This window comes from Amphiprion ocellaris, chromosome 6, assembly GCF_022539595.1.
Source record: "Amphiprion ocellaris isolate individual 3 ecotype Okinawa chromosome 6, ASM2253959v1, whole genome shotgun sequence".
NCBI classification, from domain to species: Eukaryota; Metazoa; Chordata; class Actinopteri; family Pomacentridae; genus Amphiprion; species Amphiprion ocellaris.
This window is the reverse complement of record NC_072771.1, coordinates 30000122-30144300: the sequence shown is the minus strand read 5'-3', so window position 1 is coordinate 30144300 and position 144179 is coordinate 30000122. Positions and strand designations below refer to the sequence as shown.

At 41.1% G+C, this 144179-nt stretch overlaps 1 protein-coding gene and 1 long non-coding RNA gene across 4 annotated transcripts in view; one reads left to right on the top strand and one right to left on the bottom strand.

The window, feature by feature from the left end:
• Window positions 1-6915, bottom strand: part of LOC118471059 (uncharacterized) — a 10999-nt gene extending 4084 nt beyond the window's left edge. Inside the window, exons 1-4 of one of the 2 annotated variants that reach the window (XR_004848275.2) lie at window positions 6476-6905; window positions 5744-5881; window positions 4831-4989; window positions 3610-3901 (exon numbers count right to left, since the gene is read on the bottom strand). This is a non-coding gene — a long non-coding RNA (uncharacterized LOC118471059). Of the gene's footprint in view, window positions 1-3609; window positions 3902-4830; window positions 5882-6475 lie in introns of both variants that reach the window. The other variant, XR_008601938.1, reaches the window with a different exon arrangement.
• A 39656-nt stretch (window positions 6916-46571) lies between these two features.
• On the top strand, window positions 46572-140426 carry efna5b (ephrin-A5b). 2 transcript variants are annotated; one of them, XM_023277681.3, is made up of 5 exons: window positions 46573-47806; window positions 119299-119591; window positions 133845-133910; window positions 134288-134368; window positions 135947-140426. In XM_023277681.3, exons 1-5 carry the CDS (start codon window positions 47682-47684, stop codon window positions 136069-136071), a joined length of 690 nt encoding a protein of 229 aa, XP_023133449.1. In that variant the 5' UTR covers window positions 46573-47681; the 3' UTR covers window positions 136072-140426. The 2 variants fall into 2 exon arrangements, with proteins under 2 accessions (XP_035807483.1, XP_023133449.1); XM_035951590.2 differs by lacking the exon at window positions 134288-134368 and having other exon boundaries at window positions 46572-47806.
• Window positions 140427-144179: the final 3753 nt, after the last annotated feature.

Sequence of the window (144179 nt, the reverse complement as noted above, 5' to 3'; positions counted from 1 at the left end):
AAACTTCAAATAGGAATTCAACAGAAAATACAATGAAGCATTTAAAAAGAAAATTAAACATTAAAAGGTGGTAAAACATTTAAAAGAAAAACCTTAAACATTTAATCGAAACATTAAATATTGGGAAAGGGAAAAAAACTCAAACAAGCCGATAAAACATTTGAAAAAACAATTAAACATTAAAAAGACAAAACATTTGGAAATCAAATCAGACATTAGAAAAGAATAAAAGGTGAGAAAAGAGCAAAACTAAACGTTTAAGAAGAATCAAACTAAAGACAAAACATTTGAAAAGACACCAGTTAGACTTTAGAAGATCAAATTAAACAGAAGAGACAATAAAACGATCAAAAAGAGCAAAAAACAGATAAAAGTCTTAAAGCGTTTTCTAATCTGAAACGAAAACATCAAGTTGTTTCTTCAAACATTTCCTCTTTCTATGTTCTTGGTTTGATTATGGACAGATTTACTAAGAACTCATTTCAGAAAACTGCTTTCCAGATAAAGTCTACTAGTAGTTGAAGGCATTTATCAAACTAATGTTACCTTCTGATCTCCACAAATTTTACTGTTCAGTGAAGAGAATCAAAGTTTGTTGAGGATTTCTAAAAAACCCACAGGTGAAGGTCTGAGAAGAACTCAGATGGATGATCTAAATGTGAAATCAAGACTCATGGTCACAAGTTTTAAGGCTTCTGTTAACCAGAAAGTTCAAACTAACAGAGAAGTACTGAGAAACTTTTAAAATTTCAGTCCTCAGACTGTCTGAAGGTTCAAACTAACAGAGAACTACTCAAGAACTTTTCAGATTTCAGTCCTCAGACTGTGGAAAGGTTCAAACTAACAGAGAACTACTCAGGAACTTAGAAGATATCAGTCCTTGGACTGTCTGAAAGTTCAATCTAACAGAGAACTACTGTGGGACTTAGAAAATTTCAGCCCTCAGACTGTGTGAAAGCTCAGGTCCTGAGGACTCGGGAGGTCTGGAGGCTTGGAAAGTCTTGGAACTGAGGGTTCAACCCTCCGGCACAAAGGCTGAAGTCCAACCTCCTGAGAAAAACGGTCGAGTCGAGACTCAAATAAAAAAAAAACTCGAAAATGGCAAAAAAATAGATGATAAATGCGCAAAAAAAAGTAGAATTTGTATCTGAGCGAATAGCTCAGAGGGATAAGAAGAGGACTACCAAGTGGAAGGTCGCAGGTTCAAGACCCGCCACCGGCCCTTTTCTTTGTTCTTCTTTGTCAGGATTTTGAGAAAATTTAAGCAGTGTCTGGTCTTGAACCAGCGACCTGCAGCTCCATAGGCAAATCCTTAACTCACTGAGCTACAGATCAGATAAAAAGAAATAAATTCGTCGTCCCTTTGGCATCGTAGTTTCTGAAGTGACCACATGGGTGGAGCCAAGGCGGAGTCTGGGTGGAGTCAGGGCGGAGAGTAGGCGGGGAGGTGGGTGGCGGCCTCCCCCCTCTACTCCCCCACCTCCCTCCACCGCCCACCACACCTTCCCCCGCCCGACGAGTTCTTCGAGTCTCCACGAGTTCTTCGAGTCTCGACGGGTTTTCCCGAGTTTCTGGAGTTTCCACGAGGTCGGAGGCAGAACAAGTTGTCATGAAGAGATGTTGAAGTCGGCCAGGATGGAGTGACTTTTTACAGCGACTAGAAGGACGACGACTAGAAGAGCAGGTCTTTAAGCACCATCCATGAAATCCATGGAGTCGCTCCAGAGAAATGAAGGGAGGTCAACTTTTATCAACCTCCATCCAGATGTTCAACTTGATATCTTTACTTTGACATTTTTAGCACCACAAACCTTTAGTATCACACTTTATTATCATTTATTAGGACTTTAATGGAATCCACCAACAAATTTAGTTTTTGTTGAGAAACTTTATTCTTGTCATCGTGGGACTGCAGTATTTAAAACTGTTCCTTCTATTTGACCTCATGTTTATTAGTTTTAGTGGAGAAAGTTATTGTAATTATTGATTAGTCTCTTAAAAACCAAGTAATAAATTGGATTAGTAAAGAGGTTTAAATTTCTTACTGTCATATTTTAAATATGACAAATATATAAAAATAAAGCATCTTGAGACAATTTGACCTGTATTTGGCGTTATACAAATAAAATTGAATTCAAATTGTATGTATCTTGTAATGTTGGAGTAATTCAGCCATATATGTTGGAAAACACATTTTCTTTGTCCATTAATCTGTTGATTGTTTTCTCCAGTAATTCATTTCTTGTTTTGGTTTATAAAATGTCAAACCCAAATATATTCAGTTTACTGTCATAAAAACCAAAAAGATTTACAACCATGATGCAGGAATCAGGCAGTTTTTCACTTTTTATCTTAGTTTAGTCAGAAAGATAGTTGATAATGTGTGAATTGTTGCAGCTTGTGAGCCATAGAAGGTTTTAATCTTTGGGGCTGAGTGTCAAAAAACATTTCGAAACCAACATCAACAAAACACAACAAAGATTTGAACATCATTAAAGGGAAATCCAACTTTTGCATGACAATGTCTAATTAAAGGACATTTATTTCCAACGTAAATGTGTGATATTCATCCTCTGGAGCTTTCTCTTCACATCGTCTTCCACCTGGACTGGTTTGGTTGGGAGCATGTGCAACAAACATTTGAAAAACTGCCCTTTAACATCAATGAATGACACTGAAGTTTAATCTCTACATAAATGAGACTGAGTCTGGATGTGCTGCTCTGTCATTAACTCCTAAGTTGAGGGAAAGTTCAAACAAAAGAGGACAGTTTAGATAATTTTGAACAAACATCTCAGACTTCCTGAGCTTCAGCACCTCTAGCAAGATATTTTAACAACAAGCAACTCAAGAGATCCAGAAGTTGGAGAGACTTAGCTTTAGCTGAGCCAAAGAACATGTGGGACGCTAACCGAGCAAACATTTCAGACTTTTCTCTGTGAATTCTGAGAAATAATTTCCTATTTAATGACAGAGCTACACATCTTAACTCAGTCTCATTAAAACAGACTCTAATTCAGTGTCATCCATCCATATTAAAGTGCAGTTACCCAAAATGTTGGCTGCATGAGCTCCAACAAAACCTGTCCAGGTAGAAGGCCACTTTGACAAACAGGAAGTGGAAGATTCCAAGCAGATTTATAGAAGGGGGAACTGGACCGTACTAAGTGTGGTCGAGTATAAAGGGGTGTTTTGTGGGTTTTTAAGGCTGATAATGATTATTAGTGACACATTTGGAGTAGATAATCATTTGCCGTAAATGAAAGTATTTAAAATCTTGGAGTTAAACTTTGAAGAACACAAACTCTAACAGGAAACTTTGTTGACACGTTTTTGTTTTGTTTACAGATGTTAAGTTAAAGGAGTTTTATTCGTGACGTATAACCAATCAAATCACTCCAGAAGACAGAGCCACCACAGGTAGATAAATGTTCAGAGCCAAAGTAGCGCCATTTTTAAATTTATTTATTACCGTAAATCAGTAAAAAATAAAATACTGAATCAGTAAATCAGTCAGCCCACAGTTACTACAATTCTACAATGTATGTCTCTTTCCTTTGACTTGTTATTTGTACAATATATGATGTATATGATGGTGTTTTTTCATACCAAAGGCTATACTGGGCCGCTGCACTCCTCCTCTGTTGTTTTCTGGATTGTACTCAGCTGCATGTCTTCGTCCACCAGGCCTCCGTTGACTCGTCCCGCCTGCCGTCTCTGGAGCTGAAGCTGGATTGGAACAGACCAAAGTACAGTCCAATCACGATGCCAGCTGCCTCTCAAAAGGCTCCTTCATCTGGCAGGTGGCGGCACTTCTTCTGAGGGGAAGCTGAGCTGGCCCAGCAGAACTTTGGAGATGTGTTCCAGTGGTTGGTGGATGTGTGGGGAGATAGAGAGGGACCTTTGAATTGTTCACAAAGGAAAACAGGGAACCCATTGGTAGTTTTAGTTTAGGTTGCTACTGCGGTGTGTTTTTGGGTTTTAAGAGGTGAACAGGAAGAGTTTTTTTTCATATTGATTATCTTTTACTTTGTTCCTGGTTGGAATGCCCATCAATGTCAACATGAAGTTCACTTTTAGTTCTGTTTATTTTTATTTTACTACCACCCGTTTGTTTTTAACCCCCTCACATGTTGTGTTGTTGTAAACTTCCTCTTTCAAATAAATTCTCGTCTAACCCTCTGGAAACCAGCGTTTGGACTGTTTTTGTGTTGCTCCTCACCTACTGACAGCTATGGACTAAAGGCTATACTGGGACGTTTTTAGAGCAACATGCTATACTATGATGTTTGTTGGGCGACACACTATACTATAGGCTTTTTTAATTGACATATTACTGTGATGGTTTTTTTTAGTTTTTTTTTTTTTTTAGCAACATATAAGAATTCGAACAGTTTTAAAAGTTACTATACTTTTACTTGTGCAATGAAATTATTATTCTATGGCATTTTTTAGATGACATATTATACTCTGATGTTTTCTTGAATTACATACTATTTTGACAATATACTGCATTATGACATTTTTGGAACCACATAGCATACATGACAATTTTAGGCAACATCCTATCATTTTGTGCTTTTTGAACCACACAATAATCTATGTTTTTTTTTTCTTCTTGCCAACATGCTGTACTATGAACTACGGGCCATACTATGTTATTCTTGAGTAAAGCGTACTATACTTTGACATTTTCTGAACTACATCTTATACTATGGCGTTATACACAGAGTGCTTTGGTTACATGTTGATTTATAATCTAGATTTTTTTCTGTTTTGTTTTTTGACGGGATTACCACAGACCTGACTGTGAACACCATCGACACCCACCTCAGGGAGATGCTGCCTAAGATCTCAAGGCTGCTTGGTTGTGGTCTTTCTGGCACGTACTCTTCCAAGATGAGCTGGGAAGTTTAACACTGATGGAATGACACCAGGTCTAAGCCGACAAACTTCCAATTCCTCCTCAGCTCATAGTCTCTGGGAAACCTACATGGAGTAAGAAAAGTAGACAGAGAAGTAATTAAGTCTGTACACAACATATTAAAAAGAAATCATGCCAATAAATTAAGTACAAAAAACTGAATTCGCCAATATACTGGAGACCAGAACTATTTAATTTGATAAGTATAACCTTGTTTAGTAACATTTCAATTATTTGAGAGCAGTCCTAAAGAATTGCCTGTAATCCCAATCATAAAATGGGTTTGGAGGAAGAACATAGATGTTAATCTGGATATACATGAGTTAGCCTTTATAACTACTATTGGTAGTATTGGTGGTAGTAATAGCAATGTGACTACTAATAGTAGTAGTGGTAGTACATTAACTGCTGATACTGGCACTGCTACTACAACTTGGAATACTATTACAAATGCTGATGCTACTTCTACGACTCTATAACAGCTGTTTATACTACTACTGCTGCTTGTACTTTTAGTATTACTACTACTGCTTGTACTACTACAGCTACTATTAATCGTCTGGTATTTGGTTGTCAAGCTGCTAGCTCGCCTTAGCATTTTGCTAGTGGCTAACTAGTTAGCTCTCATAGACTGGAAGTTCTCAACAAGATTTCATAATAAAAAAAGAGCCAAAAACTATTCTTACTAGGGCTGCAACTAACGATTATTTTAATAATCGATTAATCGGCCGATTATTTTTTTTCGATTAATCGGATTTTTTTAAAAAACACTTTTTTAATTTCCGCTGCTTTATTCAGAAAGAGAAGATTTGGACTGACAGAACAAATAAGATCATTGTAGCAAAGCCTTTGTCTTCAACCATCAACAGAGGCCTCATGTCAGTGATGATCAGTCAAGACAGCTGCTTGCTGTGGTGGACATGATGTCTTTCTCATCATGAAGCCTGTCATTTTTTGCTGTTGATGAAATGAGAAAGATAGTATAGTTTGAGTATGTATTATAGCATAATTTACAACAACTCAGTAATTATCTTGTTTTATTTGCAGTATTAGGTTAAGGCATATAAGTAGTTCAAAGAGCAAAACACAAAGTACGCACGCACACACACACACACACACACACACACACATAGATAGATAGATAGATAGGTGATAGGACAAGCACCATAAAAAATACTTCATTATATAAATTGAGTAGATGTAATAAGTTACTTTAACCCCTATTTGGTCAAAATGCAGTTCATCCTGCTTCACTCCAACACAGACCAGTGTCTTCACTCAGACTTTGTCAGAAAATTTAAACTTGAGGCTCAATCTTGAAATTATTATCGCCATTGTGGCCAAGTTACGTTTATTTATAAAGCATATTCAAACCCTGCTTAAGCTGATTAAAGTGAAATAAAATGTTCCACACGCGCGCGCACACACACGCGCTCTATCACTGTCATTAATCAGCTAACAAACACTAGCATCAGGAGAGCTACCAGAGAGACTAACGTTACGTTTCCTCACTTTAAAATGGAACAAACGTAGGATATTGTAGTGACTTACCTGCTGTTGAGCTCCTTCATCCTCGTCGGCGACATGTTGCGTTTCAGGTGCTCTATCATCATCGTGGTGCTCCTGTTCCATCTCATATTACTTTTGTAAAGCTTGCATGTTACGCATGTTTTTTTTTTTTTTTTTTTTGAAGCGTGAAATGCTGCCACACTTTTGAGGATTTCGGTCGAACTGTTTTCTCCGTGTCGGTCATGTTTCGTTGAATTTACTCTGAATTTACTTTCGCTTTGCCGCCACCTCGCTCTGTTCAACTCGCTCTACAGGTGGTACAGGTGGAGTTTTTTTTTTTTTTTTTTTTTTAATTTATTTATTTTTTTAAACAAACTTTATTTCTGTCAGCCAGCATTGACAAAGCTCTGCAGGTGGAGTAGACGGCTCCACGACACGGCGAGTGACGCACGAATCACGCGACACAACAAATCGATAATGAAATTTGCGTAAATACCATTATATACAGTCTATGGTAAATACGTATGTGAATCGCATCATTGGCTGCAGCAGCCAGTCACCGGTCACTCACTGACTCACACTGAAAAATAGCACAGAATGAATTGTTACGTGTTTATTTTATTTACAATTTAGGTTGGATTTTTTTTTTGTGGGCAGTGCAGATTTTCTGTGCGCGGAGACCGTGTCAGCAGTGCGCAATTGCGCATGCGCGCAGCTTAGAGGGAACGGTGCTGGCAACCCAAACATTTGTCTGAATCTATAAAGCTTTAACAGTTATATAAGACATTAACTACAAGTTGCACACATTCTACAAGTTTTTTACTGCGTATATACTCTGTGTTTTGCTAGATTAAAGATCAGAGAAGCATTCATCCACTTGCTGTTTTTGTTGGAAAACATAAAGAGGGAATCCCTCTTTATGCCACGTACAATTCTGTGACTGCTGTTGACTTTATAATTATTGCACACTAACATTAAAGTAATCACATAATGAGACATTCCTGCTCTGCGCTTCCTCAACTCAGCTTTACAGAATCCCACAGCACAAGGGGAAAAAAGAAACGTCTGCATGTAGCCTCAAAATATTGCCTATGCATCAAGGCCACTGTCATGGTGCAAGATATCGACCATTGTTTGATTAATGACGGTGGCTGGCTCCACTGCAATCATCTCTCATCCTCTGATAATCATGGTCTCACTTGCCCATCTGTCTGCTCTACTTTCAAATCACACCATCTACCTGCCAACCTGTCTGCAACCGGAGCTCCGGTAATGATCCGATCTGCCCTTGTTTCTTGGTGTAAAAATAGTCAGATACATAATTAACATCATCGCTCATAACAGCTCCAATAACTGACTGTCTTGGGGGGGATGAAGGATGAAGGTTTGGCTCATCCGAAGGCAGAATGTTGTTAGTCCAAAAACTACTCAATCATCCCGTCTTTACACTTCCTGCATGGCAATTGGACGCTTGCCAAACAGTGCTGCAGTTCTTTATTTGCACTCAATTTAGAAGGTTTGGTGCCCAGGCTGTGGTGTATGTGTATATTGTGTCTCTCGCCTCTTCTGTCTCCCTTATCACTGTCTTATTCACTCCTTTTCTGTCTTACGCTCCCCATTTCCTCAGCTCTTTCCCTGCCGTTTGTCCATTTTTCTGTTTGTCTTCCATCTGTGGCTTCACTGCTCCTTATCTCTCTCTTTTTTCTTTAGTCTTCTAAAACTCCCTACCTTCTCCCTCCCTCCTGTCTCTTATTTCATCTCCTTCTTCTGCCTCTTGAATCATGGTTTTACTTGACAGTCTTAGCTGGCCGTTAGTCAGTCTAGGTTGGGAGGTTAGGGAGTTCACTGGGCTTTAACCGAGACAGCTAAGGTCCTTGTTGCAGAGGCTGCCTTGTCTGGTTTCCACCACCAGACGTCCTGAACAGGCTCATTATTTGTCACACAGCCAGTGATGGCCTTCACACACTCTCTCACTCTCTCTCTCTCTCTCTCTCTCTCTCACACACACACACACACACACACACACACACACACACACAAGACGAAGTTATTAAGCTCAACAATGACATGACTGACTCATTAAAATCTGAAAACTCGGACTGGGAATCCATCACTGAAGCCGCAGGTGGCCTAAAAAACATCCCCAGTACTGCTTATTCTGCAGTGTTGTGTCTTTTAACATTAAAGAGGAATTTTAGCTGTGCGGTCAGCAGGCTTGTTATAGTCTGCTGTCTGTCTTTACCGGCTTCTCTCTTCTCTAAAATTTACATTTGAAGACTCTGACTCCTTAATGATGCAGAGAAAGTTAAGTTGCACCTGGCTCTAGCCTTCACTTTGCAAAGTTTGTATCTCAAATGTCATTCCAGTTGATAAAAATATAATGCTGTAATGTAGTAGGTAATGGAATCCTTCAGAAACACTATTCACTGTGTGCAAAAAGAATAAAAGGAGACAAAAGGCCTCACGGGAGCAGCCAGAGCACATGCATATGGCCCCGCATTTGACTGCCACGTCACCCGAAATTAGAAAATTTGCATTTCTGTGATTCTGTTTGTTTACAGCATGTTTTCAGCAGAATTGACTTGTCGAGCCGGGCAGGGGATTCCAGTAAATCTGTGGTGTTTTCAGTCACTTGTTAGAAATGTGTCAGCTGAGCCTGGGCCTGGCAAGACCTGCTTGGCCCTTCTGCTGAATAGCTGCCCATCACCCTCCCTCCCCGTGTCTCTCTCCCCCTTTACGCTCCTCTGCCACACGGCCGAGGCCGACTTTACCATCTGATAGTAGTCCAGCGAGTTCAGCAGAGCCCCGGCTTGCAGAGAAACTTCTCAGAACAAAGGATGGAGCAGTGACCTGGCATTCCAGTGCTGAGGAGCAACTGCCAAGCTCACTGATTGAAACCTCCCCTCAGCCAGCTTCCCTCCCTCCCTCCCTCCCCCTACCCCTCACCACTTACTCCTACTGACTGCTGCATGGACGCATAGAGAGGCGTGGGGAGTCACCTAGCGAGCGGGAGAAATGGAGAAGGCAAACTCTCGATCAAAATGCGAACGGCGCTTGACTCTCCCAAGCACACAAACAAACCTGCCTGCTGGAGAGTTGGGCACACACACTGACCTGACCTTATGGTCCAGGGTTCATGTGCTCTTTGACAAACTGCAGCTCCAAAGTTTCTCTTCACCTCCAAACTGTGTGGTACAGAATATCAATAAGGATTAAGAGTGGCGTGCCATCAGAATCCCACTGAGAGTTTTTCTATTAAGACCTGTAACAACAGAAGGGTCATAGTGATGGAGGGAAATTATTCATACGCTTCATAATTTCATTGTGATGTTGTCACCTCTGCAGTGAAGGTTTTGTTATTTTAAAACCACTCAAAGGCCATTTTGTAACCTAATTTGACCGTTATTCATTTGAAATGTATCGGTGTAATATATTCACAACAAACAGAGGACCTTGGTCTCTTTGAATCCTGCTTTGTGACTAATTTAATAGTTTATGTGCTGCTGATTTACTCTATTTTCATTCTGTGACTATTGTTTTTTCAGAGAACTCTGGTGTATTATTACCTCTGTTGTCTGATATATATTATGCATCTGTATATATCATTGTAATGGCTGGAAACGGTTGTTGGAGAACGTCAAATCCAATTCAGAATCTACAGCAATTGGAAAGATTGGAAAGAGCCCATGACATTCCAGTTTGTCCACTTCATCATTCCAGTTCCACAATCCTGTCAGCAGACAGACTGTTGACTCTGGATGTTTCTCCAACACCCCAGATTGTAGTCAATGACAACATGCTTGAACATTTATTCACTTATTCCAAAAAAGGATAATGTGATGGGACAAACTGTGGTCTTCACCAGTAGCCTGACCTCCACTCCCCTTTGCTTCAGTGCACGGTGCCATTTTAATGCAAACCGTTGCCTGCAGAAACGCCCAGTTTAAACGCAATTCCTACTCAGGATGCAACATGACAGGAAATCTGTGAGCTGAAAGTCGGCATTTTAAAAGAATGAGCTAAACCATTAGTGTCAATCCCATCCGTCTTGACCTCTACTCAACCAGGATGTGATCTCTCGAGACTGAAATTGCTATTTCTACACAACTGTACACGACAACGGAAACACAAACCCAACCCGACTTAATATTTTACCATTCAAATAGACGTGCTGGCTTTCATTAATGCCTGACATTCCCACCTCTCTCTGGCTTGCTGTCATCTCTTCACAGAGCAGCCAGACACACACAGGAAGATGCTTTGTTCTGAGGTAAATTGATGTTTTTGGCCCAGTATTACTCACAGCGTGTCACCATGCATAGTGACAGAGACGCAGGGACCGATCTCTCCTCTGAAAAATGCATTTTAATAGCCTGGCAGTGGCCCAAAATTGAAAAAGCATCCCAAACCCCGACCTCAAACCTGATACATTGTTGGGACTTGTTAAGCATGGGTAGAGTAGCAGAACTCTGAAACTGATGAAAAATAAGAGAATGGCAGAGTTTCTTGGAAATATTAGATACATTTCTGTCATGGAATCTGCCTCTGGATTTTATCACATCATTTCTCTGTCTCCATCTTGAACATTTCCTTAATGTGATTGCTGTCTTTCTCTCAAACGCCACTGTCACCAGTAAATAGTTCATACATACTATAAGTACCCTAAAAAATGTGTTTAAATTATGTTGTAAAGATTAAAGAAGGTACAGAAGCCACACTGCATTCTCACTTAAAGCAGCTCAACTTGGCTTTGTTGTGAGGGTTTGACATAAAAAAAGGATGAAATTAGGCAATTATTCACACATGCTCAGCTTAATTTCAGGTAAACGTCGTTAGCCTGCATCTCAAACTTCAGTTGTTACTGGCTGAAGTTGGTTAAGTGTTGTAGGACAGTGTTCATATGTTGTTTTGGTTTGGTTTTTAGTCCATTTAGCTAGAAAAAAAACAGCATCTACCAGAGAGGTTACACCGCTTGCGTTCATTGAAGAGGAAGTGCAGCATATGGACCCTAAGCTACAATACCTGGTGCAAATACATGTGGGTGTTCAGATGTGTTACAGTTTGTCTGTGGGAGTTTGTCAGTCTAACAAACATAACAGTTTAAGACCATCTGCCTTGTTAATGGGGGAGCGTGATGCCAGTAGATGCTTTGATAGCAACCTTTGAAACTATGGACATCTGTGTGTGGTGTGAAGTGTGCGCATGCTTGCGTATGAGTGTGTGTGTGTGTGTGTGTGTGTCTCGTTGGGTGGGATGTCTCCATCTGTTTGTATTGTTTCTCTCCTTGATTGCTCCACTTCCAGCAAACTTGTATTCTGGGATTGTTTTGTATCGGCGTGCACACACCCACGCATGCATACCTGCGAGGAAGCATTTGCGCGTACACACATACGGATACACACAATGAGAACTGAGTGACATTTCCTGCTGAGTACAGTAGAGCCACAGATGTGTTTTGGGGGAAATAGAATACAAATAGAAAAACTTCTGAAAAAACCAGCGATTGTTACTGTTACCAAAAAAAAGTCGTCTTTGTTTCCTCTACAAGCTGCATAAAATTTGCAGATGATGGAATATTTTCCTAACTTCATATTTACACAGGTTACCGAGAGTCCTAATGTTTAACAAGAATTATTTTTTGTTCATTATAACTAAACTGTTGCTTAACCTGCAAGCAAGATTCCCTATTTGTAATGTAATCCTTTATTCTGTCGCTTTCTCTCCTCCGTGGGATTTTTCTGTTGCCAGTGTTTTTGGGTGTGTGTTTTGTGTGTATTGGGTGTCATGTGCTGTGATGTCAGTGCGTGCATGTATAAAGTGGTCCAGTGTCGGGCTTCTGGGACCTGAGAGACGTAAGGCAGAGACAGGGGCCAAAGGTTAATAAACACACACATATGCAGAATCCCACATTCATACACGCAAAGATGTGAAAACACTCACCAGACACATGGCACATGCATTCATATATCATTGTTTTCCTTTTGTTTTTCACTTAATAAAAGCATTGAGTAAATAGAAATACTGTAAATCACTGAGTCTTGGATGATGCAACCACTGTTCCCTCTAAGCTGCGCGTGTGCGCAATTGCGCACTGCTGACACGGTCTCCGCGCACAGAAAATCTGCGCTGCACACAAAAAAAAATCCAACCTAAATTGTAAATAAAATAAACACGTAACAATTCATTCTGTGCTATTTTTCAATGTGAGTCAGTGAGTGACCGGTGACTGGCTGCTGCAGCCAATGATGCGATTCACATACGTATTTACCATAGACTGTATATAATGGTATTTACGCAAATTTCATTATCGATTTGTTGTGTCGCGTGATTCGTGCGTCACTCGCCGTGTCGTGGAGCCGTCTACTCCAAATTTTAAAAGTTTCTCAGTACTTCTCTGTTAGTTTGAACTTTCTGGTTAACAGAAGCCTTAAAACTTGTGACCATGAGTCTTGATTTCACATCTAGATCATCCATCTGAGTTCTTCTCAGACCTTCACCTGTGGGTTTTTTCAAAATCTTCAACAAACTTTGATACTCTTCACTGAACAGTAAAGTTTGTGGAGATCAGAAGGTAACATTAGTTTGATAAATGCCTTCAACTACTAGTAGACTTTATCTGGAAAGCAGTTTTCTGAAATGAGTTCTTAGTAAATCTATCCACAATCAAACCAAGAACATAGAAAGAGGAAATGTTTGAAGAAACAAGTTGATGTTTTCAATTCAGACTAGAAAAGGCTTTAAGACCTTTAAGGGTTTTTGCTCTTTTTGATTGTTTTATTGTCTCTTCTGTTTAATTTGATCTTCTAAAGTCTAACTGGTGTCTTTTCAAATGTTTTGTCTTCAGTTTGATTCTTCTTAAATGTTTAGTTTTGCTCTTTTCTCACCTTTTATTCCTTTCTAATATCTGATTTGATTTCGAAATATTTTTGTCTTTTTAATGTTTAACTGTTTTTTCAAATGTTTTATTGGCTTGTTTGAAAATTTTTTTCTTTCCCGATATTTAATTTTTCGATTAAATCTGTAAGGTTTTTCTTTTTAAATGTTTTACCACCTTTTAATGTTTAATTTTCTTTTTAAGTGCTTCATTGTATTTTCTGTTTAATTCCTATTTGAAGTTTTATTGTCTCTAAGATGTAATTTTCTAATTAAACATTTAATTTTTTCATAAAATGTTTTTTTTTTTATAAAGTTATTTTTTCGTTTTTTTTTTTCATAGGCACAGCGAGAGAGAAACAGGAAACAGGGGAGAAGAGTTGGAGGAGGACATGCAGCAAAAGGCCGTGAGCGGGAATCGAACCCAGGCCACTGCGTCAGGTACCAGCCCCTGTACATGTATCACCCGCTTAACGCGTCGAGCTATACGGGTGCTGTTTGGGCTTTTTAAAGGTTTAATAATCTAATTAAATGTTTTGTGTTTTTTTAAATGTTTAATATTCTTCTTGTTTAATTGTATTTTTTGAATGTGTAATTCTGGAAAATATTTTATCTGTAATTTTGAATATTTGTATTTGAAAAATTCTGTTTAATTTCATCGTTACATGTATTGTATCTTGTTGAATGATCTCATTCAATATTTTGTCTGTTTAATAGAGTTAAATATTAAATACAATTAAATTATATTAAACAGACAAAATATTGAATGAGATCATTCAACAAGATACAATACATGTAACGATGAAATTAAACAGAATTTTTCAAATACAAATATTCAAAATTACAGATAAAATATTTTCCAGAATTACACATTCAAAAAATACAATTAAACAAGAAGAATATTAAACATTTAAAAAAAACACAAAACATTTAATTAGATTATTAAACCTTTAAAAAGACAAAACATTTAATTACAAAATTAAATGTTTAATTAGAAAATTATATCTTAAAGTCAATAAAACTTCAAATAGGAATTAAACAGAACATACAGTGAAGCATTTAAAAAGAAAATTAAACAATAAAAGGTGGTAAAACATTTAAAAAGAAAAACTTTCAAGATTTAATCGAAACATTAAATACTGGGAAAGAAAAAAAATCAATTTCGTTTGATTTCATAATTACATGTATTACATGTGTTGTCTCTTGTTTCATTATCTTATTCAATATTTTGTCTGTTTAATAGAGTTAAACATTAAATACAATTACATTCTATTAAACAGACAAAATATTGAATGAGATAATTAAACAAGAGACAACACATGTAATACATGTAATTATGAAATTAAACAAAATTTTTCAAATACAAATATTAAAAATTACAGATAAAATATTTTCGATAAATAAACATTCAAATAATACTTTTTAATAATAAACCTTTTTAAAAGTTTTATTGTATTACATTTTTTCCCTTTGATTCAAGTGCTTTTTGTTATCTAGTTTATTTCTTTAATCTTCTTTTTCTGTCAAGATTTTAACCCCAACCTTAAAAATTAAATAAACCCTTAAATCACAATGAAAATACTTCTGTTGTCACAATCATGAGTTAGTCAATTATTCAGTTTATCAATTCAGCTTTATTTGTTTAGCACCTTTCACACAGATTACAAAACTAAACAAGCAAAGAGAAAAAACTATGCTAAAACCAGGATTAAAACTCAAAAAAAAAAAAAAAAAAAAATAGATTTAACATGGTAATAAAATATGTTGTGTCCAGGGGATGGAGGGAGTTTATTGAAGTCTTCTTGGGCTCACATGGGAAATCATTTAAAATATAAACTTGATATTCAGTCTAAGGAAACTGCAGAGCGACAGAAGAACCAACAATATCTCCTGTTTTTTCCTTTAATGAGTCGACTCTTCTTGTGCTTTCAGACCAAAGAACTACAGACTCTTCACAACCTGCTCAAACTCTTGGTACAGGACCTCACCACACGGGTCAAGAAGGTTTCTGTCTCATTTCTACTCTGAAGCTCACCTTCTCCTGCTCAAACTGCTGACAAATGTTTCTGCTGCTCTAAAGTCTGGTCTCCAGAACTTCCTAAAAACTCTCAAAGTCTCTTCTGCTGCAGGTTCCTTTGTAGAACTGTTGCAGAAAACCTCACTAAACCACATGGAGGGGCCTCAAGATAGTCGTCCAAATGAAACCATACAAAAACCAAACTAGCACAACCCAAACGCTAAAGTCTCCTGCAGCCTACCAGAGAACCTCTGAGAACAGAGAATCAGGACAGGAACTCTTACCTTCTGGACAACCAACGCTGGTTCACAAACAAGAATACAGAATGTGTCTGACCAAAAACCTCTGAAGACTCACTACAGCCAAGATAAAGACACAACTCAGCTGTACCAAATCCATTAATCACTGCACACATTAGCACCATGTGCTAACTGTGGCTAAAGAACCTCATTTACCAAGACAACTATCCAGTACAAAGCCCTAAAACACACCAAGAAACACATTAAAGACGATTTTACTGCTGGAAGCTGCAAGCCAACGCCTAAAGAACAAACTAAAGCAATGGAGCCAAACCCGGTTCAGTGGTGAAGAGAAACAGAGGAAATGTTTGTCTGCAGCTAAATAAAGCAGGAAGACACTGAGCTGCTCAGGTGTTCCTGATAACACCAAGCAGCTACCTGGACAGCCAATAGGAACACAGCTTACTGGGAGTCCAGAGGGCTGGGTTAGTGAAGGAAATTTAGTTTAAATTTGAAGCAGAAAGTTAACAAAGAAAGTTGAAAACCACCTTCTGATACCTGAAATCTCTGAGTTTTCACACAAAGAACACCTGAACATGTCAAACTGGTTCCATAGTAGAACCATCATTGTAAAAACGTCATAGTATGGTGTGTTGTTCAAAAAACATTAGGACCCGGCTGTCAGGGGACAAACATGTAAGAAACATGAGAACAGAGAGAATCCAACCAGTAGGTCACAGTTTATCATCCCCCAGTCATCTCCTGAAGTCCATATGGTGAGAGACATCAGTATCTGGTTGTTCATTTACCAGAGGATGCTTATAATCATGCTGATGTGGTCTGTACTCTACAGTATTTTAGTGACTCAATAAATGCCTAAGTTGTTTTTTTTTAAAATGCTTTTTAGTTTTTAATAAACATTTAATAGCCTATATGTAATCAATAAATGGCCTTTGCCTATCTTAAGAAAAATTCACTCAGAACTCTGATATGTTAACAATATTAAATAAATCAATAAATACATGCATACACACATAAATAAGTTAATACATTAACTGTGTTAAGATTTAGATTTTTTAAAAAGTTGTTTATGTTTTTGCAGAATCCAGTATTGCTCACTGGTTGGTCATTACATTTTGTTAGTTTGATTTCACTGTTTAAAATGATGCCACCTCTTTTCAGACAGAACCTGTGATAATAAAACAATACAAAATTTTTAGTTCTGTGTTAATAAAGCACTTAAAGCTTTAAGTATGTCTAAATGCTTTTTTCAAAATTAAATATATAACTCCTTAGGTGGTAGTGGCCCCAAGTTCAGTAAAGTTGGAAAGATATTCACAGATTCAGACTTCCAGCATCAATAACTCATTAGATATAGGTTGTCAAAACATAAACGGTGCCTCTTTCCCATTGTTGCAAGGCAGACAATGTGCTACAAGCCCAGTTTTATCAAAAGTAGCTGTCTTTCAAGCTACAGGAATAACATTGGTGTCTATGGAGTGAACAGGGTCCGTCTGCAATTTGCAAAACCACTGCAACAGTAAAAAGAGACAAATATTCAATAACTTCACTCTTATACATTGTAGTGTCACTAAAATCACTGCAGCCTTCAACTGGCTCCTGTTGACAAAGTGTTTTAACAGAAATGTAAATGCTGTAATTTGATTCTTTTAATGAACCATGTAATTTGAATGGATGTGATGCTGGTGTGACCACAGTGCACACGTCTGATGTTGCTCACAGTGGTCCAAGGAACGCTCAGGGAGTTTGTGTGTTTGCTCACACTCAGGAAAAATTACAGGGAACATTGGATGCAACTGAGCTCAGCTGCACAGACATTTATGTAGAGGCCTTCTAGTTTTCATTGTAATGCTGGGAACATATACCGAAACCTGTGGAGAGCTTCTAGACACGTACATGTACACGTGTATCATAGCACAGCACGTGCATTGACCCCGGCGGTATGATTCGAGAGTGGCTGGGGCCAGGAGGGACCTCACTCTGTCTCTGTTCATATTATTCAAAAGAATAAAGCTTTTTTTTCCAGTAAATTGAAATTCCAAACAAAATACCTATTAAGAGCTAAGAGACCTCCCTGGAGGAAAGAGCGCTGGCATTTAACATGCAGACCCAGTGTTTAGCTTCAGTCCTTTCAAAAAAGCAACACAGCCAAACCAATCTCCCTGAGAACGGCACAGCAAATTTCTCGTGGATGAGTTTCGACTGGCAGCCTCAGATATACAAAGTGAAATGAAGGCTTCATGGTTTATCAAAGCAGCCATAGTGTTTATTCTACAAGAAGCAAACACACAGGCTGCTTAATAACACTGGCAGAGGATATTTCCTCTAACACATACACAAGAGGACCTGAGAGCTACTGTATAGCCCTCTGTGAAATTTACACTGATCGGCCAGAATGTTAAAACCACCTGCATAAATTTGTGTAGCTCCACCAAGATCTCTTAAAGTGTCCTGCATTTTTAGGCACCAAGATGTTTTTACGTCACAAGGTGTGCTTCCATGGATAAGACTTGTTTTCCCAGCACATCCCACAGATGCTACATTGGATTGAAATCTGGGGAATTTCAAGGCCAAGTCAACCGCTCGAACTCTGTGCCATTGTAGCGAGATAATCAATGTTATTCACTCCTCCTTACATAGCATGGCTAATCTGCAATCCAAAATACAAGATTTTGTACAGCAATAATGAATAAAATGACATTAAACCTGTTCGCATGCACATATGTTCTAGTCTGATGGCATTTTTAGTGTTAAACCACTGGAATGAGACACTGTGTCAGGCTCAAGACATTCGGTAAACAGTGGGGTTGTGACCATGTCATGCGTCTAGCTATGTTAATCCTCTCAGGGGTCAGCATTAGCATTTTTAAAAGACTTATTTGTGCAGAACAATGAGATAGTCACTACCGTGGGATTGCCAGGAGTTAAGACAGCTGGAAGCACAGAAAACGAACTGTGAATTGCATAAATGTGTAAGAGTCAGTAGGACTTTATGATCTGTGTAGCAATTCGACCTACTATGTTTTTCTTAAGTACTCTCACAGTGGGCTTAGGCATATGAAATACACAGTTATGAGGAAAATGTGGTGATGGACCTGTTAATGAAGTCAGTCTCGTGGTTGGAATCAACACTGATTTCTCAGTTCTTACTAAAACCCCACTTCATAAAAAGCTTATATTAAAGAAAAATGAATGTAATACAATGTGACTGACCTTTTTGGTTTTTTTTGGATACATTTAGGATGATTTGTTTGTATTGGCAGCAGTTTGCAGATCTGTCATAATAACTTCCCCATTATGCTAATCAAAGAAAATTAAGCCAGGTAGTATTACATTACCTACAAATCCTTCAAATGCATATTTTTGGGAACACATCTTCCTGTATATCTGTCGCAACATTAGCATACCAGACTATGTGCAGCAGTAAATACCAACTCTGAGCACACTTGTACTCAGTAAACACTATTTGTCTATCTACCCCTCGTGCCACTGCTCTGAGTGGACTGAATTCATTCTTTGCCTATTTATTTGATGTTGATGAAAGAGTGGATCAAATCCAATCACATCAATCACATCAAAGGCCTTCTGTGTAACGTGAGGATCGGCACACATGATGCAGGCGTCCATACGCACATATAGGCCCACTGGTGCACAGTCTAGTAAACCTTTATAGTTTGATCAGCACCGTGATCTTGAGAGGAACTTATCTAGCCCTTTTCAGAGGAATGTGAAATATCTAATGGAGACAGCGTGCTTGTCAGCAGTATCTCTAGACTCTACCGGCATTCTCTGTGACTGCGCTAAATGCAGAGAGTGCATTCACCGAGACAGTAGGCAGGAGTATAGCTTTATGGTCTTTATGGTTAACTGATACTGGCTGTCTTTATCTGGGGGTCAAAGTCATGCTGTCTTTCTCCCGGCAGCGCCACACACACTTGGTATCCACCGTCTCGCTTCTCTTTCTGCTTTCACACATTCAGTAGATAGTAAACATACTGAGAAAGAAGCATTCAAGCTACTCTTCCGAACAGAGAGAGAATGGGGTCAGATGCAGGGCCAACTTAGCAGAGAACGCTCTTTATTTCCCACAGGTCAGCTGATGCTTTCTCTCCGCTATCATGGGTATTCTCCCACCGCTGCCGTCGCAACCACTGGACGGACAGACGTGTGAGTGTCTGTGTGTGTCTGATGCGACAGGCATGACGAACATGATACATCTTATCACATGCTTCTCCTTAGCGGATTAACAGGCAGGCTTCCAACAGCATTTAGGCCAGCGCTCCTGTGGGGACTGGCTTTGTGCAGGCAACGGGAAAATTCAATCACTGCCTAAAGGATAGGAACGGGTGGAATGAAACGCTACTTTGGTTCCATTTCCGTGTTAACCGCTGTTTTCCAAGGCTGCAAATGACGACGGAGAGGGAGAGCTGGAGTTCAACTTCTCAATCTGTCCCACTCATATTTCTGACTGTTTTTGTTGGGGAAGAAGATTGTATCAGAGTGGATTTAGGAGATGGATCATCAGGACGCATCTGGTGTCTAATGTCTCCAAAGATCTTGTGATAAACTAGTTTCTGAAGTTTGCATGGACTTAAATCCACATCACCACTCGCTTATAAATCTTGATGCTGATATAGAATCTCATCCAAACGGCTTTTCCAGATATAAAAACCCCCACAGGATTCTGAAAAAGCTATCATGTCAAAATAAATCCCAATAGTAAGTACAGTATGGACGGTAAATATGTAGCATTATTCAAATCCCTTTTAAAGGCAATTGAAACATGACCTTAAACTATATTGACTACTTTCACCAGTTTGTCTTTTTTGGTCACAGCATAGCAATAGTAAGTCATTTTCCCAGATGAATTTAAACCTGGTAAAATGAAATTCGAGAAAGCTGGATTTTTTAAGGGCCTTTCATTGCCACACTATTATCCCTTTTACAAGCTGGACTTTTATATCACCTGCCAGCTTTTAAGAATTCTCTCCATTTTCCATTTGCACCACTTTTCATCAGAAAGGAAAAAGAAATAGCTAATGATGTGTTCATATTTTCAGTCAACATGGTGAAAAAAATAAAAAATATGATACTATTAGTGAAAATCAGGGGTACTTTGAAAAATGAAATTAGGCCGGTTATACACAAGAACAGTACCTCGAAAGAAAAGGGGAGAGATGTGTGTGACAATGTGTGTGACATTATGCTGGAGCACAGAATGCCTACTTGGAGTGTCTACACTATACTAGACATCTGTTCATGCATTTATGCCTCAGAGGATATTACCACGTTGATAGGTATCTCCTAGAAACATCTGCGTGGAAAAACAGCCCAGTCCCAGGCTCAATAACACAATTGTCAGATACACCCGAGTATGGCTCGCCAAGCTTGCCAAGATCCGAAGGGAAGATCCCGATGTCTTAATTTGATCACAGTATTACTTTTGCCTGTGCAAGTAAAATGAAAGCAACGGTCAGGAAAATGCAGTCTCTGGAAGCCTTTTCAGCACAACATGTTCATTATATTTGTTTCCACTCACATTGCTTTGCTTTGTTTGATCGCTGTGGTATTTATCAAAACAGATCTATACATTTGCAGGAACTGACGATCCATTCTTGAGTGTATTTGACAGTTTTTGTTACACAGCCTGAGGGAACAGCATCTCTGCAGACAACCGTTAACACGTGTAGATGTCAGAAAAGAAAACAGTAACTGTCAATGTCTCAGTTATCTTCTTCATTAATTGTTTTCCAGTTTGCCCAGGTGACATTTATAATATTTTTTTTCTTTTTAAACCATTATGACTCATTTAGTACTTGTAACCCACACCTGATTACTACATGCTGTACTTGGGACTTGTATTGAAACTGAACTGGATACTAGTTGTCTGAAGTATTGTCAGTCAAGCACCAATCAGCAACAACTTTAAAACTACTGACAGGTGACGGTAACAACACTGATGGTGGAGTCCAAACCTCGACAGGTCAGAGCTGTTTTGGTGGCGCAGTGGAGATCGGCACAATATTAGGCAGGTGGTTTTAATGTTGTGATCGGTGTATATATCCCCAAGCGCAACTGAATGAGTAATGCATGTACGTGTACTTGAATGTGAATATTTGCATGAATGCTCTGGTGCTTGTATACCTCTGTGTGCCGTGAGTGTTTGTGTGTCTGACTGCTGTGGGACTCCGTGAGGAAAAGACAGTGAAAGAGAGTGATAGAGAAAGAGAGGGAAAGAAGGAAGAGAGCAGCAGGGGAGGAGAGGAGAGGTAAACTAAAGCTGCATGACGAGTACATCAGGGCACAGAGCCCCGACCGGGAGCGACAGTCCAAACACAGATACACCGTGTCCAAGCAGACAGTGAGGGGTAGAGGAGATTTCCCTGTGGAGGCAGGCCTGGGATGCTGGACACCTGAACACACCTGAATACACACTAAGACATTGTGCTCGCACTTACAATATTAGGCAAGCAACGGCTACAAAAACACGAACAAGTGATCACACACGCATATGCATATAATCTGTTCAAACGCGCCTGAACAGATGCGAACGTGGGATACACACGGACAGCCAGAGATATGGGAAGAAGTGATGGTATTTTTGCATCTCAGCAGGCTGAATTTTTCCTTACACCTTGAAATGTAAAGTTGACTTCCACCTCCCATCAGCATTAAGTCCTGACCAGAATACACAGTGCATATAAGGAGACTAGAGGTGAGTGTTGTCCTGCCCCCACCTCAATATGCTATCACTGTCAAATTCCCCTCACGCATGTACTCTGTCTTCACTGAGGCAACAGAAAAAAAAGAGGAACAAACATCAGTGGTGAGACAGGAATATTGGATATGTGCACGATGCCTAGAGCTTGCAGCAGTCCCTTAAGATAGGCAATGTGAGAAGAAGGCAGGATGTTGTGGTATAGAGGGTGTGTGTGCAAGGGCATTTTTATGTGTTTATGCTGTCTGACACATGTTCTGATTGACATATTTAATACAAGTCCTGTGATGATTCTGTGCACATGATGGAAAGACAGACAGATGAATAAACACCGTGGCTTTACAAAAACAGAAAAGGTTGGGAAAAAAAACATGATGAATGAAATACCGTAAATGATAATTACCAGGAGAAAATGAGGGGAGGACATCTATTTATACATTCTCTTCCTTTGAAGGACTACTTTCGGATATGCACTGCACTGAATAAAAGACTGCCGAATGGGAATAGACAATAGGTGTGACTGACAAGGAGATGAAACAGTTCATTCTGGGGCGTTAAAATGACAATATTTCAATGTGACACTCTGTTCGGAAGGAGACCATCATTGAAGACGAGAACTAACAGCTATCACTTGAAAAGACTGCTGTAAAGTAAAATCTTACACTTATAATGTACTGTCATCCACCTACAGGGATGAGAGGGAAAGGAGGGGAAGAGATAAAGAAACATTTTTGAAGCTCTATGACCAATCTATTGTTTCTGATTGGCAAGCGTTATTCCTCAGGGTTAGTTTCGGATTGTGTGGGTGGAACAACCAGCGAGGTACCTAAGTGGGTCTTCCATAGTTGATTTTGAGACAGTTCTATTACTGACATGTCATACTTTTTTTTTAACCTGTCTCAGTCCATGAGCAGATGGCGATGACAGAGATTTATTTTGGTCCAAAATAGTAGGCTAATTTTTTCCACGAGGCCTTCCACATGTGTTCCATTGTTTTGAGTCTCTCACTTCTTTAATCGCTATGTTTCCCACCAAAATAAAAGCTCAATTGTTGATTACTTATTTGCTAATTTGGATGAAATTATATAAATCTTTACTTTATGCAATTAATTGCAGAGTATACAGATAACGCCCCCCTCTGTTGTAGGAGAAAGTAATTTTAGCAACGATGAGGAAAATATTTGGATCCACCATGTTCTCTGCTGATAATTTAATGTGCTGCATGAGCTGTTGTGTTATTTTCTTTTTTTAAGATAACTTTGGCAACTTCAAGAGTTTGGAAATACACTAATAATTAAATAAATTGTAAAAGCCGTATCATAACTAGGTATAAGTGTCTGCAGGGTCCACACGGTTACAATATTCCAAATTTGTTTACTTAGTTTCATTTAACTGTACAGCATGTGGACTACATGATAGCACTGGAGACAAGAAGTGTGTACCAATCACACAAAGAGGCTATAAAGACTGAATTTTAATTTTGCCGTGAACCGTTCCTTTAGTAACCTCTAGGATTCCCAAGCCACACTTCGCAGACCCTTGAGGCCCACAGAGGTCAACAACTAAAAGGTTATGGCAGAAAGGGTATGTCAGTGTCATGAATGTTAATAAGTAAATACGCATTTTTTCTGATCTTAAGTCTGGGTCAAAGGTTATGCCTGGGGTTAAGTTTAAGAGGTCGGTAGGTTACAATCGTTATTTTTTTGGTTCAGCTCACAGACATTTATCCATTCATTGTATTATGCTCACAAGACAGTGGAAAAAAGGGAGGACATTCAAATTCTGATCCAAATCAAGAGTGAAGAAAGGCACTCGGGGAAAACAGCACAAGCAGATGCTCTGAGTCAAGCACTTATTTGTCTGGTTGTGTTATTAAGTCTAAAGGAAACTGCAGTATGAATCTTTTTTCTTTAACACAATGCATGTATTCAAGACTGGCAAGATATGGCAGGAAGTAATACTACTTATGCCAATCAATTATATTTTTATTGACCAGAGAAAATAGCCTTGTCAATGCACTCTCTCTGATTAGCTAACCTTATCATTGATAGTATGGGCTATTGACTGAGAGCATCAGAGTGCTCATCATAAGGGCCATAAATGAGGGAAGGTGTCTTTGGGACATTGATCCTTGTCTCTCGGGCACCGGGGTGCTGTTAACAGTGGGAGAATAAAATCTTTCACAATCGCATCTTGGACCGAAAGCTGGACTAGGTAGCTTTAAAATCTGTATACAGTATCATAAGAAAAATGCTTGTGGCCTGACTTTGCCTGCTGCATTGATGGATCATTGTCTTTGGTATGTAATCCTGTTTTTATATCGCCTGTCAGGTAATCATGCAGAGGTGTCTCAGCATTGCATCGGCTGGAGAGCTTCCCATCCAAATGCGCTAATGTCACTTTACCAAACTGCACTCTGCCAGATTTTGTTCTTTTTAAAACCTTTAACACTTTAGCTTTTTCGAGTGTCTGACAAATAATTGTAATATTTTGTCAAGAGGGATCCTTGCAGTTAAGGAATTAGTGGGAATCCAAAGCACTCAAGCCATTTCAGCAACAAGCTATGGAGTCAAACTGTTTTACTCTGAAAAGCCCTGTAAAAGTGATTCTCAAGCCAGAGTCACAAACACACACTCGAGCACGAACCCTGTTGTGCTTGCTTTGGAATAGAATAACTTCTTGACCATATATAAAGCCTTTGTGAACAAAAAAAAAAGCTCAACATGATTGAATGCAAAAAACACTCCAGTCTAGTTCATCTTGAAAATCAACTGATAGAAATTTGTATCTTACTCCACAACTAGAATCAATTGCGATTTCTTATGTCTTTAAAAATATGTGAAAATAAGACGATTCATTTGTGAAGAAATGGTGTTTTGTTTAAGTTTGTTAGAAAAGAGACTGCGTCTTCTTTCATTCTTTCATTGATTTAGCCAGAGAAATGCACAACTTCAAATAATGACTGTCAGAAAAAGAGAAATACAGTGTGTGTTCTTCACAGCTACAGAGCAAATACTGATAGTACAGTATAATGGAGATGTCAACAACTAAAAAAGAAACAATGTTTATTTATGATCATTTCCAACCCCATGAGGATGGAAATAAAGTCCGTGATCTCAAAACTGAACTGACTTTGCTGCAATAAATGCTTTAAAGGGAAACTCAGATTAGACTGGAATAATTTAGCTCTTTTCTTGATATTTTTAAATCCCCATTGAGCTCATAGTGTGTGTTTGTCTCTCAGAAGTATGTTTTTGGATTCCCTTATTGATCAGCACTCCCATTACAATAGTTTCCAGTCAAGTAGTTCTCTCTTTCTTTCCCTGTGTTCACCTACAGCTGTAAATCACCTTCATTATGACTGATAAAAGAAAGTGTCTGCTTCTATATATTTCACTGGAATGTAACAGCACGCTTTTAAACCAATCGAACGTCTGGATGCAGCTTGGCACTCAGCAGTGAGTTTCTACATCAGCTTAGTTGAATTTAAGATATATTTATTGCTGTTTAGTCCACATCTGAATACATGCTTATGATATTTACTTTAAGGCTGTGATATTTCTCCAGCGGTGGCATAAAATCAATACTTTCTAAATAAACCTGAGTGGCGTCTCAGCTGAGGCGCGTGTTTGTTACAATGTCGTTCCGCTGGACCCGTGAGTGTTTAAAAGGTCTGATGGAGAGTCATTCATCCAGACATTTTAGACAGCCACCAACTTGCTGATATGAAATAGGGCCTCAATAGCTTGTTATCGACTGTTATGGTGTTTTATCGTTTACTTTGATAAGTGAAATCAAATTCTGGACGCTGGCCATGCTGCTATTACCCACTGAGTAGGCCAACGTGAGCGTACAGGTTTGTGTGGGTATCTTTGTGTATACTAGAGTGAAACAAAGAGAAAAAAGTCTGTCATTAAGGTCTATTTGTTATCTTTTTTATGCAGGTGGATAAACCGAGTTGGAGCCTACAGCTTGAGGTCAGTGTGCAGCCTGGGACAGAGCACAGAGGACAAGGCAAGGCCCGACTGAATCCCTTAAAGATGTGATTAATGGCAATGGGCACATGCACACATACACACACATATATACACACCCTGTTGGCAATGCATAACTCAGTAGTAAGCCTCTTTCTGTGTTCTGTCACAGGAGATGGGGAGCAGAAAGCAGAACAGGGTGACTTTATAATCCCTGCTGTATTTATACTCCACCCTACTGACTTCTGCACTTCCCACCCTTCTGTTTGCCTTTTTTTCTTTCCATTTCTTCATGATTTCTCTTCACTCGTCTCCTATATACACATATCTGATCTTATCTGGCTTCAAAAACCGAACCCTCTTTCATATATTGTATTTCACAATCTTTTTTTTTTGTTATTCCATCAGGGCACTCTTTCGACTTTCTCATCTCCTATTTTTCCATCTCATTCTTCCAGAGGCCCTCATTCTTGTTTTGTTTTTTTTTTAATTCAGTTGCTTCCTTATTCCTCCTTTTTTTGCCATTTACTTCTCTTAGAGTTATAGTGGAAGCACTGAGCAGAGAGCTAAAAGACCTGTCTGGTAGGTTTCGGACTAAACACAAGACTTCTTTTTCCATCTGAGCTGTTCTGCTTTCCAATGCTTGTTTTTCAAAAATGTCTTATAGGGTTTTATTTTTCTTTCCTTTCATTCATGGCTGTTTGCCAATATGCAACAGTGCATAATACATATGTTGGCATGCGTGTAACACACAATAACAGTGATTAGCGGATACGCACAAACAGAAAGAGAGATACTGGGAGAAGGAGGGCTCCAGTAGAGAATGCTTGCAGTCCCAGCTTGAGTGAATGGATGCTAAATGAAGAGAAAGAAAACCCCAAACTTATAGGGATGACATGGAAAAAAGAGAGAGCCAATTGCAATAGGAAATATTGATATAAAAGACACAATATGAGCCAAAATTCCACAATGTGCAAAAATATTTCTGCACAATAAATTGCAAAAAACATTTTAAAAAGTTGTATATTTCGATGGACCAGACCTGCCAACAGCCAAACTAAGTGCACAAGTGTAAATTTAGGGCTCTGAACTGCCGTGTCGATGTTCATCAGTATTCCTTTAGCACAGCTGAGCCTTTAAACCGTTGAAAATATCATATTTTCATTTATTATGTGACTTCGGACACAAATATAACAACCTCACTATCCATCTTTAGAGTCTAAGTCTTTCTTTACTTTTATTATTACACTGAATGCAGGAATGCAATTTGTTTTTATAGCCCACACCACTGTACTCAGTCAATAAAAGCCAAGTTTAAGTAGTTTAACTAATTCCTTCTGGTGTGGACTTAATTAGTAGTTTTAAAAGTGTCCATAAAATCACCTAAAACATCAAAGTGCTGCAGTAGCACCATCCTGTTGTTACAACTAGTAGAATATTAACACGATATTAAACTGCGGCCTTATTCAGCGCAGCTAAAACTCTAAGAAGTACTTTGTGGTACAGTGTCGCAACTTGTACTTTTGTGATATCTACTTTAATAGTTCAGGTATATGTGCACACTTATATTTTCCCCGTAAGCACTTTTACTGCAGCTGAGGCTCACTGGCACATTTTAGGATGCTACAAGGTTTTCTCTGAAACCTGAAATTTGGATAAGCTGACAGTTGAGCAGCTTAAATTGTCTCACATCAAAGTCCCATCGGTGACCGTCCCTATTCATCAACAAGTTAATATGCAGACATTAATGTGAAAAGGCAATATGCATCAATGGCAAGAAACACATCGCTCTTTGTCCCTTATCATTTTTTATGATCTAATTTTCTGCCTTATTGATTTCTCCTCTTGCTCTCTCTCTTACAGCCTCAAAGTCTTCCTCCTCCTCCAGCACCACACAGAAGCGTAGACAACTTAGACAACTTGTAAAACCCAGATAAGGAGGCAGAAAGCACATCTAGCTTTGACATATATAGGGTCATTTTTACAACCAGTTTATACAATCTTTGCCCTTTTACTCCTTCTCTTTATTCCATCTCTTCGCACGCTCACAAATTGGATGACAGCTTTTACATGTTGAGTTTGACAGAAAGCGGTCACAAAGGTCATTCACAGCAATTTGCGGCGGGTGTGCGCGCGCCTTTGTGCGAATGTGAAGTCTGAGGTGTTTAAAGCTGCACACGCTGCTGCCATAAACATAACAGAGGAACACAAATGCCCCGTGGATCTCAGAGCAACCGCCGCTCTGCGTGAGATTTTATTGGACGCTCCTCTGTTCTGTTGCGCTTCACTCATCTGAGTGTGTGTGAAAGAGAGGAAGGGAGACAGAGAGTGAGAAAGAGAGGGAGGGAGATTTACACATCAGCAGAGTAACGGGGTAACAAGCACTTAAGCTCGGGCATGGCCAGTGGAAGGGGCGCGGCCTTCTCTCGTTAACTTTAATAAAACACTCCCCCAGTCGATGCCCCTGGCTGTAAAACTCTTGCATCCAACACTTTCCAGCTCCAGGCGCACTGTATATCTCCAAACTTTTACTCTAAACACACACATTTAATCACACACACACCCTGCTAATTTATAATCCTCCTGTTGTTCCACCCTTCACACAGTAATTTCCAGAACTTGGTCCAAGCATGATCCCTCTGCAGATTAAGACCTTTTCAACTTGGGTTTTATTGTGCAATATTGTATCCTGACCACTTTAATTTAAAATGATGTATGCATATTAATGTGTCAGAAACCTAAAAAGTCCCGTGATACCATCAGCGCAGATCAGATACCTAACTGACTTTTTGAAATGGAACATCTTTGTTCTGAACTGGGTCTGGTTGACTGAAAAAAACAGAGGAAAAAAGCTAGAAATGTAAAGTTAGGAAGGAAATTGGTAGACAAAGGAAAGGCGCCATAAAAGGGAGGTGGGTAATAAAATGAGGAGGTAAACAATGGCAGAGAAGGAAATAAGCAGGCCTGCAACTGTATTTAAAAATACACTCCAAGGATTATCCCTTCTTTGATATCAAGAGAAGGTGATACCCAACCAGGGTCCCCAAAGGATTCATTTAACCTCTTGACACTAAACAACAAACCTGAAATTCCTCCAGCATTTCCATTAAAGCCAACATCTTCTATCATGTTGCAGCTGATTAATTTGGATATATGAAAACTCAGCCCCTCTCCCAGATGCTGAAATATATCATTCATATGTCCTCACTTCTCCTCCTCCAATTTTGCTTAATGGAAACAGAAAAAAAAAAATTTCTAAGTTAATCTAATGAGACTTAAAACATTAATCTTGAGTATGACAGGAGGCTGCTAGGCTTGTAAATCTTAATCACGCCCCACCATAAATGTTACGGATGCAGACATCTGAAACATTCAACTAATCAATGATGAGAACACTGTTGGTTACTCAGGACTGCACTTATTACACCCTAACTACAAGTCAAGGAAATTTAAAACCAAATCAGCACCAAGAGGTGCAGAGGCTAATGTCTGAATGGTCTGACTGGTATATGGCTTTATATAATATGCAACTGTTATATTTATAATAAAAAATGTTCAATAATAAATTATAAACCTTAAGATATTAGAAGGGCAATTTGCAGCAAGCAAAAAAGTATTCTCAACATTCCCACTAAAATGAATCTGAACTCCCTAAGACTACTTATTGCTTAAACAGATGTTAATCACTTAATCAGATAAGAGACTGTGGTTTATGAAGTTTAATATATGGAGATACACACGTTCACATGCAGACGTGCTGAGTGATGCAGCGGGGATGGCTGATTAATAAGTTGGGATGCGATGCAATCTCCATCTTTATTAAGACGTTGAAAGACGCAAGACGTGAAGGCACACACACTGGCAGTCACACACCTGACTGAGGGAATTTGCTTCATGAATGACCACACACAAATATCAGAATGAGGAAAGGTGATAGGAGGGTTTAACTGCTGTGGAATAAGATGATAAAACGTGACGACGAAATGACTGTGCGTAAGTGTGCAAACATGACTTTAAATAAAAAGTAAAAATAACTGCAAAAGGTGGTGTGTAGGGAGTTGAGGAGCATGAGGGAGAAGATGCAGGGAAGGACTGTTTTTGGCCCAAGAATAATGGACAAAATGAGTGCAGATGGAAGAGGCAGATGGTTTCATTTGTGATGGGCAGCCCAGGGCTGCCATGGTGCTTGATGGGTAATGGATATTACTCCATGGAGCCCATGGCCCTTCCTGAGGATTGTGGCACGATGTCAGTCACATGCTGATAGAGGACCAGTTTAGCATGTGATCTTTTAATTGTTCAGGTTAGGATTTAGTGAGTCATTTGATCCTTCTTCTGTGCCCAAAGGGTAAAACCTGCCTGTCTGCACTGGACAACCCATGTCTGGATTAAATAATGGGTTTTTTGTATACAACAACATGTTATTCATCTTTCCATGAATTTAACATTCTATCAAATTAATTTATTTGACTACTTATCTATCTAGTTCCTTGTCGGGCAGTGTAATTTATTTTGTGTTGTTGGCTCAATGTGGAAAATGTGGGTCACAGTGGGTAAACTTCTGATGTTCCAGCTTGCAATTTGAATGTTCTGTGGGTTAAATCTGGATAAGAGAGATGGGAAAACTGCAACAATAACAGGAAACATAAGGAAATAACTGTATATGGCAGCACTGGCCAAGACAAACAAGCAAGATCAGCTCTCCAAGATACTTGGATAAACGGGCAAAATTAGCAGACAGATGTGGACAAGATAAGGTCAGGCAGATTTCATTTTCTCTTCCCCTTGAAACCGTGGGGATGTGTGTATGAGAAAACTGTCTCAGTATCTCATTTTTAAAGTATACGTGGCATCAGGCTGTTTGGATCCCTTAATCGAAAGTGCAGATAAACTCTTGGGCGTATCTTTCCTTGATACAAGAAGTAACGAAACCCATTCATCACTTCTGTAAACGGCACAAAAGGACAGTGAAACAGAGCCGCAGAAATTCTCAAAATGGACGATGATTGTGTATTCAAGGCTAGGTTGGAATTATCTTCATCCCCAAATCACAGGATTATCAGGCCACATCTGGTGGCCATTGACTGGCTGCATATGTTCTAATCATGATGTGAAGAGTAATTACCGTTCTGGAGCTTTGTGAATGTGTGAAGGAAAGACAGCAAGGGCACAATTTTTTTTTTAGAAAGCTTCACATTCCAGAGGGGCAGTTGAAAGAGTTAAGAGTGACAGTTCTTTGGAAATGTCACCCGAAAAATGTCTCATGATGCCCACATAATAGGAAACAGAAGGAACGTGTGTGTGTCTTTCTGTCGTCTTGTGTGTGAGTGTGAGTTAGTGTCTGTGTGGAGACTCACTGTTGCTGAAACCTGTTGTTTATACTCTACATATTGCTTTGATTGTGCATATGTGTGCAGTCTTGTTTGTGGTGTCTGTGCGGGTGCAGCTGTACATGAGGGTGTGCGGGTGATAAGGTAATGGAGTAAGTGTGATGAAGTGAGTGTGTTACGGTTTGCTTTTTTATGTGTGCAGGTTTAATGTATGAACTGAGTAACAGAGTTTGCATATACAGTATGTGTGAGTGTGTTTTTGCTGCTATGTTGCCGTTATTTATTGTGACAGTATGAACAGGCTAGGCTCCAGGTCCATCTTAAGGTTTCAATTTCAAAATAAAAGCTGTAAATACTGCAGATATATTGCTCTGAAATGAATTTAAAGCTCTCCTCTCCTCTCCTCTCCTCTCCTCTCCTCTCCTCTCCTCTCCTCTCCTCTCCTCTCCTCTCCTCTCCTCTCCTCTCCTCTCCTCTCCTCTCCTCTCCTCTCCTCTCCTCTCCTCTCCTCTCCTCTCCTCTCCTCTCTTCCCATAGACAATCCAGCAATTTGCCTTAATCCATATTGACTGCTTTTCAATGACCTCACTCCATAGGGTCCAGGACTGAGGATTTACTCTGAGACAGCCAATCTAAACAACCTGATTTAACGTCTTTTCCTCAGTATGACTGTGTGTGCAAGACAAACAAAGCCAGAGAGGTAGAAGTAAGTTAGGCGTAGTAGATGTAGAAAATGTGGCAGAGCAGCCTATTTGTACTTAAGTAAAGCTTTTCACTATCGGTCTGTGACATGATGAATGGGACAAAGATGTAAAGTCAGAGATAAACCAAAGCCCCGGTGACTCCTTGGGAGCCCCACAGTCAAGCCATAAAAGCCTGCTCTCTTCACAACCAATCGTTAGCTCCATACATGCAGGCCGGTCTATGCAACCGTGCACATATATTTTAACAGCAGGTTCAATTGCTGAAGCGATGGGGCGGGTGGTTCAGGGTGGTGGAGGTTATAAAGTCAGTCACTTGCAGCTAAACCGCTCACTCACCCAAACAGACAGTCAGACAATGAGGAGGAAATCGTGAAAGTGTTTCCTTGCTCTCTTGCTAATTGTTTCTAGCCCGCAGACAGACTCTCATCATTTAGTCGGTGAACGTGTGCATGTATTTGCTGTTTGCTCATGTCTACATTAGTGCACAATTTGGAGGATGTGTGCATATATAAATACACGTCTGAGTGTGTATGTGCTGATTGCAGTCGGGTTCTGAGCATTTCATGTGTATAAGTTGTACCACCAGCTGGGTCAATTTCTGTCTCTTTGCTTAATTAATGGTTTGCTTCTGGCACCACTGTGCAGAGAGTTCTGCTCTGTCTGCTCCTGCAGCTTTTGCACTATCTGCACTGTGTACACACAAACAATATATCCCTCTGACATGCACACATACCCCAACAGGTGCACAGACGCAGGGTGGAAAGACTAGAAGAGAGTAAACAACAGCAGCAATGCATCTTTCACGCTGGATTTTGTGCTCACCACAGAAAAACCTCTAAAAATAAAGACAAAGGATAGGTGACCAAAAACTAAACCTATGTGTTTTTGCATTGCAGAAGGTAGGAAGTGTGGCAGGCTGTGTGGATCAAACTGTTTAAATGTTTCCTTAATAGACAAGCCCCAGGAACAACATGGTGACACTGTGAAATAAGTATGTGAAAAATCTGACTTTAAAGCCATTTTTAAGTTATTAGATCACACCTTTCCTTGTGATTTAGTATTTTTCCTTTAACGACCTTCACTCTTTTTCTAACCTCCTGCCCTTAGTTGTTGATCTGCCAAAACAATGACCTCTCCACCCCTCGTCAATCTGTCCTCTGCTATTCACACATAGCCCTGTGATGCGGATGCAGCCGTTGTTGGGGTATTCATGCATTCTGCCCTTGTAAGAGGCAAGCATCTGATTCACCATGACTGCAGAGAGCACCGGAGATCCTGTTCAGGGTGCTGCTCTTTTCCCCATGCAGCGTTATTAAGATGCATATGTTTAATTTATGATCGGAAACTTTCAAAGGGGATCTGTTGTCTCAGGATCAAGCTTTGTCCATATCTTCCATACACATTGCCTCATTCTCTGTCGCTCTGCATTTCTTTATCCCCTTTATCTTGCTAGTGCTGGCATGCCATGATAGACCCTTGAAGAGAGTATACCCACATGCATGCTAACACACACACATTCCTGTAGAGCAAGCGCTTGTGAACTGAACAGTCACACAAGGACTGCAGGCCCTCAGAGCACCAGGAGGAAAATCCACAGCTGATTCCAGTTAATACCAGAAAAACAACTTTTGACGTGGCGTGTCTGATGTGCCATTGTTCCACAGGCACAGAGAGCCTATCTGAAATATATGCTGTGTCAAGTCTATAATGGAACAGGCGATAACTCTCTCAGGTTTGTCAGCCTGCGAGGTGTCTACATGGCTCTAGCCAGGGAAATAATGAGAGAAGAGCCGACAATGTATAAAACAACAGATAACCGATTGTAATAGATAGTGGTAATACTGTGGCTGGGGATTAGCGCTCAGCAATAATGAAAATGTATGTGTTTTAATAAAATTCAGCATAGCAGCTGTAGTTCTAAGAAAAACAAGGCTGAAAACTTATGTTTTCTGTTGAATAAGCCCTCCAAATTGAACGATGAGACTGGCTGTTGGTCACTGACTTCCCACACCACATACAGGAACGTTTTCCATCACCACCACCAGGACAATATTGTTTCATGTGAGTATTTTTGGATTCTGTAGTTAATAGTTGTCAGATTAATGCCTTTTTTAAAGGACTGTGAGCCCAGCTTGAGCAACCGCAGCTAACTAAGCTGGGGTGAAGGGTTGCCCACAGGATAGCATGACAAGTTTTGCTAATGAGCCATTTCACAAAAGAAGCCCCCCGCTATATCACTGGTGGACAGCATAGCTCTGTTTTGCCCGTAAATTGACCAATAATTATAGCTGAGGTATGAACAGTAAACAAAGTAGAGACAACTCAAAAATGTCTTCTGTGCAGTATGACTCAATTAAAATGCAGAAAAATCTGTAAAAATTATTTACATACTGTAGATAATTTAATACTTACAGCTATTAAAAATAATTTCCATACTTTTCCCTTATCTGCTCTGTGTAAACGCAACCTGCAGTTCAGCCCAGTTCAGCCAAAAAGTCCTTGAGTTTTTGTTATGTGATTGCTGGTTGCAACTGAATCACTAATGCCTTCACAGTTATGCTAAGGAGTGTAGAGGTTTTTGCTTTTCAGCAGAGTCTATTTAGTGCACGAATTTTATCTTTGGGCAAATTTTGAATGAGAATAAAGCAATTCTTGATGAAACACCTCAATTTTAAGCTGCGATTTGGTTTATTTTGCAGATGGAATGATATTGTACAGATGAGTAGTTCAAGGATGGTCTGAATGTTGAAATTCCTATGATTCTTGCTGTTTTTTTGTTACAGTTTGTGGCTCCAATTAATGGTGTAACTTGGTTATTCTTTTTAAAGATAATATGTCTTTCATTTGTGTCCGTGAGTTTTGGGGTTCAGGGGTTAACATTAAAACATGAAAGCTCTTTTTGTTACTTTTTTTTTTTTTGGCAAGGACAGTCATTTTATTTCAGAAACGCCACAGCAACAGTCTGACTGATTAAAAAACAAAAGGTTTAACACCTACTTTTACTTCTAAGTTTTTTAAATAGTAGAACAGAACGCACATGAGTATGTGACACAACTGAAGTGAATTACGATCCCATTACTGTTCCATATATGTTGCTGTAAATTACCAGCTACCACACAACATGTACTTCTGGCACAAATGTTAAAAAGTCACAGTGTTATTTGCATAATTAATTGTCTTGTTTCCTGGGGTAGGCAGCTGATCTCTCTCTCCTTAACCTCCTTTGCTCTCGCTCTCCCACACTCTCTCCCTCCTCTCCTCTTCACCACAGGGCCTCCAGGCCTGCAGTGGTGTGCAAATCCATTGGAGAGCTGTCATTGCTGCCTGTGTTCCTGCTTCACCAGTGGCAGGTGGTCTCATGTCCCGCCTGGGGCAAGGAAGTGAGAGAGAGGGAGAAGGAAAGGGACAAGCAGAAAGGAAGAAAGAGAGAGACGGAGAGGGAGGCAGGCCAGTGAGATATTGCTAAATGTACTTAGTTAATGGGTGGCAGATAGAGAGCAAATCGAGACTCGCTTGTGCTCATTCGTCTTTGAAAATGATTCATCCGTCTCCTTGCATCGCCATTTTTTCTTAGGATGTGAGACTGATTGACACGAGGGGAGATCTGTTTTGTTTTACTCCTGCTTAGAGATGACACATGCCATAGCTGATGCGAGCCTCCCTTGCTCGCCATATATTTAATGTAGCGCATGTTACATTTCTAGCCCGAGGCGAACATGATGGGATACAAAAATGCGCACTGTGCCGTCCTGCATGAACTTGTAAACTACATGAAACACTTGTGTGAGGAAATGTATCATCTGGACTGTGACAATGTTATGTTTCATGGTCTTTAAAATTATTACTGTCATTTTTCTTCTGGATCACAAGAGACAAGAGTAATACAAGTAATTTAATGAGCCTTTGTCTCGGTCCAAGACATTACCTTGTCATCTGGATCCTTTGATGGAAATGTTAAATATCCTGTGGCCCCTGACCTCAGAAAAAAGATTGTGATGGACACCAGATGTGTTTTTATGGAAGCACATTTGCCGTCATATGTATGCAGTATTTTGCAAACTGTGATAGATAAAAAAGTCTGAATTTCTACTCTGTCTCCAGTTTTCTTTACCCGTCTTCCATCCTTTTTTATCCTTGTCTACCCTAGCAGTGGTCTTATGCATGGGCCTCATGCGAGGAAACACAAGGTAACAATACCGTCAGGCTTGTCAGTGCATTATCTGTCACACCACTGAGCTGCTCTCACAGTGGTTTACCCAAGGGGTTGGGAGTGTTTGATGAGGCAGGGGAGAAAAGTAAAGATTCAGAACTGAGAGAAGCAGAGTTGCATTATCATCCCTGTTCCCCCAGGGGTTGATAATTAGCAGGCACCACAACTATTGATAACTGTCGCTGGAGTTGCCAGCTGCAGCAACACTTGAATCATTGCTTTTAACTATTGCTAAAGGAGTCAGAGGAGATAAAAGGGAAACAAACTTGTATTTGTGGCTGCGTATTTTTACTGAAAAAGACAATCAACACTTAGTTTTAAACTTAAACTTTATTTTTGAATGAAAGGTGCTATATGTTTACTGCCGTCTCAGTTGGCATTTGCATAAATGTCTGAAACTCTGTAATTATAACATGACTGTCTGATTTTTAATCATATTTTAATCACATTTTTAGTCATTCTAGTGTTTGACTGAACAACAAAATTAATTCAAAGCACATCATAAGAGACTGTTTATGATGCAAATGATTTGGTTGGAAAGTTGCTGATTGGCACGGTGGCCCCTTAGGCAACAACATCCATTTCAGAGGCGGGTGAAAGACCTCTCTCTATCTGATAGATCTCTCTTTCTCTCTCTTTCTCTATGCTAAAACATCTCAGTGGAGGCCAGGCCTGCTTGGCCTCTCTGTCAGCAAATGTCACTGCTAATTATGACAGGCTCCTTGTTCCCTAACAAGTCAGCGTCGGTGTAGTTAGGTCTGTTTGACTGGGTCCTACAGATGAATTGGGCTCCAATGACCCCTGTGCTCCTAGGGGGTGCTGTATGAAGGTAATTGCTCCAATATCCTGAGCTGCAGGGATATGTAGTGCTGACAAGTTGGTATTAGTCAAATATGGCAGTTCAGAGGGTGGCTCTGTCTTCTGTGGGCTGCTGGCTAGCAGGTGTGGGAGTCTGGAGGGTGGAGGTGTAACATTGATACTTATCACACAGGGATAGTCAGCTGGTCTGATATGATTGTTTTCATGTGACTTGCTCAACCTTTGGGAGTGATTCTTGCACAAAAAAAAACTCACCAAAGCCTCTGCAAAAACAGCCAAATTTAAAACCCATTTTCTCACTTACTTACATAAAGGTAAAACATGTTTTATGTGATTTGGGTGAAGTAACCCTTTAATACGTCACATTTGGAACGATGTGTGAGTTGTCTTGGCTTCCCTGCTGCCATGACACTTGAGGACAACAAATACGTGTGTTCCTCTGGTACTAATCATTGTAATTAAAGTGTCACACTGTTATAATATAAGGCCAATGCTATGATTAAATCAGAATTGCAGTGACATTATTTTTCTGATCCATGCGTTTAAGAAGTGCTGATCCGCTTTTGAGCACGGCCTTGCTTTGGATAGCACTTTGGTTTTTCTTGAAGTCGCAGTGATTGATGTTACATTTGGGGAAAGTCGAGTGACCTCACATTTCCCTGGATCGTATCATTGGACAGGGCGCTGAATGATTACATCATATTTCACGAAGAACTGAGAAGAAAATTGATGACATCACAACACAGGTGTGATGAGCGTCACTCCTGAAACAGAAAGTCATAATTCACAGCGAGAGGCCAGAGCCGTGGATGGCTGTGTGTGTTTCTACAAGAAGAATGTGAGCTGCACGGAGTCATTTTCACTGCATCTGCATCATTCCAGACAATGCCAACACCCAATAATGCCATTTCTCATGTTCTTATCAGATGTAATTACACTAGACATTTTCTGTTCAGGAAAAACACAACCTGAAGGTTTCCACCCCATCATTTCCAGAGGCTGTTTTTTCATGCCTCTGATTCTTGTCTGTGATTATGCATGTGTGAATGTGTTTAAAGTGTGCACAAGCATGAATCTATGCAGCTTGTCATTGTAATGAGTTTGTGTAACTGCATGTGCGTGTGTTGTGTTTCCTGCTAGTTGTTTGCAAATGTGCGCACATACAACTGGCAGGAAATTAGATGTGAGTTTACCCCGAGCTCTTGTGTCCTTCATCCCTTCCGTTAAAAGAAAAAAAGCAAATTAAGAACACGAGAAGGAAATGGTCTATGTCAGTGACTGAGTGATATCTGGAGAGGAAGTATTACTGTGGCGTCAGGGAGGATGTGAAACATTCTCACACTCATACAGATAGTCAAGGATGTATGACTGGCACATTGGGGCCAAGATTCACTCATAAATTCGCATGAAATGACATTATATTGTTGGAGTTTGATGTTTATAATAACACCCCTGGAAAGAAAATGCACTGTATATGAAAATGGATGCCCTGTAGATGGAAACATTCTTGCATATGCAATATGCATAACAAGTACCTACTCATAACTACCACAGGGCACATCTCTTTGTCAATAGCTTGTCAGCGATACTGTCCATGGCAATTGTATTTCTCATTATCAGGTATTCCTGTTGGGAGAAAATGATCTTAATTTGATCAGTGTCATAAGCCCTCTTGCAAGCTTGGATCTCAGCTTATCCTTTTATGTGTGGAATTACAAATGGCCCGATTATAAAACTTTCCACAATGGCAGTGGGAATTAGCAGGCTAAGCATACACTAATGCTATTGTATCCTCATCAATGATGTATAGCTGAGCTCTTCAGTGGTGGCCTTTTCCACAGAGCAACACCCGCCAGAGAACGAGCAGGAAGGACAGACAGAAGCTGAGAAAGTACAGTTTGAAAAGAGAATCAACTGGTATTAATAAGAGATTAATGTTGGTTGGCTTGAACTGACACGCGGCACTATTATTTTGCTCCTTCGCTTTGAACAAGTCTGGCTATTAGCTTTGTCCTGAGCCTATGAATCTATATTTTCTTTCGACAGAAGAGTCATAAAGGGACAGTGGAACATCAATTTCTTCCTGGTACTTCAAAGAGAGACGTGAGGCCCCAAAGAGCCGAATGACTGCTGTGTTGCACACTGTAGCCAGGGATATCAAAGGCTTTTTTACATTCATTGCTGTAATGAAAGAGCAGAGAGAGCACAAAAGAGGACTCGATAGTTGCCCACCCTCTCTCCTCCCAGCTTTTTGGGCATGATTGTATGTAAGTATTAGTCAGAGTTGAGGATAGCCTCTCCAAATCAAGACCCTTATTGCAGAAGCCAGCTGAAGCACCATTCACATTAGGGAAGGGACAATGTGCTCATAATATCTATATCAGCGGTGTCCTGTCTTAATTCACTTTTATTACATCCATTCATAATGCTCTCATAATGATGAGATGGATCCCAGCCAAGGGATTTTCACAGTGTCACCTTTATTATAGCATACTGTGATTTGTCATTTGCTACTCTACAGGTCCCTATAATGAGGATAACTTAGACTTCTCTGAATTAAATCTAAGGATAAAATGCCACCATGCTATGTATTCTTTATCATTAACCCTGTATTTGCCCACTGGAAGCAATGCACTTCAGGATAATAAATGGAAAGTCTTTGGTTTAAAACAGCAAGGAAAATAAAGAAAAACCCAGTACAGTTGTAGCTAATATTTCCCTTAAATTTGAACACATATACACAGTAATGGGAATGCACAAAGTACACATTCTTAGTGTGAAAGTTGTGCACATGTGCGCACACAGGAGTTATATACTTTGTTTCTCAGCGAAGTAGAGAACACAGCACACAGCTGGAGCTGATGTCATTAGTGCACGGTGTGATAAAATAGCACACAACATCATGCATCAAGCATAGACATAAAGAAACAAACTGTTTTGTTGCAGGCCAAATAAACATTTATACTACTGGGGCAGGGGGCTGTTTGTGATTTTCCTCTGTGTGTACGCACTCGTTCATTTAACTGTGACCCGAATGGGAGGAGGGAAAAAAGCAGACAGCATTACTGTAGCTCTGCTGAAGAACTGGGTGTAGTTCAGACATAAAACAGCTGTTTTCACACCAGTGTTGCTTGATAATGTCCAGCTGAAGGATGAAGAATGTTCTTACTAGTTCTTTATCAGCTGATGGTATGTCCCAAAGCCCTGGAGAAACAAGCCTGCGTGGACATTCTCATTCATCCAAGGAAAGGAATATTTCTTTGAGATAAGAAACAAGACTTATAAAGTTAAACTCTCTTTGAAACATATGCGATTGATACACAGATAAGTGTATGAATCATTTATGTGCATGCATATACTTAAAGCCGCCAACATTCCTTACAGACGTGCGACCTCAAGTCAAAGAAAGTCTGTACAGTAAATCATTAGAGGTGTAGTTTTTACCTCTTACTTCACCTTCTTACAGAAACTATAGACAGAAGATCAGTGCCATATGTACAGTAAAAATGCCAGCACCTGATTAGCTTAGCTTAGTACAAAGACTGGACACAGGAAAACAGTAATCTTGGCTCCATCCAAAGGTAACAATCTACCTGGCATTGCACTTTTGGTCAAGAAATTACCCGGCATGTAATCCCCCCTAAAATGTTTAGTTTTTGTAGAGACTAAACAACCAAGATATACAATATGTGCCAATTAGTGAACTTTAAAGGCGCTTGTTGGCTTATTTTGTTACTGTTGGACAGAGCCAGGCTGTTTCCTCTGTCTCCAGTGTTTGTGCCAAGCTAAGCTTAATGATGGCTGCTGGCAGTGGCCTCATATCTATTGATTGAACTTCTCCTCTAATTCTTGGCAAGAACATGAATAAGCATATAACCTTTAAACCCAAACTCTAATCCTCAACCCTGCATACCTTTAACATTAAACGGAACAATTAACATAGTCATTTAAATTTTGTCCAAATTGAGGATGGATGCTTTTTGTTTCAAAGTGTCTCCTACTGTCATTGTTGGTTTCTTTTAAATTGTCACTCCAGATATTAAACCCTTAAAAAGTCATCTCAATGTAGCAAAATCATATATTTAATTTTTTTTTTTTTTTTTTTTGACATGAAAAAAATCCTGTCATGCCTCTGGAATGTGCAAATGTATGAAGTCCCAGCCTCTTTTTCCACACACAGTTCACCTACACTCTGCTCAAACACTGCAAAACTACTCTATGCTACATAATGGCAAGTGGTAATATTTGAGTAAGTAAGTCATACAAGCTCTCAGGCGAATAATTTGCATATTCCTGCATAGTGTAAATGACTTTTATTACTTATAATCCCTTGAATTTTGCTACACTTGCTTCTTTTTTGTCTTCCTCTCGACTGACTTGCAACATTTGCTTTTTTAAAGATCGAATTCTCCCTCTTCAAAAATGTTCCTACTTGTCAGGATTTAATATTATACACACAAATACCAGGTCAGATTCCTTGTATGTGAAGACCTATATGGCAATAAAAATGACTCTGATTCTCATTCTAATTGAACCAGAAACCGATTCCGAAGACGAATAATGATTCAGAAAGTCCCACCCTGCAAGTTAACAGGATTGTTTCCTTATGTTTGTGACAAGTGAAACTCTGTAAGTCTGAATGTGTGCTTTTGAGGCTGCTTGTTTCACTCACAGTGTGTCTTCCAGTGTATAAAAAAGCACCATATGGATATTTTTAAGAGCAAAGAAGCTTGATTTTCACCAGAGGTGGTCTTTAACTTTGATCATGGTCTTTCCTAAACATTATCCAAGTAGCTTTATTCACCTAAATGTAACCAAATCTCCACCAAAGAAATGGTGGATCAGAAAGCACTCATATAAATCATTGTCCTGACGGTAACATCTGTTTAAAACCATTTTGTTGGTAAGATATGAATCCAAATCCTCACATAATCCTAAGAGAATTTGCAACATGTTCTATTCTAATGCGGACATGTGCTCCTAGTAAGTATACCCACACACATTAGTACACAAACACACAAACTTCTTCCTTTCTTCATCACAATCTTTTTGAACACAGACAAGCCATCGCTTCTGCAGGTTCCCCACTTTCCCTCTATGAATAGAGGGACCTTGGCTGTCCCTATTGAAAAGCTGATTCCTCACTGAATAGGAAGCCCTTGTACTTACATCGCTCTGTCTACTGCGCTGATTGTGTACTAATGGCAACATCAGTCCCCATCTGGTGTCCATCATTGGGATTCAGGGCAGGGCCCGTCCCAGCAGATACATCCGATTAGTCCATCTCATCGATTTGTGCTGGCTCGTCATGACTTAGTCAACCCAAGGTGTCTCTTCTATGACATGCTGTCTCCTTGTGATTTAGTTTGCCAACACTCTAAGTGCATTGAGTGTGACAATAAAATCTTTAATCTAATATGCATCCTAAAGAGGGAAGTGGTGGAGAATAAAGAGAGAGTGAGGGAGCGAGACAGAGGAGGGAGGTAATGTTCTCGATGAGCTCAGATGTAATGAGAAAGGTTTGTGTCAAGTTTATTGATATATACAGGATACAGATCCTCAGGTTTTGAATGCTGCACTTTCTTTTTAATCCTGCCTGATAATTCAGGCGCACCATATGGTATTACATGGTTTGTCAGTCTGTCTTCCTAGGTTTAAAATGACAAAGTTACACTCTTACCAAGTGCTTATTTTTAGCCCTTTATGGAATATAACTCCTTGTGCATAAAGGAGAACTGTGATCATCATCCTCCAAACAGACATGCCTTTGTTTTTGTTTTTTTTTAAATCTCGGCCCCAAAGAGGTAAAATCCTATTTTCTCCTCATATGTAACCCAACCTAATCTGCGTTTGCAGTTTGAAGCATATGATAGTGTGAATGGGGTTACAGGGCACTATGCATGCACAGTGCTCTCAGTAATTCTAACTGACAAGGATCCCATTGCCTGGGCTTGTGAGAGAGCATCATATTTATGGGTGTGTGAGCTGTATATCAATGAGATTTGGAGCTACACTGTCTGAATAGATCATTACACAGATCTCCACTACACTGCTTGATCTACTGTATCCAAATGCTGCTGTGTATCTCTGTAAACAGACATGCCATTAGGGAAATGGCACGTCTTGTAATGCATAGTAATGCATTGTAAAAGTGTAGGGATACTTTAAGGAAACTTGATGATGAGGGAGGATGATTCTAAAGGTGTCTTGAGAGCATATTTAATATTTCCTTTTTATGGTTTATGATATAAAAAGCAAGCTATTATACCTAAAAGGTGCCACTTTGTCTGTATCCATTCAGTGGTTTAGTTTTATATCTCTTTTGATGTTAGGATATCTCATCAATAATAAAAGAAATTCATCTAATGGAGGACGCAGTAGATCCTAATTCAGAAATTGTACACTTAATATTAATTAAAGTGCATTATTTTGCTGCTGTGACACACCTTTAATAGACAGATATTTTAAGAGAGGTTGTTCAATGGATTTTTTCACTTATAATCTTCAGAATTGTTAGCTGGCACGGCGAAGCTACCATGTTGACATCAGACATACAGAGCTGTAATGTCACGTTTTCATTATGATTCAATGTTTAATTGTCAATATGGCAAAAGAGCAGAACCATACAAGAAAGGCATGAATCGCCCACCCACTCAGTCAGCCTTCTAATGTGTGAATGCACAGATTACTGAGGGTAGGAGGAGGAGGAAAATGTCAGGCTTGAAGCCAGACACTTGTCATTTTTGGCCAGAATGACTTCTATATATCAGAGAGAAGCTCTTGATGAAACCAGTTATCCTTTATCAAAAAGGCATTATTAGAATCATGACTGAGATTGAATTGGACAATAAAACTTCGAAGATAAATAGTGTTTTTAGAGTCTTAATTAAAACTAGAAGATACTTTGTGCTCATAGGATGTGAAAGCACACAATTTATGGGAGAGAAAAACAAGGGTGTGTAAAGGAGCTTGTCAAATTTTCATCCCTCTCAAGAAAAATGACATGACTTGATCACTGATAGTCCATGATGGTGTTGTTTTCCTCATCACTAATCAATCAAATAAAAAACTAATAAACCCGCGCTTCTTTGAAAATAGAGTTCAAGTCATCTTTGCACCACTCTGCTGGAACATGTGAGTGGGGTTGGGGGAAGAAAATGGGCCTGCATGAGAAGTAATCAGCGCAGCCCACTATGATATTGACAGCAGGTTAAGGAAGGGATGGAGGGGGGGGGCTCTGTTTCCATGCCAGAGAAAATGAAAGCAGCTGGGGGTATACGCTGAGCGCACTATAGTCAGACAAACATGCTTGTTATTAAGTGGTTTTTTTTTTTTGCATGTGAGTTTCTGAGTGTGTGTTTGTGGGAGAAAGAGGGAGAAAGACGGGATGCAGCAGGAGAGGAATGCAGTCATGGCTGTAAAGTGGGTGTGAAAACAGCCATGTTCACTGACCTCCAGGCTGACCTCCCCACCCCTCCTCCCCTGGTAGCTGATAGTGCTGTCCTCTCTGTGTCTGTGTCTGTGTGTGTGTGTGTGTGTGTGTTACCAAAAAAAAAAATTCTTGAGAAAAAGAAGTGTGCATGTGATAACACTTAGCCGAGTTTGTGCATTGGCAGTGTTTGTGTGTGCGCTGCAGCCTGAGTGCCCTCCTGTCAGTGTGCTGATAGCTGTAAGTGAATGGCCCTGAGTTTACACTAGTCCAAGAGAAGAGGTCAAGAGGATTATCTTAAAATATTTGCTGCCCTCTTACCCTTTTCCTCCCGTCTCCCCCAGTGTCTCCTTTTTCTCTCTCTCCCCTCCTGTTTTCTTGAAGGCACACAGCACCTGTTGCACTCAGTAGACGTTTAAGCATTTCGCTTTAACTGTATCACATTTTCTCGACTTTACAAGGATAAAAATATGGATGCGAGGTCTGGCACTAATGTATTTTTGCAATGGTGTATATGTTACTTATTAGCTGACGGACACATGACAGAAAAATACGATTAGATAAAGATTAAAGAAGTAAAAAACTACACCACTCAATTCTTCAGAAACATCTGTTTTTGGATTTTCTAATTTTGTACTTTTAGATCAATAATTTAACTCCCAACTATTTTATTCTTACATTTCCCCTTTTCTGCTCCAGCTACGTTTTCTACTTCCTCTGAGACTACACGACAGAATTCTCTGTCAATTTTACAGCACACAGCAGACATGTCAGGATTATTCCCCTTTACATTCCTAAACTTGAAGATGTATATTGGTAAAGTAAACAATGCCAACATGACAATAAATTTACCCTAGGGGTCCTGTAGGTCATCCACACTCTTCACAATACGGTTATTTTCGTTAGATTCTTCCCTCCTTGATGTAGCCCGGCTGCTTACAGTATTTCTTAAAGCTTCCATACATCCCCCCTGTTGAGTATTTCTCTGATTAAATCGACGACAGACGCGGTTTCCAGGCGCTCTCGAACTTGAATTTGTCCCCGGGCTGAGTCAGCTACTCGCCACTGCGGGGCGTCTGGGCGCTGGAGCTGCGCCTTGAACCCCGTTTTTCAGTCCGCAACAGGCTGCCAGTGGCTCCTCCATGCTGCCTGCATGGCCATCATCTCTCAGCGCTGCGCTATCGGACGGAGGAGCTGGGAGGCATCAGCACCATGTCTGTGCGCCTAAACCTGTGGAACAGCCTACATGTAACCTGTTCTGGAGTTTAAATGACATATAAGTCACGGAGGTTTTATTTTAAAGTAGCAATGCTAACAAAAAAAAAAGAAAAAAAGATGTAAAATAAGATCAAAAGTGCAATCATGAGCATCTTTTTTGTTTTATTTTAATCCTATTTTTTTGCATTCATAAGATAATTTTAGGTTAACGTCCTGTATTACCTCAGTATATGTTTCCTTTTGTTATTTCAAAGAAGAAGAAAAAAATAAGTTGAATTAAACTAAGAGAAAGTACCCGAACCCATGATCTTCTTTGGTCCGCTGCGTCCGTTTGCATGTAATGAAATAGCACCGTGCGCACTTATCAGTCGGATCTGACAGCGGACTATCTAAAAGCGGTCCCTGTCCTGCGCACCTCTCCCCCCCTCTGTCCCCTTCCAGCCTCTACCTTTTCCGTAATTGAATTAGCTCGCTTTTAGGTGGAGGGGGAGGTGGGGGAGGGGTTTGGCTTTGTTCGAGTGACGCCCATTCAAATAATTCCAAACCAATGGGACTATCCCCCGCTCCGCCGTAACCAAACCCACTCTCTCAGTTGGCGTCTGGAGCTGCCTGCCTGCCTGCCTGCCTGCCTGCGCCCTCACCTTCCTGCGCGTCCCGGCGTTTTAAAAATCACAAGAAAGCGGGGAAGACTGTACACGGCACGCACATGGGAGAGCGCAGCATTTTTCTTTTTTTGAATTCCTGCACGATGGCTTATATATGAGGGAGGACACTTGCTGATGCGGACATAAACAAGCGTCTCCACGGACAGAGAGAGACAGAGAGAGTGAAGCGCATGAGAAAACACAACGCCGTCTGTCCTCTCCGACAACCGAGAAGGACTCCTCCCCGCCACGGCTGTGACACCACCGGTAAATCGCCGAGGACAAGGATAACAGTCTGATTTTTCTCCCTTTTTTGTACATTGGAAACGACAGTCTAACGTTACCATTCATCCGCCACTGACTGACTGTATGGCTTTAAAAAGTTGCCTGGAAAACATGGACATCTGACGTGCGCCTCACATCGTCATTGGACACATTGAGCCCCCCTCTCCTGTTTTTTTTTTCTCCATCACATCTCGGGCTGACTAATCCCCCTCTGCGATTTCGGTTTGGAGTAAGAATAAGTGTTCAGCAGTTGTCATTTGCCCTGACACTGGCTACATCCAGTCGAGCTCCCTTGCAGAAAAAAAAGAGGGGCAACACTGACTGCCAGAGAAGACGCTGCCTGTTGTGCTGCGCATTTGTGGGCTTTATGCTGATCTCACTGTTTGTGCATTAGAGGGAGAGATATTTTGTCAGCCCACCACGGATTTGTCAGAGCTGACATCCTGCACGAATTAAAAAAAAGCTCCATGATTCATCTGGACTCTCTCGCCCCGCATCCGAGAGAGAAAGCACAGTGACGCGGTTTGGTTTTGTAACTTCACATAACCTGAACAAGTGTCATCTCCCAAGTGTCACCCTCGAATGGTCGCATCACAGCGCGCTTCTCCACTCGCCTTGTCCATGTTGCATTCGTTTGGCATTCGCAATACTGCGCCAGCAACACACGGCCACATGTGAATGAGACTGTCCCGGTTGAAGCGCCCCGTACAACTCGACTGACTGACCGACTGCTGAAGAGGAATACGTGCCGAAGTTTCGCTGTAGTGATGCTGCAATTGGAAATGGTCCTCTTCGTCTGCCTGGTGCTGTTGATGTGTGTATTTAGCCAGGAGCCCAGCTCCAAAGTAGTGGCCGACCGCTACGCTGTCTTCTGGAACCGGACCAACACCAAGTAAGTGGCCTCACACCGGGCAGGTTTTCACCGCGTCCCTTCTTCCCTCTGCGTGGCTCCGCAGGTTTGCTTGGACCACATCGGTGTTTATTCTCCGCAGTGAGGGCATAATGCCAGTTAGCCGCAGGTACAGGGCTGTAGCTGAGGACTGGAGAAGGAATGTTTAAAAAAAAAAAAGACTACTGTGTTTTAATTTCAATACGTGGGTGCTCCCGAACAGCGCGTCCCCCGAGAAACCAGAGATTAAAACCGTGCGTAATAAGGCCTGGACGTGAGATTCTCGATCTGCTGTTGCATCGCTTTATCCGCTGTCAGTATTGTTCACATAAGGTCGACGGTTTCATTGGGAATTACTCAGTTGTAGGTGCAGGGACCAAGCTGAAAAAGACAGTAAAAAACCTGGAACATTATCTCGTATTGTTCGGTGGAACCAAGCTGAGTATTTACACGACCCCAGTGCACCCATTAACACCAGAATGTAACCAGTCAGGCTAAACCTGGAACAGGTCAGCACAAATCCGAAAAAAGTCAGTTTACCTACAAAATGTGGCGATTCTTTTCCACTCTTTGCTCAACACGTATTGGAAAACTTCACTTGTAGACGCACAGAACAGGCCAAACGGATCAGACCTGTGCAGTGTGAGAAAGACAGCTTCTGTGCGTCATTTTCTTTTCATGTTTTCAGTATTTATCCTGCCATGTGACTCTCTTACTGTATTGAAACCTGTGCTACTAAATGCAAGAATGTAGTGTTTAAAGGAAATATTAAAGAGCCACATCGCGAAATTAACTACAATCACCATAATGTCGTTTAGGTGCACAGAGCGATCCGAGCACATCCAAAAGTACTTACAGGAAAGCTCCACTGGTATCACAGAGGCAGGAAAACGACCATTTTTAGCAACAAAAACAAATAGTAGGTTGTAGGCCAAGTGGAATATTACAAGGATTTTTGTTAGATTTTAGTGTTTCTAATTCATAAAAGTTCTTTTTCTATGATAGCTATTTCTTCAAGCAGCTCTTGAATCATCTTTTATATGGAGGAATGGTTCACTTTGAAATTGAGCAATTTTTAAAATTAATTTTATTTAAGTTTTTATGTTTTCCAATCAGTATCATACAGTTTGTTTTTTTCTTTCTAAAAAAACAGTGTTATATCTGGACCCGTTACATTAAAGCTCACTATGGTACAGAGACAATTTTTTAAAAACTTAATTAGGGTGTTTTTCAAGCTTTTGGAGAACAAATAACAGATTAATTCACTAAAATAAACCAAAGAAGACCAACTAGCCCTGGAATATAAAACCTAGTGTTGCATGATTGTGTGAGACTGTGAGAGGTTTCATTCCACTGCGTGTAGTGAATACTGGTTACTATAGAAGCCTGGAACGTATCCTTTCAAAACTTTTGAAAACTTTCTGCAACAACGTGCAGCTCCCTTAAAATGGACAAAGTTTCCCCTAAATGTAAATGTACTTATATATTTTTTCCTATTTTTTTCAAACTGGTTGCTTGCTCAGAAGCTTAGAGGCACAAAGATGTGATCTACTGTCTCAAAAATATACAAGTGCTCAAACAGTTTATTGTAGCTATTGTCAAAAAGCTGCAGGGATAAAAAGAGGTGGCTTTTCACTTTTTCATTTCTAATAAAAAAAAGATTAAGTATTCAACATTTTACGATTTACCAAATACCTGTTAGTAGTGAAGTGAGGATTTCAGGTCTTGTTGACTCAAGTTAAAATAAAAGTTTCTCAGACATGCTACACTCCTGGAGCTGAAAGCCTCACTGCTCGGGCAGCCATGACTCGACCTCAGTGTACATTGTGCACGTTTGTCGAGACAGCGTTTCCCACTAAAAGTACCTCACGGACTTACACTGTACAGCCTTGTCCCAGGCTTATTAAGTCTAAATGCTGTTGCTGGAGTTTACAGAGATCTTTCACTGAACTGCCAATGGCACTTAGTATTTGTTGAATAAAATCCTCAGCTTACCCTCCAAGTGCGCAAAGCCATTAATAGCACACACACAACTATTTACATTCAGTTTGAAGTTTGGGAAAACATGATTTATTGCTTGAAACAATTAGTGGTCGGGGCTAGAGGACGGAGGGCCGACTGTAAGCTCTCTGCTGAAGTCGGGGCCAGTGTAGCGGGGTGTGGAGATCCTCGGCCTGATATACCATCGAGCATGACTGCTGTGGTCTAGGTCCCTGCTCCGACTTACCCCAACTGTTTATTTATGGAGCGCTTTCCTTAACAGAGGCAAACACAATTTTGAGTTAAATCCTGATTTCTGCTGTTGATAGACAGACTTTCATTAGATTTTTTTTCGCCCCCCCAACAAAAAAGTTTTGACTTGACTGGCTGCTCAGTTAACTTGATACTTTCCAGATGTGCTGACAAGTTTTCTCATTTTCAGTGAAGTAAAAAAAAAGTGTAGTTAAAAAAAAAGAGGAAATTTAAGTACTGTTAATCTCAGATCTGACACAGTAACACAAAGATGATCCACTCGACTGCATGCATGCTGTGCCTTCTCCTCTCTTTGAGTCCCCAGTAAAATCTGAGAAATAGATAGTTTCCTGAGCCTCATCTGTTTCTGAAGCTCTCACTCGCCTGAGGAAAGGAAACAGGTTTTCACAGAGGCTGTAGTGCTAACACCAGTCACTCTGTTCTACTTACTCTAAATAGAGTTTGCTTGACTCTCGCCCCTGCAGGGCTGAGGTAGGAAGCCACTAAGGTAATGTAACAGCAGAGGAAACAGGCAGGCAGGGAGAGATAGCAAACTCGTCTTATTGATGACTCAGTTAATAAATATTGAGTCCCTTTCCTCATGCATTACTGTAGAAACCTGGCGTGGCACTGTGGTGTAACTTGTCTGCGTCTGTCTTTGTTCTGAGGCTTCACAGTCACACCAAAAGTACGGCCGCTGCAAGAATTCACACTGTGGAACGCCCAGGCACACAAACAGGCACGTCTGAGCCAAAGACACGCTACTTTATGATAGCAGTAAATTAAACCTAATGGAACTTAAAGGACCATTCCCATGTTTATTTAATTTTATTTAATTTATTTTCTAGTTTGACTTTTACATTCTTTGTTATTAGCATCTGACCACAGTCATTCAAGACTTGTTTTACTACCTACAGAAAAATCCATTTGTCGCCATTCTTTTTTTAAAAAAATTTTTCCGACATATGAAACTGCAGTTTCCGCAGATTTGCCCAAGCTAGATAATGCCTCACACTAAAGCAGTAGTTTTGTTTTGTCATAAAATCTGTTTTGTTTTTAATTTATTGTACCCAAATTGGATGTTTCACATCGGTGTGTGCAATGTGTTATGCTCTGCTTGCTTACTTAATCGCCTGAAATGCACAGAAAGAAATGTTCTGGAGAAAGCCTCAGCATAGAAATACCAACTAAAATGCTTTCATTTGTGGACTTTGTCACATCTGTTTGGCTTTTTTGGAGAAGTCTACACTTGATTTGATATTTAAAATGAAAAATGAGTTTAACATCAATAAAGTAGAGAAGTAAAAAAAATAGTTTGTTACATGTGGCGGAGAAAGTTTGAAGACAAAAAAGTTAAAGAACTAGAAGCTCAAAGAGTCAATTTTACTATAGTTTGAGTCGCCGGTAAACAAAGCTTACTGGTGGTTTCTCTTATTGCTCACATTGCCATATCGAATCTCAGATGGGGAATCTCTGCGTTTGAAATTGAACTTTTGGTCAACATAAAATTAGAATTTCCTCTCCACTTTTCCAGTTGTCTGAATTAGAAGCAAATTGTAGATCAGTGTGGAATACTTTATTAGTTAAGAGTATTATTTGTGCCAGCAGTGCCACAGTCATTTCTGCTGGGTGTTTGTGTTGTTTGGTGATTTGGTCTCAGGCTGACGGGGGAATTCCTTGCTGTTTCGTTGGCTTCATTCCACCGTTGTCTCTCACAGCAGCAGCGTGAGACCAGAAACTTGTTAACTGCTTTATTATTTGGAATATCACACCTTTATCTCTCTCTCTCTCTCTTCAACACATCCACTCTTTCTCTTTTAGTTTTCTCTTTTCATGGCTCCGATTTCCTTCGAGATTTTCTCTTAATAGCTTAATGTAGAAGTTTACCACCTTACCCGTCAAAAACTTATTTCGAGGGGCCCGTTCAGAGAAGACTAAGAAATCCTGAAGTTTCATGTGTCCTTAGAGAGTTTCTTCAGTTTGAAATAACACTTCTCTCTGTGGATTCTGCCCTTCTGCTATTCCGCTGACTTTCTTTGCTCGTGAGCATTTATTCTAATAAGGGGACAGACAGCGGCTCTAATGATGTCTCAGCTGTAGTGCCGAAGAGACGGCCCTTCCCTTCCCTTCCCTTCCATTCTCCTCCTCTGCCCTTTCTTCTTCCCCATATCCCTCTTTGCCTTTCTTCCGTCTTGCCTCTCGGCTCTCTGCTGCCTCTCCCCGTCCCTTCCTCTCTCTCTCTCTTTCTCTATCTCTTCCTCCCTCCTCTCCTCTCTCTTCTTTCCAGGCACAGAAAATGAATGAATACAATTAGATATTTTCGGAGTCCCTCCACGGTTGATGGTGGAGAAAGACGCGCAGAGGTCAGGCACACTCTGAGAGGAGCTCAGGGAGAGGTCACACACATACGGCGAGGAATAACCAAGCAGAACGTTGGCCTGTGAATGACAAACTAGTAACTAGAACTCTCCTTGAAGTGGAAGGTGTTATTAACATAAACAGTTTGATGCGGTTGTGGTCATGCAAATTGCTCAAGGTGATTTGTGTTTTGCTGCACAATTTGTAGCTCAACAAAGATGCTATTCCAGCACACTGCTTTGAGTTGTACTTTTCAAATTTGCATTCTTAAAATGCACAGAAACTGAGGTGTGCATATGTTTAGATGTAGTTATAGAGTTGCGTCGGTGGTGTCGGCTTGCTTTTGTTGCAGCCATGTCTGTGCCTGTTTTCATGTGCATGTGTTCGTGTGCATGAGGTCATAAAGATAAAGATAAAGATAAAGTTCTTTATTTCTCCCCACTCCAGGGGAAATTTACATTGTTACAGCAGCTTATGTAACAGTAGACATAGTGATAAGAATAAAAGAATAATAGAACAATAGTAATAATATTTACAATATATACAAGGGTGACAGATGAGGGTAAAGTGGCTTAACAGAAAAAATAAAAATAAAGTTTAAAAGTGCAGAGATGTGCAGTGCAAGAATGTAGGGCTTGTTTCCTTTCCTTCAGACTCTCAGATAGCAGAATAATTACATTGTTCTCCTTTTGACTTCTCATTACCTGTCACAGACCAATGGGACCCGAATAAATCTCTTGTCAATCCGTGCCTGAATGTATGTGTGTGTGAATGCTGACCTTACACAAAGGCACGTACGCCTCGAGGTGGAAAACTCATCTTTACACCCATCTGTCACTAACAGATGTGAAAATTTTATATGCTAATATTATTACATTCGCTTTTATTCATAAAAATTCTTCAAATCTTGAATTTAAAAAAGTAAAAGTTTGTTGCCTGTGATTTTTGATCCCATTCTTCTCTGCCCTGTCTTCCTCTTCATTTTTAAACTCTGTCTGAGCTGTGTTCTGCTCTCTCCCTCCATCTCTCTGTCTGAGGGCTGATTAGTTCTCGTTAATGACCCCTTGCTCTGTCATTTTTTCATGCCCGTGGCATTGGCAGACGCAGGCAGTGGCCGAGCTGCGGTTGACGGCGAATTGGAGGGCGGACACAAAGAGAAGGAGTAATAAACACGGGACCTGACGGAAAACCGGCAAACTGTAATGATGGTGTTGTGTGATATAATACTTTTATTGGGTTTAAATGGCAGTTTGTGTTTTCTCACCAGACCTGTAAATGCACTTTCCATTTAAATGAGATTTTTTTTTTCTATTAACTAGAAAATGAGCCCAGCAGGCAGTAGTCAATGCTTAGTCAATGTGCTTGGCAGAGCAGCTGTTCTTCAGCGCGCGGTGGAAGAGGGGGAGGACTCTTGGCCGTGACCCTTGTAGAGGTGCTATGCGGCGGACAGAAGCAGCCCTGTCGCCGGGGGTGCCTGGTGGTCAGGCTGTAGTCTTGGATATGCTAATCCTGTTGAAGGCAGCCTACAACTGGACAGAAAAGACATTCCCTCTGTCTGTGTGTGTGTGTGTGTGTGTGTGTGTGTGTGTGTGTGTGTGTGTGTGTGTGTGTGTGTGTGAGTGTATATATAGATTAATGACTATATTATTTCTAAACACATTTTACTCTTCAGAAATCTTTTCAAATTCAGACTTTTATGTGTTTGAGCTATTTCAGGTGCTTTCTAGTGGACAACTCATATATATATATATATATTTTTGACTTTTTATTTGCTGAGTTGTTCAAGCAAACACAGCAATGAAAAAACCTATTTTTGCCCATGATTAGATAAATGTTGTGCAGCCTGACTGAGGTTAACAGTCCAAAATACCAAAGTCTGTTATCCACCTGGATATCTTGTCTGTATTGACAAATGTGGACAATCGTATTGAATGGCGGCTTCATTTCAGTCGCACGTTTCCCTCTCTTTGCCCAGGCAACCACATTTTAATGTCCAGGTTTTTGTTTCCAGAGTAATCACTCCAAGGTCAGATGGAGCGCTGAAACACTGCTATCAGCTGAACGATCTGTCTTTTAGCCCTCATTCAACCCTTGGCATTCAACCCTTGAGGGAACATTCTGTATAGCTTTACTTGGAAACAATAAAGTATTAACCAGCTTATGCAACATCCACATGTGCAAAGCTTGATGCAAGACTTATATTCTGGCACAAGAAAGATGAAAATAATGTTTGGTTTGTTGCCTTTGTGCTAGCTGCATGTGTTTGTTTATTCATGGGCTATTTCTTTTCCTGTATCCCTGCTATTCTGTCTTATTCATTCAAAGTTGTAGAATTTGTTTTGCCAATTTTTCCCCCCTAAAGTTACCTTATGCCACCCCAGTCCAAAGCTGGATTTTTACTGGAAACACGTTGGTAGATTAATAGCTAAATGGAGAAAGTAAAGAGAGAGAAAATACACACAAAGGCTCGATTCATTTTAGGAGACCAAAAAGCAGGAATACAGGATTATTCCAAGTCCAATAAGTGTTGAATCGTCATTCTAGGAATCTCGCTATTGTGTATTCTAGGTCCTCGTTCTTGGCTGAAAATGGCGCTACCATATCCTTCTCCAGGTCCTCTGCTCTCCTCTGTAAGATGGAGGCTTAGAAGCAGCTGTTACTGTAGTAACGCTCAGTTGATCTACTGCCCCTGGCCAGAAAGGGGCGCTACTGAGAGAGCTCTGATTGCCTCCTGTGCCCTCTACTCTCAACTTAATGCATTTCGAGAGTACAATTGAAGTGAAAGCCACACATATTTGCTTGATGTAAACCAGCTCTTTATGCTTTGGTTGATTTGACCTCGTTAAACTCATTTACTGTCAAAGTCATACTGTATTTACAGCAGCTACACGTAAAGGCCAAAACAGCTGATGGGTTTAAATTTTATTTTTTTTTTTGTCACCGCTTACTTTTCAACTGGAAAATGTGACGGGAACGATTGAGACTGTTCGGTTTTTGCCAGACACATTTTCCACAGATAATTCCTTTCATGGTAGGCTGACTTCGGACTGTACGCTGCCGTTTTCCTTATTTAACTTGGGGGGCTGCGGGGGAGTGACTGGATGTTTTTCTAGCTGGGCAGCAGTGTGGAGAATAGATCCCAGAAGAGAACACATCTCTAGCTTGTGAATAGAGACCTAATTGACGGGTTGTAGCCAGTTGTAAATGACTCATGAGGTAATTCGTCTTCACAGACAGACTAAGAAACACACACTGGGACTGTACAGTTGTGTGGCCTGCTTTCCGTTTGGTATTGACACAATCTGCTTGGAGTATTTCCAGACTTTTGTATCTCCAGAAACACATCTTAGCAGTTCTTCTTAGTTCTTCTAGCCTGGGATGTTGCCATTACCAGTATGTGGTAAATGTCTTTGGGATTGAGTGTTTCTTTGTTTGCACAGTCACAAAAAAGTGAAGGAAATTCAGGGGAAAGGACTAATTGATTCCTTGGCCTTGTTTTCATATCAACACCTCTTTTGCAAAGTTCCCCCCTCGCTGTGACAATTATCCACCGACCTACATATAAACAAACAAACAATGTTGCTTCCACTTTGTTCAGCCTGCGGTTGTAGCGAGACATGCCAATAATAAGCTAGCTGCATTAGCCTGTTTGAATTGACAGTAGGGAAAAATACTAGCAGCCAATGGCCCCCTCCAACGCTGGGCTGCGAGACTGAAAGGCGGCCATTGTTCTGCTCTGTCTGTCCACTCCACATAGCCGGGGCTGAAAGTAATGCATGCGTTCTGAACGGAGCGAGAGCGAGAGAGAGAAGAGAAAAAAAAGGGAGGGCAAAGGAGAGGAGTGAGGGAGAATGGTGTGAATGGCAAGGCGAAAGGGAGAGTGCACAGCTGAAGTTGTAGAGTACGCTTTTGGACAGAAAAAAGGGAGGACAGGAGGAGTATAATGCAAGTGCCAGACACGAGGAGAGAGGCATGTAGTAGCCAGGGGTGACACAGTGTGTGGAAAAGAAAAAGGTGGCATTTTCCCTCATTTCCAACTTGCCTTACCCATCCTCTCTCATCTGCTTCGCCCCCCTCCCACCTCCCTCGTCTGCCCTTGCCAAGGTTTAAAGATGCATGTGGCTTGCTGCCTGTCCGTCTCTCTGTCTCCCTGGTGGTGACAGTGGTCGGTCGGTTGGTGGTGGTTCTCCCGGGGACAGACTCCGGATCTTCGCCCTGAGGAGATGTTGTCTTTGCGGTTTGGGTTTTTAGTGACACTGGGGCTATTTTCTACAGAGACGGGATTAAGCCTGCTCAGGTTTAGACCCCTGCTTTGTTTCCTATGACACAGAGGACTCTCACACACAGGACTGTGTTTACTTGGGGGTTGGTGCCATGGTACTAAGTTGCATCTCGGTCTTAACTACTGTGACACATTGCACGCTGTGCCCTTGAAAGTGCATTTTCCACTGAAAAGCATGCATCATAGCTGGAATGCCAGGGCGTGTGCAATGTAGCAGCTTAATGGAGGGTTTCATTCCAAAATGCTGTATATCTGCTGCGGAGACAAATTGCTACAATGAGAAGGAGCTGTTTTTGTCCTCAGAAGTAGGTCTCTTTTACAACTGAAGATTATGAAAAAAACCTGTCCTTTTCATTGTGATGAATACTGTTGATAATTATGCCCGATTGTGATTCAGATGGCAGATATCTCATTTTGAAACAAATCTCTTCATATTTGTCTTTGACTCAGCTTGTCTTTCTAGTTGCATCAGTTTGAAGGCTCAGGGTCTAATAAGACTAAGTGGGATTCTGACAAAAAGTGAAATGAAATAATTGAAAATAATTTTTCAGATCCATCATACTGTGTTTTAAAAATATCTCACCTCGTAATTTAAAGTTGGCTAAAATGAACTTTTTTGGCTACTACTTTGGCATGAAAAGCTCTTTTTTTCGGATCTTCTCTCCTGGCTCCGAGGCTTTTATTGGGCAGCAGACGTTTGATCTAAACTCTAAGAAGAATCTGGAATCAAGCAGTTAATAAATCATTTTTGAAAATGTGTAACACTGAACTGAGTCTAATGTCTTCAGTTCAGTTTGGCTTTGATGCTAAGATGAGCAAGTGCTTTGTGTGTGTTTGTGTCTGCATGCACATGTGCGTAGTTATTTGTGCCCATAGGTAAGTTTGTATGTGTTTGCATGTTTATCCTGATCCGACCTCTGCTTTGAGGCCTTCTTTAATAAAGCGACAGAAACACAGACCCGCTACTATAGCAGAGCGCAGCACTATTCTTGACCCAATTCTCTGAGCCTGCTCCTCTGAGAGCTGCTTGATAGTTTTCCCATTTTGTGAAGTTGCATTGTGTGTGCGTGCGCATGTCAGTCTTTGTTTACGTGCCGCAGTTGGTATTCCTGTGTGAAACTGTACTGAGTGTGCTTTTTTTCCCCTGAAGAGAAAACGATTGATCCCCTGAATGTGTGATAAATCCCATCTTCACCCTCTCCTCTCATCCGAGCCCAGCTTTGACTGGTCTGGCTTACTCTGAACATTACCCCACATAACCAAATATGACACCCCAAAGAACATAGACGGACACCGACAAACATATACGTGCTGCTCTGGTTTGGAAGGGTAGTTCATTATTTCTTTAGTGAGGTTCAAGTTGCAGGAGATGTGGTATTTATTCTGCTTGTTTATTTTCTTCCTCTAAATCAGCGAGCAGTGAGCCTTGGAGTGCAGCAGCCTTTGAACCGCGGCCTATCCCATGACTGCAGCCCTGGGTATTAACCCAGAGCCACTGAGAGGCTTAAAAAGCCATCAGCTCATTGTCCGGAGACACAAAAACCCCCTTCCTCTAAAATCCCCCCCATCCTTCTCTTCTCTTTTTCCTCCTTCCCTCCTTTCTTAAGAATGCCTTGAGCTGGCCTCTGCTGGCATTCATATTAATCAGTTTTAAGGGTCTAATGAGATAAGTGAGACTTAAGGGGAGTCCCCAAAGTGGCCTAAGCCCTCCTGATAAACAGAGGTGATGTGCGCTGCCTATGGCTACATCCTCAGGAGTATGTGTGTTTTTCCTCTAGGATAGGCATGCATACAAAAGTTTTTAATGTCCTTAATCTCACCATTGAGCTTTGAGACCCAAAACATCACTAAACTAGAGGAGGCAATCATCACCTGGCCTTGTAAATGTCGACGCGACGATGGATTTATAGATTTTGGTTGGTTTCCATGCTTTTGAAATGGTTGGTGGATGTGTGCATTTTTTTTTAAAAAGGTTTTTTTCCTCAGTACTTCCCTCCTTTTTCTTAATTCACACACTCCATGCTCTCTGTTCCGTATCCCGCCAAATATCCCAGGAATATAGGCCAGTTGGTTTTCCTCCCGCTCTTTTGCTCTTTGTGCCATACTGTCCTCTCGTTCTTGTCCTCCCGCCCTTCCTCTTCTCTTGTGTCTGGGATTATCAGATCTTTAACTGTACTGTCCTTGGCTCCAGGGGTCCTGCTGAGGTGACCCAGCATGCCCACTGTCAGCATTAGGCTCAGTGTTGTGGCTGCAGCTCTTGACTGACAGTCGCCTCCACTCTCTTTCAGTTTCCCCCTGTTTTTTGGTTTGTGTTTATTTTCTTTTAATCTTTTTAAAACCCTAACCCCCTTCCCCACTTCTACTTAAGATCTCACCTCCAAGATAAAGCTACCATGTGTGTGTGTGTGTGTGTGATAAAACAGTGCGATGAAATGAAAATATGACAACAGCCAGACACAAAGAGGTAGACGTGTCTGAATCAGTTTTTTTTTCTTTGACATATTCAGAATTTCAGACGTCTTAAAATTGCATTCATTAGGCAACAATGATTAAAGCTCAGCAAGGATAATGTTTTAAAGCAAATTTAATAATCTCTAATCTGTAATAATCTGCAAACTTCACCAGCTGTAGAAATGAGGGCTCAGTAAACAATAAAAATTGCCAGTTTGTTTAAAAATTACCCTTGAAAAGTTGTGTTTGATTTATTACAATAGTAAATTTTTCCCCGTTTAACTACAAACAACTTTCTGGTTCAGAGGCTTAGTTTTCTCACGCATTCGGGCTCTTGTGTAACAGAGGGTTTGGTGGAACTATACAGTCGAACTACTGGAGTAGCTGTGAGGCGGGACAAGTCCTCAGAGAGTTCAGTTTCACCTGCTGTTCTGTTCCTCAGGGCCGCAGGACTCCACAACCGGAGACATTCCAGCCAGGATTAGAGCGTGCATTGCAAACGGAAGCACAAATAGGAGGGAGCGAAGTGGCTTTCTTTCACAAACGAAATAGTGTTTGCCCTGGCTGTTTTGTGTTTAATGCCCTTTTGATATTTTCCAAGGACTGCTACCATTTTGTGGCACTGCAAGCATAATTGAACAAGTTACATTTTCAAGACATTATAAAAAAAAGTGTACAATATTAATTCATAAGTAAAATCTGTTTAAAAAAATATGTAACCACTAAAATTGAGAAATGACAAAGAAGTAGAAACCCCTGTTGAAATACAATTAAATAATTGTGCACAGAGAAATTCGACAATTGTTTTACTTTTTTATTTTAAAAAAAAATGTGATGTCAATATAACATCTTAAAGGGAAATGCAATCCAGTGCAGCAGTTATCTTTTTTTTGTTGGAAAAATTATTTTTTTAAATGTTTTATATATATTGATAGATTTCCCCTTAATCAGATTTTCATAGATTTGAAAGTTTGCACTGTTCAATTTTTTAGTTCGATTCTATAAAATGCAAAAGTGCTGTCTGTTTATTATACCCATTATGGAAAAGCCTGACAATTTGCAGATGTTTCATTGGTATTTTTTATGAGGTACAGAGTTGAGGTAGACTATTAGTCTGTGGGAAATGAGATGCATCGTATTTTTCATATTGGATTAGAGTGCGTGCTTGGCTTTGGGTGGAGTGATGAAATATTCATTACTGTTTGTGATCTCTGAGAAGAGTAGCACTTGCAAACCTTAGCACGCAATTCAAGAAAAATCCAGTCAAGGTAGACATGTTTTCAGCATGAAGGTGATTTGGATCATGCGACTTTAAGCAAAAACATTCACAATGACTGATGATAGATTTTATGGTAACTTTTTAGACTTCTTTGTTGCTTGGATGGATTTGTTTGAAGCCAGTTTTCTGTTTAACAGACTGACAGGTTTCAGTTGCCAGGTCCACGAAGGTGTCAGACTTGTCAATCTGTGAGTGACATTGGGTTTGCAGCAGTTTTAATAATGCAGTCTAGCCACACTTTTTATATCCTTTCTCTGCGATGTAAAGAGCTGTCCTTATATTATACCCAGGTCAGATTGTGTCTGCTGTCGTACATTAGCAGCAAAGCCTTTCCTGCCTGTATCACTGGTAAGAGGAACATGGCACGAAGATGGCTGAATTATTCACACTCATAATCGGCCTTTATGTCCTGCTGCCAAGCCTGGCCCCACTGTTATTCTAGTGCATAATTGATAGTGCTCAGAAGTGGAAAAGTTAGAATAGCAGAAGTAATGCGAAGCGAAAGTGTAGTCAGGCAGCACAAGAAGGGAAGAGGGGGATTGGTGGGGTAGCGAGGGGGATGGAGGGGATGGAGGTGGGCCCCTATAGGAGTTTTTACACCGAGCTTGTGTTAGCCTTTACGGGGCTTAGGCCCAGCTAGCGTGAGGATCGCGTGTGTAGGCCAGCCAGACTAGTCTTGGGGGGGAAGAGGAGAGGGGGATAAAAGAGGGATAAGAGGGGGATGAAAGGAGGTGGGAGGGAGAAGAGATGGGGATCCAGAGTAACAAGGCCTGACACTGAGCTGGCCCAGAATGTGGTCTCATTCTCCCCCCCAAAGTTATTCTGGAGCACCACTGTGGGCAAATGTATTTTTGAAATTGAATTGAATTGAATTACCGAACGAAAAGGCTTATTTCTGTCTTTTCAATTATTTCGGGGGAATAATCAGAACGGTTCTGTGCAGTCGATTTATACTGAGGGGTTTGGGTTTTTTGTTTGGACTTGATCCAGCAGGGTTTTTTTTCACTACCTGCTTGCTCAGGCAGGTAAGACAAGCACTGACATCACATTACAACCATGCAATACAATGATCAATAAACAGCAAGCCCCAGAGAAGGGCAGTGATTGGCTCCATTCCAACAGTAAAGAGCAGCCGTCTATTGAGAAATTGATTTAGTCAGCCTCTTGAAAATGTTTAAAGACAATACTCAATTTAGAAATAGGAAAAATACTACTGTGCCATGTGTCATTTTATTTAACTTGCAGCTGAACATCTTTACCTAATTCCCTAAAGTATTTATTCATATATTATTTTAAAACCATTAGTAATGTTTGATATTTCTGTCACAAATTATCATGTTTTCCTCCTCATAACTTCCGTCTTCTGTGAATTTCCCTAATTTAGTGGAACTCCTTTCCATTGAAGTTTGAATGTCTCAGGTGAAGGTGTTAACACAGCCCCAGGTGTAGTCTATTTAACACCTCTCTGACCCTTAACAAAGCCTTACTAACTGCTGCCTAGCTCTGTCTTTTGTGTTCCATAACAAAGCCCTTTAGCTTCTAATAACACCACAGCACCGCCGGTGTCAAGAGAAACCTGAGATAAGGTCCACATCAGAGAGTTGGTGGGAACTGTTTAATCCGCTTCTCGAAACCAAACCAACACACAACAGGCAGGGATCATGTTTGGCAAAGTGGCTCCGCTTTGATGGAGGGATCGGATGGTGCGAGTCGGAGCGATGGGGATGATGGAAAATGGAAAGGCAGCTAAATGCCGGTAGTCTGTTACGGAGCTGTGAAAGAGAACATCTGGAGAATAATACAGGGAGTTGTACAGGGTGTGCATTAATGTGCAGCCACACAGACAGACATGCATTCACAATAATAGCATCTCTGCAGTATTACATGCTATTCTTTTATGATCACTTCTTTATCCTGCAAATTCATTCAGGTTTTGTGACTCTGATCACAACAATTAGTCGCTCAATGACTTCAGTTTTTTTTAGAGTCAAATAAAAACAAAACAAAAAATAAAACGATAAAGAGCAGTCAATTAATTTTCACTATCATTGACAGACTTCATCTTTATTTCCTAAAATTCTCTTTGTAAAACCAGCACTGATGTTGCTTTAGCTGTGCTAAACACTGCATTAACATTTAAATTAAAGCTTTAAATCCAAGCTATATATTTTTGGTCAGCATCACTTTTGCAATATATTAGAAAGTATCTTTCAGCGGAGTCACTACAATGTGGCCATAAAGCCGTCGAGTGGAAACATTAACAGCGATATGTCTCAGAAACTCATAAAACCAATTTATGAGTGCACTTAAGGCCCATACACCTACTGGAGCCATTCTGTAAAGATGCAGACAGAGATTGCACCAAACTCTCCCCAATTACCCACGTTTAAAAGTAATAAATGTGGATCGATAAGTGATAGAGGGGGGTTAATCTGTGACTTACCCAGTTATTTCCAATTTAGACACTCCTTTTCAAACTAAAATTGCAGCATTTACAAGCTTACCATTGATTTGTTTTATTGTTTTCTTCCTACAGGCTAAATGCATTGAGCTGTTTTCACACTCCAGAATGAATGTTCTTATCTTCTGTAGTGTTTAAATTCTTGAGAGACTTGCTGTTATCGTCATATTAAAAAAAGGAACTGGAAGGAGCTTTTTTTTATAGCAATTATTATTTTTATGTGCGAATCACTCATTTTCAGATTTTCCCCAAATGAGAAAAAAAATTTTAATTAAAGGAAACTTCAGTAATCAACACAAGAACATTAAGTAAACAAAGCTGCAGTTCTGGTGTGTGGAAACGAGAGCTGCAGCCCTCTGTGAAATACATTCTCCGTCATCCAGGATATGTGAACAGGCCAGTATGCCTAGTTGAGCTCATATGCTTATTTATTTACAGGCTCAGTGTGCCAGTGCTGGGATGCTATTGGCACTGGCAGGTATGGATTAGACCCCTCTCTGTCTCACTGTGAAGTTAATTGAGGGATTCCTCCTCCCACAGTGGACTGGGACTGTTTCAGATCTGCACGCAGACTCGCCTTACAAAGCACTACACTTTCAGTTTTAATTTGAGTTGCCGATTTCTTGACTTCAGTCTGATGAGACAGCATCCGATAAGTCATTTCTCTGTGACCTTTTACACACTGAAGCAAACCCCCATCATCAGCCACCCCAAATCCCCCTATCGCCTCTAATGTAATGCCATTAATATGATATAATGGCTTATTACGGTGTCACTAATTAGATTGTACGGCAATTAGATGTGTTATCGTCCTGCTCTGCCATTAATTGCTTTGCTAATGGTTTGCTTTTGCATATTTACATGTAACTGTGCAATTATTCGACATTGCTCTATGCATTTATGTTACAGGAACTAGGCAAAAGTTCCTGCATGTAAATTCCTTTCCCTTTCTATAGAGTCATGGACCCTCATAATTTTCTAGGCCTAATTAGTGTATTATCAAGAAAAAGTCTCCTCAGGAAATGCCACTGCTAATGCCCTTGGATGGCATTTAGTTTAAATTCACACGTGGATGATAGAGGATGAGCTACAGTTTTTTTCTGATACCTTTGTTTGAACATATGTTATTTCTTTTGCATACAGCTAATTAATTAAATGTCACAGCAAAGCTCAGATTAGCCGTGTGTTTATTTGCTTGCAGAGAACATAGTGATGTATGAGAATGTGAGAGAACGCTGTTGATTTACGATTGATGTGGTGTTATTTGCTTGTCGTAGTTTATTATACGATTATGTAAATATATAAAAAGCACTTCAGTTGTTAGAATATGAGTTGATTGTATCTCTGTGGCAATTTACCTTTTTTCTTGTTTTCTACGTCCTTGAAAACCATGAAGAAAACATGACTGTGGTATATGCTAATCTCCCCATGGTATTGTATGTTATTGCGTGTGTTGTGCAAATGTTTTACTTTCACATATCTGGACACGGAATAATTCCTCTCCTTCTGGCTTTGTTTTCTCTGTGTCTCTGCTGGTCTTTTAATTGTGAATTTTTCCAGTGTTTTACAGCCCAGTAATGATTTTATAGCAGGCTGTTTTATACCGGTGTCCAAACCAGCAGCCTGGGGAAGATTGAGTGTGTTGCTGCTGTTGGGTAGTGAGCTCTAATTGGAAGGTCAGGGGGACGTGTTTGAGAGTAGCAGGAGATCACCTGCATACTGCAGATTTAAAGGTTATCAAAACCCACCCGCAGACATAAAGATGTAATTTTCTCTTCATTATATTAGCCATCTGGATGGAGAATATTGCATGCTGAATTGATTAAATTTATAAAATTGGGCTTAAACTTGCCAATGATGCAAATATGCTAACTTCATTCCATGATTTGTATTAAGTTCTCAGTGTATATTCATTGTCACTATAACTGCGTGTTTTAGTTTGATAGGTGCATATTTTAGACTTTAGGTTGCCACTTTTTCCATCGAGCCATGGTGTCCCTTCTGAAGAACAGCTGCCTCTGGTCCTGCATGGCATGCCAGGAGTTAACCACAGCCTAGACTTGGCTGGGAGGCTGAGACGTCTGTGCGTTTGACGCTATGTGTGTCTGTGCGGCTCCATTTCTGCATTTCGTGCCACATTTCGTGTCTATCGCCAGCCCTTCTCTCACGCTTGCCTGGTCCCGTGTCGTTGATGGGGTTTGGGCGGAGGAGGGGGTTGGTGGCCGGTAGATAAGTGGTTGATGTCTGGCTTACACCGCTGATGTAGGCTGGGTAGGCTGGGCCACATGGCGGGTCCACAAAAAAAAAAGAATCTCTGGGTGATTCTTGGCACGCAATGTTCAGAGCTTCACATAAACACACAGCACTCGCAGACAGAATCTTACTGTACATTCACAGACACACACACACACACACCTTTGACATTTGGTGACACAGAAAACCAGTATTTTTCCGGCTTCCATCCTGATTGGGGTGGACATGTGCGAGCTGTACCGTGCACCTGTTTATATCCGTGTCTGCGAGTGTGTGTTGTGCTTTCTGTTTTTGTGTGTGTGCATGTGCAACCAAGTGTGCCTCCGTGCTTTTCCACCCACCCTTGGTAGCAATACAGTTATTGACAACCGAAGGAAAGGTGAAGGTTCTGCAATCAAAGAGGCAGAATGTGCTGACCAGAGCATCCAACGACAAAAGGAGTGAGCAGTGTGGGCTGAGGAAAGGGTGCAGAGAAAGTAGATACACCATAAACAGCCTGACTCAAATGAACCGGCCTGGCTTGCTGACCAACGCTCCTCTATTTTATCTCTTCCCCTTCTCGCGCTCCTTCCTCTGTTTCTTTTTCCCTCTCCTCTTTTTTCAGAGGGCTGTCTGCCATTAAAGCAAAGAGAATTGATTTTCTCATCCCTTCTTTTCCCCCCTTTCTTTTATTTAATACCCCTCTGCCATCGCCTACCCCTCACAGCCCGAATCAATACAGTATCTGCATGTATGCCGGGATAAAATACAAGCACACCACACTGTAACAGTGTCACAGTGGGGGTCGACTATTCTCAAGCCGCTTCTTCATTCATCCTTTTACCTGTTTTGTGTGGCTATTGTGCACTTGGTTTGTGCCCCTGTGCCTTTCCTCAATCCCCTTTTGTAGTTCGCCTTCTTGATGATATTGTTCAGTTTGCGTGCCTCCTCTCCTTTGTTGCAACCTCCCTCTCATCGCAGCGAGGACATAATGCAGAAAGGTGACAAAGTTAAGAGAATGCATTTACTGCGCTCCTCTTGTGCCTCCTCCTCGGGATGGTTTGTAATGAGTCTGAATGCATGTATGTGGGTGTGTTGTGAGTGTAAGTAATGACTCATATTGGTTCTTATGGGGTCAGAAAGAAAGAACACGCACAACGGATCATGACACTCACCGTTACAACCCTTTTATCCTGTGTGGACACTGTGAGTGGGTGCATTTCAGGGTTGTGTGTGTGCGTGTGAGTTGACTACACTATATATGCAGAGCTGACTCTATCTGCAGTCCTCTTTGCTTTAACCTTCCCTTTGTCCCCACTCTTGCTTTTGTCCTGAGAGGAACGGAAACAACGAAGCAGCACATGGAGGACCAAACACACACACACACACACACACACACACATATGCACACTTGACAGAAAAACAGTCAGGGAGGCAGATTGACACTCGGCCGCAAACACACTGACACCACTTCTCCATCCCTGTCTCTTTGCTTCTCTTTCCCTCTGACTGCTACTTGACTATTTGGCTATATTCAGCGATTCTGTGGAGCAGCATTGAGAGCTGTCATGCCTGGTGTGGAGCTCCCATGCTGGGCTTGCTGTTTCCTCGAGCTCCCCTCTCTGATGACAAATGACCTGTGTCTCAAGATCAGACACGGGGAGCTGCCGTGGGGGCGGGGTGAGGGAGGGTTTAATAGTGTAAAGTGCCCAGTTATATGGACTGAATTTAAAAAAGGTACTAGTAGAAGGCAGTAAAGGAAGGGTGGAAAAAAAAGAAATGAGACACGGCGAGATAGAATGACCCATATCTGTGAGAAATGGATGCTTTGAGGCGACAAGGACCTCATTCACCTTTCTGTTCACTGAGTCACCTTTACTTTATATTACAGAGTCCGATGCATGTATTTTTAGCATAAATTATGCAGCTAAAACATCAGCTGTAATGTCAGTTTAACAGACATTTAATTGAGCAAATATTTATCCAGCAACACCACCACATAGATACACCCAATATGTGTGTACAGTACACACAGATGCACCACACCTTTTGAACACAACAGCACTAGAGCTCAGAGAACATTTCCCAGTGGCTTGGATGTGCTATTGTAATTTCTACAGAGACGTTTGGATATCCATGACAAAGAATACAATAGGTTCTCCTTAGACATTCAGCTCAAAAAGGGGGGGAAAAAAATGTTAGAATTGACAAGGTAGTATTGCTGAGTAATTTAGGCCTATTAGAATAGCCGCTGATTGGAGACACTATTATTTCTGTGTATTACTGAGTAAATGGCCACTGATTCACTGCATGTCACAGGACGGGGCAACCCAAGGGGGGCCAGCGTGACTAACAGTTCCTCTTTGTCCACACCAAGGTTTTCATCAGGCCTTCGAGACCTCCATTTTTAAATAGAAATGCCTAATTCATCCCACATGGTTCCCTCTTCCTTCTTTTTCTCCCCTTTTTCATTCATTTTCACACCCCAGATTATACCTGTACACCCTGATAGCTGAAGCAGTTGTACGAACACAAAAGACACACATTTACGTGGGTAAGACGAGCAAACACCTTCACTCTTGGCTCCCGTTTGGCTGTACCTTTCCCAGTCAGTCATTCAGTGTTGGATCTTGCTGATTCAGACAGCTGTCACAGCAGCATCAGCACTGGGGGCTACGCCAGACAGACACCATGCAAAGTCACGTAGACATTATAGCGAGTGTGTGTGTGTGTGTGTGTGTGTTGGGGTGTGTTTTTTTTATTGTGGTGTGGGGTGTGCATATGTGTCTCAGCATGCATCAGTGGTTTAGATTAATTCACTCTGTACTGTATTCAATCAGTGTATGTTACAGCCACGTTCGTTATGTTATTTCACAAGGGCAGGCAGGATGACCCTCATAGCTGGAGAGAGAGCGCCGTAAAAAGAAGTCGCAGATCCAACAGCCAGTGTTTAATGATGAGTGCTCTTCATGTTGTACCCTCACCTGCTCATTCAATGCAATTTCCCCTGGATAAAAGCATCAGCTAAAATACCTAATTTTGTGACAGATGGGATATGACAGCCATTTTTCTGACAAAATGTTTTTCATTGATTTGATTTGGAAGAAAATTCCCCTCTGAAATTAACTTAGTGGGAAAGTGAATTAACCCCCAACTTAAAGGGTCAGTTCACCCGAATTACAAAGAACAGATTTTTCCAGCTTACTTCAAGTCGTATTTAATGACGCAAAAAGTTTTAATTTGAGTTGTTTTTAAGATAACCTTTGAGGAGACTTCTGCTTTGACCCCAATAGAGAAAGAGGCGACTGAAATTTGGTTTGTTTTCCTTACAGAATTGAAAATATTACCTTAAAGGAATTCTACAGCAGTCCTTCCCTCTCAAAGCAGAGCCCCTGCTGCTCTGGATAATCCAAAAATCTGGAAAATCAACAGTTTTCATAAGCACAATGTGTATAGTAAAAATGCTTTCAGCGGGAACTCACTTGGGACAGATTTTGGAGAGACATGTTGGTGTTGAATGTTCTAAGTGTAATTTTTCTATGCCGTTAACACCATGTGGAACATAAGTTCATTTTTGTTTGTGTGTGGTCAAAAGCTGAAATCTAAGCGATGGAAATCTAAAAACACAGGCAAATAAAAACAGCAGGAGCTATATGTAAGTGCATCTCTAAAGTGACTCAAGTTATAGGCACAGAAAGGACATTTGGAAAAAATGCCACAAATTTATCAGGTAACTTTATATGAAAAACAGCACAGATCCTCCAGAGTGCATCAAGTTTTTTACTGTACTGTGCATGTAGGTTGTTCCAGCATCTTGCCACAGAATGTGCCACAGTTCTTCTGTGGATTTAGGCTATGTCAGTGTCTCCTGTCTCTTCACGTAATCCCAGACTGACTTAATGATGCTGAGACCAGGACTCTGTGGGGGCCAAGCCATCTGTTGCAGGACCGCTTCTTCTTTTTTATCACTAAAGATAGATCTTTATGACTCTGGCTGCATGTCTGAGGCCATTGTCTTGCTACAAGAATGTATTTAGGACACTTCAGATGCCTGCTTGATGGTGCTGCGTGACAGATAAGAATCTAAAAACCTCTGAAGTGCCCAAAGCGTTTGCACACTGATACACATCTGCATGTTTAAATGCAGGTTTCACAAGTGTTTGTGTGCGTTCTTTTTAGAGTCTATTGGCGGTTGATAAGTATGTGAGCACCACTTGGGGTCCTTAGTTCCTGCTGCTCCCTCAGGGGTGGGGTAGGGGGGAGTCTTCCATAGATTAGACACCATCTGTTGGCTGGCACTTGACAAACACATTGCCTTCTTCCACACGCACAAACAATCTTACACACAACTTGCACATCTTTGACACCGATCTACATTTTCTGCATTCACTCTGTTACTTTCTTCTCGTCTTTTCCCACATTCACCCTTGTCTCCTCACTCATCATCTTTCCTGACCGTTTTTTCTCTTCCTATACCCACAATACATCGCTTCTATTCCTCTCCTGTTTTCCCAAACTTTCATTTGCCATACTTCATCATGTGCTCCCTCTCTCTGTGTGTCCATTATCCCCAACTCTTGCCTCCCTCCCTTCTTAAATATCTGCCTCCTTCCTTCCTCTCGTGTCTGGGGAGAGTGTTTGGGTGTGAAAGACTGTCATTAAAGAGATGCCCCCTCTCTCCCGCTGGGTGTAATCATCTATGAAAGGGGACAAATTAATGTTACCGTAGCTGACACTGTTGGCTCTGTGCTCGTGTGCATGTGTGTTGCAGTCTGAGTGGCCCATGATGCCAACATGGACCACTTTGTTTCACCCAGCGCTCCCTTCTCACATACTCACTAAATTCTCCTTCAAGGTCACAGCCATTCAGACCAGACTCGTGTGTGTGCTGTGTGTGTGTGTGTGTGTGTGTGTGTGTGTGTGTGTGCGCGCATCTCAGTCTGTTGCAGATCTCATGACTCTTGTACCTTTATGAATAGGGTTCATTCTCCACTAAATAACTGACATATTTTTCAAATCCCATTTTTCAAATTGGCACATAATCCGCAGGCCAATTTCACAGGAATTGATGCTGAACTTAAATAAATGCACGCATGCTTGTGTGTGCAGGAGTGTGCTTGTGTCAGCGATGTGTGTTTGTTTTTCTGAGTGTACAAGCTCTATTATGTGTCAGCATTGTTTTGTTTTTTTTCCTGTGTATGTGCGTTTTTGTAGGGGTGTGTGTGTTTGCATCATCTCTGTTTCATCCTGCCTCCTGAGGTTCAATGCTCTCTGGCTTTTCTGAAGGTCAGAGATGACACCGTGGGAGAGGGGTCAGTCATCACTGCCACCCCTCCATCTCCTCCCTCTTTCCATCTCTCCATCTCTCCATCTTTCCTTTCATGTATTCTCATCTCTCTCTTGTGTGGCTCTTGGTATGTGGACTTTATTAAATTTTCCTCCGGGTGGGTGACGGAGAAGACAGGAGGGGATCAGGGGAGTCATCCCCTCTTTGCCGCTTTCATCTGTCCCTCCTCTTTCATTCCCACAAGGGGACTCTGGTTGTTGGGTCCTCGTGGTGAAAAGGTAGCCCAGGAACCTCTGCCCTCTCTGGGCACTGTGCTTCATGACAGCTCCCTGATTCCATCTGGAGGTCAGAGAGTGGAAAAGAGATAAAAAGGGCTCTCTCTCTCTCCCCCTCTCTCTTTCTCACTCTCTCTCCTTTTGCATATTACACATGCTGCTTTCTCTTTACAGCCTCAAGCCTGAGTGAGAGGTAAAAACCCTCTTCTGTACTTCTGCTCTTCTCATCAATCTTCCTCAATCAATAGAAATTAAAAAAATGTGCTTTGCGACAGCAAAAATAAGATCCAGCCTGAAATTGCTTTGCAAATTCAGTTAGTGTGCTCTTCTTTTAATGACGGGGTCAACACATCTTATCCTGCAACTGCAGACACAATCTTGAACACATGAGAGCAGGTTAGACACAAGAACAAATGAGAATTTGACCATTTGTGTGTATGTGCACATCAATGTATGCAATACGTACTTACAGAGCATTAAGTATACTTACAGCTCAACACTGTGTTTCTGTGTGGCTGCATACTTGAGATGTCAAGAGAGCAAAACATAGTGGATTAAAGAGGGTGGGTAGTATAGCTGAGTATATTTTGTACTATGTACAGTATTGTACACTAAGAAAAGAGAATTGTTGGACCATTCTAAATGAATTCCATCGTTCGGTAAGACTCAGTTAATTAGGTTTATCCAAATTAAGTTAACATGTAGATTTAATGATATTGGTTAAAGTTAGATGTACTTAAATCATCCTCTGAAATTAACAGTTTGCAGCTTAACTTAAATTTAAGCAACTTAAGTATTTGCTTTACCTAAAATGTAAAACATGATTTTGTCATTAGACTTTTGTTCTTTTCTTTACTCTATAATCCTACTCAAAGATATTTCTGCGCTTTTGCAGAAAGTAGAATACCAGTTTAAATAGACAAAGTGTAATTTCAAGTTGGTAAAATTCACTAAATTAAACTGCCGTCACCGAAGCAAAAAGAAAAATGAGATTCCTTTGAAACCTACTTTATTTCAACTGCAACTAAAACACATTTTTTTTACAGTGTACAGAAAATGAAGAACAGAAACCCGTCAAGCCCCAGGATTGAAGTATGATTCAGGTTCAGCCAGCATTTGTGCATCTTGTTTATGTTTAATGTATTTACTGTGGTGTATGGTGCTGTTATGAATCCGTGATACTGTAATGCCACTAAGATGTTTTCAGGCCTTCTTTTATTCAGTCGGTGCTTGGTGGTGGTGATTCCATGTTTTCTTCTTGTTCTTGCACAGTTATAAATCATACTCTGATCTGCCCTGGGGCCTACTGGATCGCACTGTCTGTTACAGGCAGGGAATCAAATTAAGTAACCGATTGCTTAAAATGATCCTTTCCCCCTTGTTTTTGCTGCTTACTGTGTCTGTGCACTATATAGCTAAAGCTTGTTTTTTGGCAGAGCTTATTTACCCATATTCCCTGTGGAGAAAATGGGTAAATATCAATAGTGAAGACCAGGTAAATATCCTAGACTCTTGTTTTCCAACAAAATGGCAAAAGGAGAAGAATAAGTGAAAACATTCCTCTATTTTACATGTCACTCCACTGCTTCTGCATTAAATCCTGCCACAGAGATGAATGGTAGATGGTAAAACACAGGTAGATGATAGTACGTTTCTTTGCTCTGAGTTTCTTTACTATTTTGTACTCCAAACTTCTTATCCCCGAAAGACTGCATGCACAGCAGTTCATTTGAAAGGTAAAGAAGGTGGTTAGGCAAACATGCAGTCTTCATGTGTAGAGTTTCGTCCACTGTTTTGTTTAATGTGTTTTTTATGCAACTGATCACGAATAAGACCCGACCTTGTATTTGCTTAATGTGATCATATAGAGGTCACACACAAGAAGAAATGTCACTTCCAGTATGCAGAAAATGTGTCATAACAGATACCATGGTTGCGCATAGTGAGTAAAATGTCCAAAATTTCCCATTTCAAATGTTTATGACAGATAAATCATTGCTTTCCTTCTTGTTTTACTCTAAACTCTGCAGCCAACAGAGCAGGATTAATAATTTGTGTTAACAAGAGGGATGCCAGCCTCTTTTCATCCATCCTCAAATTGTGCCCTTCTCCTCTTTCACACGTCACCCTGCTGATTATACCTGACGGTTCCTCCTTCTCATCGTCAGAGATGACAAAGTATTTCTACAGCGCTCCCAGAGTCTCATCCCTCACCCCCGGATGGCCCAGATCACAGTAGGAGCAGATATGAGACCAGGGAGGAGATCCGTCACGACTCGCCTTTGTACTGGAAGTCATTTTTCAGATCTTGGATAGGCGAGTGTGTGGCATCTCTTAGTGGTAAATGTGATTTATCCACTACGCTGTTGCTTGGTGGTGGCTAACGCAGCTATAGGAGCCGCCAGACTTACAATTAACACTGATTTATCTGCTAGCTCGACTGTGAGACTCAGCATCGATTATAATGAAGATGCTTCTGATCGAACCTGGGTAGAGTTTTTAGCGCTAAAGTCGATTGAAAAGACCTTTTGTGTGTGTGTCTAGTGTGGAAAAGAAAGATAATCAGTCCTATTTTGTCCAGAATGTGAAATAGTAATATATCAATTTATAGAGTATTTCTAGGGTGAGATTTTGTTTTGACTGTTGCACAGTTGGGAAAAAAAGAGGAAGGAAGATGAAAAGAAGAGAATTCAAATACTAGCTTGCCCCTGTTACTCACCAGGATACCTTCTGACCGTGGTGGTATAATAGTATTAAATATAATCATGTTCTGTTTGGATCCACACTGCTGCATTCCCTTTCTCTGGTGCCATAATGGGAGGAAAAGCTCAGCCACATAATTTAACACAACACAAGGCTACTATGACACATTCTGAGCAACAAAGACAGACATTTAGCAGTACAGTATTAAACAGGATTAGGATGATTCAGCGCAGAAAGGGAGGTGCCTGAGATGACAGCTTTAGCCACACGTTTCACTAGGTGTCATTTAATACAGCTCCACTGCTGAGCCAAAATTAATTCACTCATGGTGACTTCTGCTCTTTTCATTTTTCTTTCTTTATATATTTACCCATGTTACAGTTCCCCTTTTCTCTCTATTTTCTTGTTTCTCTCTCTCTTTCTCTTTTTTTCATTTTGTCAGTTTTATTGGATTTGTTTAATTCCTGGCTTATTTTTTTCAGTGTGACAGCAATCAGAATACCACCAACTTGCAAGAAAATTAGTCCATTTCATCTTGGTAATTATTGACATGAAGGGAGGTTGGGGGTGTGTTTGAAACACTCACACATACCCATTACTGGCTTCTTTGAAGCCTGCTGAAGCTTGCCCTGTCAACAGGTTTGCCAAGAACCATAACATGATTTATTATCATCTAGACAGTTTACTTCATGTCAAGTAGTTTACATGCACATGCAGCGAAACACAAACCACGTTTCACAACCAGCTTGCAGAACAATCTAGAAAACATAGAGTGGTGAAGTCATAATAAGGGTGTTGCATCAGAAAATACTTTAATTTATCACAATCCAGTATAAAAGAGCTCAGTATTCTTATGCTACTCACCTTTCTGGTAAAGTCTGATGAGGGAAAAGTCATTTTTGTGGTTGGATAAATGAAGGGATGGGAGGGCTGAGAGAGGTGAAAGGGTGACGGTGTGAGCCTAATCTACCTCCTATATGGCACCGTGTGAAGAAATGTTGAGATGAGGCCATGGCTGGAGGTTAGGTCAAGTCCCCGATGTAAAGCCACAAACATTCCTTAAGCTCTAATGGTGTGTGTGCGTGAATGCGTGCATTTTCACACTTGTGCCGTATCAACTTATATTTCCACTGCGTGTTGTGGCATGGGCGAGCAGGGGTCTCTGAGGGCTCGGGGAGGAGGGGTTTATACTAAGACCCTCGTAAAGAATCGTGATTGCGGACGATTGTGTGAGAATGTGTTTATGTATGTCTTGCATGGGGCGCCGACAGGGCTGCCTCTCGCGGTGGGTTTTAATTCCAAATGGACGTGTGAGGACCGGCGGAGTAAAACGTGTGTCTGTGTGAGGGTGGAGGGGGTCCAGAGATGCAGTGTGTAAAATGGTTATTGTAGCGTAATCAGCGTGGTGACCTGAGCCAGAGTTAATATTGAGGAGTTTGACCTTTTCTGTTGGCGGGAGATCAGGACTGCCCTCCATCCTTTGTGGCTTTATGTTAGCATTCTTTCAACACCATTGTGCTTCACACACATATGCATGCATGGGCTCAAGTGTGTAGGAATGTTTTTTTTTTTCTTGAATACCAGATGTATGGTAGAATTAGAAACAGATACAGGTACATGAAACAGACAATGCTCAGATGGTGTCTGTCTGCACCTCCATTTATATCCATTTATTCTACAAATAGATCCATTGAAAGCCGTTTTGTTTGGTTAAAAAAATCTCTGAAACATCATGTGCTTTAGCTGAAAGCAGAAACAGGCTGGACGGGTCTATAGACTTCAAAGATGCGAGAGAAGTGAAGGGGAAAAAACGCGGTGACAAACTCAGAGTGTTCAAACGAGCCGTTGCCCTCTTAAGGAGACACCTTGTGCACCTGTTGTTTCATTTGCATTTGGGAAATCTGCCTGCTCACACCTGCCCAAAGTATGCAGTCATCTCCCCCGGGGAAAATAACTGCACGCTTTGATACCATGACTCCTTTGCAAGCAGCAGCTTCAATTATCCTTTACTCATACTTGCCTTTCTCCACTTTTCTGATTCAGTTATTCTCCGACTCCCTCTGCTTTCATAACATCTCATGCACTCTCCCGTACTCTCACCTCTTAAATCCTCCCAGTAGTATTAAATTTGTGTTTATCCCTCCAGCCTGCCTCCCCCATGTCTTCAGGTCCCCAAGGAGACATCCAAAGCACAGAGCCCCAGGTAGGGAGCCCCAGGCCAGGCTTGTAGCTGCCGTGTGAGCGCTCACAGGGATTTGCAAGCTCTAGAGACCCTATAGTAGCTGCACAAGGTCTTCTGTTGCGCCAGAAAGAGATGAAGAAGGGAGCAGGTAGACTGCAACAGATTGCGAGACAAGCAGGGGTGGAAAGAGAAAAGAAATTTAGGGAATACGTGGTTTTCTTGTGCATATTTTTGGATCATAAAGGGTTGTATTTCGTTGTAAATCTGCATTCCTGGAATGGAAAGGGAAAGGCCTCTGGCATGAACGCCCCAAACCCCTCCTACATATGAACCCCTGCCTCCCATTTGTCTGATGGAGAGAGAACAATTGGTCGCAGTGGTTTCAGAGGCCCTGTCCCAGTCTCGCTTTGTACAGGGATAAGATGATGTCCCATGCAAAGAACAAAGCTGGATAATTAACCCCCTTCAGAGGTGCTAGCGTGGCTCATGTGGCCTGTTGGACAGAGGCAACTGTGCACATATGTGTACACATGAACACACTGACAGGCTTAATCACGCTCACACACAGGCATTAAAACAGGCAGAAACGTAAACAAAATGTCTCCGACTGTTTCCATTCCGGGTTCACGTTGATTGAACCAAACCAGCCCAGCAGTAAATGAAAACTACATATAATAATTTCTGTCTCATTGGCCACATGGTGTGTTTTTGTTCATGTGCTGAGCGCCTTTCAGCAGCTGAACATATACAGCCTGTAATCTTTTCTGCTTTGTTATACAGCCTCAACATAAACTGATGGACAACTACACAATGCGTAGGATTTTCCCACTGCTCCATGTGAATGGAGTGTTCTTGGCACTTAATGACAGACCGCATTTTACTGTGAGAGAACAACAAGAAATATTATAACACGATTGGTTTCGAGCTGAAAAATACCTTGTTGCTCATAATCTCTTGATCTTTGTCGCCTAAATCCCCTCTGTTCACTCTCTTTTCATGCACAATATAATGTAAGTACATAATGAATTGCTTGCTTGAAATCTGAAACGTGTTCCCTTTAGTCATCATTTGAGTCTTAAAGAGAGAGAAAGGGGGAAAAAATCAGGTATCTGGCACACAGAGGCAAAAAGGCTCTTATTTAGTATTCAATACAGCGTTAAATGTACTCATGAGGACTTTCAACCTATTATCTTACAAACTGCATTGATTTGTTTGTGAGGAAAAAAATAACAGAAATAAAAAGTTTCCAACATGAAGTGCTTGAATCTGCAGCTCTGCTTATGAAACAACACACCCTCTCTCTGAGTGTTTGTGTGTCTCTGGCTGTTATTGAACTTGTGCTTAGTGCGGGTCAGTCACATCATTCATTCTCAGATGGCCAGAGTAGCAATATACTGTATGCTAATTGTTTGCTGCTTAATATGCTACATCAATCAGGACTAATTATGACACTGTTTCAGCACTCAGCTTTGTTTCAGCAAACGAGACTGAGTGAGTGAGAGAGAGACGGGAAACAAAGATGGTGAAATGCTTCATAAGCGGAGCAGAATACAAATACAATTGAGAATGTGCAGTGTATGAAACTAGTGTATATTTCCTCATTGAGTGGTTTCATACGCCTCAAAGGAATGCCTGAGTTATGATCTTATCCTGAACCTAAATTTTACTTCCTTGTGCTGTTTCTCTCTATGATGAGAAATAAACTCAGTGCTTTAAAAGACAGAAAAAGCAGAAGGTCCAATAAGATGAAAGCCAACAATACACAAAATGTATCAAAAGGGGCTTAACAAGTGCCAAATATGGAAGGTAATTTTAATGGCTGGCGCATTAAATGCCTTTCATGATTGATTACCTCAGGAATTCCTTTTAATGGGTTCTCATCTCGGAAGCGCCAGCGCCTCTTGTTACACTGAATTATTGTCAGATATTGTGACGCGCTGAGCTATCAAAATATTATTTCTCCTGTTAAATAAACTTTAAAGTATACATGGAGTGCAGCTTACACACACTTCCTCTCACACACACACACACACACCTTTTAAAACTTCTTGACTGCAGTAGGTGACCTCCTGGTCGTTGCCAAGTGCCTGGGATGGGGGCCCTCTGGCTTGTGAGTCTTTTTAATGGACTCCTAGATGGTCCATTTCTATTGTGTATAGAGAACAACCCTGCTGAATGCACCAAATTAATCACATTTGGACCTGGATTGGCTGCCACTTTTTCAATATGAGCCCCCTCGCTAAGGTGCAACTAGAAGGACTAGCAGGGTCAGACAGGCACAAAATGGAGGGCTGAGCAAAGAACAGGAGGAACTCTTTAGTTTAACCCTCAGCTGAAAGAGGAACAAGGCTGTCATTTTGTATTCTTGCTTGGCCTCAATCGTGCTCCTGCTGGCATTCCTGCTGCATTTGTGGTAGTAAGTCTGTGAGTCTTTGTGTCTTTGCATGAGTGTATGTGTTTTTGTGCATGTAGGCAGAGACAGAGAGGGTTCTAGATGTTTTGTTGTGGCAAAGGTCAGCTTGTAGTGCCAGCTGGAGAGAGGCCTGTGAGGCCCTCTGGATAGGCAGACTTGGAAAAAAGAAGGGTGAGGGAATGAATGAAATACAGGGGAGGTGGTGGTGGTTTGGGATGAGGTGTATAAGATGATGCAGAGGTAGGTAGCCCACACCGCAGATTTACTGCATCCTTGGGTAATATTTATTTCATCATCACACATTAAAAGCAGCCGGTGCTTTTAGGAGAGAAAACACATTTGTTAGTTTGTTTCGGATTGTAACAGGCCGAGGCAGAATGAGGGTAATGTGGAAAGGAGGAGGGGTGGTCGGAGGAAACGGAGGGCGGAGAGTTTAATGGCCAAGGGGAGGTGAATGCATGGTGAAGAGGAGAAAATAGGCTAAGCAGAGAGAGAGGAACCCCCTTGGCTCGCCGTGGCCCCTGTTCAGTATGCATCCCCACTGTTAGGATGATATTGGGGGCAGAAGAAGGCCATTGTTCCTTTCGGATCTTCCTCTCTATTGAAAAGAGAGATGGATGGAAGAGAGGAAGAGAAGAAGGCAAGAGACAGAAAGAGGGTTAGGGTGTGGGGCCGACCCTGTGACCCACCCTGACCTGCAGACACCCGCCACAACCGGGGCTTTTGTCTGGGGATCGAGCTCTCCGCGACCTCCTCCATGTAAAATGGAACCCCGAGAATCCCCCTCTGCCCCCCAGAACTACTCGAATGTGACAAGGTCAGGGTTCAAACACTGTCAGGGGCCTGGGGCAGTCAAATAGAACTGGGAAGCAGCATACCGCATATGTTTTTTTCTTTGTGACCGAGTGCCTGGATTTGTGGATATGTGTTTATATGCTTGTGTGCGCGGTTGTTAAAAGTCTGTGGTCATGTACTGTAATAAGGGGGTGGATTGGAAAGAACGGCTCTCCTACAGTTTTAGAGCGGTTTAACTAAGGCCGGCTTTTATTCTCATTTCAACACCCTTTCAGTCCCTTTCTACCTGTGTGTGTGATTATGTGTGTGTGTGTGTGTGAGTAGTTAGCTGAGTTTCAGATTGCTGCAGGGAATCATTATCATCTGTCCTTTGGTCTCGGCACATGGAAGCAGCCAAACTAACTTAAATGCGCGTGGAAGAAGACCAACAGAGTTTGGTGTTTTCATGACCCCAGTCGCTCGGTGATATCAGCTGTTACTACATCCAGTATAATCAGACACACACATCCATGCAGTATTCCCCCCTCTTTATTTCTTTATCCCTCTATACCCCACTTTATTCTCTGTTTAGTCTTTCATCATTGGTATATCATAGTTTATATTCATTGGAGAGCCCCTATACTACTGCAAAATCACAGGAGCCTGACTGTTTCCATGTGTTGGGTTTTATTGCTGGTTTCCTGCCTCACTAATGTGGATTTTATCAACTCAGCATGTGGATATTGATGTTTGAGCGAAAAGTAACATTTCCCTTTTTGGAAATTTCTAACCAAACTCTCTGCGACACAGTTTTAGGAATACATTCTTGGACACACAGAGACATGAGTCCCATGTAACATATAAACACTGGGTCTCCCTCCCTCTCTCTCTCTCCCACACACACACACACACACAAACACACACTCCACATTCACACTTCAGAATAATATGCTTTTGGGATAAAATAAATCACCACGAGATCACACACACCCGTCGTCAAATCCTTGGCACAGCATCCGCCAATATAAATGAATTTCATAGACCTGGCCAGTGACTAGAAAACATATATTAACATTTTCCTCTATATTTCATGCTTGTCAAATGAACGGAGGGGGAGAGCCGGAATATACAGCTGGTAAAAGTTTTTGAGTGATGCTGGCTGACTGGAGCGGAGCATTTAAAACCTATAGCAAGTAGGAGGGAGAGCAGGGAAAAGAGAGTGAGAAGAGCTAAATGTGGAAAACATGAGGATGTTGGCAGAAAAGCAGGCAGTTGAGCAGTAGGGGATCAAGAAAGGGATGGTTTGACATGGCTCTGTCAAACCAGGGTAATTACTAAACACCCCAAATTACATACCCTCATTTAGTTGTACCCTATCATTTACCACTATCCGTATAGTGCTCTTTTTACTCCTCCTCTCTGTCCTACTCATTCGTGCTCTCCCTTTCGTCCCTTTTTTCCACTTCTGTCTGCCTTCTTTTTAATTTTTAAAAAAATATTTACGTCTTTCTATTTCTCCACCTGTGGTTCTTCTGAAGCCCTCAGTGTTATGTTGCATCCTTGTATAGGTGCTGAGTGTCATAAAATTTTCATGTAGGCTGCGCATTTTTTTTTTTTTTGTGAAAGGTAACACCTACACTCATAAAAAAAACTCATAAACCAGCATGGATGAATAGAAACAGACATTTTGTTCGGTTAACTGTGTTGAAAAGATGTATGACCCTGATCTTCAGCACTAATGACAAGGTGGACTCGGTATTACCAAGGAATTAGGTAAACAGCGGTTGGGCGGAGGCCTTGAATAGCAACCAACATCATTTGTCTGTATAAAATAGACTGAAAAGCAATGCCTTCTCCACATGTTAACTTCAAACTCACCGTGGGTGTGAGACTTTGTTGTGAGAACATTTATTTACATTAGTCCCCTGACAGCAAGTGAAACATCATTTCCAACAGCTCAGCCTCTCGCATTTCCACAGGCACAATGGAGACAACCATATGTTTAGAAATCAGGAGCTACACTCAGGGTTAGAGTGCCTGCTGTGTACATCTGTGGGTTCCTGTGTGTGTGCATGTACGTTCTACTTGCATATTTTTAAGTGTGCATATGCGGTGAAGGGTGTATTCTGGTATTAATCCCCCGTGATTGTCCTGTTCTGATTACAGCCTTAGTAGTTTGCTTGGATTGGCACCAAAACTGGCACAGGGAGACACCAGACAAGCAGCAAAGCCCCTGCCACAGACCAAATACCAGGCTAAAATGCCTATATCCAGTGTCCCTCTGTCTCACCCACAACACACTTGTAGGTTTCCTGTTTGGCTTACAGTGTGTACCTTTTTGATTGAGTTGAAACCGCTGTCTATGCTGCTTCGCTGTCTGAAGTGTCTCATTCTGTTTGGGAAAGAATGAAGCACTTAGAAGCACATGCTGTTCCAACATTTTGTGACTGTTTGCACAACTTGAGGCCTTGTGGATAGAACAGCCAGTTCGGGGTACTCAATGCCATATCTCTGGACGTGGCAGCACACTGATGATGTCATAAACCTGTTCCAGCCCCTCTAGATCATAGCTGACATTTTCACGGCTGACGGGACTCCGAATGGGCCGAGCACCTCACATCAAGGAAGGGATTCCATTACTGCTCTTGTAACTCCTCATAACTCACATGCACGCACACAGTCTACAGTCATACTCAAGTTAAGGTAGACTTGAGCTGGAGGACAACCATTGTGCATGTCTGAGGAGGTGTGTATCACTTCCAGTGAGGACATTTGGGGTTTTCAGGGTCGAGGAGTGTGTGCTCAGTTGGTCTCCGTGGTGATAATCGCTAGGTGCGGCCACTGATTTATAGTCCCATCAACGGCCACAGAAACCATCAGCAGAGCAATGCAGATGAGCGGAGAGGTAACGAGATGAAAAACGACAGGAGCAGCGAAGAAGTGAAAGAGAAGGGGGCTGTGATCAATAGAGGAGAGTGGTGTCCATTTGGATAATGGACAGTGGATCATAAGTGGACAGGGTCAGAAGCAGTTTCATTATCCACTCCATCCTGATCTCCGTCTTGTGGCTCTGTGCATTTGTCCGTGTGTGCATGCAGGTATATGCTTGAGTGCCGGTGCATCTTTGAACGAGTGGGCATCCTAATGCTGGCATGTATGTGTATGTGTGTGTGGTTGTGTGTGTGTTTGTGTGTGTGCGCGTGCGCCTCTTGTACACACTAGTTGGTATAGACAGGTTGTGAGTCAGCTCCATTATCTCACCCATCAGCTCTTTTCTCTCATCCAGCAATGTTAAGTGAATTAGAACTGAGAGAGAAGAGGCTGATTAGACAGTCAGTGTGAGAAGCTGACACAACTTTAAAGTGAGCATGAAGACGGTTTTTATCAAACGTTTACAAAATAATAACAATAAGACACACTTGAATCCAATCAACTCACGTCATGCACACGCACTAGCTCTCTGTTCTTTTTCATATTTCTTTTCCACATTCTTGTGGGTTGTTTAAGTGCACACCAGGGCTTGCATGTGTTTTGAAGATGCAGGTTAAGTTCCCAAATCACCTTCTAGAATCTCATCTCTCTGTAGCACACACTACATGATCCCACCTTTTGCAGCAATGCTTTGAAGTGTATTTGCATTGTGAATGGCTGCCAGGTGCTCATTTTCTCCACTCTGTCTCTCCTTCCTTCTCTTTATCATTCTCTCTCCCCTTTGTTCCCCTCTGCATTCTTTCTGACTCTGTCTCTCCTTGTGTCTCTCTGACTCTCCTTACCTTTTCCTAGTCCCTATTTGTCTTTCTACCATTTCATTTTTTTCAGTTCTTCTACTCACTCTCGTCCTTTCTTTCCTTTTTTGCCTCTGAGCTGAAAATGGACTTAAATGGATGAGGTCACGGAGAGCTGTCAACACTGTGATCATATGGCTGCTACCGGCTCTGCTAACAGCTGAGGATGCACTTCTAATGGCAACTCTGTTTCATAATCTCAGTAAAATCACAAGCTCAGGAGAAAATTGAGAGACAGATTTGCTGGAAATAAGGACCAGATCATAGGCAGACACACAAAGGAGGAGGGGTGAATATTATAGGCTATGACAAACAAAAAAGTGGGGCTCTTAAAAAAAAAAAAAGACTTGATTTTAGATTTTAAAATTCCCCTATCATCTGCCTTCAAATAACTGGTTTGTCTGGTTATGTGTGTGGTCATCATTTTTCCCCCCTCAGGGAGACATGTCTTTTCAACACATGCTGAGACATCAGAGAGAAACCTGGGAGAAGGTGTTGATTTCATGCAACACCCCCAATACACACAAAGTCATACAGACTCTAAGGGAGTGGGATTTCCCCTTCAGCCCAGAAGGAATGTAGTTAAGGATTTTCAGACATAGATATTATCTCTTTGGTCTGACATACATCGTGCAGGTATGATGATAACATAGAATGTCTTCAGTTTTAATACAGATCTGTCTGTTCCTTACATTTTGAAACTTTAAAAAAATGTAAACGGCAACTTTACAAGTGTTTGAAAAGATACAATCAAAGGCATAATCATAAAAGAATGTTTTATTCGGTCAGCAGGTCAACGCATACCAGTATAGTATATTATGTTGCCTCTGTTCCTTTTGCGAACTGATCTACAACAGCAAGCAGAAACAAACAAACAAACAATTTTTCTTGCCACTATAAATCAGAGGGTCTCTCAACTCTTCATTCATCCCTCTGGTTCTTAGTTGACATCGTTCATGATGTGCCAAAGACTTCCTCCATCACCAGAGCTACTTCCAGTCCATTTTCTAATGAAAGACTACTTACCATGGCAAGGCTTGCCTCTGAAAGTTATGTAATCCATATGTCAATAATAAGTGTTTGCTGTGTTGTCTTCTCTTGCTCCTGGATGGTGAGTTAAATCTTGAGCATGCTGCTGGATTAATGCACTCAGTGCTCTGACAGGAGAGCCTGTACCATAAAAGATAACTGTATTAACTGTTTTCTTGACTTAACTGCGGATACGATTGTCAACTCGTATGCAAAGACCGCAAAAGTGGGAGCTGCTTCACACGTCTTCACTAACTCTCCTTTGTTAGTCACAGGTCAACATATACTTTAACAACCGGCAGTGAAAAATCAGACAGTTTGGTGCCAAGTTGTTGGTTTGTTTGCATCTCTGTGTGAGTAGTATGTGAAGGAGGAGAGAACGATAGAACAAGATTGTGAATTACATGCAGAAATAGCCAGCAGGTATTTAGACAGCATAGCCTTTGCTAATGGCTTTCACACAACATGTGGCTAGATTGACTCCTGATAAGATGCTAAAAGTCTTTATGTCACCTCCGGGTTCACATAGAGCCGCCTTAGGCTACTGTTGTTTACACAGGGGCTGCCTAGGCTGATGGCTAACAGCATGTGTGTGTTTGTGCGCGCAATGTGGATGAGGTGCATCTGCTTTTTAATGTCTCCCTGTGTTCTAAACACTCCACACACACACCCAGTCTCTCTGTCTAGATGGTTATAAATGGTTGGGTGTGCGATGCCTGCAAGCTGTCATTAGGAAGCCATTAGGAGCATGCAGGGGAAGGACAAAACGAAACGGAACAGAACAGGAGAGGAAACACGCAACTGAGATCGTCTTGGATCAGCCATACTACATCCTTCTGCTTCATCCCCCCACCCTGTAGCAGACTCGAGGTGCTTGGCTAATGGCTACCCAGCCACCCTTCAACTGCCCCAGGCCCCCGGCGCTGCTGTCAGACAGAAAAATATACAGGGGGGTGGAGCTGTAGGTGACTGGAGGGGAGGGGAGTGGAGACAGATGAGGATAGAAATCTGGCAGAGCAAAGGGATACTCATATCAAATAGTGGAGAAAGAGGAAAAGCAGGTAAGAAGAAGAAAACATGGGGATAAAAAGGGAGTATGGGTAGAAAATACCAAAGAAAATGGGGAATTATATGCGGCCTTTTGATAACTCCCACTTGTATGATACAAATCAGGGGATGGGAGGGGGAGAGAGAAAAAAATCAATAGTCTGACTTTCTTTTTCTCTTCTTCAAGTTTCACTTCATCTTTCTGCAAACATACAGGAGAAAGCTGGAGCTATCTCTCCCTATTACTGTCTCCCTTTCTGTCCAAGTTCATCTCTCTTCTTTTGGCCCTCTATCCTGTCTCTTTCCTTCAGTTTGCCAAACTGTGAGAGATAAAGTAATAGGACAATAAACAGATAAAGTGAACCAGAGTAAAATGGAAAAAGGAAGAAAAGAGGGAGAGGGAAAGAGAGAGGAGTAAATAAAAGCTTGTGAATAGCTGCTTGTAACGTGGACACATGGTCTCCTAGCAACCAGGACCAGCTATGCATTTTTTTTTTTGCTCTGTTTGATTTCCTTTAAAAGACTGAAAGGGGAAAATAGACTTTGATTAGAGGATGGGTACAGCTGTTTTGTTCAACATGGACCAGTAAAAGGACAACAACAGAGATTTAGCATACATCTAAGAGGGCTGGGCTGCAGAGAAAATGAGATGAGGGGAAAAGAGGGATTGGAAGTGTATAGTCCAGAGAAAAGGGACTAATAGAGAAAAAAAAAGTAGAAAAGTGAAGAAAAGGGTTGGCCCGAAACCAGGACATGAGGACACACCCTATTATGAGGGAGAAGTTGGACCTGTCTAGGGATGATGTGAGGGCTGAGGCAGAGCAAAGGAATGTAGGCCGAACAGTTAACCAGAACAGACAGTTTGGAATGAAGGGGTGATGAGAAAAGGGTGGAGGTGAAGGTGGTGGTAGAAGGAGACCGAGAAGTGTTCATTCAAGACGTTTGTGTGATCCAACAACAATTCTCAAGTCGATGTCAGGCCAGTGGTGGCACGTAATGAGGGATAAAAAAGAGGTGGACGGTTTGAAGTGGAAAGAAGTTAAGTGGGAATAAAAGAGGAAGGTATGATGGAGATAATAGTGGGTGGAGGAGGCGAGGAAGGGATCGAAATGGGGAAGAAAGATAAAGGGGGTTAAATTCAAAAACTATGAAACAATGCAATGCTGCCCTTTATTGCTCTATTCGGTTTCCCGTTAAATTCCCCTGTCTGTGCTTTTCTAATGTGCAACAACACACAGGCAGAATGGAATGGCAACAGTGAAAAACAACCATTGTGCTGCTGTGGCATCCCTCCAAAACAACTATAATCAATCTGTTATGAGCTAAAGAAGTTTTTTTTTTTTTTGCCCATGTTAACAAAACTACAGCAGAGGAAAATGAGGATAAATGCCCATGCATGCATGTGTATGTCCACAATTTAGCTGCACGTCTTTGCATGTGCACTGTATGCAACGTGTTTTGACTTTTTGTTGCAAAAGCAGTTTTTCTGCAACACAAACTGTGAATGAGGGAACTCATCTGGGACACCCCGAGCTTAGAGATCAGAGAAAAACCATCTGTATATATGAGTAAGCTTACGTGTAATCGCCCTGTGTATTTAACTATTCGTCTCATCTAGCATGTGGGAATAGTGTAGATAAGGGGGGAACTATTTCCTGGAAGAACAATAGATAATAGGATCAGAAATTGTACAGTAAACAGCAGTTAATAAACACAGAGGACGGCTTTCAGAAGAATTACAGAGTCAGAAATTACATGGCAAATACAGCTCACTATAAATAACACTTATCAATGACGCTGAAGTCATTGTTTGAAAAACAGTATGTCATATGTTGATGAAGATGGGTAGTTCGGTTGGGATGGAACAGAAGTAGACAGGAAGAGAAGGAATAGGATCAAAGAGGGAGAGATTAGATCATATCTCAAAATTGGCTTGGTGGTGCCATCCTTGACTTAATATAATTAACACACCTGCCTACAGACAGATAGAGAGAAATAAGTGGCTTGGCAGACAGATCTGAGGAAGACCAAAGAAAAACTGATGTGTGTGTGTGTGTGTGTGTGTGTGTAGCTGTATGTAAATGTGATGAGAAATTTGTTTGTAGCGTCTTGCCAAGGGACAGTAGATAATGATAACAAATGACAGCAGTTTCACCTGTTGCAGAAAATAACAAGATATACAAATAGAGCAAGGTATGTTTATTAAAATATATACTGTAGTTACCTTGCTGAAACATGCATGCAGAGAAACTGACAGCAGGAAGATCAATTTGAAAGATTTTTTAGCTAACGTACTTATTCAGACTTGAGTAAATTGACTTCTTAAAAATCAGTGATCTTTCCTCACTAACTCTCCTTTCCTTAATAATCAGACTGTGTACAGCCATCAACCTGCCACACATGCTGCTGTGGCCAACCTTGTCATGTGTAGGCACCAAATATATAATTCACGCATGTCAGAGTGACAATATGCTGCTGCGTTGGTGTTTTGGGGGTGGATAGAGCCTGCCGAAAAAATGAAAAAAAAGAATGAAGATGAGAGAAGAGTGCATTCCTGCGTAATAGCCAGCCAGCCTGCCAGCCCTTGTTCTTGTTTACTGTAAACAGCCTCATGCCAATCATTCTATCTCTCCTTCCCTCTCGGTGTGGTGACTCCGAGACAGTGTGTTGCCCAGGGCAAATTTCAAAGTTTGTGTTGAAGTTTGCATTCACATGCGGGAACGTTTGTTGATGCACGCAGGAGGGTCTCTCTTGCATTTTCACAAACATACCCTCATAGACAGTTTTGTTTTTTCTCCTCTACAAACATCATATTACTTGTACTCACATTACAATGGAGTGTTTTTGAAGCCTAAAAGCAGGAACAAGGAAGGAGTTATGATCTGAAGACTGCTACTGACAGTATATGCACTAATCCTCGCCAGTAGTAAATCACCTAATCAGTGGCCCCAGGACATAACCGTCTATCTACCTGTCTTACCATGTAACAAGGTATCAGTCTGTCTACCAGCTGGCCTACCACCTCCATTGTGTGTATTTGGATAAACTCAGGGTGTTGGAATGCTGTCCTGGAAGTGTGACACAATTTCCTGGCAGGTAGACCAAGCATGCCGGAGGGCACAGCAAAGAGGGGATGCATTGCTTGACCAGGTGTGGATAGAGGTGTGTGCGAGAGAGAAAAAGAAAAGGGAAAACGGAGAGGATAGAAGAGTGTGAGAGCAGAAAGACAAATGTGACAGATTTGTCTGTGATGCACGTTGCTCTTCAGGCATCGGGATGGTGGTTGATCCAGCATAATGATGAACCATGATGGATCAACACAGGGCCCAGTAGCCGCTTGGGGCTGCTCTCACTGGAGCTGAGTGAAGGGAGGGGAAACATCCCCCGGCTGTGAGCCGACACAGAGCCAAGATGGAAAGAGGACACTTGGAGCATTTGTTTATTTATTTCACCCCATATGCTGTATCCTCTGCAATGCTACAGTGAGTCAGCTCAATGAGGCATAAGGTGAATGCTCCATCAAGTCTCTGAGGATGGGTGGGCATTCCTGCCTCAAGAGCAGCCTACTCAAACTTCCAGTGTAGTGGTCCTTTGGAAGGTTCTGAATGGGAACAAAGCCTTTTTTTGGCATTTCACTGTAGGGCAGCGGACTTGCGCTTTTTACATGCTGACCAGTGCTCTCTTTTTACAACGCAGAGCCAAGATTGATAATAAACAAATATATAAATTAAAACTAAAGCCACAAAGTATCACACTGATTGCATTTGACACAATTTCATAACAGGTAATTAATTTGGCAACATACAGGATCCAAGCCTCGTGAAACAAAGCGACATTGCGGTCTGCAGCGCAGCCAACCTCTGTGTGTTTGCATGTTTTCTTTGAGGCTGTTTGTGAGGCAATTTGTTTCTCATCCCCACACGTTCACACATGAGTTATAATCTCCTGTGTTTGGCTGTGTGTGGCCCTGAAAGAGAGAGTCCTCTGATGCACACAAGTTGAGAAACTGTAACAATGCCATGTCATTAACAAATGTCCTTTGTGTTTGTTTACACCATATGGAGAGTTTGGAGCCAGAAGGGTAAAAGAAGGTTTTGACTCGTTTTACATCCCAAATAGTTTTGACCTTGCCATTGAAATTGAATGTAAAATCTTCCCTCTTATTTGTGTAAATAGGCTCACTAAGAACACATTAGTATGTACAGCAAAGGCCAGGGGAAGGGCTGCAGTGGAAGGGAGGATCAGACACATACATCCATGCGCACCTGGAAGCTGCCCATTAGGAGTATTTACCTAAGCACTGTGCTCAAGGACAAGGGGCAGAGGCCTTTCAGTCCATCTGTGTGCAGAGTTTTGAAGTTCAATATTTTGCATTCATTTGTTTATCTGCCCAAATGGTATAAATTATCCCTGGCCTTTATCACTTTGAAGGGTTGTACCAACTATTTTGCATGTATTAGACAATTATACAAATCATGCTTACTTCACATCACTGCAAACGTTTTCTACAACCTACTACAAGTTTTTAAAGTGATTTTATTCTTTACATTCAGGCTACATCAGCCCTGACTAGCACAACTGCAAATAGGGGCTGTTGTGGCACTTTTGCATTTGCAAAGTTGGAAACTGACTTCCAAAATTCTAATTCTAAGCAGCAATCTTCCCACTACAAGAAACGACCAAATTCTCATTATCCGTCTCACATCACCCATGTAAGTTTTCCTGCAGAATTGATTTTCCGACTACATAGCTCATGAATGCGTTACTTTTTGGTAGATGACTCTTCAATCTTGGATGTTCGCTTTTGTTGCAAGCAAGGGAATGTGCCAAATTCATCCAGCACCCAGTGTGCTTTGCTTATTGTGAGACTTCTATGAGCTATAATAAAAAAAAAAATTGGATGTGTTTTGACAGTTTGTGTTTCTTGAGGATTTTTTTTTTTTTTAAATTTCAGACTCCTCTTTAAAGTGATTGTATGTCCTTACTACTGCTTTTAACAGACCTACAGTTTAGTATAATCCCTTAAGACTGCACACATAATTTCAAATGCTGCCAGGATTAACAGTTTAACTAGCAACTGTGTCAGTTATGTTACGCTGTATAGTTTAGTCTGCTGCATTATTCATGTCAGAACCATTCCTTCCACCAGTCCCAACTGAATGTAAGGCAATAATGTCCATCTTCTTTTCCCTCTCTTCAGAGATATTGAGTTTTAGGTATGGATTTAAGCTATCCCTACTTGCAATGACAAAAGCCTCACACACTGTAGGTATCTCAGACTCTAAATTTTTGAGGCAGCAAGCTTCATAAACTGCATGAAGCTTCTCCAAAATCACCTCTAACAAAAGTTGAGGCACGACAAAATGAATTCCCACCACCCTAAATCCATTTAGTCTGTGTCCAATCACGATCTAATATGGAAACACACGGCAGTTTGAAGAGAGAGCCACTTGGAAATAAGAAATGGAAAATGAAGGAGAAGACACGTTGTCAGTGTTATACGGAAGAGGCAGGAGTGCAAACGCATTTTTGTCTTGCTACTTTCATCTGCGAATATATTGTCTGTGTGGGAGTGTGCATGAGGGAGGGAGAGAGAGAGAGAGTGGTTAAGAGCGTGTACATATGTGTATCTAATGAACAGTAATTTCATTTAGAAATCAGTTAGATGGGCGGTGCAATCAGGCATCCCATTTCAAAACTCTATCCCCCCAGGTTACACACACACACACACGCGCACACACACACACACACACACACACTGACTCTGTGACTCCAAATGCATACTGAATAAATGTCTCCTGGCTGCTATCTAGCTATCTAATTATTCCTTTTTTCATTAAATGGGTAAATCAGATTCTAATTAGCTCGGCTGTCATTCAGTGGCCAGGGAGCTGGAGACGATGAACACACGTTGGTCAGTTTTGCTGTGTGTGTGTGTGTGTCTGTGTGTGTGTGTGTGCGGGTGTGTGTAGGGGTGTGGGTATGTGTGCGGGTGTGTGTCTGATAGCATATGCTCTCCTCTCTGTCCCCAGGGCGAGGTAGAGGTCCCTGGTAATTACTTTTGTTGCACCAGGAAAGAATGCTGGTAGAGAGCAGGAAGGAAGCCAGCGAGAACCAATCAGGTGTTAGACCTTTGGTTAAACTTTCTTCAAAATGTGCAGCTCGGTAGGTAGGACAGAACTATTCTCAGAATATATGCTGAGTAATTTAATAAGCATCTTCATTTAAAAATAGAATGGTAATTTGTTTCACATGTCATCCAGAAAAAAAGTAATTCAGATCACCTTTTCAGAATTGTCACATTTGTCCATTTCTGAATGACTGTATACCCCCATTTGCTGTGCTTTTGTTGTACATGTTTTAGCAGAGTGTAAAGAAGCCATCAAAGGAAATAAAGCTGAGAAGAGGATTGTGTAACATTAACCATAGCTCCTCTGACTAATTGGCCCTCGAGAGACTCACTGCTGAAGGAGGACACTTTCTTCTCATTCCTGTCCTGCAGCAGGCCCAACCTTAACTGCTCTCACTCGGCATCTCGCTAAGAGTGGGAACACAGTTTACCAGGCGTTGACTATTAAGGGCATTTGGTAGCATGCATGTAAGTGTCTTTGAGAGACTACTTAGGGAGGTGGGGGCTGGGGTCTTTATGTGTGACAGCATTCCCTGGCTGATTGGATGCAACGCTGCTGTTTGTTCAAGCCCCATTTGAATTAGCTGAATTGATGTAAAACACTTCAGAAATTGCTATCTCTCCCAGATAAGATAAACATCAACTCATCAGGAATTCCTGCCTGCCACGACCAAACAAGCCTGCCAAAGTTTCCCATCACTAAACCTCGTCCAGAATGTCAATGTCCCTTACTTCTGATTCTGATTCTTATCCTAACCTAGCCCCCCTTTTGCTCTGGGGACCTACTAAAGATGTGTTTGGAGGGGGCTTTTGAAATTTGCAGGACTTTCGCATTAGACTCCTTGTCTTGTGTTTGCCTGTTGTGCTAAATTTTAATTGCAGTGCAGATGGGAAGAAAGACAGTGTTGTTTCAATGTGTAGATATGCATGTGTCCCATGTATTCAACTTGTGTGTGTGTGTGTGTGTGTGTGTGTGTGTGTGTGTGTGACAGTGTTTGTAAGTGATGGTGGGAATTTGGATTTGGTCAAACTGAGGACAAAAACATTCCTGCATAATGTCCAGTTTTGGGCATCACCACTCAACACCCACTCCCATAAACGCACACACACTGTTTGCTTTGAGTTTAGCCCTTTCTGGTCCTATTGATAATCTTTAAATCATCTATTGTCACAGGATTTGTAAGTTTATTTCAGTTCCACCTTCACAGGTGAAAATGTACTTTAAAATTTGTGTTTTTTTTTTTTTTTTTTAAAAAACACTCAAAATGTTACAAATACAGTTCAGAAACAGCAACCACACCTGCACTTGTACCATTCTCTCATACGATACTGCTTCACCTACTGTCAGTGGATGTTTTTATAACACAGAATCTAATTAATCTAATTAATCTGTGTTTGGCCCATGCAGATTGTTCAGATAGCATGCTGCTGTATATACTGCGAGCCTGACGAGGAGACACTGTATCTGTGCAGTACAGCAGTTGACCGCAATCCAGCTCAAAGTCTGGTTATGATTCAAAGCCCCCAGGGAAGAGAGGAATTAACGAGAAATGCTGCAAAAAGTCCAATGTGATGATTTTGAAAAGTGAGCCTGCTTCAGAAAACAAGGAGTGACTCATTGTGTAGCTCGTTAAAGGCTTGGATTTAAACACAATTGTTCAACTGTTTTTTTTCTTCTTCAAAGCAGAAGCCTGTAGCATATTTAATGGTTATTTTTTCCTTTATAGATAATGTGTGATTGAGGATATTGCCCAGATGAATCACTGTAAACAAACAAAAACGACAACAAAACAAACAACAAACTCCTGTGTGCAGTCTTTGTTGCTCACTTCTCTCACAGATGACATTGCTCTTTTTATGGATGTGAAGGGTGTGTGCGAGTAGTTGTAGCTCAAGTGTCATTTCATGAAAAATAAGAACAGAATAGTAATGATTTCGAGGAATATGACAGAACAAGGAAGAGATGAGGTTATGTAACAGGATTTTCTTTATTCCTTTTCAGTGAGTTCTTTTCTCCAAATGTTCTTGACAGAAAGCAGAAAAAAACACTTTCTCCTTTTTCCTGCTCTGTTTATTTCTGTGTTTTCTCTCTCTCAGTTCAGTGTGGGTGTTCTGATAGTCAGGCCAGCTCGCCACATCTGGCCCTGTTTGAAAGTACACTGTTATTTCGGCAATTAGGCTTAAAAACAAATAGAATACCTTCGGTTTACGCTTGCCCATCTCCGTTTATAAATGCCATCGCACACATGCATAAACCCTCCGTCTTGCTCACACCTCATGAACGCACACAGGTCCTCTACGCACATAATGGCATAATGACAGTCACTGTTTATGTCTGTCATCCATTTTTCATGGCCAATTAGGTGAAATGGGAAGCACGTCTCGCTGAAATCTCAGCTGTGGCATCTCAGGCTTTAGAGGATGCAGAGAGGAGCTGAGTGTTGCAGATCCGAGCGCATGTGTTTTCATGCATGCATGATTTTGTGCATTCTCAGAAACAGGCATTTCCCCCCGTTGTTTTGTTTTGTTATGTGTCTGCAGGCACGGGTGTGCGCATATGTGTGTGCATGTGTGTGTGATGCCACGTAGACCTTTGTGGTGTACAGTAAAGTTTCATCAGTTTTGGACTCTGGCATCAATCACAGCAGATTAGCTGACACCTCTCCTACCCACACTGCTCTGCTCCCTGCCTCCAGGCCCTGACTGATAGGTGGGTGCTAGAAAAACAACACACGCACTCACCCGATGGCAAACACAAATACAAGGTCTCTGTCTTTTGCACACACACATAAAAAGCCGCACATATCCGTCCACCGGCCTTACCCATTTTCTTTTTCTCTGTCTTTGTTTTTCTCTCTCTAACTCAATTTTTTTTTCGCCCACTCACTGGATCAGTCGACAGTGTCTTCATGTATACAATTTCTTGTGTATGATAAATCTGCAGTTATGTGCTCTGGTCTTGTTATGTATATATTTCACTGATTGTCGTGTCTTTCCACGGTGGCTCGTCGCCCACTGGGCTCGGTATCAGGCAGATCAAGTGCTCAGCACTCCTATGAGCGGATCCCTGATGATAGCAGCTCCAGATTGCAGTCGGCTCTAGACTTCCGACCAATTCAGTCTTGAAATGTTGCCCAGCCAGGACAGACAGACTGATGAAGAGACAGACAGGTAGTAGACATTTAAGATGTGAGTGGTATTATTGACTTGAAAAATACTTAAATTTACACCGTCATGCGGCTGTTTAGCCTGTTCATTCGCTTGACCTGCTAACAGAGCTGTTGTCCCTGTAGTCGCCGGCAAACGATTAGTCATCTCTGGCTTGCACTACCAAATCGTGTTGCACTGGTTTTGTTGGTTTTCAGACGCGTAGGAGGAGAAGAGGAATCAGTGATCTTAATGAGTGGCAAAAAAGGAAGACAGTATAATCCAGCAGATTTCCTCTGACCTGCAACACAATAGTGTTATGGCTTTAGAACACAATAAAGATTTAAGCTTACCTATTTTTAAAAGTGTTCTCAATCAACACATGGGTTGTTCGTGTGAATGTTTCGACAGTGCAAACAGTAAGTGATGTTCTTTTTCTTGTGTTGTGTTTCTCTTGACTCCTTGTGGAAGTAGAGACAGAAAGCCTTGACATAAATGTCTTGTTCAATTTATGTAGATGTGTTTTTGTCTCATTTGACCACCTAAAGCGACTTCATGTCTGTTTTCATCCACACATCAACTCTTGGGCAGCAACATTGCATTACAATCTGAAATTCACCTATTACGTTACAGTTATTAATCCAAGTTATTGCTCCATTACATTGACATTTTATCAGCTTGTACACTATCTTACCATGAACTAATGCTAGATGGCGGTTTGATATCAGCTTGGCTCTATGTGCTCCACCGAAGGACTGGTCTGATACATTTTTAATGTGGCACAAGGGAGAGTTGAGGGCAGGTTAGTCTCAATCAAAAGAGACGAAATGAGAGTCTCAGTAATTCAGAAGATGTCTTATCTAAATGTTATGTGTTGTTGGCAGACAGAGGCCACTGTGTACATGTACAATTAGGAATCACCTATTTAAAGTTAAGGGTGGGACTTGTGGGGAGATATGTGCAGCAACTAAGGCAAAGGTAGCCGCTGCTAAATGGTCAGTAAATCCCTTCTATTTGCATGACTGCCTGTTTTATATTTATGCATATTAAATACAAGATATGACATTTGGGTGCAGGATTTGGAGTATTTGGATTATCTGAGTGAGTGATGAAAGTAAAATAAAAAGACTGCATGTTTTTGCGATCAAAATAAGCATTATGACAACATTAAAATTATGACTGCTTTTCATCTCTCCAAAAAAGTTGATACTTTTGAGATGCACAGTTGCGTGCTAGACAGTAAAAAAAAAAAAACGTGTGCCATCGCTGTCATAGGCACGGCGAAGAGTGATATGAGTGACAGGTATGAGGGAACTGTCACTGTGAACATGAGCGCTCCTCTCTGCAGCAGTCACATGGACACCAGTGCCAGAGCTATGTTTACTGGATGGGCACAGCATATGATCAAAAGCCACATTTATTCATTGAAAGCTCAGGTATAAGCTGACTAATCAGCTCTGCAGGAAATGGGATAAAAACAGAATTACATAAATGCTGAGAGATATTAAATGCTACAATAATGAGAACCACCTGCTAAACTCTCTCAGAGCCTGTGGTGGAAATAAGGCCAATCATATTGTGATAACGCTGCAAAGTATGTTGTCTTCAGTAGCTTTAATCATATTCTTTAGGAAAAAAAAAAAACAGGCCTACACAGACACACACCTGTAGAATGAGCATGCTGTTGTGTCTGCCTTGGTTCACTAGACCCGTAATATTAGCCCTTGGGACCAGCTAAAATTTGCAGACCACACAGGGGGAGGATATGTGTCAGCACTGTATTTCTGCGTGTGTGTGTGTGTGTGTTTGTGCATTTTTGTGAGACTACACCCTGCCTTTTCTTGATTAATGGAGTGTGAAGGGATTATGCTGATTCAGTTCATAACTGGGGCACGGTGACACAGTCATTACACAGGTGAGTGTGAGTGTGTGTTCTTATGTCTGTGCGTCCTTGCGTAGCTGTTTTCCCCACACACACACACACACCCACACACACACACACACACAAACACACACACAGACACAGAGGCAGGTGAATGGAGATGGCGGAGCAGTGTAAACGTCTCAGTCCTTTTGTCCTCTGTGCCAAAGGCAAACATGGCAGAGAGCTTTCACTAATCCCCTCCTCTAGCCTTATCTAAACTACACCTGAGAGCAAAGGAGACGGGAGAAAGAAGGGGGACGGGAAGGGGGAAGAAAGAAAGGTGTGAACAGAGAAAGAAAAACTTAGGAGTAAAGTAAGACTGATAAATGGAGTACAGGAAAGATGGAAGGAAGACTGGAGTGACGTGCTCGCAGAGATTTCAGATTTAGGAGGTGTGAAGACGAGAATGCAGAAAATAGCCGGTGAAAGACACTGAGAAATACACTGTGCAGAAGAACAACTGAAAACTTCATAATAGCTACAATTTCTGAGAATCTGTGAGTTTAAGTCCACCTGAACACAAATCTTACATGAAGAAACCGGTGTATCCCTATATTGTTTAAGCAGACAGAAATGTGGCAGTTAACCATCACAAGTTCAGCTAAACATGAGTGATATAAAAACTTTGCAATAATGTAGCAAATATATATTAACTACAAGTTGTTTTGGCAGTATAGGCTCGAGCATGAGTTAAAGCTACTGTAAACCTTTATTATGTTAAATATTTATGACCGCATAAGAAATCTAAGTTCAGGAAAAATAGCTTTAAGATAGCATGCATTACTAAAAAACTTACTTTATCTTGTTCATCAGTGTTTTGTGCCTGCCTCTGGTTAGGTTTAAATGGCCTTGCATTGAAAGCAAAAAGTCAAGCAGCTATCATTAGATTATGACTCTTAATTAGAAATGTATTTCATTGACGACACCGGCATGTTTATAGATTAACACTACCATACACAACTGAGACATACCAAAACAAACAGAAAAAAATGGTAACAGAGAATAGAACAGATTGCATTATTTTGAATCAACAGAATATAAACATGTCGGTCAATAAGTATAGCAAGGTGAGCAAAGAAGCCGGCGTAAACATTGCCAGATTTCTTTGCCATATTTTAGAAGCAGTTAAGTGTAGCTTTTTCTTCCCTTTGAAAGATGATATGATTTGGGATTTCCTCAGCTGTTAAGGCTCCAGTCAGAACAACATAGGGGGATACAGTGTTGAAATCTTTGACAACATTATCGATGTTTTTCAGTCTGATCTAAATGAGTAGCTTTTCTAGAGTTCCCTGTAACACTGCTAACCTGCTGTCACAGACTAAACAAGCTAATAGATTCTCACATTGTGTGTTCCTGAGGCTGCTGACGGCAAAAGAGGAGCAGAGGAGAGACAGGGCGGCAGAAAAGCAAAAGATTAGATTTATGATGCAGATGGTTGTGCTGGGGGACCACAAAGGATATTTGTCTCACTCCCTGTCCTTTCACCGCTTCCGCCACTCTCATGTTCGAGTGTGTGTTCACTCAGTGCTGAATGCCAGTTGCATGTGTGCTAAACAGGAGCTGCGTCATGGGCATTTTACACAGATCAACACCTGCACACACCCCACTAACCAGGCATGTGGAAGACAGACAGACAGACAGACAGACATCCGCTCTCACAAACACTTGGAGTGTTTATATGGAATCCAGTGAAGACAGTCCCAGCTGTCTGGTGGTCTTCCCTCCAAGTCCCCATACCAGTAATCACACAACCCTTTTCTTTTTTGTCTCCACGGTGTCTTAAATTTATGAAAAATGCTCACGTGAGTGATGTGTGAGTTATAAAACAATGTTTTCTCTTCTGCCTTGGACTCATATGGCAGCATCCCTCCAGGATTGTGCTGTGTTTTTTAAAACAATACTCCCATTCCTCAGCCTCAGCTTGGTAGCACATCAACAAATCCTTGATTTATGTATCGGGTGCAGGAGGGAGGGAGGGCTTTCTTAACAAGCATGTCACAAACTGCATGCTTTATGTGCCAGCGTGTGCCTTTAAGTAATCTTCTACTGTGTTTGCTGTAGTTGTGTCAAAATGTAAATTATTTTCAGCAAACATGACTTGGCTTCATACAAAGCATGTTTTAGTAGGGGACTGGCTGAAGGCATGTATTTACTGTCTTTTTTTTCTCTCTTTGTGTGTACTGTGTGTGTGTTTGTGTGCATGATGGAGTGCCAGGCAATGAGTTGATTGGCCATATGTCTGCACAAATGAGCTCTTTATTTAATAAGGCCGGTGATCTAAATTGTCATTACTGTCAACATTTAAATGTGGCCCTCCCTGCCAGATGGTATTTGGTAATATATCACAGCGATGAGCTCTCTCAGATTACTCTTTTCTCATTACATGATAAATCCATCCCAGTTTAGACAAAAGCGCCACCTTTCAGTTGGATTATCATGAAGTACTCTTTAGTATCTCCCTAAGTGACTCTTGAATTCATATTTAAATATGATCGTGTTTTACAGTTCATCCAACATCAGTTATTACTTCTTGATTTGTCTTAGCTTGTGCATCGCTCACTATCTCAGTCATGTTTAGATCACATGGTGGCACCTGCAGCATGAAGAGTCACTAAAATTTGAAAATCTCAAACGCAAAATTCTAGAGACCTATTTAATTGAAGTACCAGCAATTACTGCTCTCGCTAATTGCATGTGAATACATTTAGTTACATGCAATCAACTGAGACTTCAGGCTACATTTCCCTCTATCATGGAAGGTGTGCCAGTGTCTTAATCCAAGCGTTTACTATGTTTAAGTGGACGACGACTCACATTACCGAGCATATTTTCTGTCTTAATGTTGGCCGACCGATAATGCAACGTGTTCCAGTGCTGACGATACAAGACCACTGATGAAAATGTCAGGCGTGTTTGTTAATGATTGAAGATGGGGTCAGGAGCATGGGAAGGCGATTAAACAGGAGCACATCTGTCCATCCGCAGCGTCCAACAGGCACTTAAAGAAGTGGATGAAAATTTAATGGACGCTGAGATTAAAGTGTACTTTCTCAACGCTGTGAGCATATACATTTGCCTTTGCATTGTGAGAGTGGTAGCAGTGTAGGAGGATAAGAAGTCTTGTATAATGACAGTGAGAAGCTGTGATAGAGTGGCACAATGTGAAGTAGAGATACACATTCAAGGCCAGGAGGAAAAGTGATTTGTGAGAGAAGAGAGTAACAAGAATGGACTAAAGGATGTAGAAAAACTTGTGTGTGTGTGTGTTGTGAGCTGTTCAGGTATATCAGAATGTCTTGGTGTTAGCAGTGCTCCTGTCATTGTCAATGTGTATATTCTTGTCTTCTCTATGCAGTGCAAACACAAAGACATTATATTACATTGTCAAATCTCCTGACATCAGCCAATATGCTTGCAGTTTGCTTATTGCTTATTTTCCTTTTGCACATCTTCATTCTGTTTGTATTCCCCCATGCCATGTGTTTTAGTAATACTTTTAATCGGTGGTCATCCTATTAAAGCTTCACACAGAGTGCAAGAAAACAAAAAGCTTCCCTTTTCGCTATCAGGTCCAATACTTCAGCTGCTTATCACGCTGCCAGAAGAATTTATTGTCAGATTTTTTTGACTTGGATCAATTTGAGGATTTAAAAAAGGGACTCACACAAAAAAAAGAACAAATCCTCTCTGTGAGAGGCAATGTGAAAGGAAGTTGTCTAATAAACCATGGCACAGTCATAACAAATTCAACCACAGTGGAGGAATCAGTTGTGTCTGAAGTGGAGACACGCTGTGGGCTTGGCAGATGGTGCAGTGTGCTTTTAATGTAGCATGTTGAAAAACACACTCAAGAGAAGAGACAAAAGTGCTCGCTTGCTGTAGATGTAGGTTGTGCAGTTTTGCCATTCAATTCATTAAATAGCTTCTTTTCATTTGATAGTCCATGTCTGTGCTTTCTTTGTTGAAAGGGGATCGTGTGTTGTAAGTCTGTACAATGTTGTCGATTGATTTTGAGAAAATTGGGCACTTGTCACTTTTTGCTTTTTTAGTTTTTGACTGTGTTTCTCTTAGTTTCCATCACTGTGTCCGTGTCCCCCTGATGAGGGTTAAGTGTTCAGGTTAATTGCAGCCCTAAGTGGAGCCCCCACTGCAGCTAAAGAGGAATTTTTCACACCATCCTTAATGCCCTTTATTCGTTCACTCATGCCATCATCCGTCCTCTATTGTTTTAAAGTGACCCTTCGGGAACTACAGTGGGCTACATCACATCTCCCGCTCCTTCTCTCTCTCCTTCTCTTGCAAAAGAGTAAATATCCTAAAGTTGGAGACTATCTGGGAAATATTCAAAACTGCTTGCAGAGCTGTGTCATTATTGCTGTTTAGAGTACTCTGAATGAGACCACGGGAGTAAAATCTTCATAGTTGTAAAATGTTCGAGGTACAGCACCAAACAACAACCCATTTTCTCTTTCCTTGATGTCTCCGTCTCTTGTTTCTTCCCACTCATCTGTCATCCCTCCTGTGCTGCCAAAAGACAGCCAGGAGGCAGGGAATAGGACCAGGGTAATAACAGGGAGGAAAGGAAGGAAGGAAGGGTGGAAAGGGAGATAGAGAGACGAAAGGGGAAGCAGTGAGTAATAATTGTACAGTGGAGGGGACTTGAGAAAAGTACAGGTGATGGAGTTTCACCTGCTGCGCTGTGCCTTCCTTGAATTTTGAAATGGAGTGGATAAGAACACAATATTATAATTAATATTGGGGTTTTATTTTAGGGTGATTAAGGTCAGGTCTGGTCCAGTTTTATAGCGCCCCTCCATGTAGGCGTATGTACAGTGGGTGCATAGTGTATGCACGTGTTATTTCTGTTCTTTCTGCTGTTGGTTTGTTAAGAGTACTTCTCCACAACACTGCACTTTGTGCTGTTAATACAGTCACAGTGGGGCTTAGTACATGAACAGAAACGTCAGGAAAGCAGATTTAAGACCACATCCATGTTGCTGCAAGAAACTGCATCATGTTAATTTCACCACTTGGTTAATTTTGGGAACACAAACTTCAGTCTGTGCAGGCATCTATCCCCAAATTTGTGAATGAACTGGATGCTGGATGTAAAAACCATGTTCCTTAACCCTGATGCTATTTTAATTAAAATGCTGGAATATGCAATTTTTTTCTTTTTCTTTTTTTGTTACTTTCTTTGTTGTTCAGCCAAGTGCAACAAACAATGGAGCTCTTCTTTTCGCTGTGCAGAGGTTGCCATCTTGTTTTACAATGCGCATGTGTGGATTGTGTCTGCAGCAGGATCCCAGTTGGAGTACTGCTGACCTAGCCGGCCCGCCTCATGCTTGTCAGTAGTAACTGTATAAGGAGGGTCCCGTGTGATACTTTTTCTCCAATTTAAATGGCTCATTCAGGAAAAAGTGTGTAGTTTAATATAAATAAAGTTTATGTTAGGATTACTATTATTTTTACCCATACTCATAGGTTTAAATGTGCATGGCTTCGTGAGATGGTTCCATCCAACCACCTGGCTGTGCTGTCAGTGCTTTTGTTGTAGGCGTTTTTTGTGTGGCTCATTTATCTGAAAAGGTTTACTGTAGATCCATTGGTAGGCTGCACAGCATCCCTTCTCTCACTCTCTATCTCTTTGTCACTCAGTGCTTACTGTCATTCCACTTCACTTTCTGTTGGTCTTTATTTGCCTTTGTTTTTTACTCCATCTCCGCACTGACTTCCTCTCCCTCTTTCTCCTCTCTAATTCTATTCATGAGAGGTGCACACTCCATCATTCTGTCTCCCTATATCTCCGTCTGCCCTTCATTTTCTCTACACCTTTCTGCACCATGGCGAGATGGAGGGAGAAGGAAACGGAGAGAGAGGGTGGAGGGGGGGTTGGAGAGATGGACAGATTAGGTGACAGTGATAAGCGATCGATCTCAAGGCCAAACGGTCTGGGGAGGACCTCCCCTTCCACCATCCCTCCACCATCCCCCCTCACCTCCACTCTATCCTCCTTTTTTTCTGCTCACCACTCATCTACTCCTCTTCCTCGCTTCTTTCTCTATAACCTTTGTTCTCTTCAAACTGACAAGGGTTCATTAAGGATCCACTTTGTGTGTATAAGTGCATGTAAGTGTTTGCCTCAGTGTGTGTGTATGTGTACGCACACTTATGCCTGTCTGCCTAGTTGATAAGTCATGAAGGATAGCTCCCTAAGGTGCCCCTAAAGAGCTTTTAGTGGCTTTCGGTCACACACACACGCACGCACACGCACACAAACACGCGCATTTGTGTGCACGCAAACACACGCAGGCTTCATTAGAGTTAGCACAAAGCTCTTGGTTAGTAGCTGTTCGATGGTCTTTCATGCATGTTGGTTCATGTGAGTGTATTCATTTTCTGCTAAAAACCCATGTGCACACAGGAACGCTACACAGTCAGGCCCTCTGTCCGCCAGGTTCCCCTGTCACACCCACCGCCCATCATTCCCATGTGCCTCCGAATGTGCCTGCCACAGCATATTGCCCTAACGAGGTTGTCTATTGATCAAGTGATGCTCTTTGTTCTGGACACCTAAATGGACCTTCAGCCACTCTCAGCAGGCCTTTATGGGAGTTGTTATGGCTTTGGTCTGATTACAATAGAAGCACTTAAAATGCTCAATGCCTGATGTTTTATGCAAGAGCACGCTCAGACTTCAGAAGTGTGCGTCTGCTGTATTACGGCGTTCCCTAAGCGTATGCATTTCGGCTTGTTTTCCTCCTCATCGGTGACTGGCCGTCAGTTTGTTTTTCCTTATGTGGAAGAGTGTTTGTTTAGTGCAAATGATGATGATGAAAATCTGAACAGCTCAATTGGGTGGAGGTATATAAACACTATTTCTGTTAATTCGCACAGCCCCCTTTAAAAATTCCTGTTTGTAGAGTATATGCATTTCATTGTTGTTGTTGTTGTTTTTCTGCTTGTGTGTGGTTGTGTACATGGCATTCATGTTCAAATGTGTTGGCGTGCCCTCCTGTGTGCCGGTTTAATTTAAGGCCAACCAAGTGTGACTGCGGGAACCATGTGGAAATATTACACACAATCCCTTCCACTAAATCCCAGGTCCCCCTCCATTACCACCCACAACCACCTCCCCACTCCTGCTGCACCGTCCCAGTAAATAAGCTTTTCCAGTCAATCATATCCTCTGCTGTTTATGCATCCACTTTGACTATTTCACCATTCATCGGGAAAAATATTGAGTCACGCCTGATGAATTATTGAAAGTGTCAGTGACGTTACATATGTGTCTGTGTCAGTGTTGCTCTCAAAAGCCATCTGTACCATCAGCCAGTGAGCTTAGCCTCGACTTTTGTAGCATTTTGCGAAACACTGATTGTTTCTGGTGTTACTTTGATCCATTGTCATCTGTCAAATTTGCTTAAATGAGATGTGCAAGTGCTCTTTGTAGTTTAACAGATGCTTCTTCTCTCTGCCTCACTTGCTCTGTCATTCTCATAAGCTAATGTTTCACATGAGCCTATTTTAGTCACACAGCATGAAGCCAGAGTCTGATATTAAACCCACCCCTGTGTATGGTTCACACTGCATGCTGATGCACTCAACAACAAAGATGGTCAATTAGATAGTAACGTATGATTTCCATTCTAATACTCTGATAATCTCCTTCCCCTTTCTTCTTTTGTCTGCTACCTTATGACATTCTCCCTCTTTCAAAATCAGCCATATTCCTTCTCCTCGCACCCCTGATATTCTTTGAAATATTGAGGTTCTTTCCTGACAGAAATAAGTCTGTCTTGGATCATATCATCTTTTTCTTCTCTTTCCTTATCTTGATCTGTCTTTTGCTCACTCCCCAAATATCTGCTTGATGTTATTTTTTTTTCCTGTAACAGAAACAAAAGGTCAGCAGTATTTATGGGAATTCATATTTTTATCTCATGGCACGACTTTTTAGTGGAAAAACAAGGAGGAGCTCCGGCTGCAGCTGTTCACAGCTGTGTAATGTCAGAAACTGTGAAGAAATGCAGGTGAGGGTGTGAGAAGGGATTAGTGTATGAAATGATTTGTGTTTGAATTGATCCCCAGCACCTGTGGGAGGGTTCAGCCAACCCTACAAAGCCTACATTGCTGACTTGATATGGAGCATCTCTTTGCACATATACACACTCACACTTGACTAATGCCTCAACTGGGACATCTCACCCAAGCATCTGTGTGTCTGCTTGTGTGTCTGTGATGAAGGGGCCCCTGCTGTGCCATGATGGGGACATCAATACCAGGCGCTTTAGGCTTTCGACACACTAGCGTCAGCGTGTGGAGAGAGAGCAGCAGGTGGAGTGAGACAGACACAAAATGGAGGACAGGCGGGCGAGATAATATCTGGGACAGGCTGATTATTCAGTTTTAAATGCAAAACTGAACAAACTTTGAGAAGGTTGAACAATACATTTCAACAAACAGTTTATATTGTCTTAATGTGAAACCAACAAATATCAACTCAGCTCAAATCTGTTAAAGATTATTGTAATAATACACCATATGTGCCATATGCAGAGCGACATATGGTCCTAGTTTTTTTATCGTTATGTAATAATTGGACCCTCTTTTACGGTGCTGATTGATAGTAATTTTATTTTATGAGGTCTTGCTGTACCCAGCCGTGGTATGTGGTGAACGTGAAGTATGCTGTGTTGAAGCAGGAGGCCTTGACAACCAGCTCAGGTCAGAGGATGAGATGAAGGAGACAGCTGGGGAGGAGTGTATGTTCAGGGATGGATGGACGCAAGGATGGAAGGCATTCTCCAACTGCGCTAACTTTAGACCACACATGTCGGTAAACCTCCCAAAACCTGTCCACAGCGTGTCACCACTTGCGTCCATAAAACCCCCCTTTGTGTGTGTGTGAGTGTGTGTGTGCTTGTGGGGAGTATTTCTCTGTTTGTCCACACCAACTACAGCACATCAATAAACAGCACAAAGAGCCCGAATAATTTTCTAGGATAACAAATCCCATCTCTGTGTTGAGATTTCATTTTCCTTTCCAAAAGCTTATCGTTTCAATTTCCTGTTTCATGAGGCGAGTTCAATAGTTCATGAACTCACAGTTGGAAGTGTGAACAGAACGTAGCTTGTGCCCACCAAGACATGACCTACAGACCTTGTTTTAATGCCAAACCTTCATTCCCCCTCCAAAGGGGAAACTCAACTAGGCCAATTAGTTTGAATCAAGAACTGGTTTCAGTTTGGAAAGAATCAATCAGAATCTCTATTACCAGAGGAATGATTGGGGAAGGGATTTGTGTGTGTGTGTATGTGTGTGTGTGTGTGTGTATGTGTGTGTGTGTGTGGGCCTATATTTGGATATGAAAAGATGAAGTTTTGGGTGTGCATGAAAGTAAAACATGCTTATTTTTCCTCTTATTAATAAGGGGTTTAGATAAAGATGGGTTTTCCATAGCCTATACAAAAATGAGAATGAGAAGCTACTAGAGCTAGTCAAAAATGCATACGCACATACAATAAGGTCACCCCACACGCGCAGCGTTCTTGTAACACTAATCGCCCGCGGCACAGAACAAAGGCACACTGAGAATCTTTTAGCTTGTCTGATGTGACACAAAGCTCTGTTAAACTGACAGAGTTCCTGCTCCCTCAAACTATGTCTTTTAAACAGGGCTGAGTTGGGATCAAAGGCAAGGACAAGACTGACTGCTCCCACTTTGCATGGTTTGATCCTGTTTGCTGCTCTTTCCAAAGAGAAACACACATAGTTTCTTTAGAGGGGAAAGTTCCTCCATTCTTGCAAGGTATTCATAGGCAGGTACCTTCAAAACCAACAAAGCGTGAAACTTGTCGATTAATGACATTCTCGCTTGAAGGTTATTCACGGTTTAAGTTGTTTAAAAAAAACATGATGCATGATTCTGTGACTGTAAAATACATATTGTACAATAGAAATTAGCATGTACAGCTAGACTTCAATAAATAAGGTCATCATTGCAACTTAATTAACCATTTTAAGTGTTTCTAAATCATTTTCTGCTGAATAGATTTGTCTGCTGCATACACAAACTATGCAGTTTGTCTGTATCTTAACACTGCACAAGGTCTGTGTGCAATGAATATAAAAAAATGCAGCCAGACCAAGGCCTTAGTAATGCAAGCCATTTCTAATGAGAGCAACACAAGGATAACTGCAAACTGACCCTGAACTATGCAGTTTAAGTTTTCGGGATTTATGTGTGGACATGCATGTATACATTCAGATTTGTGTGGCTGTATGAGTGTGTGTGAGCACATGCAAGCTCATGTCTATATTACATAGTGACCTTTGCTGCCCTATATAACACAGGCATTGCCCACAATAAGACACACAGCGCAAGTACCCGACACACCACTTAACCCCCTGCCTGGGACCTTGACAGCTTCTCCATGGGAGGCTGACCCTGAAGGTCCTGGAAAATGCTCTGTTCATACCAAACCCACACACACGCACACACAAACTTGCTGCATTAATACAGACTTCTGCACATTCATGCACACACATGTATATAGAGCTGGAGCTGAAGGACCATATAGCTTTTAAACAGGCATGAGGAATTAGCGGAGAGGCCCATGTGTCAGCTCCCCACCGGCAAAAACATTGTTGATCCCCCTGGAGTCACAGCTACTGACCGCCTCGCCATATCTCTCTGCCTCCATTTATCTCGGTCCGGCACACACGTGTACAAGCAGACATTGGAATATACATAAACAATATGTATTGTTCTGCTTCTATTAAGCAGGAATTTGAAAAACTCACTGATTCTGCTGTCTCAATTATCCTGCATATGTCTTTTTTTAGCACTGTAAACTAAATATTGTACAGTTTTGGGAAGTTTTTCAAGTAAAATAAGCAGTATGATAGATAAAACCAATTAACCAATTAGCCAAAAAAAAAGAATCAACAGATGAAATGATAATGAAAATAACTATACATTCATGTATATATATATGTATATGCACTGACATTCTTGCACTGCACATCTCTGCACTTTTAAACTTTATTTTTATTTTTATTTTTTCTGTTAAAAAATTTTGCCACCCTTGTATATATTGTAAATAAAGCTGCTGTAACAATGTAAATTTCCCCTGGAGTGGGGAGAAATAAAGAACTTTATCTTTATCTTATCTTATCTTACACCTCCATACGTGAAGATTATGCATCATGTCTGCATTTATTCTTTTTTTCCAGCTTAGCAAATGTTAAAAAAAGTCCTTCTTATTTCTAGAAACAACAGTCCTGTTTTAGAAAACATTGCCAGCATTGCTTTGTGCTCTAGCAGGTTATGAAGAACTTCCATCATCTCTCCATAACCATCTGCTTTAAAAACACTCTGCCTTTTACAATCAGCAGATGCTCTGGAAATTACCTCCTCTACTGCCACATCGACCACATCTCCTGTCTGCCAGATCTCCGGTTCAATAACAGAGTCATAACACTGAGGATGTTGGTGAATTTCGATTGTTCTTAAAAGTTGTGATTGAACTTGAAAGTTGTTATCTGTCTGGAGGAACGGCCGGGCAGTGCAGTCTTTGTAATCTGATTGTGATCGCTGAGATAGGATTTTCACTGTTAAGATGAAAGCCGTTATTAACCCTTTATAAACCCTGCTTTTTTACATTTCAAAACTTGATTTGGATAGCTGTCGGAATGATAGCTGTCTGGGAACATTGCTGTTTTCTGTTATCTGATGGATGTGTCATCACTTTTCCCAAAGCTTTATTGTGTACACATTATTACTCAGATGGGTGTACACTGTCTAGACTGATGCAGATAATAGCAGGGGCAAAACATGACATGATGCGATAAAACATGTCATCACATAAGCTGTTGGTACAAGTATTCATTCAGAGAATCCTTTAGTACAGTGAAATATTACACTTTTATTATGACTATGAATCAAAAAAACCTTCCTCTATCTGTCGAGCAGCAGCTGGTTAGTGTTTAGATCACGGAGTGGTTTGCTCTAATGTAAGATTCCAACATTGTACTACATTTCACTTCACAGCCCCCTTGTATTGCCTTAAGACAGTAATTAGTGTTAAAATGAATGGTTGATATATTCTCTCATTAAGTGAACTAGCTAAATATTTTGCAGTATTTACAACATGCTTAAGTGTGCAAGACCTGAAGGAGGAACTGTATAGATTACAGTGAAGAAAATCAGCCTGGAGCAAACATTTGCGATAGAAATCCAAACAAGCTTTATCATATAGTTTTAGCTCCGTGTGATGGGTGGTTTGTACCTAACAAAACGTCTCCAAATATGATTTCATCCAAACCAGTCTGCTCCGGCTAATATAAAACGAAAATATTTGGAAAGAACGAAGGCTGAAATCGAGGAATGACCCTGGAAGTATAAATGTCAAGCTGAGGGAGAGAGAGAGGATTGACTAATGGAGAGACATCTTAGTTAACAAGAGCTACAAGATTCATAGAAGGTGTACAGTTTTCTACAAGTACATCACTACATTTTATCAAGTTGTAAATTACAGCTGTATGTCAGGATCAATCCACATACTTAGATATGCAATTCTACACTATAATCTTTGCAATAATGTCACAATAAATAAAATATGTTTACATAGAAATTAAAGTTCTAGACATCCAGGCTGTTACATTTATTTAGCAGATACTTCAGCCCAAAGTAACTTACATAAATAAGTTCATTCAAACCATGCAGGAGCAACAGCCAGATATCATCTGAAACTGCAAGTGTATCCCTGGACTTGAAACTAATTTGACAGTCTACTGAATTTGTCGGCCGATATTGGCCTATCACAGATACATTATCAGTTCAATATGCACCGATATGAAAACTGTAGTAAAAGACACTTGGGGTAATTCAGAATTGGTGCCATTGAATAGTTTGTCCAGCAGAGAAGCTTTGGTTCTAATATTTAAAGTACTCTTTGCGCTGTCGGCAGCACATGTAGCAGAGTATGCGTCACAGTCGAGTGGTGGTTTCACCTTAAGTTTCGAAGAATATCCACACCATTTTCTGTTTTCAATATAACTCTAATCTGTTCATTTCTTTTAAAATTGCTATCTGGTATGTCACTCTTGCTTATGTTATATTGGCTGATATATTGATATCCTAATATCAATATATTAGGATATATTACAACAATCATTTATTTACTCCCTAAAATTGGTATCAGCCACAGATTTAAGCTCTGAGTGCTAGGATTGAGATGTGGTCTTGTAAGTTAAATATATTTCTATTAAGGAAGAAACTAAATATTGCATGATTCATCTCTGACCAGGTCCTGTGAACCACGTATCGGAAGCTCAGCAAATTTAGTTTCAGCTTGGCTCCAATTTAAATCTTAACCAAATTTTTTCTAGATCTATGAGCAAAGATGAAATAAAATAGCATTTTGATGAAAACATTTTGATGTTATTGAAATGAATGTGAAAGGCTTACATTAAATGAAGAGTTTACTCATTTGGAAAAAGAAATCCCTAAAGGAAGGAGGGATAGCTTTCATATGACAAGAGTGATGTATAGGCAGGGACACTTATAGCTACAGTCTGTCAGTAAAGCAATTATTTCGCCCAGATAAACACACAACAGTTACCATTTGGCTTCCCATGGCCCCCTTGTTAAGTGTTCCATACCTAAATCATCCTAAATCTGCTGTAGTCTCAGAAAGTCTGACGCACGCTCTATGCATCCATGCACACGCAGTAGCACAGAGTACGCTGTTAGTGGTTTGTGAACTGTGAAAGGGGCAAGGGTTTTATGAAAGTGGTGACATTATAACATCCTGACACAGCTCCATAGCAACCTACCTTGAAGGTCAGCATGTGAGTTTTCCCTCGTGTATTTAGTGTATATGCAGTATATGGGGATGTCAGGGGGAGGTCAGTGTCTGTGTGTGCATCTGTGTGCACATGGTGACGTGAGTCTTAATGATCAGTGCAACTGGTGAGAATACAGCTGCGCTGAGATGAAACGAGCTGGACACATACTAGCTTGTGGATCCTCTTTTGTTGGCCGCTTTTTCTCTTTTCATCCTTGCTTCTGATTTCCTCTACCCACATATTTACCCTCTTCCCCTCATGCTCCCCTCCATCTTTTACACCTTTTAAACCTTCACATGTCTTTCTTCTTTTTTCCCCTCCTCCCACTCTGCATCTCTCCTGCATCTCCCACATGATATGCTTCCTTTGTTTTATCTCTGCCCTTTTTGCCAGTTTTTCCTACTCACTTCACTCCTCCATCCATCTGCTGATCATTTGTCCTGAGAGACAGAGAGAGGAGGGCTTACAAACTACAGAAAATAAAAGTGGGCTGACATTCTTCTGTAATGTCCCATATACAGGTGGGCCACAGGTGGTAAAAGAAGCAGAAAGGGGGATGTTTGTAACAGGCTTTTCCAAAAAGAGAGGTCTCCTGAACACATGCTCGCTGTGTTTCTCTCTCTTCTTTTCTATATAAACGAGGACCTAGTGAATCATGTTTAAATGTCAATTTGAAATCAGAAAGTGACAGTAAGCATTGCACGTTTAAATAGAAAAAAATCTTTGTCAATTCAGCCCCAGCTTTATCCCTCTAAGAGACTTTTTAAATGCTTTTAAGGTCTCCGCCAAGGATGTTATCCAATGTACCTAAGCTCTGTATTGAGAACAACGTTCTTCTGAATAGTGTGAGACGAAATTAGCATGATGGAAAATGGTGCACATTTTAATTTCAACAACCCTGATTTTTTTTTTTTTCAATCCAATGACTGCTTCATCTGCTTTGAAGAGACCATTTTAGTTCCATTTAAGGTTTGCACCAGGGACATTATGCAATGCTGCCTACTGCTTGAATGCGAATGTGCACCTGGGAATGTTTTCTGTGTTTACATGTGCTTATTACCCCACCTATCAAAGTGTTCAGTTAGTCAGTTACTAAACATTAATTGCTGCAGACACATGGCAACTTTTAGCAGCCATGTGCAGTATTTGTGTTTATCTAACCTCCTGGAACCTATCCAGAGCTAGCCGGCTTGCCATTCAGAACCAAGTGCATGTAATGAAGTAAACAGCAGCCCAAGGTTTCAACTATGCCCCTGTTTGTATAGGATGCCCTTCTCTCCCTCCCTCCCTCACATTAGGAAGACATGTTACACGGCTCACAGCCATTTCGTTGCCTCTGTTCTGTCTCAGCTGCCAAATACCCTGTCACTATAAAACAATGACTGATGATTAATGGCCAACACATCTCACCACTCAATGATACGTAGCTATTAATTGATACTAACTGCTCATGTGTGACCATGAATAAACACACGTCTCTACAGGCAAGCACACACCCACTGTGGTCCCAGTAAACATGTCAAAGTGTACAGTATTTACAAAGGGATTGAAGTGGAGTTTGGGGCAGCAATGATTCAGAAGAATGGCCCCAGGGCCTGACAGGATGTTGGGGGATGTGTCATTTTTGCCTGACTCCCTTGGTGATGAGGGAAGACATAAAGAAAGCCTTTTACACACAGCGAGATATACACAGGCCCACATACACATATTCAGCCATTCGCTCACACATATAGCCTACACACATCAGTGTTACACACCCATAAATATGGTTGTTTGGCAGAGTAGTGAGTAGATGAGCTCAGAGGAAGTATCTGTCTGCCTTTTTTCCCCTCTGTTTTGGACTTGAGCTGCAGCATGCTGGTGCAGACTACATCAAACACTCACTGGAGCCCTACATCTCGCCGTTTCACTCAGCACCAAGAGCAGAACAAGAACTTGTCTGTCACTACTCTTAATTCATTGTCTCCCTGGGGCAAAATGAGCACTGACAGACATAAATGGCAGAAATGAATATTGTAAGATCACAGTCAAGGGTGGCAGTTTTGGCGGAGGTGGTGGGAGAGGGGTAAAAGAAGACTGAGGGAGCCGAGGGGGCAGGGGATGGAGTGATGTAGAAAAGGGAGAAAGGGTCGGATGAAACTAGATGTGAGAAGGAGAGATGAAGGAACGCATGGGCACTTCCCTGTGTCCCTCATTGCTGACAGTCAGTATATTATACTGGGCTGACCACCTGCTCTGAGCCTGGAGTACACCCTCCATAAAGCTACAGCAGATGGACACAATAAAATGCACCATGACCAGCAGCTACACACTTTTGTCTGTGCTTGAGTGCGTGTTTGTCCATTACATTGCAGCTATTCCGTATAAATATATTAAAATACACACACATGCCCCCCAGCCTTCCACTGAGAGGCAGTACCAGCAATATGTGATACTTTATAGGTCTGATGTCACCGTGTCTTCTCTGCCAACCCCTCCCAGTGCTGTAAGCCTATCGGCCAGTTAGCCAGTGAGGAATGTGGCCCTCATCTCATACAAACAAGTCAACACTCCTCACATATTCGTCCTGTGACTTCACTACTATTCTCTGTAGCCGACTCTATCTCAGTGCTTGTATTTTTGGAGTTGCGTCTCTTTGATTTTTTTTTTTTTTAAACATCATTGATGGTGCAACAACCAAACTGAGAATAGAGCATAGACTTTAGATTATAAGTCATTGCTGACATCTTGAAACTTTCTACAACAAAATGCTGCATTAAACAGAAAATACACGGCAAAATGTTTTTTTTTTTTGCCTAAATGCCTACACAGACCTACTTTCGTTCAACTAGGACCCGACCATATTGTTCACACACAAAATTTAACCGTGTATTAAGTGACTGTTATCAGCATTTTATCTCGATTAGATAATCTGGCTTAACTAATGCCTTGTTTAGAGTTTTCCTAAACACTTTTTTATACAAACGTCCCACATCCCATTCTATTGTAATAAACCAAATGGCTCCCTTAAAGCTACACATCCCATGTTTTGACGTATTTTTGAGCAGTGTTCGAGCCCCAGTCAGAGCCAAAATTGCTGCTGCCTGGGTTGTGTCCTCGTAAAAGTAGTAGAGAAATAGTTGCTTATTACTGTATGAGATTCCCAGAAGGTGGTATTGCCATTTCTTGCTAGTCTCTCAGACATAAAGAAATGTGTTTTCCATCTCGAGGTCCCCAAATTGCTGAAATAGTGGGCTGTGGAGGAATTTAATTTTACAGTCAAGATGAGTGTGGAGTGGAAATACTGGATGCAGTTATCAGTTCTTCACCCCTCTCCCCACTACACTCCTCTACCATCAGTAATAAGGTGAATATCTGTCTGGAAGGCCGAGTCCTTTTCTCACCGCTGTTAAGAACATGAATGATGAAGTGCAACAGCTTCTCTCTTGTTCCCCCTCTGCTTTTCTGTGTCTGTCAGTTCATTCTTTCTTTGCTGATCTCCCTCTCTTTCATCCTCCGACCCGCACCAATCATCTGTAATTAGACAACTGTGCAAACTATATGGAGAAGTGTTTGCGATGTGTGCTTGTGGCTTAAGTGTTGAAAGGTCCTGCATGGGCCTTCGCATGTGTACTCCAGCCAGAGTTCAGTCAGAGTTCACCTCTTCTCGGATAAACATATTTTCCCTCCGGACCAAAGTCAACAAATGATCTTTCACTTGGGGAACATGCACACAGACCCAAACACACACACACACACACACACATCTGTATAAGCATATCTACACAAACTCAACAGGATGCAGTCAAAAAGTTGGGGAGAAAACAATAACACATTTGCTTCTTAGGGTCCCAGTGCATTTCTAGTTTCTAGGTTACTGTGATTTGATTTATCAGGCAACAGAACATTGCCTGAGGATATTGAATTGAAAATATATCAGATGTATGAATTTCAACAGGGAGAGGTGAAATAATGTAAATAGATCTGATTTGGGGTCATGAGCGGGCCTGGGCAAAGCGAGAAACTCAGGCAGGCGGAAAGAATCAAGAAAGAGAAGGAGTAGGAGTAGGAAAATACACAGAGAACAGAGGGAACAGGAGGTAGAGACAAACAAAGCTGATCTTTTCTACTGTGGTAGATGGGGCTTTGACTTTGTAATGCAAGCACCTGTCAACAGTGTTTAAGCGCTTTAGTCTTGACAGCTCTTGTCGAAGTCTCTGCTGCGAAAGAACACGAAGCAGGATTGTTTCAGGCAGTTTTTACATAAAAAGTTCACCGTCTTAACTGCGTTTTGTCACTGTGCATTCATCAGCAGTCCACCCTGAAAGTAAAAATGCTGTCATTCCACTTTTGCAGTGACAATCTCACTTACAATGTTTTATCCAGAGATGCCCGAAGGTTAAACTTTGAGAAGCACATGGTGGGTTGCATGGTTTTGTACTGTTTCCCTTTACAACTTTGTAGAACAACAACATAGCAGACATAAGACAAGCATTGAAGATTGAGTTTTTTTTATTCGAGCATCTCCTCCTACACTAAAGGGGAAAATTTTGAACACAGAACCTTTTTAATCCTGTGATACCCAGTGTTAGTAATCAGTCTCCACTTGTCTTTGGGGTCACACCTTTTTATTTAGAGCGGTGCTCTGCTACGGCAGCACATTGAAAAGTTCCTCTTTCTATTGAATCTCACTTATTCAGCTGCTTAGATGACTTGGATTGCTCTCTGGCTCTGCCTGCTACTGAGCTCTTGCTCTGCTCCTCTGTCTTTCTCTTTCACTCAGGTTATCTATCTCTCCCTGTCCTTCTTGCTTTCTGTCTGCAGCCACCGATGCACAGCTCCGAGAACCGGCTGATGGGAGTGTGTAGGGTACAGTGTGTATGTGTGTGTGTAGGCCCAGTACATGTAGTTGTGTGTATGTTTGTCTCTCTGCGAGTATGTGTGTGTGTGCCCGAGTGTATGCACAGCAATGTCACTGGGCTGTGTAATTGAAATGGAAATGAGCCAATCAGCAACTGCAGTGGTGTGCCACCTTACCCTGCATTCACTTCACTGTTCCAGCTCTCCAAAACTCACTCTCTTCTGCTTGTGGCTCTGTGTTTGCATGTGCAAGTGTCTCTATTTGTGTGTATGTGTGTGCCAACAATATTTGGCCTTCAGTTTTTAACCCCGAGGAGGTGGTGTGAAAATGTAATCAGTTGGTAATAAAGATTATCTCTCCCCCCCTCTCCCCACTCTCTCTCGCTGTTACTGACAAACACACATGCAGCCACACTCTATGTCCATCTGATTTCCCTGCCTTTGTGTTGCGACCCGGAGCTCACTGGGACAGCTGTGGCATAACAAAGACATGCAATTATCACCATTTGACAATTAGCCTGCAATCCAAGTTTGCTCCTTAATTACCTATTTTATTCCTAGAAGCCATCCGCTGTCATCCTGTGCTGCTACAGTTTCTCACAAGAATGGGAAAGATTGTCGCTCATGGCATTGCCAGAAGCATATTGTAAAATACAGGCAAGTGATTGTGTTAGTTGGGTTGACTGTGTGCATGTGTGTAGTACTGGAGGAGTGAGGGCAACTTAGCTCCAGCTCCATCTGGACAGTTTCTTAAGTGATCTGTGTTAGATCTAGCTCCCACTTAGGAAAACTGATAGAAATAAACATCCTCCTGTATGGCATCTGGTGCTCTGGAGTGAAGTTGTGTGTGCTGAATTGCAGTTTTTTTTCTATGTGTTTGCCATCTTCTGTCTATATTTTACTTTAACGCAGACACAGTTTGATTTAATCTGCAATCATAAGCAATGTGTTAGTAAAGAATTAACCCAACCGATCAATAACATCAATGACACATCGGATTGGCTAAATTGTTTTGTTTCAGAACCTTCTTTTGTATACAGCAACAGGTGATGGAGTGACTGAGAGTTGAACAAGTTGTTCAAAAAGCTGTATATTTACCATAAAAAAAAGGAATCAAATTTTTAATTGGCTTATTTGATTCTATTCTGTTATTTTAAATGTTAGTTTAGCATGTGGACATATATGCTATTAAGCTTTTAAACATGGATCAGTGTACTGAATGAATATCATGAAAGACTGAGAAAACCTATTATTCTTGCTCCTCCACTCACTCTATCGCTGACACACAAATGTACAGAGCAGCCAATTTTGATGCAGCTTTAATTTACATTTTCTTTTGTGCCCTCGAGATTGGATGATCCTGCAGTGCCTTTGCAGTCATTCTTTTCTATTGAACCCAGTATTACTACACTGCCCATATTTCACTCTTTTGAATTCTAACAGAGCACACAGTGCAGCCTTGATTTACATTACATTGGTGCAACATCTCAGTGCTTGTGTAATCAGCACAGGGGCTTGATGTATGTAGCACATGTCCGTTTTGTGGTAGAGAACAGTTTCCTCTCTCTGCTGAAAAAGTGGGGACTGTTTATACAGCAACAGCTGATTAAAGCTGCCATCGCTATAAACAAGACACCAGCCGCATCTAAAACTCGCATTAGTCCCATGATAACGGGGTTTTATAAGGACAATAAACACAGCTTTCCACAAAATACAAGAACACATCTTGATGACAATCCTTCACCGAATAGACTTGGAGAAAATTTACAGCTTTGGCTACACACAGTCATGTCATGCACATATACAGTTTCAGCAGAATCTGCTTTAATGATGAATGCATGGTTGAAAAACTCCTGCAAAGACGTGGATTCACTGGGAGCCTGGCAATACTATCTGCAGTATTCAGTCTTGCTGTCTCTTTTTTGTATTCCCTCGCCCTCTTTTGGAAGCTGGTCCTTTCTCTCTCTCTCCCTCCCTGTCTGTTTCTCACCCTCACTCTCTTTCTCACTCGGTGCCATTAGCAGCTTCTGGCTGTCTCACTGCTGTTCCTTTGCCAATGTGCCAGGGAGCTCACTCAACTGATAACACAAACCTAATGTATGTGTGTGTCTAACGAGGGCGTGTGCACGTGGAGGTGTGTGCCGCATGCATGTTTGTGGCCCGTATATGTGTGTGAGTGAGCGTGTTACATGTTACAAATGCCTGTCCTGTCCCTTTTTATGTGCTCACTCACCCAAAAATCCTCTGCTTCATTTGCAGTCAGGACCACGAGTCACTATTCTGACTGCTGAGGCACTGAGAGAAGGGCAGCTGAAACATCACACAATTACACACACACACACACACACACACACACACACACACACACACACACACACACACACACACACACACACACACACACACTAATTCTACCTCTCTCTCTCCCCCTTGCACACACACATAGAGTACACATAGACAGAAGCTGGGACGAGCGGATGGGAGGATGTGACCATTAAGTCAGTGACATTTTAAAGCAGTGAGAGAGATGCATGGCTCTCCCTGGACCTCCAGAGACATGTTTTAAATGAAATGTTACAGATGAGCTCCTCCATGCCTTGGTTGTAAACACCCTCACATTGGTATTTACCCTACATGGGTAAACACAGAAGAAAAAACATTTCATGCTAGCTCATGCTCACATATACACATAGACATGCACATAAAAATATATAGAGCAGAGCTAGAAGGAGACACATGATCACAGTAATGAAAAATGGCTCAGTTCAATTTGTCGCTTGATTGTTATATTAATGATTCCATTATAACAACATGAATTAAGTGACAACTGAAGGCATCAAAACCAGATTTTGCTCAAATTGCTATTTGATCTACAGAACAAGTGGCCTGGTTTGTGATTGTAATTCTGTGTAGTTTGTCTGCATAAACTGCAGACTGAAGTAAATCAAGCAGGATAATCGTTTTTCAGTGCATATACAACGATTTGATTTTAGAAGATCAATTCCTTAGTGAGGACTTCCAGCACCGCACTGAAACAACAACAGAGCTGCAGTTTTGAATTGAGAAAGCAAATAAGTGGGTGGAAAGCGAGTGACAGGGAAAAAAGCAGACTGTGCAACATGTACTTTCATCAGCCTCTGAAGATGTTTGAGACATTTAGCTACAATCAATGAAAATCTTTTTTTCCCCCCTCACTGGTATTTTACACCAACTGCAAGATTTGTTCTACCAATTTGTCCTTGTTCTTCATAACCTCTCCACTATTTAAATTAGCCATGAATTGCTGTTTCTTTAGAAAATTTAATGACTTAATGGACATTTTTTCACATGAGTGCGACAGAAATGATTGCGTGGTGAGAGAAAGAGGTCACCGTGCCGCTTCAGTATGTTAATCCTGAGGCTCCAGAGTCCTTAGGATAAAATTATTTTTGCCTGTCATACGCTCTGCCCCTTGTGCATCCTGGGACTCGAGGAGCCCCTTCTTACAGACAGCAGTGGCAGTTTTCAATTAAAAGTTTCGTCAAAACTCTTGTAAGGTTGTGCTCTTACAACATTTAAAGACTGGGTCTCAATTATAAGCGAACACCACCTGGCTTCTGGGTGAAGGGAGTCAGTGGCATCAGCTGTGTTGTGTGTGGACTTTACAACTTCACACCGTTGCTCAGTGCTTCGAGTGTGTGTGCTTGATTGGTGGAATCCCTAACAAGTTTACAGGTTCTGTGTTTTCTCCATGAAGCCTCCTGTGACCCGACGGCTGGCGTCATACCACCTTAAAGCAGGCAGAACACTCACAACACAGGGATTGCTTTTTTGGCAGCGGTGGCTCAGTGGTTGAGACTCTGGGTTACAGCACTGTCAAGCAAGATCCTTAACCCTATCTACTCCAGGGTTATCATGGCTGGCCCCGCACTCTAACCCCAACTGGGATGAGGGAAAAAGAGAATTTCTCAGTGCTGTAGTGTATTTATGACAAATAAATGCTTCTTTGCCTTTGAATTTTGGTAGCTGTGAAAATTCCACAGATGAGAGGCCTATTTGGTGGGCAGCAGAGAAGAAATTGTGACTCTGTGTGTGTGTGTGTGTGTGTGTAGATGGTAGCTTGTGACAGTGTGTGGCCTTTTGATGAATCTCCCTGTATGTATTGAAGCCCTCTGACCCCGTGTGGCCTGTTCTAGATCATCGCTGCTGTAAAGATGCCTCACTGCACAGCCCTCAGAGACAGCCAGGCCCTGTATTTTTCCAATCATGACATTTACTGTCTGGACCATCCTGCCATCCCATATCCCTGTGACCATTTCTACTTTGCACTCACTCTTTTTTTATTTTTTATTTTTTTCCCAGTGGAAAAATCCTCAAGTAAATGTGTTTCTTTTTTTTTTTCCTTAAGAGACCTCAAAGCTGTGTTCTTATAAGCACATTTTCTCAGAGTTGGATACTTGAGTTTGCTATCATTCAGAAGGCACAAGTGTGTATGTGTGAGTAAATATCTGTTTCAGAGACAGATTTATAGATAAACCAAGCCATCCAAATTTATTAAAGCCAAAGGATGAGAGTGTTGGCGCTTGTAAATTTCCACATGATACTGGAAGATTGGTGAGTGATATAACCCTCATTCTTCCTGTGCGTGCTGAATTCAAACTTCTATCCATAACAACTGAAGCAATGTTGGTGTATAAACACACAGATGTATCACGGTGATTGATTTTGTTAAGGTAATCTTTGAAGTGCATTTGAAACATTGGAAATCTGTACTTTATATAAGACAAAAAAAATTCACCTCTTCCTGCCTTCTCTTGATTTTTCCCTCCAGGTTCCATCGTGGGGATTACCACATCGACGTGTGCATAAACGACTACCTGGATGTCTACTGTCCTCACTATGAAGACACAGTGCCTGAGGAGCGGACAGAGCGCTACGTCCTCTACATGGTCAACTACGATGGCTACAGCACATGCGACCACACCGCCAAGGGCTTTAAGCGCTGGGAATGCAACAGGCCGCACTCACCCAACGGACCGCTCAAGTTTTCTGAGAAGTTCCAGCTCTTCACTCCGTTCTCCTTGGGCTTTGAGTTCAGACCGGGCAGAGAATATTACTACATCTGTGAGTAGCTGACATGACTGCATTGTACTTTACATAGAATATACTGCATATGGATGGTTGAGGGATTAAAGGAAACAGCAGCACAAAGGTACGAACATTTTTGGCTGCCATAAGTCAAAATCAACCGTTTGTGTCCTGAAGATATGGCCAGAGTCATTCTGGAAGAGATCACTTGCATCAGGCCAGTATACATATAGTCAGACAGTCAATAAGAGATGCAAATGTTGATAAATTTCCCCACCTGATAGTCTGTTCATCATTAAAACACAGTACACATTTTCCTTTATGCTTATAAAACCAGTTCCTATCACTGATGCAAAGTTGACAGGGTTGGATTAGGAATTTAAAGAACAGATAAAGCAAACACCAAGTTAGTTAAGATATAAATTAAACAGATTTAAAAGATGATCTTCATCTAAAATTGCTACTTAACGACCGGTCCAGCAAAATCCAAAATATTAAGCTGCTCAGTGGGAACAGATGTCTATAACGCTGTCGTGACAACTTGGTCAGTGGAAAATCTGTCACTATTTCTGCCACAGCTAAAATATATTTATACTCAGCAGAGTAGCGCTGATACACGCCATCACTCTAATTTTAATGCCGTTGAAAGCATCCAATTGGAACTGTGCTGCTTCTGAGCATTAGCATCATTAGGAATTATCGTTGTTCTCTGCTAACAGGCTAGCTACCAAAGCCAAAGAAAGCAAGACTTTATGCTGCAGAGTTTATCAACACAACTGCCACAGTTACAGTTAGACAGCAGGGAGGTCCGCTTGTTTTATGTGATCCTTTTGTGTGGTCAGCAAATACACCTGTAACTCCTTTTTACAAAACAGTGAGGCTGCACCTGGTGGTGAAACCAGATGCTATGACAAACCTGCAATGCATTTTCTTACACCTTTTGCCTTAATTGGAAACATATTTTTAATTGATTAAATAATTAACCTCAAATAATTGACTACCAATTAATTAATTGCATCCCAAGAGATAATACAAAGCGGTTTAAAGTACACCCAAACTTTGATAGAAAAAATGCCTTATGTTATATGCAGGATTGTATTTGAATTCATCACGGCTTTCCACTTATATATAAGGGTTTTTCCTGTAATTTATCCCCCAACTGTAGATAGAACAGTAAAAAACAGCAGTAACACAAATGGAAGCGGCACGACTAAGAGATCAATCACCTTTTTTCAATTCTATTTTTATATTAATATCACTACTCCTCAAGCTCCATTATTAGCAGTATGCTTTCACGGAAAAATATGAAGCCACATAACCTAACTTGACATGAATTCAAAATCTGGATGGCCCTTTTCTGACCTAAAGCTCATGTAATAATACAGCAGAGCGAGAGACACACTATGCCTCGACCATGTTTTCTCAGCTTCACTACAGAGCTTTGCGAGTGGCATTACAGTGATCTGAGTAGATGCTTCCATGGTCTGCTTTCAGCCAAGCTTTTCACACTGCTCTCATCACTCACTAAAACTCTTCCCTAAAATGGCAATGGAATTCATGGGGGAGTTAAATTGAGGCAGTTTGAAAGTTATAGCTCACTTCCCCTGCTGCACAATACTGTACATTTCAAAAAACGAGAGCCCCGCTTTCTGCGTTATGTTATGCTTCTATTCAGCTCATGTTAGATGTTAAGTTGTCTGCTTCTTGGCATAGGAACTGAGCTGAACTGAGTTCATCTGAAGCTCAAGCCCCTGGGAAATTAGGTTTTATCAAAGCAAGGTGATAGAGTGGAAATGAGTTGAGTTTGTCCATTCCACCACAGTCTATGCACACATGGGAGACGGAGGCGTCGCTGCCAGGAGGCGCAGCCACCAGCAGTCGCTGCAACACATTTGTCACAGGGATACGCTGATTATTACAAAATAAGAAGCATGACTATGTGCTCATACATTTGGCATTAGTGCAAAATCATGCAGCGTCGCATATTATTCTCTCAGCTGTTGAAGGGAAGCTTTAAAGGTTTATGCACTTTTGTAGCTATTGTATGAGAAAAAACTCAAAGGCAGCGTGGAGGGGTGGAGTTTTGACATTTAACACCTGCTTCTGAATGTTTATACTATATTTATATGTAAACTTTGGCCTAACCCTAACCCTACACGGTGTGATCTGTTTTCTAAATTGGCACCTTTTTATGAAGCAGTTAACCTGACAGCCAGCCAAAAACTTCCGTGCTTTATTCATTTCACATGTTTTGCTCGCTCTTCTTCTAGAGACTGGAGAAAAAAAACCCATAAATGCATCTCCCTTATGTTTGCTGTTGTCTCCATGGTGAATAGATGTTGTCTTTCTCTCTCGTCTACAAAACAAATAGCCTGCTTCTTTCCCACAGGCATTTCAACAACCAGGCGTTTGGCCATTTGTCCATTAAAAAAGTAACCAGATTTTTCCTTTGCTTTTATTGCCAGTTTGCATTGACAGTCATACTAAATAAGATGAGAGGAAAATTGAAGCCTCCAAACTTTGGGAGTGTAGATGGGGGTTAGTGTAGGGTTATAAAATTCATCCACTCCCTCAAGTTACTATTTCTTACATTTTTTTTCCATTTGTGTTGAGAGATGCTTGTCCTAAGGGCTGGATTAAATTACACTGCAACCGACAGGGCTTCCATGGAACACATCCATTCTGCTACAGCACGCCATATTGGTTTAGTGGCCTGCGGCTTCATTGGCTATTGAATGATTCTAGCGCATAGCCTCGCTGGCTACTGTGGCGGATATTAAAGTCATCTACCATGAATTCATCTGACATGTGATTTCCCACTGCCATTGTGTCCAGCCTGAATGTCCACGAGAAGCACGGGAGATGACTGCTGATGGATTGGACAATCTCTTTAGTGAACAGAACGTAAAGCTTAAGGAGAAAGACTGAGAGAGGCAGAGTCGTACTTACATTCCTACAGCTGTCAATTCATTTGCAGCAGTTTTTGTCACCATCATCCTCACTAATCTTGCGCTTGACACATGCAAGACCTGTTCAAGTTACATCTCTTAACATGATTTCCATTCTCCTTAAATCTTAATAACTCTGTGATACATACAAATTTCTAACTGAGGAATAAGCAAACAGGCTGCAAAATTGAATCACAACAGGGCAGTTTTTTTCCCAATAGAGTATAAGCTAATTACTATGATTTTCTCAGGGACTACATTTTGGCTATGCATACTGTTATTATAAATGTTCAGTTAAGATGTTGAAAAAAATAAATTAAAAACACTGGCTTGATTATTTTTAATCTTTTATCTCTAATCATTAAAAAAAAAAAAAAAAATTCCGCAGTATCTGAAACTATTCTGTAATCTTGTTTGAACATCAGAAGCAGGTCTGTTTGTCATCAGCTGGAACAACTTATGGTCATTTGGAACTAGAGGAAAGTTTTCAGACACATTTTTCAGGCTGTATTTCCCCTGGGTGCTGTACGCTTACATGCAAAGTTCTTTCATTTAGCACCAAACTAGATACGAATGCTGGCCAAATTTTGCCGGCAGTTTGTTTTGCAGACATTCCTCCACTTTTGTTGCCCTTTTTTTACAAGACATTTTAGATACATGTTGTCCAGCATCTCTCCTACTGAAGTGTTCTAGAACATGATGTTCAGTCTTTTCGAACTTTAAATTTGCCTGCCATTCTCAGATGAGTTGACAAATAATCATATCAAGTGTGTTGTGCAGACAAAGTCCAGCATGGAGACAATTAACCCACCAGTTTTACAGGTATTGAGGAATCTCAGTCAGAGCTTATAATCTACTAACTCAGCCCAAGATAGCAAAACAGTGTGAGTAAACAATAAACCCGACAGGATTGCATGCATATTATTTCTTTAATAAAGATTGTTTCGGGCACATAAGTTGTTGTGCTGTGTTAACAAATCTTCAGTGTAGCATTGTCTGTTTGCTTTATTGTTATAATGGACTCCAAAGCCTTCTGCTGGACCGTTTTCAGAGGAACAGTTCCAGTAGTTTGTCAGCGTCTGGTAATACCTTCCTTTCTTCTTTAATGAAGTGAAGTCATAGCTTAGCACTTTTTAATGATAATCACAATATTACATCCTGTATAATTTCTGTGATGTGGATGCTTATTCAGCTATGAAACAATCTTGCTGATGTTTGACTTGACTGTTATTATGACAACAGTTTGCCTACCTGGTGATGATATCCAGTCTCATTATTGCTGCTAATGACAATAAAGACTGTTGTCAGATTCAGTGCCGCGGTGAGTAAACATTGATTAAACTTTCGCTCCAGGCTCAGGTTGCATTTTTTAAGGGACCCTTCAGCAGCAGTTGTGCCAAGATTTTGTGGTTCATTTTGAAGGTATCAAAAGTGAACATCTGCACCACTGTAACACCACATGGACACATACTACATGGGCTAATCTTGGGTAGGTATAAGTTATCATTCTATGCTGAACATTGGTGTTTGATATGTGATCCGAAAGCACAATTTGATCGAAATAACTTGTCGATGTTCATGAAGGCTACTGTCCTTTGAGTAGACTCAAATGCAGCAGAGGCAAATGTCCTGAATGGCCTTGCCTGCTCTGATTAAATGTTTATCTTATCTCTCACTGTGCACAGAAATGTTAAAGCGCCCCGAGCTAAATGTCTAAATAATGAATCTAAAAGCTGTAATTAGTGACTGATTGCTTTCATTTTTTAAATATTTAGCAGCTAACTAATTTTCATTAATACAAGGTCCATAATAAGTTAGAATAAGCATATCAGTGTGGACATTATACTACAAAGAGTGACTACAATTAGCTTCAACACACCAAAGAGATTTCCACAATGTAAGGTCATTATATGTGGTATCTGCAGTTCAGCACACTCAGTGGTCAGACTTTGCCCTTGTAGTTCATTTTCCTATGTCGTGTAAATGCGTAGTGTAGCGTAGCTAACAAAGAAAATCTTATGCATCATTAAACAGTGAAGCTGGCTATACTGCACACCTGCACTCGACAGAAATGTCAATGTGGCCCTAAGGCAGAGGTCACTATCCACGAACACACGAGGCAGCGATAAGCACTAGTTACTGTGAATAGGTTCATGTGCTGAAAACAGAACAGCATCTTCTCGCATCTTTACTGAAGATAGGAAATTTATGCACAATCAATATTTCACAGATCTGTGCACATTTAGAGTAGCCAGTGTTACAGAGCAAAGCCCTATAGACAGTGCTCATAGTCAGTATAAAAATATTAATCTTTTCCTCATCTCCATTAACTTTCTGTTGCCAAATGACCGGAGGGACTGTGGGATGAAAAATTCGCCCTTAGTGACGTGATTGATTAGCTTGCTTGTTTGCAGATGAAAATTAAGATGTCAAATCATATTCCTGCAGAGAAAATGCCCGTTAATGGTGTTTTCGCCCTATGAGCTTGATGCGGGTCGAGGGTTGATTTGTTGCATCTCTGATAGAATTACAGAGAGGAGGAGACAGGGTTCTGCTGTCATCTGCTTCAACAAGAGAAACAGCTTAATCAACGCTAGCAGGACAGAGGGAATTCACTCAAATGGAGGTCATAATTCTTCATTTTAGTTTGCGTCAGCCTCTTGTCTCTGTCTAAGGCAGCTAATTGAAGACAAGAGGAAAACTGGAGTTGGTCAGGAGCCTGGTGTTTTGTGGAGAACGCCCAGCTATCTATTTCTCTAAACGTCAACACAAAACAGATTGGGCGGGCAGAGAGAGAAACTATTAACAGAGGAATGCATTCGACATGTAAAATTGAACAGATTCAGAGAGATGTGGAGGAGAAAAGCAATCAAATTCCGGTCGCATATGCAAGCAGTTCAGCAAAATACAGTATTAGCAGTGAGTGAGTTACAGCTCTGAAGTGTCTGCCTCTGTGAATGATGGACGGGATAAGCGAGGACATTGGGAGCACTTCTCAGGTCAGAGTTCACAGTGCATTCTTGGTATATGTGAAACGCATCTCACAGAATGCTGATGCGAGCATGTTTTTCTAACATGGACACAATCCGCAATCTTGTATTTGAGTGATTTTAATCTGAAAAGGGCAGAAATCCAATATCAGTGGCAGCTCACTGCAAGAGATGAGTGAGCAGAGTTATGGCATTTTTAGGCATGTAAGGTGTGTGGAAAATAGGAAACTACTTGGTGTGGCAGATTGGCGGTTGAAAATGTGCTTTTTTTTTGCTCTCTGACTTGCTCATGTCCATGGACTGAAACTGCTAGTTACAGAAAACACAATCAATAACATCTCTGTGTCTTGCTTGTGGTTGGAATTATTTGACAGATATTTCTAGGTTTGATACTAAAAAACAAGAGTCATCAAAACCTAGAGGGTGGTGATGATTCTACCCATGTTAGATTACAAAATGTATAACAGTGAGGTTTCAGTCACTCCTCAGATGCCTGCAGGCCAATATGCAAAATGCAACTGCAACACAAGACTGACCATAAATACCGAGCTAACGCACAAGAAAACATTTTGATATTTATAAAGATTTTTTTCACAAGATCTCATCAGGTCTAAGTCAGCTTTATTGGACTGGTACATGCAAAGCTCAAACAGATTCTTCAAGACATGACTATAGCTGTCTAGTGATTGATCATAAATCTTGTGATGCACCATGTTCCTTCAAGCTGCTCTCTAGAGGAGAAAGAGATAGAGCAGGCAGCAGCAGCAGCAGCAGCAAGAAAATGGCATTAATGGACAAATGAAATAGAAGCAGGGGATAGAGTATGCAGTCTGTATTTTGTTGGAGCTATGGGAGGGTTGCTAATAATGATAAAGAGTCAGTGCTGTTCCATTTGTGGTACAAGGAGGGAACCTGCATATGGACACCATCATAACTCAGGCCTTTCATCCATTCACATGAAAAATCAACCCTGTCATCAGCATTCAGAGATGATCTGACAGCATGGAATAATGGGGCCGAAAGCTACAACCGCACATTTGCTCGGATACACATGCACTCATGTACATTATGCATACATAAACATGGACGAACAGAGAATAGGCGCACAGATGCAGGCTGTCTGGAATGCATTATTATAATCTTGATGGATGGATCGACATTCCACCACCTCGGTCTCCCCTGGTTACTACATCATTACTTGTCTCCTGTTTTCATCTCATTTCTCTGTTTGGATCTTGGTACAGTCCTCCCTTCCATAGACATAGACGGATGTAGCCAGGTGTGATGTCACCCACTGGCTTGCATTGGAGCCACTTTAAAGAGTAAAATTGCAGCTTAAAGAGCCAGGAAGTTCCAAAAAAGGTGTGCAAATGGTTGCCCTTTACATCCTGGACACACAACTTTCTACCTTGGACTGAAGCAAAAACTAGCTTACTAAAAACACTGATAGCGTGCTGTATGGCAGGTTCATGTGAGGGTCTTAAGACCTTAACAGCAAACATAGGAAAGCTGCATGTGTGAAAAAAGTCACTATGCATTCTACATGAAGTTCCAAAAGTGTGAGACAGGGCGAGTTCAGGAGTTGGGGTGAGCAGCTGGTGAACCAACTGTCAATCAGGGCGGTCAGTCAAGAGCCATACGGCAGACATGAAAGCCCTCCATAAGCCTTCAGATCTTATTAACAGAGCAATAGTTTCTACAATGACCACCAGGACAATTAGTTGAGGGCCCAGATTTAGCAAGTGAGACTGTCGGGGGCTCATTGGAAATAAAAAAAAAAAAAAAAAAAAAGACTGACTTTGTGGAGAGAGGTTAATGCTGTTTGAATGGGAGTCATCCGGAGTGGCTATTGGTGGCAGTGCACTTTTGCAGCAGACATCTATCAACTATATGTTTTTCCTCCCAGACTGCATTGATTAGACACACATAACATGCACAGAGTGGTCTTCAAATAAATGCTTGATTTTCAGTGAGAAAACATAACAAATGCAGATTCTTCCACACAGGTCACATGGGGTTCTGCTGAATATGAAACTGACTATATGCAGTGACCTTAACATTCAGAACAAATCAAACCAAATGGACACAGAGATGTTGGAACAAAATGTTTCATAGCATTCTTCATCAAAAAACGAAATGAAGGAATAACTTTTGGAACACTTTATTCTGCCCTCAAAGTAGTGCTCAAAAGACTTGTAGAACCTTTACCAATTTAAGTTATTCTGGCTGTTCATGGAACCCTATTAGGATGCAATTTTCTGAAGTTTGTCACCTATCCGTGTATGCACATCAAACACACATAAGAACGGGGGAACAAATCAGTCATTTCAGTCTGTTGGATTCTGAAAGGTTCTAATAACTCAAGAATAAACTGTTAGGTCTGGACATGACAACCTTATTGGAATTCCAACATGCCCCTTTTTAAGAATAAATTGAAAACAGTCAACCAGCAAGCTAGCCCACTGGCCAGACTTGGTTAATAATAGACCGCGCGCCAAGTCATGGCACACTTGTTGACAGCCCAGAGAAAGCAAGGCGAGAGAGAGAATAGTCTCTAATCAAGTTATCTGAGTTTGACTGCCAATAGACTAGTCATCACTTTGCCTGCCAAAAAACAGAGAGGCTGTGAAAAGCCAAGAGATCAGAGTAAAAGAAGGGCAGGCAAGGGCTGCGATTCAAAGGGCACAAGGCTCCTTTTCAGCTTTTTATGATTCATGCAACTAATAGTCGTCCTCAGGAGCTGATTATGATTCACTATCACAAGCACAATGATGTTTTATCCTTCGCCATTAAAGCATTAACATACGACACTATGCAGAAGTTTTACTAAAAGCACAATGAGGATGCTGTAGTTCAGCTTAGAGAGTCTCACTTGCTTTCGTGTCTTCATTTGGTTCCACACTGACATTACATGTCATGTGCTGCAGGCCTCTTTCTTGCTGAAGTTAATGGTGAATAGAAATACAAACATCCAAAGCTCCTAAAAATTTTGCACAGCACATTATATAATTAACCCACTTAATTAGTCATGATGTTTAAGGGGTATTGTTCATTTATTTGCTCTTTTTCATTCTTCCACTGCTGCAATACACACATTTGCTCATACACACTCACATTCACACACATTTTTTTTTTCATTTATTCAGTGGGTGGATACTTAGACCATAACAATAATATTATGATTCTATGTGATACACTAAGTGCACTAATGAAACATTATTATGTAAAGTGATTTATATGTGGCTGCTTTAAAAAGCCAAACTCCCCCCTCGTAGATTAATAAATCATCAAGTTTATTGTAATTTGAGCACAGAGACATGAATCAGTTGATGAAATTGAAGAGTTTCAGACTTTTAATCATTCACTTTTCATTTTCAATAAGACACAGTAATTTGTTAGAGCATCATTATGTGGTCTTTCATGAAATTATGATGCTGGATGTACTTTGACATAAGACTGGAGGGGAAATAATTGGACCCACTGCATTGATAGTGTGAAGAAACTAGTACAATGCAGAACCGACTTCCCCTTCTCAACTTGTACTTTCTCTCAGTCTTTCCCTCATTGCTTGCAACCTTGTCACCTCAGCGCAAGTGGCATAAGGAATGACTTCTGTTCACTTTTGTCAGAGATCGAAAGATACAAGGAAAGAGCAAAAGGCCGGCTATCACCAGGGGGGGAGAGTTTGATGCCTGAATCCAAGTCCTCCTCTTTTACTGCTCCTCCCAGCTCCCTCATTCCCTCCTATTGTGTGTTCGCTGTAGTAGCATCTGGTTAATGGGCCTCTTCAGTCGATAGTCTCTTCCATCTTCGTATACACACACACACACACACGCACACATTTTGTGTAGGCAGGCAAACACACAAACGTTCTCTGTCTGCTGTCATATATCTATATATTTTTCTCTTTTATGTAAAAAATAAAGTTGTTAAATGTGGGAAACTAAACTTTCTGGAGGACATTTAGTGTTTTTGTGTTTCCTGGCTAATACATACATTTTATTGCTAGCGCATTTGATATAGTATGTATGTACCATTGTCTGCATTGACAGTATTATCCTGGACATTTGAGTAGTTGATCACAGGAGTCAACTAAATATTCTCTCTCTTTAAACTCTACTTGAGTCTCTGAAATTCAAGGTTTTCTTCTGTGTTTAGTTTAACATTGTCCTCTTTTCACAGAAATGTAATGCATCCCAGCAGTGATTTCTGCAGATGGAAGAGAACAAAATGCCTTGTGGCAGCAAACTGTGTAAATGGAAACGTGTGTGGAAGATGGCATGAAGTTTCTGGAAAGTGTGTGAATGTCTGTCTGTGTGTGTTGTGGCTCTTGGACACCATTTTATGTAAACGCAGACTGCTGGACCTAAATCTAACTAGGTTTGTACGGTGTAATCCACATGAGTAATCCTAGTGAATAAAAGACAAGGCCAGCGGGCCGTTTTTCAGTGAGCTGGCAGAATTAGCTAACTAGGAATGCTCAGTGCTGGACACAACATTGCAGGGTATTCAGTTTAGCCCATCCCATGCAACATCCAACAAATACGCCGGGATCTGCGGATTAGAGTACCATTATTAAAACCAGCTGGGGACCTGACGCAGACTGGAGGCATACTAACATGAAGCTATTAATGTTACATGATGCCAAACAAGTCTATACAAGACTTGACTTTTGAAACTGAAGCAATATCTTGCAGTAAAATACTGTTATATAAAATGCTGACAGGTTGGTGTCACTGTATGAACACATTGGTGGACAAGCAGCACAGTGGGTTACATATTGATGTCGCAGATGGACACCACAGAGAGAGGACTCTTTAGCACTGTCAAAAGCAGGAACTTCAAATTTTCACTCTACAAATGATTTTAAGCCATTTGGGCTACACTGATTGCTTATGTGTCGTACTGCATTAAGCCTTGTAGTTGTATAGACACTGGCAGATGTGCAAACTAGATTTACTCTTAACAAAAAACTGAAGGAAAAACTCACTATACTGTATTTATCAGTGTTGGACAGTACCTCAGTAAACTAAATACAGTTATCAGTCCAAGTAACTCCATGTTATTGCTTAGCCAGAACACACTTCATTTTTCAAAGTAATCTTATGATGATGTGTACATGCTGCAGGTCACGTCAGTTACTAGCCAACAGTCATAAAATGAATAATGGAGCTAATTACTTTTGATATCAAGTAATACATTTGGTAATACTATTACATTTTAAAGGAATAAATTGTTGAACATAATTTGCTGCACTTCCTGAGGAACTTGCCAAATACTGCGCTTTGATCTTGGCTTCGTATCACAACATTTTTTGTTACAGTATGGCCTCGTGTCTGCAATGAATCTTCCGTTGAAAGACAAAGGAAATGTGTTTTCCAGATAACATTACAGTTGCAATAAAAGCTTGGCTTGGGATGTGATTGAAACAATGCCGTGCCTAAGCTGCGCTGAGCCCACCTGTTTGTTCTTCCGTAATTGAATTCTGCTTCATTCCATTTGCCTTAATGCTGATGCATAATGCAGTGTACTGAGGGAACTGGCCATTACCAGCCGGGGGACATGGCATAGAGGAGTAACCCGACCTCAGCTACCCACCCCGTCTCGGGACATCTTTTCAGAGCCTCTGTCCTTCAAAGCAGCCACTTGCTCAGGCTGGATGGATTGATGGTTGAGGTTGTGGGCCTGATGGGAACCAGAATAGCAGGTGTTGATGTTACGGCCTACAAGTACAATAAGCCGGACCTCGGCAGCTTGTTAATCCAAAATAAACAGGCACTGGTGTGGACAGTTTGGCTGTGGGTGGAGGAATCCTCATCAAACGGAGAGTAGAGCTGCTACCATGAAAGAATGTGGGGCCAAAGCTTAATCTTCGCTTTGTAGATAAGAATGTACAGAAACATACAGTCCTCTGCAGCATATCAGCACGGTGGCTGCATCTCGGCTTAGACACACCAATTTAGTTGCCGTTTCTTACATTAGAAAATGATATAAAATATGACTGTCAATTGCCATTTGCTGTAATAATATGAATGGTTTTAACATTATCCCTGCTGCAAACTGCTCAAGAAAACACATTAAAAAATTTTTTAAAATACAGTAACTAAACAGAATCAGTGAAGGCTACTTTGATTACTTATTTTCATGATTTTCTCCTGTGTAGGAGGCAGATAGCATGTTAGGGCCAAATCTATAAACAACACAACAGCTTCACAAACTACCAGCATAACAGTGACTCCCACATGTTCTTTGCCATTTTCACCAGGGCCATACTTCTCTCATGATCAGCTGCCTTTGCTAAGTGGCTGCTGTCGATGGCTGTGACTCAGTTCAGCCCACAATAGTGGCGAAGATAAAACATCTGGAGATTGTGTGTGTGTTTCTGTGTGTGTGTATGTGTTTGGCCATGTATGTGCACACATTGTAAATGGGAGCTTAAAGAAATGAAGCAATAAGAAGAGTGACATAAATTGTGTGGGTACTGGTGTGTATATGTGACTGAGTGGGTGAGCAACGGTGGCCAAGGTTCATTAGCGTGTCATCGGCTGCCTCCACACCGAAATAATAACGTCCCCTCTGTCTCTCTCTCTCTCTCACTTCCCTCAATTCTCCTCCCTTTCTGTATCTGCTGAATATGAACTGAGCTGTGAAAATAGCATCTGATCTCAAGTCACCTCTCTCCTGCACAGTGACACATGATGAAGAACCAGATAACAGCTGATGAAGTGACAAAATTAAAATGGTGACAGTGAGGTCAAGAGGCGAGAGGGATATCGAGAGTTTGATGAGCTGCACAGAAAGCTGAGGAATATGCAGAATGTATTTGATAAGAAACTGACATCTGGATCTTAGGGTAGATGAGGAGTAGGGAGTATGCAAAGGGCAAGAAGGGAATAGATTTCCATCTTTTCTCACCCCTTAGTTATTGGTCAATATGTCTCTTAATGAAAACATTCCATGGCTACACAGACAGCTTGCACCTTTTTCCAACATGAAGTAAATACCGTTGCAGACATATTTAGGCATGTAAAATATTCTGCAGATGGGGAGAAGACAGAGAATTTTAAAGAAAGCTCTTATTTAAGAGGATGTATAGTGACAAAGACATATGAATATCTGCATTTTAGGAGCAGGTGTGCACACATTCACTGGTGTATCTGGTGTAAATATGATGAAGGCTAGTCAGTTGAGCTTTGAAGAATGGATATGGGTGCGCTGACAGACGAGAAGAGAGATTGATACAGCTGGGAGAGAGGGGAAGGTAGGGAAGGGGGTTCGGTAAAGGTTCACTAGAGAAGAGTTGACAGCAAATAAAATGGTAGCCTTTGGAAATACCCGACTTCATTGCATCAGACTGATCCACAGAAAACATAAAATAATGCCCAAAAGACAGCTTAGTGGACAGTACGGTCTCTCCGGTGCTGGAGGGGGGAGAGTTGAAATGAAAACTAGCAAATAGCATTAATGTATCTCAAAAGTGAGAAAAGCCGACATTTTTCTCCATTTGATTTGAGGCCCTGACCCAAGGCGGCGATATATATTTTCAAACTACTGTATGTTCTCCTGCCACGGTGAACGCATGGCAGCGCTCACCCACCATGCTCCAACTGACATGTGTTTGACCCCTATCCTTGTCTACAGGAGACAGCACCTGGTGCCTCACCGCAACACCATTAGTGGTCAACCACACACACACGCACACACTCACCATGAGATATTTTTAGGGGCTGTGATACAACCACTATGGTAGCTAATGCTCAGAGATTCACACCCCATGGGCTTGACAGGAAGGGATCCATTTCCTGACAGCAACCGCAAACCATCCACACATGCAGCACATATATCCTCTGTGTGTGAACTTTGCATCCTTTCAAGAGTGTTGAGGGTTTTTATTCAGAGGAAAATACATAAATGTATACACATAAAGTGTTTTCAAACAAGTCAAACTTATGCAAATTCCTTGATCCTTATTAAGCTGCTGGCAGTTGTACAATCGACAATAGTACAATTAAACTGTGAGCAAAGCACTCCACTTACCCCGGAGAGATTTCCCTAGCACATCTGTAAATACTTTGTAGCTATAATTCCACAAGAACCATGACTAACCCTACAAAATCCACTTACGACTTAACATTAACTATCTGAAAGTTTTGGGCTATTTTCTCAAAATAAATTACCTCGGTTCCAACTGGAAAGAAAATATATTCAATATTAAAAATCTATTCACACAAGTCTTTCTATGAAGGAGAAATACAGTGGGAAGCTGACTGGAATTCTCATTGTTTAGTGCACATACAATACTATATGTAGTATTAAACCATCTTCGCTTGTGTCTCTTGCATTTTTTTCAGCCTCCACCATTGCTGAGAATGGGAGGAAAACATGCCTGAAGCTCAAAGTTTTCGTCCGACCATCAAGTAAGTGTTTGCATACAACACAAGGCTTTGTAACAGAGCTTGGTGAAGTACACATTTGAGCTGGAAATCCAAACAATTTATGTCTACTGCTCTGGTTGCCTCACTACCCTGATTTACCTTTTTTTTTTTTTTTTTGCTTACAGTCCAACATGCCTCTTTCATTTATCAAAGGACTGCTAAGGAAATGTTTTCTAGAAAACATGAATACAAAAATGAAAAGATAATAGAGAATCACATCAAATGAAATCATCTGAATGTTGCCATGAGCTTTGTTGCTTGGGATGTTTAATTTGAAGGGGCTGAGGGGGGAGGGCTACAAATGTTACTAACCTATTTGGCCTCTAATGATTTCTCATTTTCCCTATTTTCTGTTGTAGACAGCTGTGTGAAAACTATAGGCGTACATGACCGCGTTTTTGATGTAAACGACAAAGTAGACAATACATTAGAACCACGAGGTTAGTATGGCTTCCTGCTTTTTTGGTCTTCTTCTGTACATGTGTCTCTTGTTCTGTTCTCTTCTACTTTTTATGCTGCTTTTCTGGAAGCTGATCTCTCGTCCACATCACTGCCTGATGATCCTCTTAAAACGATTCTTCTCCAAATTAATGAAGTGGTGTCATGTTCCTGTGGCTGCTTATGTACAAATTATTGTTCATTTACTGTTGGCTTTCTGTATATTGCATGTGGATGCATATATATCTCTGTGTGTTTATATAAGACTGTGTATATGCACACATACATACAATACAGATTATCACTATGTTATGTCATTTCACTTATTCAACACATTCAACACGTCATTTCCAGCTGTATTTATATTTACTAAAATAACTGTGTTCTTATACATTAATCAGTCCTTTAAGTTTTTGAAATAATATGATCAGATCTTAAAAATGATATGTTATTGTACAGATGTTCATTCACACAGTAACAACTGGCAAATTTTAATAATCGGCTTTATTCTTCACCGAGTTGCTGTTTGGCTCTGTAGTCGGGGATTGATTATTTTCTGTGCTCAGAGCGCATAACATTTTTTATGTCTTCATACAAAAGCTGAACTCAGTCGCTGGAATGAAACATCTCCCACATGCTGTTGTCTCATTCTCAGCACCAGCTCACCCCAAGGTCTGAAACAGCACAAAGGCTGCCTTACTGTCAATGTATATACAGCAAACTATTAAATAGAGTGAAAGTGACATCAGCTATTTTGAAAATGAGATCAACTATGCTCAGAAAGTGGAAGAATATTGCATTATCAGTTCGCTGTGAAGATCAGAGATTATCATAAGCTGCCATCTAAATGGGACACACACACACACACACACACACGGCCAGACACAGCAAGACCAGATCCCAGGACATGTTTGATGCCCACCTGTCTCTCCTCCTGCCTGACTCTCTATGTGCCTGTTTGCCCGCCGCCTTATCCTGCTTGCATCTTTAATGGCTGCCTCTCATCTTGGAAGCTTCCTTTGGCCCGTTCCCTCCCTTTATCTTATCCAAAAGAGGAAAATTAAAACATTCATCCATCACCTGCTGTTGCTCCATCCCTCCACTCCCTGCCATACACACCACACACCACACACACACACACACACACGTTTGTACAGTTATGTAACCATCCGATCCTCCGTTCTATCTGTCCTCTGCTCTGCATGGTTCAGCTACTTTCCCAAGGTGCAGCAGGCACATGGCTGCACACAGATACTGATGCCACTGCCAGACAGACACAGGAGGCGACTCAAGTGGGAGATGAATTCAAAAATGTTTCTGATGATGAGAGTAGAAACATTATATAGCAACTGAAGTTCATTTGGCAACTCAGACTTTATCACACAAACAGAAACTTCTCAGCTATGCACAACTAGGATTCTTAATAAATGCAGCCAGGTTACACTTTGTGGATCACAATGCAAATATCTGAGAATGACTTCAACTAATAATGTCACCTTTTGTCTGTGATGCACTGTGACAGGAATGCATTTTGTACTATAAATTCACTTTGCTTCTTTTTTTCCTTTTCAATCCTTTAGATGATACCAGCCACGAACCGGCTGAGCCTTCCCGAAGAGAAACAAATGCCGCGCCGCACCTGCAGAAAACAAGTCAACTTCTGACTTCATTGCTGGTCTGCCTAGCAGCACTCTTCACTTTATAGCGCCTCCCAATGTCCCGGAGGTCATTTACACCTAGCGTGGCCTGAATCTGCCCGAGGCTGCAGGGTAGGGGGTGGGATTTGGGTGGATCGCGTTTGCTTGATTGGGCATAAGAGCAGGCTTCTCAAGGAACCCTCTATTTTTTTCAGAAAAAAAATATTTAAGTGGTCTTTCTCCGTCTGTGAGTGAAAAAGTTGATGTTAGAAGTGGGAGAGCCAGTTCCCCCTCCTAAACCTTCAACTAAGATGCCAAATCCCGTTTTTTGACACTTAGTGATTCTTATTTTCCCGTGACTTTTGACACCCCTTTACATTGCGTTTATGTCATTTTGCAGCACTGATGTTTACCCACAAACACACACGTATACACATATAGCACATGAACACAGCATTGCAGAGTCAAATACGAAAATGTCTCTACACCAACAGTCAATAGCGGTAGAGTTTTTTTTTACAAAGTTGTACACAGTAGCAGTATTACTCAGTAGGAAAGTGAAGATTCTAGGCCTTAGAAATGACTGTACATACACAAATAAGTAGTTGTCCTGAGACCCCTCAAGAAGCCTTTCACAAGATCAAGTTCTTCTCTGTGGTTAGGAGCAGATTTATGAACCCTGAAAGATGAAATGTAGGAAATGAATAGTAATGGTTTTAGGTCGAGGTCAGAATAGAAACCACAGCACTGAGAAACACGTACATGGCATGCACCTTAGCCCACTGGTCTTCAGACTGTCCCGGTTTAAAGGTAGTGCCCAATTTTCTCTATACTATAAGCGTTTGTATATAATGGATAAGCTACTTAGAAGTTCAGTGAGTGAGTGAAGGTAAAATCTATGGATGCAGTATTTAACTCCTTTGTGTCAACCATGCCAGTCTGCTCAATAAAACATCTCTTAAGAATCAAAAAACAAATAAATTGAAACTTTCTCACCAGACTGTTTGCTGACGAGGATCAATATCTTTTGCAAGTTGATCACACAATTTCACGGCAACAGCCACAGTCATTTTAAGCAATGTTTACTGAGCTGGGAAGCAATTGTTCTCTCTGTTTCATTTGAGTATTAGTCAATATTAACACTCCCATAAACATTAGCATCCAAAGCATGTTTTTTTTTCTCTCACTGCTGATTGTCAAAATGATTGTTTAAAAAATTATTCACAGCTAGACTGGAGCCATTAGCTATTTTACTTTGCCAGTGGTGTCATTAAACCTTGTTTTGAACAATGCAGACACTGTAAATTTGGGATTTTTGTACTGTTTGAGATCTACTTAAAAGAGAACAATAACAGAAGTAATAGGAAAAAGTTTGAAAAGACACTTCAGTTCACAGTGCCATACTTTTTTAATGCATATTTGTTCCTTAAATATATCCCCAGCTTTGACTTATACAGTAGATCTTTCTCACATTCAGTTTATTGCACCAGTTTGTAGAGCATTTACAGGACTGATGTATAGCTCCAATTAGTTGGAAACACAATGTGTAAACAGAAAAAAAGTATCCATTAAAATCAAGGCGATCCATCGTTCTATTTAGTCTAGCCTGGTTTATGTTAGCACTTACATTCAAAGGAATTCACTGTGCGATAAGGATATTCAGCTTCCTTCAACTCCCAAAGATGCACATGGTGATTTAGCATAATGAAAGATTTTACTGTGCGTCTTTTTTGTTTTTTTCCTGAGAGAGACATGCTTGTTTGCTTCCAAAGGAAAAAATAAAAAACTCAACTTTGCAGAAACCGACTAGCTTTCAGAGCCCAGATTGTATTAGAAAAAGGGCACCGATTGGTTAGGAGAGACATAAAAGAGAGAAATGGAGCAAGAAAAGGGGCACAGGAGCAATTGCATGTCCACCTTCAGCTCCTCGTGTTACTGGTTTAAGTGACTCTTTAATGAGGTTCAAAATGACAGGCATGTGGACCCCATGTTGTGGCAAAGGGAGTTATTTCTGGTATTAAAAATAGATGGTGGAAGGCTTGGGGGGTCTCGGGAGGGGGGGGTGTAGATTTCCACCGTGGGGGGTTTTAAAACACCAATGACCTTGCAGTTTGAGAGAATTGGTGAGTGAAGGAGACAGAAAGAATTAAAGCGGGAGACGCACACACAGAGATAGAAAGACACAGGAGGTAGCCGAAGGTTGTGTGACTAGAGTGCCTAACAAAACGCTACTGGAGAAACACCCGATTCAATGACAAACATATAGTCCAGCACCATTCAGTCTCAAAGGCATGCACTGTTTTGTTTTTGCTTTGTTTTTTATGGATGCCTTCTTTTCAGTTTTTATTTCTTCTTCTTCCCTAGAAAGACTGCCTTTGCCTTTTTGTTATTTGTTTTTTGTGCTGTGGTAACAATGCTATTAAAGCAGAATAGCAGCTCAGCTATGAGGGGTAATAGGAGACGAGGCCATTTAATGAGGTACTAATTTTCAGGATAACACCACAGGGAATAAGCACTGCATAAGATTCAAAATGGACACTTGTCAGCAGATTAACACTAGACTTTTATTACAAACCAGCTTCAGTTGTAGTCTCTTATAGTTACCAATACTATTTGTCATTATTGTTATCATTACCATGATTTGTTCTGTACACACCTTAACCTGGGAAATGAGGATCAACTTATATACTGGATACTGTGTATCCTGAGGTAGTCAACCATAAAACATGTAGTGTTAGGTTAGTATCTGTTTTGTACCTTTCTGGAGGACAAAAGAAAAAAATGAGATACATCATTGTTAAAACTGTATAATTATTATTGTTATGATGATGATGATTATGACTATTATTATTAGGAGAACTTCTTGATGTAAATAGTGTTTGATATTAAAGTATTAATTTGGTTCTTATGTCTTTTCTAAAAAAAAAAAGAATACCGTATTATCTCTGGGTTTTGCGGAGTGTGTACTGTCCTCAAACAATGCATTGTGTGCTTTGATCCTCAATGCCTAATGAAACTTTGAGCTAATACGAAGGGGAAAACTGTGGGAGCTGTACACGCACCGGTGTACACACGGCTGGACATTAGCCAACAAGAGGCTCACCTCTTACATGTTTCAAACCAGTCACCGACCTTCACCATCTCTTCACATACAGATCCTGCCTTGGAAAGAAATACTTGGGACTTAACAGATAGCCTGTTTGTACTTTTTTTTGCCTTCAGTGTTTTGAGAGCATGTTGGTCAGCTCAAAGATCAGCCAAGAGTGGACTGTTGGCTTTTTAACAGAAGGATCTCACCGGTTTCATTATGTGGCATGCGCATGAACTTGATGACATGTTAAAACAAAAAAAAAAAAAAACAACAAAAAAACGTTTTTTAAAAAAGTTTTCTTTTGCTGTTATTTTCTTTTTCTTTAAAGATGTATTAGATTTTTTGGATTCACTTTCATGTTGTGTGTTTTTGCATCCCCCATTTGAGTGATGTCATTAAAACAGTGTAGTTACAGATGACAAATGTACATAACACAAACCATTGTTGTAAAGTTACAGTGGGGGTCGGCCATTTTGTAGTTCAAAAGCAACTTTTAGCTTTCTTTTTCCTAAGAATGAATCTCTCTGTACCCATCCACTGAATTCATCCCATGTAGCTGCAATCTGTCTCCTCTGACTATTCGTCCTCCTTCTGCTCTCCCAAAGAGGAGCTGTTTGGGAGCGTATACATCAGTGTGGATGTTTTTTCAGTGTGAAGAAAAAAAAATGTGTGAGACCTATAAGTTTGAGTGTGTGTGCGTGTCTCATTTACTGTTGCTGCAGTGAATGGGAAGCGGCAACCCTCTTTGGCAGCGAAGAGTGTTTCCCATGCCTTAGCCCTTCAGCCTCTGCCCTGGCAGCCCGTCTGTGTACAAGACGCTTTCTGCCATTGTGCTTTTACACAGAACAACTGCTGGCGTCGAAGAGACTACAACAGGGCCCTTCACTTTCTCTCCCTTTTTAACAACCCCAAATCACTTGTCACTGCGGTAGACATCGGTCCTGGGCACAGTTCAAGGATTAGTGCACCCCCTTCCACCAAATCCGAAACCGGATTGTTAGCGGGGTAGAGCACATCATCGATCCAGGTTCTGTGTGTTTGGCCAAAGCCTTTTCGGCTTCCGCCTACGGCTGATGAACCAGTTGTTCATTTTATGTCCTGTCTCATTCTTCTTGTGCTTGTATAATCCCCCAACCACACCACCTGCTGCCCCTTGTTCCTTCACCTTTGAACCCCGCTCCCACTTTGCCATCAGTGGGGAATGTTTCCAACCTGCTCTTTTACAGTATATAAACAACGACAAAAACTTTGACAAAAAATTATCTGTATTTGTATATACACGTGTCTGAGCAACTATGAGTAATACAATAAAACAGAAATACATTGCTTTGATGATTGTCCTGCTGTTTTTCCTCCTCTTTAACCCTTTTACAAAGTCATGAAAGTGCAATGTACTGCGATCATGGTCTTGTAATCACAAGCACTGTCGAATTTGTCGCTGCATTAAGAATGCTTACTGCATTGAACACTCCTACTGTAACTAATACAGGAAATGAACATATTCCTCCGACACTCAAGCAGAACCATGTCTCATCATGTGCCAAATTAGATTGTATCACGCACACAAACACACACTCTGTAGGTTTCTCCCTATCTGTGCCTCTGCCTGGCTGTCTGCGCTGTGAAATCACACCGTCAAAAGACAGACTGAGAGGAACGCTATCCATCAGGATCAGAATAAGACTTTAAACCTCCTTTCACTTCAGTCGGGCACTAATGAGGACACCTAATAACCTTCTGCTGGACCCCATCAGCGCCATTTAACTTCACCTTCCATTATCTCTGGTAATTAGACTGAGAGTCACCAAGCCCTAAGGACCAAAGGAGGGGTAAGGCCCACTTATAATCCAATTGGAATCCAGAAATGTTATGAGGATCAGTGTAATCTGACTTCACAGAATATCAACGCAGCGCTTTGTGTAAGGGGTAAACATAAATACTTGGATGTGACGGAGAGTTATATACGATAAATGCAGCTTGGATTCTTGAAGGAAAGTTATGCTGCCAGTATATCTTTAACATTAAAGGCTTTTTCACTGGATTTCAGTGAAGATTATTTAGACTACGCTCAGTAGCTTGGAATAAAATGTGTTGAAATCTCATCTAGGATGCAGTTCTATCCAGTCTCATCTTTTATCAAGGCTGATGCTTTTTTTTTTTTTTTTTTTTTTTTTTTTTAGCATCAGAAGAAATAAAGAATGCTTTATGCATGAACACACTTGACATGATGAGCCAATTAGTGTCAAGTTGTTCTTACTGGTGTTCTTACCAAAGGAAGCTCTGGAGATGCAGGTGTGTGTGCCTAGAAAGACCAATAAAGACAAATCGTGGTGCCTGATCATTAAATCTGGGATAATGATAGCTTTATGTGAAGATGTGTCCCAGATGTACTATTAAGCTATGATCATAGTCAAGGTCTGTGACCAGCAGTGAGGGAGAGGTAAGCATCCAGGATGAGATGTTGTTCAGCTACAACTGTGGCACCCTCCCAACATGAGTGCAGGAATATGCACAGATTTACCTGTGCCTTTGATTCTGTTTTCCTTTTTGCCCGTGTGGCTTTTTCGATAGAAGAGGCTTTATCTTAACACAATTACAGCTCGACTGACAGTATTGAAGAGGCCACTTCAGTGAAAGGCTTTTGAAGGCATCATTCTCAAGTCAGCTGGCTCACTTATTGGCTGCATGGTGTTTCGTTTCCATGTGAACAATCAGTTTGACTGACAGCTCTGAATGATGTCTTCAGTTAATCGCTTCAGTGGTGTGAAAAGGTCATAAATCACCCAATTACGTTGCCCCGCTTTATGAATAGATATTTTTTGGGGGAATATTTAAAATGCCTCCAAGGCATATCAACTTAGTCAACCCCATATTTATTGAGAGGGATTTGGGGGGTGGCTGCTTGTGCCAGAAATAACTGATAAGCTGAATACATTTCAGAGTCTAAGTCACACTGTGGAATGTCACAGTGTTACTCAGTCGGAAAGTTAGAAGAGAATTCAAGGTCAGGAGTTAGGAGGTATTCTGACAGGTTTGACATGTTTAAGAGTAAGTTGACAAAGAATAAAAATAATTACAGAGAAGAGGGAAAAAAATGAAAATGAATTAGAAAATGCTGGGTAGAGGGGAAAAAATCCTCTTCGAAATAAAGCATTAATGCTTTACAGCAGATATATGAGAAAATCACAAAACACATTTATTTGAAACACCTTGTTTCTGTCAAAGCAGGTGCAATTTATCTCAGCTGTGTTTGATCAATACCCACCAAAATGTAGTTTCTTTCATTCTGCTTTGAGAGTCACTACCTCACAGAAAACAGAGACTCCCAAATCTTGATCTTGCCGAATGCATAAATGAGTTGCAGATTGTAGTTTCCGCTCAATAAATCAGGTGCAAATCACGCAAATCAATCATCGGGCTAAGAATCTAAATACTAGAAAGCAACATCCTGTAAACAATGAGGTAAAATGCTGCAAAGATGTTGAGGGAAATTATCAGCAGATGGTTGTAAAGACGCTCATCTGCCTGTCTTTGTGTACATCCAACCTAGGTTACCCTCAGCTTGTGTGGAGGTCACTGCTATGTGTTCCACGCAGGTCATTTTCTTTTACTTATGCCTCTCACATGTTGACCTTCAGGGCTGAGAGATGAGGGGCTGCAGCCAATCCAGAGGAGGATTATGGGAAGATGTGATGCCACTACAAAATGTCAACTTCAAGGCAGATGAGGCAGAGATTGAAAGAGGTGCTGGTGGAAGGTGAGGACCGACGCTGAGGATCACGTTTGAGTGACTGTATGTTTTATACATCGAGCTTGTGTGTTTTACACTGAAGTCTCATTTTCAGATACTCGCATAGATTGTTTTCAGTGTCGCGTGTAGGCAGTCAGATGCTACGAAAAGCATGCGATGAAAGAAAGATGCTACGAAAACTGCAGGTTTTCACACCGCATTTCACACCATGTCTGACGTGTTACACTAAGTATTCACACATGCAGAAATGAAGATTTCCTCATGTGAAGTGACAACTAATTTCACATGGGGCTGTGAATAATGAATGCAACCCAGAATACAGAACGCTAGCTACAGCATGAACAGTGGGTGGGTTCGGCTGCTGGGAACAAACCAACACACAACACTTGTTACAGTAAAACTAATTAGTTTGTCAAGTGTCAAATGGTTTCAATAAAATTTGGCATGACGCATATTCCACTGGGAGAAAGTGTTGATTTTTTTACTAGCACAGAATCAAAGTGTTGATTGGAGAGTTGTTTTTCCATTGGTGGAGCCGATATTGCTCACTTTGGTGTACAGAAGTGCTGTTAAATAAACTTCGGTGGCATGGAGTGTGTGGACACAAGTTAGGATCTTGTTATTTTTACGGTTGTAGAATTTAATTATCTCTGTCAATAGCGGAAATCAGATATCAGAGCCAGAATTACATCCTGCACATCTATCTCCCTCCACCCTTACAGAATGCATCAGTGTTATTTCCACAGCACTGTTTCATCGGTGCTGTGGAAATTGAGAGTCCAATGAGGAGGGGGCTCTTTTCATCTCCTGAGCAGCTCCTTCTACTCAGAGTAAGTGTGCCATTGCAACAAGAGTATTTCCTGCCAGCGCCCATTGAGTGAATGAGGCAAAAGCGACAGGGATATTACAGTGACATGTCAGCACTAGATCATAGAAGTCTTTGCCCCGGGGTCATAAATTAGATTCTAATGATTTTGTCATTCTGGTAAAACAATAACTTTCAAACCCAGTCTCCTTTTTTTTGTTGCCTCCATAACCTTTGATTTATGCTTTTAATTTTTTGATGGCTGGAAATAGTCTGACACTTGTGCCAATATGATGTTGATGCGATGAAATATTGTCACAATTCATTTTCCTTTTCAGGCTTAATTAGTTTACTTTAAAATGCCATCCATCATTGCTGGTGTGGATGAAATGTAGAGAGTACTGAGAGCAGAGAGACTTGGCAAGAGGAGTATGTTTTACAGTTCACTTCCTGGGAAATGAACGCTTCCTGCATTATTCATAAAGCTTACCATAACTTTAATCTGACTCTTAATTCAAGACTTTCCTCC

What these genes read in the sequence shown, in the direction of transcription:
- efna5b (XM_023277681.3), top strand. Translation starts at nt 47,682, where the DNA reads ATGCTGCAATTGGAAATGGTCCTCTTCGTCTGCCTGGTGCTGTTGATG. An exon ending in TGGAACCGGACCAACACCAA is followed by an intron (nt 47,807 to 119,298) that starts GTAAGTGGCCTC and finishes TTTTCCCTCCAG; the next exon opens with GTTCCATCGTGGGGATTACC. An exon ending in CAATACATTAGAACCACGAG is followed by an intron (nt 134,369 to 135,946) that starts GTTAGTATGGCT and finishes TCAATCCTTTAG; the next exon opens with ATGATACCAGCCACGAACCG.